General features: G+C 39.5%; 1 protein-coding gene across 1 annotated transcript; it reads left to right on the forward strand.

Annotated features, from left to right (window-relative positions):
• The first annotated feature begins 16,705 nt into the window (after window positions 1-16,705).
• LOC128744562 (zinc finger protein 878-like) lies at window positions 16,706-94,254 on the forward strand. The gene is made up of 5 exons (XM_053841660.1): window positions 16,706-16,846; window positions 16,899-17,218; window positions 17,282-18,335; window positions 90,363-90,485; window positions 90,538-94,254. The coding sequence occupies exons 1-5, from the start codon at window positions 16,721-16,723 to the stop codon at window positions 91,036-91,038; spliced, it is 2,124 nt and encodes a 707-aa protein (XP_053697635.1). The 5' UTR covers window positions 16,706-16,720; the 3' UTR covers window positions 91,039-94,254.
• Window positions 94,255-144,179: the final 49,925 nt, after the last annotated feature.

A 144,179-nucleotide genomic window follows, 5' to 3' on the forward strand; every position in this document is an offset into this window, starting at 1 on the left:
TGCACACAGAGCGAATCACGAGAGAGTGAATCGCATTCCCCATGGCGCGTATATACGTTCAGGATACAATACAGAGAGAACTAACTCACAGGATTGCCGATTGTGCTCACACACGGAGCAGCATCGTACGATGAATATAGCAATACACTGATAGACGATGTCGTTTCATATACCGAGAAAAAGTTGAATGCCACTCGCAGTTTTCTCGCGGATCACCAACATTGCCTCAGAGCATAGAAGAACTACAGAAACTCGAAGACCGGCAAGAATGGAAGCGTGCTATTCAAGAAGAAATAGATTCGCTACATCAAGATAACACTTGGACAGTGGTCAACTGTGTTCCAAAAGGTGTAAAGACTGTCTATTCAAAATGGACATTCTCGGATACGCATGTCGACAATATTTTGCTCATTGCCACGGTTATTGGTGATAGAGTATAGACTAATGTCGAATTTGTTTATTCAATCCGGATTGGAACTGAACTTTTTGTGTTCATTTGCTCCTATCTGACAGATAAAATTCATTCAGTTTCAACCCGGATTGAATAAACAAATTCGACATAAGAAAAAGCTTGGAAGGTTATTCCAAGTGGAAGATTTATTTAAAGTTAAGCATTTCCTGGGTAAGGAAAACAGATGTTCGAGATTTCCAAATCTCAATACATAGAGAAACTGCTGAAAATATTTGGGATGAGCAATTGAAGATAGAATTAACAAAAGGGCGAATGTCGCAAGCGTAAACAAACCGAGTGAGGGTTGATTTTCCTATCCTGGCCCGGCAAAAAATAACTCTCACCCGTTTTGTTTACATTTGCGACATTCGCCCTTTTGTTAATTCTATCTAGAATTGTAAACCAGTGGGGACACCATTATATGCAAATACTAAATAGTTCAAGACCAATGAAAATTTAACCAATCAACCATATAGAGAATTGTTAAGGTGTCTACAATATCTATCACTAACATCAAGACCAGACAGTAGTGCAGCGGTTAATATGCTGAGCAAATATAATAATTGTGCTACCGATTGGCATTGGTCAGGGTTAAAGAGAATCCTGAGGTACTTGAGAGGAACAAGTAATACAAAAATAATTTATTCAAAAGCAAAGGATTACCCTATTTTGGTTGGATTTGGAGACGCAGATTATGCTAATGATCTTGATGATAGAGAATCAATATCAGGATATGCATTCCTTCTGTTTGGAAATTTAATTTCATGGTCATCAAAACGGCATCCAACTATTAGCCTATCAACAAGTGAAGCTGAGTTGATTGCCCTGTGTGCAGTAGGGTTGTTGATATTATATCGATATTTGATATTATCGATTTTGCGCCTTCAAAATATCGATATTTGAGGCCGATATTGAGCTCACCGATATTATCGATATTTTGATATTTGCGGCCGATATCGGTCACGATATTGTTCTTACCGTTTGTAACAAAACGCGCTGCACAATTTTTTGGTAGCTTGATATCGTCGCAGGCAAAAACGACTGTGAGTGAGGTAAACGAATATATCTTGTTTGGCTAGCAAATAAGCAGTCGGTTTACTTGACAAAATAAATAAATTTGTACTCGCAACGATTTCGTCCGCGACGGTTATAATCCATCGCGTTCGAAAGGGTGGAAAATTCACAATATTTTAATTTTTATAGTGACTTCCAATAACTGTACACAGTTGTACTTGCGAGTTTTTATGTGAATATCACAGTCTTGCTGATATTTTTCACCCGGTTTTTGGCCTATCCGTCAGTCTGTTCGAGGGGATCAATGTGGTGCATGCAGAGCTGAATGTTATTAAATATTAGGTGCTGCATGCAGAGCTAAATGTTACGAGATTGAAATGCAATTTCACGTTAAGGCTTATGCAGGGTGGTCACAGAACTTCTTGAAAAAAATTCCCGACTTTTTCCCGATCGGATTCAAGTTTTTCCCGACAGAAACTTCCTTCATTTTTCCGTTATAAAATAAAGGTAACATATGCTGTGTATATTGCAGTTTGCAGAGCAGAGCTAAGGGTCGAAACTATCACTCTACTATGAATCTATGGAGTGCACTCGTCGATTCTGCCACGAAACAGAAGTGGAAGTTCAAATAATGTAGTAGCCGAAAATCAGGTATCATTATGGATAGCCTGGGCACGACTGGCTCGCAAGCCCACTAAGTGTGCATCCAAATTAGTTTAAGAGTGCAGCACAACTAAGGGAACTTTCCCACCAAAACAAAGTTTCATTATTCAGGGTGCCTGGACACTGCGGAAACGAGAGTAATAAGCTTGTTGACAGCCTAGCCAAACAAGGATCAGCTCAGACAGCAGTCCGTCAATAATACGCCAAGCTGAGGAGGCCTGTTAAAAAGTCTTGTAAGCAGGACTAGAGAGCCAGGGTCAAATATCTAGCTGATGAATGACGACGTTACTTTTTACAGCCTTCCGCTAGTGACAAATTTTCGCAGGCTTCTGTCGTGCTCTGCAAAATATCTCAATTCTCGGCGTTTTCCTGGCAAAGCACAGAAGACGAATCGATTTGCTCTCTCTTAGTCGAATGTTATCTTCGCCGAGTTTTGTGTGGCTTTTGCAATGCTTTGATGCTTTGCTCTGCCGGCGAGTGAGCATCAGTTTGGTTTCATCTTTCTTTTCCTGCCGAAGCGCTACCGAATGCATGCTCTCAAAGTCACGGGACAAATCGTTCAAGTCCATATAATTGCCTAACGCATATTCTCTTTGGGACACGGAGTAAATAGCCTCGTGTCTCCAGCGTGCGAAGAAAATATTAGCTCTGCTTGTCGTTTTCCGCCTTCTGCGCAAGATGAGTGGTCGTAAGAGTAAACAGTATTTAGGCATCGTTCGGAGGGAGAGGAAACGGTTGAACAGAAAACGAAAGCAATTTGATCGTTGTGAGATGCAGATTACTCTGCCTCTGTATGCACAAGATGAGCAAAATGAAGCCTGGGCAAACTCATCTTTGTTAGCTCAGATGATGCATCAGTTTTTTAGCAATGTAATAGCAATAAGGAAACTGCAACTTTTCCGATGAACTGGATCTCATTGTTTTAGTGCAAATTGCCTCCTGTCGGTCCCTATATGTGTTACTGCAGGAGTGACATAAGGCTACATATGTACTGTCACCGCAACTGCTCCTCGTTGTGATGGACGAGATTTTAATTAGAACCATTGACAGTTAACCAGACCGAGGATTACCCTGGAGTCTTTTGACTTTGCCGCCCAGTTAGCTTCGAGGTACGATGCTGGTTCAACAAGCCAGTCGTATGTTCGAATCTTGAGTCAGTAGGATTGTTACACTGGCCCCGTAATTTTCCTGTACTCTAAGAGCCGGCTGCGAAGTCTGTTGATATAGAAGGGTAATGTCTAAAGACCGTACCGTACCGTACCGATCCTAATACGAATTTTCAATTTAAACGTGAAATTCGTTCGATTGCCTGCAAGACGTGGTCCGTGTCGGTGGAGGCAACTGCAGGTCTTCGTTCTGCATCATTCAGGATTCGTGGTCTCACACTTGGATTTCCAATTAGGAACTCTAACGTCAATATCGCCACATAGAAACAGAGATTCGGAAGCGTAAGTGGAGAAGGATCTGATATATTTTGAGAAGAGGGGCAAACGAAATCGGCAGGAAGACACTCAATTGGAGAACAGAGGAAGCAGATCTACAAGCTACTGACGGCGTGGTCTTGCCTACTGTATTCAGATTATTATTGGAACCTAACCTGGCGACATGTGGCAGATGGCAGAAAACCATGGCAGATAACCGTCCACCAACCAGACTTGATACCTTTGTTCTGCCGAACCGCAAGCCAATGGACATGAACACATCAGTAATTAAGTCATCAGCAACAAGGTAAAAACGGGGAATATTACAATAATTCAAAATACTGGACGCAGTGGATCAGCCCCGCAACAGAAGAAGAAAGCTCTATTTATTACTAACCGTCTCCTCTCAGTTGGTCTCGTGGTACGATACTGATCAAATAAGCCAGTCGTCGTATGATCGAATCTATCAAATTTGCTACACACTAACAGTTGGCCACAAAGCATATCAAACACAACATTAGGAGGCCAAATCACTGACGAACTGACATGACTCTGGCATTTCACTAATGACACATAAGATCTCACAAGCAAACGATCACTTGCTTGTAACCAGGTAGGCACAGTTGTTGTACTTTGCACATTTGCTTTTTGCTACCCGTTTTTTGATTTCAAACATCTCTCGTAAAAAAGTACAAAGGTCCATGCCTAGTGGCACGGGCGCAGGCTTGAAGTAGGACTACGAATGTGGCGCAATTCGTCTCCCAATGCTAAAGCCGGTGATTTTTGTATGAATTTCATATATAGATGCTCAAGTTGCGCATTAAAAAATTGTGTTCTTACATGTGAGAAATTCATAATTTCAACTCTTCAGCTAATTTATATGGTGGACCTGAAAAGGTCCGTTTGTTAATCTCTAATTCTCAAATTTCTGACTCGTAGTGTCCATTGTCAACTTTCGTCCTTCAGATGGGCTTAGTGATGTCCGTTAATCGTTCGATTAATTCAACTAATCGAATAACACAAGGAATATTCGAATAATTTTTAATCGAATAATGTCAGCACGAGTAGTTGAATTAATCGAATAGTTTAATTAATCGATTAGTGCAGACAAGGCTCACCGATTAATCGGTAATCGAATAATTGAAAATTTCGGACATCACTATTCCCACCCATTTAAACCCTTCTGCTTCCGCGACCAAAATTTGGGGTTTCTAGCTTATTTAATATTCTATTATAGCAGCTTATTGCCAATTGCAAGTAAAATTGTACCATCCAAAGTGCGATATCGCTCATAAAGTGCTATTTTGCATTAAATCGTTTCGATCTTCGGCGCACTTTTTCGTTATCTGCCAAGCAATAAGTGCGCCGAAGAGACCGAAACGATTTAAGCTAAAATAGCACTTTTATGAGCGATTGCGTACTTACTGATTGGACAATTTTCCTTGCAATTGACAATAATAGATCGATGTTTCGAATCCAACACGGTCGGCGTAATTTCCACTCCATACCAAACAATAATTGGTTGCTGCCGAGTTTTATCACCTTTGCCGCGTCCGGATCCGGACAGGGAGATAAAATCGTAACTCTCATTATTATTTGTAACCCAAACAACGCGAAAATGATGCCGTTCACAAAATCAATTCAACTGCTTCATATACTTATTCAGTAGTTCCTTTGTTATGGTCTTCTTTGACTTAGTAATCTTGCTTCTCGCTAGCAAGTTTGGTAGGCGAAGGAACCGGAAGCGCCAGTTCTTTGTTTGGACCAGCTTTCTCTTGTTGAAAACTAAGTTCAAAGCCTTTTTCACGAATGTGTCCAACCTTGAAACGTCACAATTGTAGCTGGCGGCGATATACTTCTAGACTGCTTGCAACGAGGATCCGTTGACTCTTCGGTTTATTGGCGTCTCGCTTAGTGAATTTGGATGTCTTCGTTGCCTTATTCCGGGGAAGCAGCTGAAGCTCAACAATTTTCGAGCGGATTCTATAGAGCGTAAATTACATACAATCAAACTATGATCCCTTTGATTCAAAGGGAATTTAATCCATAGCTCTTCTCCTATATATTTCTGTCATCCGTGTTAGGGAAGCACTGGCGTGAGAAGGCAAAAATTTTTAGCAAAAATAAAATTAAAGCAACGTCATGAGTTAGAAGATCGCATGGTGAGTCACCATATATTTAACGTTTTATAGATCAAATCAAAAGAAATTCTTCATGATTTAAAGAATCAGCGACATTTGGAAATTTAATTAAAGAAATTTAATTTAAAACCACAGAAAATTTTCATCTCTTCATAAACAAATTCGTTCGTCCTAAAAAGGACGGGTTGTGGTAAATTATGTGGTTGAAAATCCGGCCAGCAGGGCTTGAATGTTTGAAACAACACCTCCCAGGGCAATGGTGACAATGGTTACCGAACAGAGCATTTTCCATTGATTCAAGCTCTTCCGCTCCCGCAACCAAATATTCTAATACAGCTGATAATAGATCAATGCTCCTGTACCAACGCGTTCGGCGCACTCTACACCAAACAATGATCTGCTGCTGCTGCTGCCGCTGCGCTGCGTTTTACCAGTTTGCCGAGTCCAGTGAGGGAGATATAACCGCAACTCTCTGATGTCTGCACTGTACCGTACCGATGCCAATGCGAAAATGATGCCGTTCGCCGGCTTACTTCTGATTATATACCAGAGCAAACGGCAGCAAGTTGTAACAAAGGCGGATCAACGTAGGGCAGAGAATCATAGACACGAAAGAAAGGCGGTACAACGAAACCGTACATTGTTTGAACCAAACCGGTGTCCGGTGCTTCCTTAATGAAGAGCTACCAGTTTCTGCAGAGCAACCTAATATGAAGCATCGTCTTCATGCCACCGAAAACCAGTGGAAAGGCCGCAAAGCGCGATAGGAAAAAAAAGAAGAAGCCACGCCACGAGAGCAACGCTATTTTCTTTCATTTATTGCCGACAGGGATGGCACAGCAACGGGCATGGCAGACGTGCACTCACAGTTGTGTGTGGTTGTGCCGGGTGAGTTTGCCAAGCGCGCCGTCTCGGAAGGTCAGGCTTCTGTAACTATACAACAATTAGCCCTTTTTAGGGCCTAATATATAAATGAAGATGCAATTCGATTTTCTCACTAAACGCTTAGTCTCGAATTACGAAGTGGCGCAGTTTTCTTTTGCCAGATAATGTGGCTTACTCGTTTCATGCTTTTAGAAAGAATCTTAAATTCGTATTATTTTGCATGTGTAGGTATATGAACAATTTTGTTCAGAAATATTCTTCGGAAGGTTTGTCTTAATACAGTTTAAACATGTAATTTCTGACGGGTTCATACTTCGAACGCTCATACTAAACTGCCAACATCACTTTAAAATGTGAGAAAAATCAATTTAACTGCTTCGTATACTTTTATTCAGTAGTTCTTAAAAGAACTGATTGTTTTCTACCAGATATTAGTAATGCAAATCAAGGAAATTTACATCTAGGCAACAGTGTTTTTCGGGCACCTTCTCCGCTGGAACGACTTCGTTTGACTGGGGCTTTCGGTGCGTTTGCTACGGTTTTCATTGGCTTAGTAGATTTTTGTTCGGGGGCACCCGCATATTTACTCCAGTAGTACAGCTTTAATCGGAGCCGCCTTTGCAGCAGTTAGCAAAGATATTGTTTTCGTCCGTTTTATCAACCTTGAACAAATCGGAAGCGCCTGTTTTTTTTGTTTGGACCAGCTTTTCGACAGCTAATTTCAAAACCTTTTTCACAAATGTGTCCAACCTTGGAACGTCACAATTGTGGCTAGCGGCGATTTACTTCTAACGGCTTGCAGCGAGGATCCATTGATTTTACTGGGTATTGATAGCAGTAAAAACCATATCGTTCGCTGGCGGGCGAGTCGGTTACTTCTTCGGTTTGTTGGCGTCTTGCTTGGGGAATTTGAATGTCTTCGATGCCTTATTCCGAGCAAGCAGCACCCACTGAAGCTCAACAATTTTCGAGCGGATTCTATAGAGCGTAAATTAAATACAATCAAAGGTCAGCTTAACCCATAGCTCATCTCGTATATATTTCTGTCATCTGTGCTAGGGAAGCATTGGCGTGGGAAGACAAAAACATGAAAATAATGAAATAATGAATATAGTCTAATATTTTCTCAATTATTAAACGTCTGTTTGGGAAACATGGAATCTATTGTATTGTTATGGATTTTTTGAAAAATTTCCAATCGATTGATACCAATATCTCTAGAATCTGTTGACGGATGACTGAGTTATAAGCGTGCAAACCATAACCACTTTTCGTTACATGTTCCCTTTTCGTTTTTCTAAAGTGCACCCCAATATAGAAATCAAAGAAGTAGTCCTACTTCAAAAATCTATAGATCAAAGCTGACTACTTTAAGGTAAAAATATAAAGCGCTTAACTTATACAAATTGTTATTCAATAAAAATTGTTATACGTGCGGAAAGAAGTAATAAAATTTTTGACGTAGGACTACGTCTTACGGCAAGTTTTGAGATAGGGTGTCATTCCAAAAAATCGGAAAATGCGTGCGTCACGAAAAATGAAAGGTTTTGAGCGCTAATAGCTCAGCGGTTTTCCGATCGATTTTCAATATTCTTACACCAATCGATCGGAAACTCTTCTAAGAATTGACTCAAATGAAGAAAAGTATGGAATCTTGATGTTGAACTATTGAAAAATTGAAAATAATGAACCTATGTTTTGCCAGAATTCTCGCTTCGTGATTGGTTGGAAGATTCTATACGATGATCTAAACCTATACCAATTTGATATCTGTGCTTGGGAAGCAAGCCAAAACAAGTGCCAAAGCTTCCTTATTTCAACAAGATTTCTTAACCTAGACGGTTCAACCTAGACCATTTTGATGTCCTTGCTTGGGAAGTACGCCAGAGAGAGCGACAAAGCCCCCTCGTGCCAACAGATTTTTTACAAACGCGTTTAAACCTAGTCCAATTTGATGCCTGTGTTAGGGAAGTGTGCCAGAAAAAATGACACAAGTTCGTTGCCCCAATAGATCGCAAATTCTTTACTGCGAGACGATTAAACCTAGGCGATTTTGAAATCTGTGTTGGAAAAATGTGCTACAGCTGTAGTGTTTTGTTACAATATGACTGTATGAATACGCATGCTTACCGTTTCATTAGAAGTGTAGTGAAAAGATGTGCTGTTGATAAAATAGGATTGAATTTGTAAAATCCCTTCAACGTGGGAAACGATGGATAATAAAAACAATCTTTAATTTCAGTAAGGTAGCAGGAAAGCAATAGTTTGTGTTCTTGATTTTGTTAAATTGTTTTCAAATGCACAATCTTTTGAGAATTGAACGTATGCAATGTTACTACTTTGATAAATGTTACATACAACGCATGTAGCATGTATATATGTTACATATAGCATGTATACATGAAGAATCGAATGATTACAAGCATGAATACATGCTACTATCACTATACAAAGAGACATACGTAGTCCTGCGTCACCTATATATGCGGTCGTGTCTTGTACACAACCCCTCTGATTTTTTAATAGCCATGAGGCCAACTGGAAGGAGACGGTTAGCAATAAATGGAGCTCTCTTCTTCTGCTGCTGAACTGAACCACTGCGTCCAGTATTTTGAATTATTGTAATATTCCCCGTTTTTATCTTGTTGCTTATGACTTAATTTCTGATGTGTTCATCCGTTGGCTTGTGGTTCGGCAGAACAAAGGGATCAAGTCCAGCGACGTTCCTTGAGACCAACTGGAAGGCTGTACCCTCCACACACCACTATTACGAAAAAGCTGATACAGAGAGTGCCATGCGGTCACAATTACAGACGGGTTTCAGTTCGTCTTTGCAGGTGGAGGAAATTCCTGGTACGAAGATTTGGTTTGAGGTCTAAAGATTCATGTGTTTCAGAATTGTAGGGGTTTCGACATGTCTGCCAGATTCAAACATAACATCAAACCTTCAATAACTAAACAAAAGAGAAGAAACCAGCGCATATTTTTCCATATTATTAACAATTTAATACAGATATTTTGTACAGTACTTAAATTTTAGTTCAAACCGAACCAAACTTCGATATTTTTCGACCCAAGCACATAAAGTAAGGATCCTGGTAGAGATGAACCAGTTTGATCATAGTGTGAAAATGGCAGTTTAGGTCCCTACCACTTTTTTACTTGAAACGCATATACTGTGCTACCGACATGTTTTAAGAAAACAAATCTCTGAAACTATTCACGTTTGAAACCGCTTATTTCTTGGTCAACCTTTTAGTCATGAATATCAGGCCATTTATTCCTTTGTTGATGCTTGTTCTCCAACAATAACGTGTTCACCTTTGCTTACTAAGGATGCAAACTGTTTCGTAAATTTCAAGTTTCGAACACTTCAGTCACATCCTTCCTGCATGCATCCAATTCATGGCAAAGAACTATATCTCTGTGTTTTACGGTCCTACCATGCAAAAATTAGGGTACGTACTTGGACACTTTACCGAATAAAACGACCAATTTGGAGCTCCTCAATTTGTCGTGTTTCTATCTTATCTAGTACCTATGACGCCAATTGCAATTCGGAATTTCTCCGTCAACAGCGGTACAGAATTTCACTCATATATATGTCTGATTGATTTTTGCCTCAATCTAATTCGTTTAATTAAAATGGAACGAGCAAATGAACGCCAAAATAGTCGCCTGTGACTTGCAATAGGAACCATAAAGGTTAGTTGGTGAAAGAAAGTTGATCAATACTAACGGGGTAATTGCTTTAACTTTGCACATATTGGATCATTTATAGATGTAAACTCGTTGAACTGTAAAAAATCTGCTTTTCAATAAAGAATGCAACATAATAATATAACTCTTTATTTTTTTGCCCCTTCACATTTCGAAAATTTTTGAAGGGGGGGGGGGGGGGTGACATAAACTTTTTTCAAATTTGTATAAGCCTAATGGGCTTTGATGCCTTTGGCACAACGAAAACGTGCGCTGAATGCATCGAGATCATAAAAGTAAAATATAAATATCGATATTCGGTCTAAATATCGATGTCAATATCAAAGTTCGTCCAAATATCGATATTGCTGATATCGATATTTTTTCAGAATGTCAACAACCCTACTTTTAGTTTGATCTACTAATGAGTTTGACTTCTTTTTCCTTTTTCCCCTTCTTTTTCACTTCATTTTTTTGAGCGAAATCGTGTGCGAGATTCGACTGTGATAATCGTGTAAATCGGGGTAGTCTAAATAGGGGCAAATGTCGCAATATAATCAATATATATATGCCAGTGTCGCTGCAATGCGCGTGGTAAACATCACACATGTTCAGCTAATGTATTTACATTATATATGCATATATGTGTGTGTGCCTGAGATTCATCACAAAGGGAATCTCATTGTCAAACTTTGACAACCAGTTTAAAATTTGAAATATGGCTGCCAAGTAATGTGATTGGAAACTTCGCTTGCTTTAATTTCTTTCATTTTGCTTTCATTTCTGAAAAAATCGGTGCAAAAGGGTGCAGTTGTGGTATTCAATTCATCCGGATGAAAAGAAAAAGAACGTTTAAAAACTTTTTACTGGCATGAAAACACAGCGATGAACGCACTGATGACAGCACCAACCAGCGCACAGATAAATAACAATGAGCAACTTTGACAATGAAGTTCCCGATTCACAGACTTATTACAGATTGTTAGCATCATGTTTACCACAATGAGTCCTATAGAAAAACAGCGACACTGGTATTCTATATATATTGATTTTACTGTGTTATAGCGTCGATTTCCGTACGAATATTTGCCTTGAGCTCGTCAATAGTTTGTGGTTGGTTGGCGTAAACCTTGCTTTTCAGATAACTCAACAAAAAGAAGTCCGGAGCGGTTAAGTCAGGTGATCTGGGTGGCCAGTCAATATCGCCTCTTTTTAACACCAGACGTCCCGGAAATTTTCGTTGCAGAAATTGAATGGTTGAATTCGCAGTGTGGCATGGTGCACCGTCCTGTTGAAACCAGTAACCTTCTAGACCTTTTTCGCGCATTCGTGGGCAGACAATGAGCCAACATCCACCGATATCGATTTCCATCGACAGTTTCATTTTCTTTGAAAAAATATGGACCAATGATGGTTTTGGCGCAAATCCCGGCCCACACAGTTAGTTTCCGGTCATGCAAGGGCATTTCATCATAAAAGGTGGAGCACCCTGTATTCAATTTACTATACTCACCATTTGGGAGCACTACGTCAATGTCGTGTCCGCCGGTTATTTCCAACCGAGTCCTCCGGAACACGGAACAACGTCCGTCAAAGTCTACTTGCGTCCAAAACCTGACTCTTGTTTAGAGCATGCTATATCATGCCACAGTATGGGTACAGCGTAAGTCTCATATTGAACGATTAATTTCTCTCCTTGTCTCTTATTGTTCGTATGAAGGTATTCTTCCTATGCAAAGGGTTTCAGCTACACTCAAGTAAATAATTCAGTTTCATTAGATTTGTTTTATGCTGATTCATCTGACATTCCCTACAAACTGGTTTTGTTTTCTACTCTGCAGGAGCAGCCGTATCATGGGTTAGTCGAAGGCAAACTTCAGTCACACTGTCTTCGATGGAATCCGAGTATGTAGCACTAAGTGAAGCTGGTCAAGAGCTGATCTGGCTTCGTCGTCGAGGACAATCAGAGTTGTATCCATTTCGTCACTTTGGAACGCAAGGGTCGTCGCTCCAAGCACATTGAGGCGAAAGAGCATTTTGTGAAGCAACTACACGAGGATCGAACCATGGAACCACAGAACAGAAGTGGAAGTAGAAATCCAAACACGTACATGCTACTTTCTATAGATAGTAGCGAACCTGGTGGTAGCGAGTCACTTTTTTTCACGAAAACACACGAACGCATACGAATGCACACGAAAGCATGTGAAAGCTGCTATGCGATTGGCAGCGAGCGTTCTGCTTATATTGCTGTTATTTGCTTCTATGCGAAAACCTTCCCAAAGAAAAATAAAAACAAAAAAGACTGTTACCAGTTTTGATCGCCGAATCGTTCGAACTTCCACTTCTGTTCTGTGATGGAACTACAATATTGTCCTACCGACGACATGGTAGCTGATATACTTACCAAACCGTTGGGTTCAGTGAAGACTGATACAAGGTGAGTTAAAATAGGTGATCTAGTTTTCACAGTTTGTAGAACAGAAGTGCGCGGAACGATTGGTTAGCAAACAACGACGTTGTTTGTACATTCAACAGTTTCCGCTTTGAAAATTTCGGTGATCGTCAAGGGTAACCCAGCGGAGGTGAAAAACAAATTTCAACATCAGAAAACCTCTCTTGACTAACCTTGGACTGGGCTACTTAGTAGGGATGGGAACTATCATTAAAAATCGCTACTGATAACTATCAGTAATTTCAGTACGTTACTGATAACTATCAGTAAATATCAGTAATTTTACACATCAGGGCATTGAAGCAAAAAATGGAAAATTGTAATATTATAACTGCGTTCTTCAATGTAAGTTTACTTTGTAATTTACCAAGCGGGTTTCACGGAGGCTCGCGCAACTACGCAACTACCCAGCAAATATGTTGGGAACACATCATGCCTATGCATGACATGAATCAGTCGATCAAGACCAGCAATTGCACTTACTTGATGAACACGGTTTCCCAGATAAACTGACGCTACTGATCAGAGCTATTGGATCGAGTGATGTGTTTCGTGCACATCTCGGGGACACACCCGTCGAGACGCGGCGAGGGTTAAGACAAGATGACTGATATCATAGCTAGGAACCTTGCGATGGTGGAGGCAACCTACGCCAGGTTGAAAGCAGTAGTCTAGGAAGATCAGATTAATAATAAATACGTCAAAGATCACATACATGAAAGGAAGAGGCTCCAAGGTACCAAACGCGTGCCTCTCACGGATAGTAACCCTTGACGGCGATGAACTAGAAGTGGTAGATGAACTCGTCTATTTTGGATTGCTGGTGACCGTGGACAACATTAGTAAGGCAATCCAGCGGTGCAGTCAAGCGGGAAATCGAGCTTACTTTGCTCTTCGCTATACGCTACGATCAAGAAGCATATGCTATTGTACGAAGCTGATAATGCACACATCTTTTATTAGGTCAGTAGTTCTTTATGGACTCGTAAGGTCGCTCACGAGGACATACGCGCCCTTGCCGTGTCCGAACGAAAGGGTACTGCGGATATTTGGCGAAGTACAAACTGAAAGCGAAGAGTGGTGGAGACGTATGAATCACGAGCTACAGGCATTGATTGGAGAGAATACCATCGTACATTTGGCGAAAATCAGTAGGCTACGGTGGACCAGACGCGTCTAAGAATGCCGGACGATAGTGCGACGGAAACAGTTGTCTTCAACAACCTTACTGGCATCAGGAACAGGGGCTCAATGTGCAAGATGGCACGATCACGTCGAAAGTGATTTGTGACTTTTGAGACGACTGGAAAATTGGCGACGAGTGGCCAAAGTTCTAGTTAAATGGAGGCGAATGCTTGAATCAGCACGAGCTACCCCGGCTTTAGGCTACTGACGATGCCTACAATATATTGTGTCATCCACGTTTATCGTACGCAACTACCGACCAATAAGTTTAATCCAATTAATTTTTCTAGCGGGACAACGTGTAACTATATCAGTAAATATCAATAATAGCGAAACCTTACTGATACTTAGTGATATTATTGCTCACTGATAACTATCAGTAGTTAATGATAGTTTTCCCATCCCTACTACTTAGTCTAAGAACGCCGTGTCTATTTGTTTCGGTGTAGGGACTATGAGGTTTGTTTTTTACAGGGGGGATCTATTGCTGTCAAATTCCATACATGTGTGCGTTACCCAGGGGGGATCTATTGCTGTCAAATTCCATACATGTGTGCGTTACCGCAGATGGTTTTGGTCCATGACGTTTGTACTGTCATGGACCAAACGGCGTGTGATTGATTTCGAGCCAAGTGACTCGCAACTCTATTTTTGTCTGCTGCAGTTGACAGAAACTCAAACCCAAACACGCAGCGCAATTGTCGTTTGTATTGTTTTGATCCCGATAATGCATTTATCTGCTTTTTAGCGTAAATAAAACAAACTAAGAAATTTTTCGAAAGCTACATATACAGGCAAGAGCAGCAAATCGATAAGAAAAAAAGTAGCAAGAGCGGCATTGAAAATTATGATCACCTGCCTGCCCCTTCACATGTGAGTTTCACAATTCCTTACCGATAGATCCCCCCTAGCGTTACCGCAGATGGTGTTTGGTCCATGACGTTTGTACTATCATGGACCAAACGGCGTGTGATTGATTTCGAACCAAGGGACTCGCAACTCTATTTTTGTCTGCTGCAGTTGACAGAAACTCAAACCCAAACACGCAGCGCAATTGTCGTTTGTATTATTTTGATCCTGATAATGCATTTATCTAATTTTTAGCGTAAATAAAACAAACTAAGACAATTTTCAAAAGCTACATATACAGGCAAGAGCAGCAAATCAGTAAGAAAAAAAGTAGCAAGATCGGCATTGAAAATTATGGTCACCTGCCTGCCCCTTTACATGTGAGTTTCACAATTCCTTACCGAACGAGTGAGAGTTATTTTTTGCTGGGCTAGCATAGGAAAATCAACCCTCACTCGGTTTGTTTACGCTTGCGACATTCGCCCTTTTGTTAATTCTATCTTCAATTTGGATTTTGAATTTTCGGGTAATTGTAGTAATAAATCTGGCATCTCTGATTACATGGCATATATGTCGACCAACATTTGAAAAGGGCGAATAAGCTAACTGTCAAACCGACCGAGTGAGGGTTATTTTTTGCTGGAACAGCATATAGGAAAATGAACACTCACTATATAGTTACTATATATATAGTTCGGCGGATAGAAAACCAGACGAATTGGCATCCCTGATTTAAGAAATTAAATTTGAAATTATGGTGAAATGTGCAGGTTTTTACGAAAAATAATCACCGGCGGGTGTTGAAAATGACTAGTTCTATGAAAATAACGTGTGTTTTTTTAACATTACTCCTGCATTTTGGATTTTGAAAAGCTTTTGGCTCCGCTTTTGACGTTTATTTGGCTCCCGATTTTCTATCCGCCGAACTATATATATAGTAACTATAACACTCACTCGTTGGTCGACATATGTCGACTAACGTTTGAAAGGGGCGGATAAACCAACTGTCAAACAGAACGAGTGAGAGTTCATTTTCCTATAAGGTTTTGCAAGGTGACGTCACGAATGAACGCAATTCATCCATTTGACATCCACTCGTGGTTTGTTTACTATTTGTTAGGCAAACACAATATGCATAAACTAAAGTTAACGTTTTAAAAGCGTATTGTCCAGCAGTGTCATCCTCTAAACTACTCGGAATGGCAGTTTTTGTTCTTTTCTGACCTGCCGCAGACGCCCTCAACAATATTCACTTTAATAATTTTAACCCGCATTCTAAGTCGATGTAAACAAACCACTGATAGACGTCAAAAAAGCGAGGTTATGCTCGCCCGTGCAAAACCTTATACCGTGGACCCCCGTTCGTTTGACCATTTTTAATCTGAACACTTTTTAATCTGAACCCCGCTGGTTTGCACGACGTACAAATTAAAAATGGTTCAAATGTCATTCTCAACATAACATCATTTGTTTATGCAGACAATGCACATACACACGATTTGTTTGTACTGACCTAGCGTGTTTAATCGGTTTCACATTTCGTTTTCCTAACGATTAAGATAGAAATTCGATCGGAAAATGCAATATTCGCACTTGCAACTGCCGACTAAAACAAACCACCAAAACAATAACAAAGAGCAGGGCGGCCAGTTCACAGCGGTTTCAGCATATTTCGGGTTACCAGTTGTTCAAATTAAAAAGTAACCCCATTAGTTTGCATGAGGAATCGTTCAAACGAACGGGGGTCCACTGTATGCTGCTCCAGCAAAAAATTCGAACTCTCACTCGTTCTGTTTGACAGTTGGCTTATCCGCCCCTTTCAAATGTTAGTCGACATATATAATATTCTCATGTTCTGCTTTGTTGATGTTATTTAAAAAAAAGTGATTTATCAATAGGAATATTTATTTAAATTTTAGAAAAAGTGAGGTGTCGTATTATAAAATTAAAAATTTCGATGGGGAATCGTAGAGTGCGAATGTGTCGTCTTTGTTTATCTACTACGGTGGTACTTCGTTCGATTTTCACGATTTTCCGGAATCACAATTTAGTATTTATTATACAAGATTATATTAAACTTGAGGTAAATAAACAATGATTTTGTAAACACCTAATGTAAAAGCTGATGTTTTCAGATCAAAGAAGATGATAGATTACCAAAGCTGATTTGTAAATCGTGTGCTGTTAAGCTTATTAGGATTAGAGAGAATGTAACATTGTTTAAAGAAAGCGATCGAAAACTACGTGACAAGCTTCACAATGACGCTGAATTGCCGGATATTGTAAATGAGTTACGACAGGACAAGAAGAGAAAATATATTCACCGTGAAAAAGCATTCTATGGTAATTCCAATAATAAGATGCACGACCATGCAGAGAACTTATCAAATATTTTAATCAAAGTGGAAAAAAAGGACACTGGACTCCAATCAGTAGAGTTAACCAGCGACCATTTGTGAGATTTCATTTGTCATTTTAAGTAAGCTATTAACTGAAATTTTACTCACTTTACTCATAGGTTTGAATTTAATGAAATCAAAGAAGAAATCCTAAGTAGTGATGCTGAGGAAGACATTCCTCTGACAAAGCTTAAAAAATCTATAAATGTAAACGTGGCTGTAGCAGATAATCAAGAAAATAATAATTTGTCAATTGCAACTCCTGGATGTAAAAAAGAAGTTGATAAGATAAACATTAGTCGGTATGTGAATAGCATTGCGGATGATGACAATGATCCGAATGGCGATGATCTGGATAATTTGATAGACGAACAAAATTTGAAGTCCGACAATGTTTCTAGCGAGGAAGATGCAAATTTGAACAACAGGCGACGAAAAAAACAACGGTTAATTAGCAAAAAAAAAAGTACCAGATGGCCTAGAAGACAAGCAAAAGTATTTCGAGAACTTGTTGAAACGGAAGAGACCTACGAGGAAGCTAGATTCGATCCGGTTGTAAAAGAACGAAAACAAGAAGACAGTAATGAGGCATCAGACGATACAATACATAGAAAGAAAAGGGGTAGGCCAAGAGTAGTTGATAAACATTCAAAAAAGAAAACAAGTGCATTAAACAGTTTGCAAGAAAAACAAGAGCCATTTCCAACGTTGCACGATTATAGATGTTATATTTGTAACAGTGATTCATTGGGCTCAAGAAAATCGATGATAGAACATTTTTCCGTTCATATTGATAAGCTTCCGTATACCTGCAAAGAATGTGTAATGGAAACGGTCACCCTAACACGAGTCCGCACATTGAACAGTCATATGAAAATGCATGCTCAGCCAGTCAAATGTGACTATTGTGACCGGCGCTACAGTAACGCTGCGGGAAAATACTATCATACACAAACTTTTCATTTGGGAGGAGGTGCTCCTTGCTTAGTTAATTGTGAAGTGTGTGGTAAAACTTGCGGTTCGCAATCGTCATTAAAGCAACACATGAAATACCATACGACAAAACTGAAATGTGAGAAATGTGATATGGTATTCAATCATCCTAATAAGCGCCGCAATCATGAAAGACTACATGATGAAAACCGAGGATATGAGTGTGTTGTTTGTAAGAAGGTTAGTTGCATAGACTTAATTAAAAACACAGAACAGAAGTGGAAGTAGGGATGATTCCTCCTCAGGCTGTGAACCATTTCGCGAAATATTTAACTTTTTATAATTTGACAGTTCGATAGTTATCTCTCCTCAAGTGGTTAAAATTACAGACGGTAGATAAAGCAGTGGATAACAGACGCGCAGAGAGAAAAACTGCCTAATTCGGCAACACTTTTTTATTTATTTTATTTAAATAGTTTTGGCAACCAGTCAGAATTGGATCAATCTTCCTATAATCAGCAGTAAGTTGCGAGAATCGCAAGGTATGTTTCGTGGAACTTCGCGAATTACGACACATACTTTGCCAATTGAACAAGCCAGTTGAATTTTTTTAAAGCATTATACAGTCAGTCCACAATCATGGATCTAGGGTTGCCAAGTGGCCGGTTTTTGGCCGGCCCGACCGGTTTTTCACTTGCAAAGTCGGTGGTCGGTCAATCCGACAAAAAGGCCGGTTTGCCGACATATGAAGCCGGATTTGTACTTTTTACTTGATTTTTTAAATTTTCTGATACATTTATTAGTAATCCTGAGCAGTGGATCATTGAAGATAGCTAGTGTTGCAGTGACAATACACTCAAGTACTTTTTTTACACGGTTTAGTTTTTTGCGTATTAAGAACGGGGTAACTTAGAGACCATTCATTTATTTCTCAATACATTTGGGAGTAGCTCTACATTTCTCACGTAGATTGTAAATAGTTCTTTAGTTGCACTGTTTTCGAGTAATCGAAAAAAAAAACAAACCGTGTAAAAAAAGACTTCTGGCGGTAATATACATTAAATTGTCCACTAGCGCCAGAAGCAGGTTGTTACTACCTCCAATAGTCCATTCAATGTTCGGTGTGGTTGCGACTGTGATGTCCTGCCGTTCGTCTCCACTGACTGCTCATCATCCCATTTACACGGGAAACTGTCAACGGTTACATCTACCGGCGACTACCCACGTAACCAATAAGCATTAAAATAAGCAGTAAATCAGTCGTTTATTAGCATCCCTGGCGTTTAACATTACTTTCTTCAGCAATGTTGTAGATAATAACTAATTCTATAAATGCCCCATACACTAGTTTTTCAAATTTTGCTTGGCTGAGATGCAGTAATCAAAAGAGCAAAATCAAAGCGAGAAGTGCATGCCAAGCCTGCTGCAGGTTGTTGTTTATCAGCTTTTTGACTGCATAAATGTTGTAAATTGGCATCCACAATTCTATTTAAATTCTTCTTGTTGGTAACTAGCTGCAAATAAGCATTGTCAGCGCTATAAGAGGGCTAGCAGTAAAGTAGCCGCATATTTTGCCAAAATAGCATTTAAGTAGCATTTAAGGCAACTTAAATGCTTATTGGCTTGCTTTTAGATTGCATTGGAAATGCTTATTGGTTACCTGGCTAGACACATTTACACATTCCAATCAAATCCTTTATTATGCTATATATACAAAAATGCCACAGCGACCTGACGCTCCCCCCCCCCCTCGCCCGCATGTTTTGAAGACGGGATCGACCGGCCGGTTTTTGTAATTTTCAAACTTGGCAACTCTACATGGATCACACACAGTTATGGGTCATTTTAGCTTTATCTACCGATTAATGCATGAATGTTATACTAATTGATTGATAAAATCGTTATTCATAGGAAGCACTAATAATTTGATCAATCATTAGGTCATATTTAAACGGAAATTAGCAACTAAAGCTAAAACTGACCCACAATTGTGTGTGACCCATTATTGTGGACTGACTGTATGGTATTTTTGTATTTTTTGTAATCAATCCAATCAATAGTTTAACGTTAAGTTTTAACATTTCAAGTAGATTACAAAACTTAGTCTTCCCTGCCTATACGAAAGTTTGTTTACTTTGCTCATTTGGAGCCGCGATTTCACGGTTCGATTGGTGTTTTATGCACATCCCTGGCACGAATGTCATTCTCATACATTTTTCTTTTTTTTTTGTATGGACTCATCACTGCGACCAGTATCGTTAGATCTATTGTGATATCGCCCGGGTGTTTACTGTATGACCTGCACTGCATTTCTTTGCTATAATCGCTGTTGAGTGAGCGATATGCTTATTGAATTTCATGCGTGCTTGTGTGTAATTGGGTTTTACCCTTCTATCAATGCTTTCTCTACTTCACCCACCTTGTTCCACATGATAGCGCTGTCCCCAATTACAGCCATCCCTGGCACAGCATACCAGTGCATTTAACTATAAGAGTCTCATTTTGCGCTGTCAATAGGCCTTATCGGGATAACATAGAATTCAGCATTAAGGAAGGGTAAGTGAGGGGCCTGAGAATAAACCCATGCTAAAGTCACTTTGACATCGAATGGCCTGATTCTACTAAGATTCGAACCCACTAGAGTGACTAAATACAGAGTGGCGCCAAGTCATCCCAAATGTATGCAATGCGGTTTAACCTAGGTTTTTCTTTCTCTTTCCTGCATACGCGTTGGATAGGTTGTCTGCTCGATTGGAATGACACTGACAGATAATTATCATTCCAATTTTGACATTGTCGCCACTCTGTATATAGTCACTCTAGAACCCACGACCATTCGCTTACATACATTTTTCTTGAAGCCGTTTGAGCTAGATATACTCACAGTAAGAGATACGCGGAAACTAAAGCCAACGATTTGGCATCAGTGTACAAAAACTGCCAGCACTTGCTGCGGAGCAAAATACTGTAGCAGTGTGACTTGATTGTTTTCAACATGATCCGCTTCTACTTTGTTTACATCAATTTTGCACAATAGAGCGATATATCTTTCAACTTAATCAATGTGAAATGCATCGCAAAGCTTTATACACACTGTGTCCGAATATAATATTCAAGGTGCGTGACAATGGCTTAAGTAGATTTCATAACTATTTCAATACTTGTTAATCAAATATTTAAGCAAACAGTATTCGTGTTCGATTGGCTCCCTTCTGACAATTCTCGCTGCTCGATTGGCTCCCAAGATGGCTGCTTCCGCGTATCTCTCACCTCTGAGTATTTCTAGTTTGAGCCAGACTTTCTGCAAAAATTACAAGGTAACAGCCCTAAGGGTTGTACGAAAGGGTAACGTAGGACTATCAGATCATTAGATCAAAGACTAATATAAACTGCATTTCTGGCATATGTATGTTTATAAGAATCTGTGAGTGCCATTGCTTAAGTGGACTCGTGTTTTTAGTCTTGACCTTGAGATGCGGTCAAGCATATATTAATATTTTTTTAAAACGGTGGTTCTACAATTGATGAAGGGACGGTAGGGAAAAGTAATGAATAATTTTTGAATGGTGGGGAAAGAGTGGAAAGGTGGGAAGGGGCGGTTATTGCTAGCTATGCTTAACAAGTTGTTGTGGCTCCCGCCAGAGCATGTGGCGCATTGGTACTTGTACCTTATACTTGTGCCCTGGCGGGTGTTGTAGGTTCGAATCCGGTTATAATCTCAGATTATAGCTTGGTTCGACCCATGCACCTTCCAGCATTGGACAAAAGGTAGGAGTCACAACGACAACTTGTTAAGAATAGCTACCAATAACCCCCCTACCCTCACCTTTCCATTCTTTCCCCGCCATTCAAAAATTCTTCATTACTTTCCCCTACCGTCCCTTCATCAATTGTAGAACCACTGTTTCAAAAAATATTGTTTAAGTGAATATTAAAAAGACAAGGGCGAAACATTCAGATTCAATTTTTCATTGAATGCAATGGTGGCTTTGAAAATACGTGGACGGGGGTTCATAAGTAGCACACCTGCAACCATTGAGACATAGAGATTTCTTTTAAAAATCACTTGTCATCAGGGATGGCACGTTCACTGTGTTTCTGCACGCCGGTGAACTACACCCTCTCTTTCCTGTGTGAATCACAGTTGGCCAGAGAAGTGAAATATTGAACCATACAGCGTCGGTGCAGCGCACTCAAAAGTGAGTGTGTTGTTTCTTCACACTCACACTTGTTAGTCTCCTCTTCTCCATCGTGTTTCGCTAGTTTGCACAAGGGAAGGTGCGCTGGCACGAACAGCCAAAGCTGCGTATAGATATCACACAAATGCAAGACGGCACGGAATAGCTAACATAGCAGTACTTAGTATTCACGTAGCGCTTGCTATGTTGCGTAGATGATGTATTTCGTTTCTATGGAGATGGAACTGTTATATAAATAGCGGCAGTATAAATACGCAATACATCGTATACGCAACATAGCAAGCGCTACGTGGATACCCCTAATATATTTTTCCGTTCGATGCAGCAAAAGCGGGTTGGAATAAAATAGTATAAATTTTGTATAAGATATCTATCAATTCAAAACAAATAATCCTTGATATAAACAGTAATTATTTTAATTTTAATTTATTTTATTTTTATTTTATTTCACCATCTTCGACTATGTCGTACAGATTGTTTACGTAATAACTAATTTAAGCCTCGGATTCTATTACTAAACACATTTCTAGACAGAGTAAAATCGAACACATTACAAATACAAACATCGTTGAAGGAACGCAAACAGACATTAAAACAATATTTTGCAATTTATGTTGACAAGTACCAACTAATATCTTAGGGTTTTAGCATTGTCAGGATTTTGGTTGCAGTTGCAGCATACTGCATATGCGAAGTTTAAGATGATTGAAAATATGTTCATTATTAACGTAATCAATAATGTTGGGGAAGAATAAATGCTTAATGCGAAAAATGTAGATTCAAATAAACTGAAAAATTCTTAATACAGCCCGGACTCGATTATCCGGGTGATCAGTTTTATTTTCAGTCCGGATAATCGAATCACCCGGATAATCGAATCATCATTGTTGGTACAAAATTTTTTTTGGTTGTCAAGTATCAGAAATATTTAATTTATTATTGATTTATCTTCCCAAAAGTCAGAAAATTCCTTTCTTACGATCTTTTCCACTGATGATTTTTTTGGTACAATATTATTTTTTGTACGTTATGTTTTTCAATATTTAGGTATCATAAATGTTTTTTTTTATTATTGATCAATCTCCTCTAAAGTCAAAAAATTCCTTGTTTGCAATTTTTTCTACTAATGATTACGATGATGATGATGATGATGATGATAATGATGATGATGATGATGATGATGATGATGATGATGATGATGATGATAATGATGATGATGATGATGATGATGATGATGAGTTTTAAGTAAAAAAATTGAATCCATCATTTCAGGATTTATTTTTGTTTTGTTCGCCGATAAAAGGAATATAACAAAGAAATTTTGTAGCTTTAGGGAGGTGAATCAATACTTGTCAAGTTGGAATCATCATGTAGCATGAAAACTATAGCATTAAGGTTTAAAATAAATCATTTAATAAAAAAAATGTTTTTTCACCCGGATAATCGAGTCTAAAACCCGGATAATTGAATCCCGGATAATCGAATCCCCGGTTAATCGAATCCCCGGATAATCGAGTCCGGCCTGTATTAGGCCAAAAATATAGACTTAGAGCGAATAGAGCAGGGGTGAGAGTCGAACTCACAGGTCTCAATCTTTAGTCGAGTTTGTTGTTTAAGGGGACATTAACGACTAAAAATTTTGAAAAAATCATAATTTTGTTATATCAGATCAGTAGGACGTCTTACCGTACGTTTCCAATAATTTATTTGCACCAGACGGATGGCTCTTGGCGGACTAACATAAAATGGTTGCAATAGTTGATTTAAAGTATTTAATCAATTTCTAACGCATTTACATTAATTTTTTTTCATATCAAAATGTGAAAACTACCAGACACGATTTTCTCCGGAACTAGACAACCGATTGCAATGATCTTAGTACCAAATGAAAGCTCTTGCTATAATATAAAAATTGTCAGAAAGTTTTATTGAGAACAAACAAGTAGTTTAAAAGTTAACCTTAAAACCCGATTTAATCCACCTAGTGGCGAAAGGAACCTTTGTTATACGGTCTTACTTGCTATTAAAATAGAAATCGACACGTCTTCGGAACATAATTCATCTATTGGTTAACGTTGCGTAGTGCGTTTGTTTTCATAAAATTGTTGCAAATTGAACAGGTTTACACAATTTCCCTCCCATGGGTAGGTGGTTTGACGCGTACTTCGGCCAAACGACCTAAAAATTCTTAGTTCCGCATGTAGAATGTTTATAGTTTAAGTTGGATATATGTGTAGTATGTAGTATTGCATAATTTAGCTTTATGTGTAGCATGTGTCTCGTAAAGCGGAATGGAGCGAAATCGAACGGATTTGATTTTAAATTCAATCCGTTTGGGCCGAAGCACCGGGAGGGCTTACTCGGTTCCCTAGATGAATTGCTGGTATGCACAGAAATTTCTCTAGAAAACTGAAACCAAATCCTACCCACCATTCATGAGATTTTGACTTACTCATGAAAATTAAAATGTATCGCTAGTTAGAACGAACGAGTGTTCAAAAATGATGTGATGTCTTTATTTGCGTAATCGAGACATTTTCTATGAGATTGCCATAGAATTTGTGGCTGTTATGCGATTATGGACAGCACAGCACTGAAAAATATACACACACGTACATGTATACATGTGTATGCATGTATGAGTGTGCATGGGTGTATAGGTACGAATGAATATATGTTTGAGTGTTCTATGATGAGTCGGAAATTCTTCTTATACCTATGCTGCCACATTACAATTATTAATGGGCAGGAAGTTATAGTCAGTAGATGTGTTTCCTGTATCAGTTTTCTATGCTATTACTATTATTACTAATATTGCTATCGTTGCTGTTACTGTCACCTCTATTGTATTGTTTTGGATGTAATTATAATTTTTTTTTTTTGACGTAGGACTACGTCTTACGGCAAGTTTTGAGATAGGGTGTCATTCCAAAAAATCGAAAAATACGAGCGTCACGAAAAATGAAAGGTTTTGAGCGCTAATAGCTCAGCGGTTTTCCGATCGATTTCCAATATTCTTACACCAATCGATTGGAAAATCTTCTAAGAATTGGCCCAAATGAAGAAAAGTATAGATTCTTGATGTTGAACTATTGAAAAATTGAAAATGATGAACCTATGTTTTACCAGAATTCTCGCTTCATGATTGGTTGGAAGATTCTTTAGGTAGATCTAAACCTATACCAATCTGATATCTGTGCTTGGGAAGTAAGCCAAAACAAGTGACAAAGTTTCCTCATTTCAACAAGATTTCTTAACACCGCGATTAAACCTAGACCATTTTGATGTCCTTGCTTGGGAAGTACGCCAGAGAGAGTGACAAAACCCCCTCGTACCAACAGATTTCCTACGAACGCGATTAAACCTAGTCCAATTTGATGTCTGTGTTAGGAAAGTGTGCCAGAAAAAACGACACAAGTCCGCTGCCACAACAGATCGCAAATTCTTTACTGCGAGACGATTAAACCTAGGCGAATTTGATATCTGTGTTGGAAAAACGTGCTACAGCTGTGCTGTAGTGTTCGGCTATAATATGACTGTGTATGAATACGCATGCCTGCCGTTTCATTAGAAGTGTAGTGAAAAGATGTGATGTTGATAAAATAGGATTGAATTGGTAAAATCCCTTGGACGTGGGTAACCATGGATAATAAAAACAATCTTCAATTTCTGTAAGGTAGCAGGAAAGTAATCGTTTGTGTTCTTGATTTTGTTAAATTGTTTCCACATGCACATTGAAATAACTCTGAAATCCTTTGAGGATTGAACGTATGCAATGTTACTACTTTGATAAATGTAGCATGTATATATGTTGCATACAGCATGTATACATGAAGAAACGAATGATTACAAGCATCGATACATGCTACAGTGAACTCTCGGAAAAGTTAATCGATTGGGGAATGAGTCAATTAACTTTTCCGAACTATTAACTTTTCCGAGTAGTGCGAAAAATGCATTCCGGGATATAGTATACACATTTTTATGTATCTGGAAGTTGTAATGGAAAGAAATATGTAGCAAGATCTTATTGAAATAATACTTAGTTCCTTTCAGTAAGTTTAAAATAATCGGTTACACTAGTATACTTTTGTTTTTTCTGCGACTACGTTTTGATAATGTTCGCGCTTATTTTTAGTTCCTTGCTGTTCCTTCTTTTGCATTTAAAATTCATCTGAGTTTGCGCTTTTCCAGTATGTAATCAATAATCCTGAAGTAACTATGTGCTCGTATTAAACTATTGTTGCGACTGTCCGGTACAAAAATTTAATTTAATCCCAGTTATGATGCGACTCTGTATGAAACTGTGGAAAGGCGACGATAAACTAAAAATGAGAAATAAAGATAGAAGGTAAACTCACGTGTGTGGACGAACGCTTGGACAACCAATAAATTCAAACTCTCAGAAAAGTTAAGGCAAAATTAACTTTTTAGAGCAACATGAGAGCTGATATTCACTTAACTTTTCTGAACAATTAACTTTTCAGAGAGTTAACTTTTCCGAGAGTCTACTGTACTATCACTACCAAGAGGCTTACGTAGTCCTGCGTCACCTATATATGCGGTCGTGTCTTGTGCACAACCCCTCTGATTTTTTTTCTTATTTCCCTCCTTTATTAGAATGATTTGCATGTCTTGTGACTAACCGCGTTAACGGTATTCAACTAACAACATAAAATGATCATGTATGACGCTGTTTGTCTCCCAAGGGCCTTCCTAATGCTGATGAGCCTCTGTCGGAGAGTCCATCAAGTCGAACGGTGGCAACTCACCGGCGGCCTGCTCCTGTCCATTCTTGCGGCTGTCGTCGCGGTCGGACTTAGTGGATCACTCGAAAAGATTTATAGCCTCGATATATATCTTGTTCTGTCCATTGCCCAATGCTGGCAGACTTCAACTGAAATTCCATTTCTAACTAAATCTTTTTAGAGTTAAAACTTCTTCAAGTAAAAACAGGTATTCGATTCTTTGGCTGATTCAAGCGATAGCGAAGGGCTGTCTTCAATCATTTCCACTTCCTAAAATGGGGTCATAGTACATAATATATGGCCGTGGTATGAGGATTTATTTTTCGATTCAATACCATCCTCACAGAATTATCAACGTCGTTAACATCTTATTAAGTCTTGCTTTAGTGACAGCTTGCACTTAAGACCTAACACGGCATATATACATATCTCCAAGTGAAGTTCTTTTTGATCCACCTCATCCCTTCTTAGTTACAGAATCATTTCAATTGACCACGGTCTGAAGAGCATACCGACAAATCGGTTGACTACCGCTACAAATATGCAATTAATGCCACCGGGAATAATACGAGCGAGTACCAGTCCCCATTACATCGCATCTGCTCTATTTTTCGGAAGTTCAAGTAGTTTTTCGATAGTTCTGAGCGATAATATTGCTCTTGAATAATATTCCGCACAAAATATTCGAAAATTTACGCCATCAGCTACAATACTGCAAAGATGGTAGATAAAGAGGCGGCTGTGGTTTTTAATGAGCATAGGTTGTGGAACAGCGCTGGGTCAATCGTGATGACATGGGTATTTGGGAGATGAGTAGCGTCCAGCCTAGCGAGTAGTTAGTCGGTAGTAGCATAGGTGATGGACAGACATAGAATTCTCGTGATATTACTAACTTGAAAATTGCAATCAACATGTTGACTAAAAAATTCCTCTTTTCTTTTCTTTTCTGCCTGATCTCTATCGCTTCTTCTCACGGCAACAATAATGTTGCCGTGAGGGGAGGCAAGAGACCAGCCACAGATGACCACACTGGTGACAACGATGGAGAGGACGGCCGGCGTGGAGCCTGCTTCAGGTTTAAGATTGACTACGAACAAGATGAGGAAACAAACAAAGGAAGGAGAAAACAAGATAAGTACAAGCCATCTTATGCTATATTAACCAAGCACACAATTATATCAAGCCAAGTTCTGTCACTCTTCTTCCGCCCATTAATCCATAATCACCAATACATTATGGAGCTAGCGTAATCCGCACGGATTCTTTTAACATTATCACAACCACCTTATCTCAGCCCTGGACAGACTTGGCTCTAACTGCCCCACCTTGTGCTGCAAACAGAAACAGAAACAGAAATTGAACAGGTTTACACAATTTGAACAAAATAGCAGCACTTATAAATTTTGATTGATTTTTTGATTTTTTCATGAAATTACTGAGTAAGGGAAAGTTGGTTGTTACTAATTTGAGTAAGTGCAAGTAAAAGCAAGTTGTAAAAGGAAATATTATTCTTTAACATATACATTGCATAGTAAAAGTCTAGTTTATAGGTTTTTGAACTACGCATAAATTTCTGTAGTGCCATTCTTTTTGATTAACATCAATAAAGTTTTCTTGAATAAATTTCATCAATTTTTGTTAACCTTCGGTTACTCACGCTGTTGCATTTTGTACAACACGTGTAGGGTTTTGAATGCCATATTATTATAAAGTTACAAATCGCTGTTTAACTAACGTATATTCTTCAATTACCTTGTTATGAGCAAAATGTCATAATTATTCAATGTATTAACACTTTAAATTGTTGGGAAAATAGATCAGCATAAACTGACATCACAGAAACGAAGCAATCAGCATGTGAGGTGTACCGCAATTGACCCAAATTGGAATTTTCTCATATGGAAAAATGGTGTCTGTATGCAGCAAAACTATCAGCAAATGTAAAATGTTTTAAATGTATCCGTCTGTCGATAGTCGGGTAATTCGGGATCAAAATTAGGGTATTTTTTATAATCATAGTTCTACAGTACCTAAACAAACAAACATGGAGGTATACTATATGCAGCAAAGTAGTGTATTTTTACTATTTGTACAATTTTGTAATACATGAAAAAGTTATACAACAATTATAAAAAGAGCTAAAATAGAAAATACTGATTTTACAAATTCATATACAATAAATAAGATTTTTCTATCTTCGCTGAATAGATAGAAGGTTACTGTATTCAACAAAATTTCTTGTAATAATATGTTCTAAAACTTTGCAGGACACATCAATGTGTGATTTTGAAACTCAAGAAAAATATTTTTTTTATTTCACTTTTAGGGGGATTAATCAAAATTTAAATTCTACCAGACGATAAAGCTTTTAATTTCAAGAAACTCTTCCGAAGGTTCCATAAACCTAAAACCAAGTTTTCCCAGTCAAAACTCTAGTAGGCATGTCGTTTTGGGTTTGGGCCATTGTGCGCGCGAGTGACCGTATTACAAAAGTTGGCGCGAGTGTTGGAGGGTTAATATCTTTTGATCGGCAAAACCAATTCTTCTGAAATTTTGCAGATATATTTGTAGCATTAAAACCTCTAATTTGATGCCAAAATAATTTAAACTAGATAAATTAACTTAGATGAAATCGTTTTAAATTATTGTAAATTTTAATGTGTTGTATTCAATTGCTCATAACTTTCAAATTAAACGTCCAATCAAAAAACAAATCAATAGTGATCTATATGGCTATGTTACCTATCAAATGAGACTAATAGCGTCTAAATCGGTTTAGCCATCTCTAAGAAACAGGCGATAATTATTACCTTGTCAAAACAGGTTTTTTAAGCATAACTTTTAAACTACTTGTTTGTTTTCAATAAAATTTATCCGAAAAATTTAGCCTAAACAAGAGCTTTCATTCGATACTAAGATCGTTGAAATCGGTCATTTGGTTCCGGAGAAAATCGTGTCACGTAATTTTCACATTTTTGCTTATAACTTTCAAACGAAAAGTCGGACCACGAAAAAATTCAATAGTGATATACTAGGCACTAATACCTTTCAAACAAAAGTAATAGCGAACAAATCCGCTCAGCCATCTCCGAGAAACAGGCGATAGAAAAGTTGCGCCCCGCACATACATACACACATACACACACACACACACACACAGACATTGCTCAGTTCGTCGAACCCTGTCGAATGGTATATGTGGCTCGGCCCTCCGGGCCTCGGATCAATTTCGTGTTTTTCGACCGATTCCTAAACCTTTGTTATAGTATAACAAAGGTAAAAAACCCGATTTAATCCACCTAGTGGTGAAAGGAACCTTTGTTATACCATCTTTGACATAGGCATTTTCAGTTAAAATATTATTTTTGATTTGTATTTGAATTTGTAATTTTCATAAAACTGATAGAGTCAAATTATATACGCATCACTTTGAACTAAATTCTTATATAAACTGTTTCTTAGGCCCAGCCGTTCTCAAGTTATTCAGATGTGAAATCTCAAAATTATCTATTGGAGTCAACACATGCAAAGTATCCGATAACCGTGTAATCGACTTTCACGGATTTGAACCAAATTTTGTCAGATTGTTCATTTTAGGTCAGAAAGCAAAAATCTTAAATTTGGTGCCGGTTGATACCTCCATTAGTGGTACGATTAGTGGTATTAGTGGCCTCCTTTTTAAAAAAAGACCCGTTTTGTCAAACCTTTTTATTTTTTACTCACAGATAAACCTGGAAATCTCGACCAACATGTCAAAAGGTCCAATGTGCAAATGAGAGATTCTCTTTGCGTTTCTTCTCTTATGCTTATTACGGCGGCATAAATACATTTCAACCCAATTATTCTAAAGGATAAGCTTTCCAATAACACCAGTAACCGTTTCATGCAAAATAGATGCATTCAAGTGCATTTATGCCGCCGTAATAACCGTAAGAGACGAGTCGCAAAGAGAATCTCTCATTTGCACATTGGACCTTTTGGAATGCTGCTCGTCAAATATTAGGCTTAGAAAGAAACTATTTCTGGAGCTGGAAATGATCATAAAGAAATCGACACGTCTTCGGAATTTAATTCAACTGTTTGTTAACGCTGTGCTAGTTATCATCCATATGCATCCTAGCGATAAACAATTTTCAAAGTGTATTTTAACATACTAAATTACTTTATAGAATATAGGAAAGCAATGAAAACATCGTGCACAGAATTTTTGAGCAGAACTGATTTTAAAGTGGCTGTTAGCTTCAGGGTACAATGCTAGCCTAACAAGCCAGTCATTGTATGTTCGAATCTCGACTGATCGGTGTCGCAACAGAGTGAATAGGATCTTTGCCCTAGCCCCGTAATTTTCCTGTACTCTAATAACCGGCTGCGAAGTCTGTCGATAAAGAAGGGTGGCTTTTCGAAATTGATTTGAAATGATGATTTGAAAGATGGTTGACCTATGAGAAAAGTTTTTGATGACATAGGAATCCCTCAGTTTAGTCGTAATGCTTCGTGCATGGTGTGAATCTGAATGCTTTCCGGTTAAAGTTCTGAAGGACGTTTACACCCATGGCTTTGCTTTGCTTGATTTTAAAGTGGTTTCTTCAAACAAATCATTAAATTTCGCAACCAGTAAGAGATAGATAGTTACTATATGTAGCAAAGTTGCTTATTTTAGTATTCTAGAATTTTTGCGAAGACGCAAGTTTTTTGGACGCATGTAAAAAACAAAAATTTGTGTCACCCTATTAGGTGGATTCACGGTCACCCTAAAAGTGTAAGAAAATGTGCTATATTTTATTAATTAACTGCTGCAAAGAAACATCCGTTGAAAAATTACACATTTTTACTATATTATTCTGTTTTAAAGGTTTAGTCCAATTAAAGGTTTGGTCATTAAGGTTTTCTTGAATAAATTTCATCAATCATTTTTAAATATCTTTTGACCAGTAGAACCAATCCTTATGAAATTTGGTAAATACATTTGCAGTGTTAAGACCTCTCGTTTAATATTAAAACAATTGAAACTAGATAAATTATCTTGGTTAAAATCGCTATAAAGTATTGTAAATTTTAACGTGTAACTTCAATTACTCATAACTTTCAAACTAAAAGTCCAATCAAAAAACCATTCAATAGTGATCTATCCGGCTATATTACCTTTCAAATGAGACTAATAGCGCATAAATCGGCTTGGCCATCTCTGAGAAACAGGCGATAATTATTACCTTGTCAAAACACGTTTTTAAGCATAACTTTTAAACTACTTATTTGTTTTCAATAAAACTTCCCGAAAATTTTTATAATTTAGGAAGAGCTTTCATTTGGTACTAAGATTATTGAAATCGGTTGTGTGGTTCCTGAGAAAATCGTGTCACGTAGTTTTCACATTTTTGCTTATAACTTTTAAACGAAACATCGGACCACGAAGCAATTCAATAGTGATATACTAGGCAATAATACCTTTCAAATGAGACTAATAACGCATAAATCGGTTCAGCCATATCTGAGAAACAGGCGATAGAAAATGAGCTGCACACACACACACACATACACACACACACACACACATACACACACACAGACATTGCTCAGTTCGTGGAGCTCTATCGATTGATATATGTGATTCGGCCCTCCGGGCCTCGGATCAGTTTCGTGTTTTTCGACCAATTTCTAAACCTTTGTTATATACTATAACAAAGGTAAAACCTGTTTTGACAAGGTAATAATTATCGCCTGTTTCTCAGAGATCGATAAACCGATTTTTGTGCTATTAGTCTCATTTGAAAGGCAATATAGCCTAATAGATCACTATTGATTTGTTTTTGGATTGGACGTTTGATTTGAAAGTTATGGACAATCGTGTACCACACATCAAAATTAACAATAATTTATAATAATTTTAACTAAGACAATTTATCAAGTTTCAATTATTTTAGTATTAAACGAAAGGTTTTGACACTGCAAATGTATCTGCAAAATTTCATAAGAATTGGTTTTGCCGGTCAAAAGATATTAACCCTCGAACACTCGCGCCAACTGTTCAACACGGCTACTCGCGCGCACAATAACCCAAAACCAAAAAACCCAAATTAATCCACCTAGCGGCGTGACCTAGCCTTTCTACTGCCACAATAATCATTATTTAATTTCTCAGGAACATCTATAATTAACTTGACTATATTTTTACCTTTGTTATACTTGAACAAAGGTTTAAAAATTGGTCGAAAAACACAAAGTATATCTGAGGCCCGGAGGGCCGAGTCACATATACCAATCGATAAGGGTCGACGAATTGAGCAACGTCTGTGTGTGTGTATGTATGTATGTGTGTGTGTGCGCTTCATTTTCTATCGCCTGTTTCTCGGAGATGGCTGAACCGATTCGTTCGATTTTACTTTTGTTTGAAAGGTACTATTGCCTAGTGTATCACTATTGTGTTGTTTCATGGTCCGACTTTTTGTTTAAAAGTTATGAGTAAAAATGTGAAAACTACCAGACACGATTTTCTCCGGAACTAGACAACCGATTTCAATGATATTAGTATCAAATGAAAGCTCTTGCTATAATATAAAAATTGTCAAGAAGTTTTATTGAGAACAGACAAGTAGTTTAAAAGTTAACCTTAAAAAATCTGTTTTGACAAGGTAATAATTATCGCCTGTTTCTCAGAGATGGCTAAACCGATTTTTGTGCTATTAGTCTCATTTGAGAGGCAATTTAGCCTAATAGATCACTATTGATTAGTTTTTTGATTGGACGTTTAATTTGAAAGTTATGGACAATCGTGTACCACACATCAAAATTAACAATAATTTATAATAATTTTGACTAAGATAATGTATCAAGTTTCAATTATTTTAGTATCAAACGAAAGGTTTTGACACTGCGAATGTATCTGCGAAATTTCATAAGAATTGGTTTTGCCGGTCAAAAGATATTAACCCTCGAACACTCGCGCCAACTGTTCAACACGGCTATTCGCGCGCACAATAGCCCAAAACCAAAAAAAAAACGCGCGCACTATAGTTTTGCCTGGGAAAACTTGGTTTTAGGTTTATCGAACCTTTGGAAGAGTTTCTTGAAATTGAAAGCTCTGTCGTCTGGTAGAGTTTAAATTTTGATTAATCCCCCTAAAAGTGAAATAAAAAAATTGTTTGTCTTCAGTTTCAATATTACGCATTGATGTGTTCTGCAAAGTTTTAGAGAATTTTATTACAAGAAATTTTGCTGAAGACAGCAACCTTCTATCTCTTCAGCGAAGATGGAAAAATTTTATTTATTGTAAATGAATTTGTAAAATCAGTGTTTCTACTTTACCTCTTTTTGTAATTGTTGTATGACTGGTTCATGTATTACAAAGTTGTACAAATAGTAAAAATACACAACTTTGCTGAATATAGTATAGCTCTATGTTTGCTTGTTTAGGAACTGTAGAACTTTGATTATAAAAAATACCCCAATTTTGACCTCGAATTACTTGACTACCAACAGACGGATACATTTTAAATCTTTTACATTTGCTGATAATTCCGCTGCATACAGACCCATTTTTCCATATGAAGAAACGAGAAAAAGTTCCAGTAGAGATCAATTGCGGACTTCACATGCTGCTTGCTTCGTTTCTGTGATGTCGGCTTATGCTGATCTATTTTCCTAACAAATTAAAGTATTAATGCATTGAATAATTCTAACATTTTGCTCATAACAAGTTTATTGATGAATATACGTTAGTTAAACCCTGATTTGTAACTTTATAACAATATGGCATTTAAAAGACCTTTACTACGCAATGTATATGTTAAAGAATATTATTTGCTTTTACAACTTACTTTTACTTGCACTTACTCATATTAGGAACAACTTACTAAGCAATTTCTTGAAAAAGGAATCTATCAAAATTTATAAGTGCTCCTATTTTATTCAAATTTCGTGAACTTATTCAATTTCCAAAAATTTTATGTAAACCAACGCACCATGCATCGTTAACCAATAGATGAATTATGTTCCGAAGACGTGTCGATTTCTATCTCAAATAGCAAGTAAGGCCGTATAACAAAGGTTCCTTTTACCACTAGGTGGATTAAAACAGGTTTTTTGTTAGGGGGCATTCATAAAGTACGTCACGCTTATAGGGGGGAGGGGGGGTTGACCTAATCGTGACGATTTGTGACGTAGGGGGGAGGGGGGGTATGAAGTTATGTGACGTCACATGAAAAAAAATCAAATGGAAAATTTATTCGGGAAATTATAATTTAGCCTTCATTTTAAGATACAACTTTTGAAGGCTTCTATAAAATTAACGTACTGATAGATTTTAAAACAAATAGTTAAATTTTTTGAATGAACACTTTTTTGAACATATATGTGTGAACAGGACTCATTTATTCTATGTAGTATGAACTCTCCATTAAGGTTTTACAGAATATGCAGTACACCGCTGAAGAGCTGCTTGAGTACCGTCCTGCCTAAAAGATTTTTGCAACCGCAAATAGCAGTCGCACAAACTCCTGAAGGTTACGGGATGCTACCAGAGACCCACGGCAATGTTTTCCCTTGATATTCGTGCTGAACTCAATCGATGAACAAAAACTCATACCGAAGTTCCACGGCTGCTTTTAAGGTTTTTCGATATAATTTATACTGCCCCTCACTCAAGAGCTCTCTGAAGGATAGTGTTACGACGGGATCCCTCGTAGTAACGTTACTGAGCGTGCCGTAGTTTAGTAACTGTTAATACATGTCATCGGAGATGGCATCGCTTTCATCGATAAGTAACACTGTCATCCATTTTGACTTAGCAAATTCTTTACAACACGTTTTCACACGCTATGTATAAGTTCTCCACTTAAAATTATAAAAGTTGGCTAAAATAATACTTAGATCTAGACTCAAAACTACTATTTACATTACTAAGCTAGAGTGAGTATACATGCAATTAAAATTTAATTAAAAACTCTAATATCTATACATAAAATTAGCTTTCACGAGTACGGTAAGCAATCGGTGAGATAAGACCCTAACCTCAAATCAACTCGAAAAGGGACACCAATAAATTGTAAGTTGGAAAGATCCGTTGATTAGTTATAATAAAATAAGACATCATGTAAACATTTTCAGTTGAAGCAGTTACAATTAGGATACAAATATAAATTAGAATATAGAAACAAATATTCTTTCTGCTATCGGAATTTGGTCGATCACCACCCCCACAATCTTCAAAATTTATTGTTTTGTGGGATTCGACGATGGAAGGGCATCTCAACATTACCGGATTCAACTGCCAACGTTGCAATCTTCCCGATTCAGCTGACAAACAAATGGTGGCATGCGACAGTTGCCAACAGTGGGAACATTTCATCTGCGCGGGTGTCGACGAGAAGATTGAAAATCTACCCTATTTGTGTCAAAATTGCACCGGAAAGCAGAAAGCCGAAGGTGTCTCTAAGCTTCTCAAACCCACCGCTGACAAAGACGGTAAATCTACTAAAACCGCTGTCAGTAAAACGGGTTCGAAACGGGTTCGGAAGATTGTTCCTTCAGCGGCACCAGGTAGTATGAGATCGAGTGTTAAAGCGGCCGTAGAGGCAAGAATGCAGTTGATCGAAGAGGAGAAACGGCTACAAGAAGCTGAGCTGAGAGAGCACGCAATGCTGCAAAATCGAGAATTGCAGGAAGAGCGTCGTCAACTCGAGGAGCAACGTAAGCTATTGGAACGCGAAAAAGCTTTAAGAGAACGGGAAATCAAAGAAGCAAAAGCCTTCCAAGCAAAGCAGCAGCTTATTCGGCAGAATACTATCGACAAAAAGCGAGAGGTTTTGAACGCTAGTGTTTCAGCTGCAAGCCGAAAAGAATCTGTTGTGGATGTCAATAGCAAAGTTAATAATTGGCTTAGCCGTAACCCTCCATGCCCCAACAGACATGACGAGCTAGAACCACTGTATGGCGATCCTCAAGAGCCGATTGTCTCTCATAACGTGAGAGATGACAACCGTGAACAACAAACAGCTGATTCCAAACCTATTGGCATTGGTTCACAGCAGATCGCGGCACGACAAGTAATGGGTAGAGACTTGCCAACATTTGCCGGCCGTCCAGAGGATTGGCCTATATTTTTGAGTAATTTCGAACAATCCACCGCCGCGTGTGGATACACGAACGCTGAAAATCTTGTTCGCTTACAACGAGCACTGAAGGGTCACGCATTAGAAGCAGTGCGTAGTAGACTATTGCTTCCAACCGGCGTACCCCATGTTATGAAAACGCTGCAGATTTTATACGGGAGGCCCGAATTATTAATTCGGTCTCTCATGACTACTATTCACAACCTCCCCGAGCCAGATCCGAATCGGCTTGAAACGCTTATGGAGTTCGGATTGGCCGTCCAGAATTTAGTGGATCACCTTAAAGCTGCGCGGCAGGATGGCCATCTTGCGAACCCAGTCTTGATGCAAGAACTGGTGGAAAAATTACCGGGAACATTAAGGCTCCAGTGGGCTAACTACAAAAGTAGGTATGTTACTGTTACTCTGGCTGTGTTTGGCGAATTTATGTCCCGCTTAGTTAATGCAGCCAGTGAGGTCACGTTTGACTTGCCATGCTTTGGAAAGGCAAGTATATGTGACAAGACAACAACGAAGAAAAAAACATTCGTACAAACGCATTCGGCTGACTCTCCCGCTACGTGTACAGGCGAACAGTCGGGTACAAAAAAACCGTCGTTACCCGTCGTTAAGAAGTGCGCAATGTGTGCACTGCCAGGGCACCGCATAGCGGATTGTATTCAGTTTAAATCTCTAGCTATAGAAGAAAGGTGGAAATTAGTTCTACAAAAAGGTCTTTGTAGAACCTGCCTTAACAACCACGGAGAATGGCCATGTAAATCGTGGACGGGCTGCGGAATACAAGGGTGCAGTGATAGACACCATACTCTCCTCCATCCTCTCTCTCCTGTAAAAATCTCCGCTAGCCACGTTGGTCAAAATATATCTCAGTCTCCCATATTCCGTATACTGCCGGTCGTGTTGTTTGGGAAGCACGATAAGCAAGTCGTTTTCGCATTCATTGACGAAGGCTCGTCTGTTACTCTTATAGAAGAGACGGTGGCCGCGCAATTGAATCTCGACGGTACACAGGAACCTCTGACTTTGCAATGGACGGGAAATGTAGTACGCGAAGAACCAAAATCAAAGCGAGTGCAATTAGAAATAGCCGGAAAGAATTGCGCCCTTCGACGAAAGCCATTTCATGCCCGTACCGTAAGTTGCTTAGTGCTCCCCCGTCAAGCAATGCGGTACCACGAGCTTGCACAGCAATCTCCTCACCTTCGGGGACTACCAGTTGAGGATTACGAATTAATTGAACCGAAATTATTAATCGGATTAGACAATCTGAAGCTGACTGTGCCATTGAAACTGCGAGAAGGAGGGTACAATGATCCTATTGCAGCGAAGTGCAGATTGGGTTGGAGCATCTACGGTTACCCAGCAGATCATTCGACCAAACGGGCTGCCGTGAATTTTCATCTTGAACCGATTTCGGTCAGCAATCACGAGCTGAATGAACAGCTACGTGATTATTGTGCAATCGAGAACGCAGGGGTGACCATTCCGATTGAAAATTTGGAATCGGACAGCAACAAACAAACGAGAAAAATATTGCAAAAAACAACACGCTACGTCACAGCAGTGCGTCGATTAGAGACATTGGAACGAAAGGTGCGAAAGGGTTCGGAACTGGAGGAACGAGTGAAGAAAATCAGGCTAATTTGGGACCCTGCCGCCAAAGTAGGCGGAATATCATTCAGTTCACATCTGTTAAAAGGTCCGAATTTGCTGACGCCCCCTCTAACTAATTCTGTCGAGCTACGTACAACATTGCGACGTAGCCGGAACCTAGCTCAACAACTATGTAGAGAATTATGGCGGCGCTGGGTTAAAGTATTTATTCCTGTAATAATACGTCGTTATAAATGGTTTGCATTGGTTCTCTTGGCTGGTAGCACATTGAGGAACAAATGGATTCGAGGACGAATTGTGGACTTATTGCGAGGACGTGATGGTAGGCTCTGTAAAGCACAAGTTCAAACGTCAGCTGAAGTTCTCGAACGAGCGGTAGCTAACTCGGCATTGCTGAACGTCGTAGAAGCTGGTAAATCCGATGATGGCCATGTGAATGAGTAGGCCAACACCCGGGTTTACGGGTGGGAGACTGTTACGACGGGATCCCTCGTAGTAACGTTACTGAGCGTGCCGTAGTTTAGTAACTGTTAATACATGTCATCGGAGATGGCATCGCTTTCATCGATAAGTAACACTGTCATCCATTTTGACTTAGCAAATTCTTTACAACACGTTTTCACACGCTATGTATAAGTTCTCCACTTAAAATTATAAAAGTTGGCTAAAATAATACTTAGATCTAGACTCAAAACTACTATTTACATTACTAAGCTAGAGTGAGTATACATGCAATTAAAATTTAATTAAAAACTCTAATATCTATACATAAAATTAGCTTTCACGAGTACGGTAAGCAATCGGTGAGATAAGACCCTAACCTCAAATCAACTCGAAAAGGGACACCAATAAATTGTAAGTTGGAAAGATCCGTTGATTAGTTATAATAAAATAAGACATCATGTAAACATTTTCAGTTGAAGCAGTTACAATTAGGATACAAATATAAATTAGAATATAGAAACAAATATTCTTTCTGCTATCGGAATTTGGTCGATCACCACCCCCACAGATAGAGTTTAAGCCACTTGCGGATTAAATTTCGCATCTAAGGTAGTGTTGAATGATTACACGATTGAAGAAATACACAAAATGACAAAGTCCCTCAAAAAAGTTCTTCCAAGGCGTGTTGCTGCAAGACGTCAGCTGGAAGTCCTGATTCTTTCAACTAGATCAGACAAATTTGAGTGGATGAATGTAAAGGGCGTAGACAGTGTTGGGCACCGCTAATTCGCTAATTCGCTAACCGACCAATCGAGAAACGCTAGTTATACTTTATAATTTATACTCAAACTAGCCGAATTGCTGCTGGGCCATGATTCTAAATGAAGTGTCGCTGTTTATTTTAAAAATTAATAAATTGTAATCATTTTATCCATCATAATAGGTTTTGATCTTAGGTAAATTAAGAAAAGCCATGTAATAAATGTAAATTACAAATACAGTGGTTTACCGATTTTATCTACCCATCCGAAAATTTTTGGTAGATATATTTGGAAAGTAGACAAATTTGGGGAAAAATAAATTGCTCCAAAATAATTTAAATGAACAAAAAATATTGTTAATATTGATCAATTTTTTCAATTATGTATTATTTTAGCGTAATTTGATGCATAGGGCTCATTTTATTCATATCAACCATTAGCCATAACGTACGTCAACTCAGCAATGTTATGAAAAAAGACATATCGAAATTCAAAATTGCTCCGATTTTATTCTAATTTTGTGTACTTATTCCTTTGTAGTAAATTTTGGATCCGTATTACTACGGGTTCTCTTTTCTGAGTCAGTGTGGTCCCAAAAGTTACCATTTTTTCCACCTTTTTTTTCTTTGAAAATTCATAACTTTTGATCCATTGAACCGATTTCAATTATGTTAATACCAAATGGAAAGTATTTTAATGAGCTTTCAGCAAAAAAATATTGGGCTAAAGCCCAAACTTTTTTTTATTATCGCAAAAATATTGAAAACATTCACTTTTTATGTTTCCATGGTGTGCAGACCAAAGAAATTCTTCAAAAAGTATCAAGAATACAATGGAGACGCATGGTTTTTGTTTTTACTTGTAATAAAAGGGGTTTTTTGACAAAGAAATGCGTCTCTAAAGTAAAACGCAATGCGAGTCCATTGCATTTTCGCATCTTTATTTCTTAAAAAGAGTATCTCAAAAACTAAAAATGTCAGATATCTGTTTTTGATATCGTATGTAAACAACTAGCTTGCCATTGAAAGTATAATGAAAAAATAAAACCTTTTTTTTCATTTCCGGGTTTCCGAGTGATTGCTATATATTTATATAGTAGAAAGGCAAAAACGAATATTTTAAATGTTTTAAGTGATTTTAAGAGTTTCAAGGCTCCTACAAAAAATGTTTTTGCAATCATAAAAAACTTTGAACGTCAGTTTATTGTTTTTTTTTGAAAAGCTCAATAAAATTCCTTTTATTTGGTAATAAAATTATTCAAATCGGTTCAATGGTTCAAAAGATTAAAATTTTTAAGGAAAGAAAGGTGATAACCATAGTTTCTAGCGGAGACGGGGTGTGCCCGTTAGCGTTACGGTATAGAAAAATATCACAAAGGATCATTATGAAATGTTAAAAATATGCGTTACAAAATAAATGCAAGTTACTTTGCGTATTTGACTTCAGCATTATTATACCCATTCTGTATATAATTACATACCACAGATGCCATATAGTAAACTATAAAATACAGAGAAATATTCCCTGTTATGCATAAATTCATGAAATCTTGCAAATTTTCATGCCGAAATGACAATTTAAAAAAAGGTAGATAAAACCGGGTCTAAATGGTAGACAAAATCGGGGGTACCTAAAATCGGGTGTAGATTAAACCAGGTGTAGATATAATCGGAATACCACTGTAATTTGTACAGTGATAGATTACAATGCAAGTCATTGCGATCTGTTCAAAAATAAACAGTAACTGTTAATTTGCAGTTTGCGATTAGTGATTAGCGAAATTTCCACGATTATCGAACAAATTGTATCGGTTAGCGAATTAGCGGTGCCCAACACTGGGCGTAGATATGCGCTAAACATTAATCGACGGCACATCAGCGACTTCTGAAGCATATCCGATTGCAGCAATTGAAGATCATCTTCAAAATCCGTGAATCGATGACTTATAAGCTCGAAAATTTTCCTTTTTTTATTTGCTGAAATTCATTTGATTAAAGCTATCAAAAGCTATAAAAAGGTTGGAATGAATATTTAATTTTTTTGTTGTGAAGGGGGGAGGGGGGGGATTGCCATGACGTGACGTACTTTCCCAGGGGGGGTCACGAATGTGTGACGAAATGTGACAAGAGGGAGCGGGGGGGTTGATTTTGGTCAAAATTTACGTGACGTACTAAATGGATGTCGCCTTAGATTATAGTCACTTTAACAGCTTGGGTCATTCGTGACTTCTGCGGGGTTGGGAGTTGAACCCAGGTCCTCGGCGTGAGAGTCGTGAATGCTAACCACTACGCCGGGATTGCCCCCTTACCAGATTGTTAATAATCCCAAAAATAGTTATTTTTGATTCTACAATTTTGTTTGATAGGAGCTGGCTGGTTTTAGAAACAACAAAGTTTATTGTTGAACTAAAAGGTCGAACAGTATCAAAAAAAATTATGGGTAAGCCGTGAGTCTACAATATTTTTTGTTGAATTTATACAGAATCCTTTTGCATTTACAAATTATTTTTCTGCGTGATGTCTAAGTGTCCCCTACGTCTTTGTGTGTCACCGTTGCTAATAGGAATGTTTTATGAAAAATAGTGAACTATTGGAGTTAGAAAACAATGTTTTTATATTAACTCTTATTACTATGAGTAATTTTAATGTTAATTTAATATACATTTGATGTTGAACATCACTTAAAAATGATTGCAAAAAAATTTACGTTGACTTTACTGATGTTACCCAGAATACTGCCTTGTGGTACTCCAGAGGATTATATCAAAACAGTACGATTTAGTTCCATTCATGTTCACGAAAGCAGTGCGACCGATTAAATAAGATAACAGCCAGTTGGTTATCCATTCCGGTAAGCCAATGCGCTTCAACTTTTCAATTGCTAATAAATGCGGTACCTTGTCGAATGCCTTGGAGAAGTCTACATATATTGCATCTATTTATTGACGTTTCTCTATGCGTTTTAACATATTGGTTACAAAACTCATCCGGTTTGAGACGGTTGATCGGTTCCTTACAAATCCATGTTGATAGTCAGTTATTACATGGCGGCCCGCTGAGTATAACGAATGGTGCACAATCTTCTCAAAGACTTTTGAGATGCTGTTTAGAATTGAGATACCTCTGTAATTTTCAACGTTGTTCGTGCTGCCGCATTTATGAATTGGTTTAATAGAAGCGTGTTTCCATGCCTGTGGAAAGACTCCGCTACTGAGAGAGTTATTAAAAATCATCGTTAATGGCAATGCTAACGCTTTGGCAGAATGTTTCAAGAATAATGGAGGTAGTCCATCAGGTCCCGGACCTTTAGAAGAGTCCACTGCGGCAAGTGCGATAGACACTTCGTTTGTCGATAGTGTTAACGAAGGAAGAAACAAGTTAAGCATTTGTATACTGCTAATTGCTTCGCTTTGAATAGCCGGGGGGTCGTTGCAGTATACAGTTCTAAAGAAATCAGCAAACAAATTCGCAGAATCTTCAGCTTCAGATACTTTACTATCCTTATAGAAGACATTTGACGGGATTCCACTTGATTGCCTACGACTTTGAGCAAAATTCCAGAAGGACGATGGATCTTGTTTCACCTGAGACTCAATTCTATTTATGTATTCTCGTTAACTGGCATTCCGTTGTACTTCGTACTGTTGCTCAATTTGACGAAGAGACTGTTTATTACGGTCTGATTTATCTTTAAAAAAGCGTTTGCGAGCTTTCCGTAGACGGTTGCGAGAATGGTTCAATTCTAAATTCCACCACGGTTGATGATTGGTGGACATTTTGCGTTGTTTTTTAACCGGAACGTGTTCATCAATCAAGAGATTGCTTGTTCTGTAAAAACGTTGAACTGCCTCATCAATGGAACATTGCGCTAGAAGACTGCGCCAATTAATACTTGCTATAGCTTCATTAATTATGTCGAAGTCACATCGGGAGAAATCATGTTGCCACGCGTCAAGTGATTTTTCGTAAACGGAGTTTTGAACGTCGAGTAGTAGAATGAATGGTCTGTGGTGTGCGTCAATTCTAAGAATAGGAGATGGTGGCTCAATGATTTCACAGGAATTCACGTTGCTCACGAACGCCAAGTCAAGCAGTCTACCATTTTGGTTGGTCAAGTTGAAAATTTGCATAAGTCCATTTCCTAACAACGATTCCGTTAGAGTGGTTTCCTGTTCTGAGGATACGCTCGTCGGCAGATAGCTATTTATGTCGGAGTCAAAGTTCCATATAAGATTCGGCAAATTGAAATCGCCGAGCAGGACTACGGAGTCAGTAGTTTTTGTGAGATCAGTAAGCCTTTGAACACATGCGCAATGTTCATTGTAAATAGAAGGATCGGAGTTAGGCTTAATATAGACGCAACAAATATAAACTGAATGTTTCGGCAATTCTAGACAAACTGCAACTTGTTCCAATCGATTATCGCCAGGGATCGAGGCCTTTTTAACTGCACCTCCTCCACGTGAGGAGCTACTGATCGAACTATTTCGATCACGTCTGTAGAAGTTGTACTCTGAAGATAATTCGGATGAGGATACGTCGCTGCGGAGCCATGTTTCAGTGAAAGCTATGACGTCATAATCAGATGATGAAAGTGCAAGAAAGAGATCGTTTGTTTTCGTTCGCAGTCACAAGCGAGTAAAAGTAAGATTATTGAAACATGCCAAGCTACGCATAATCATATTTAATACAATAATATGGGGGCTGGTCATTCATTACTATTTCAACCTATATGATGCACACAAGTAATTTTTAAAAGAAATCTTCTATGTCTCAATGGTTGCAGGCGTTGTACTTATGAACCCCCGTCCACGTATTTTCAACGCCACCATTGCATTCAATGAAGAATTGAATCTGAATATTTCGCTCTCTTTTAAACATTCACTTAAACAATGGCACTCACAGATTCTACATACATATGCCAGAAATGCAGTTTACATTAGTCTTTGATCTAATGATCTGATATAGTCCTACGTCACCCTTTTGTGCAACTCTTAGGGCTATATACCTTGTAGTTTTTTGAAATGAAAAAATTGAATGTAAATGGCTTGGAAATTGACTAAATATTAGTAATCAACGATTGCAACTATTTTATCTTTAAAAAGTCCGCCTACCCCAGAGCTACCTGTCCGGTGCAAGTAAGTTTTTGGCAATCTGCGGTAAGACGTAGTCCTACGACAATAAAAATATGTTTGTTCGAAATATCCTATATCCAACTTTTTTTCATGAACACACTTAGGCAATCATTTTTTCGCTATTGAAAGCATGTATGCTCAAACTGATCGATATTTAAGCATATTTTTGGAAGTGAAATATTTTGTGTTGCCAAAAACGGTTACTTTTGTTGCCAAAATCAAACCATGACAAATTTGAAATCCCACTGTATTATAAAACTTATGAGGCGCCAATGTTTAACATCTGCCGAAAAAAGCGAAAAAGTCATCCATTAACATGCATCATACAAGCATTTCAATTTCTGTGTAGCTCATCGAAATGGAACAACACAAAGCGAACTTCCCAATAAACTGCTTCCAAGTGACTTCTCAGTATCTTTGCCGCTGCAGCGCGCTAGTGAACTATACAGTTATGTGAAGTGTGAATTCACAGTAAGTTCACACTTGGATCGCACAGTGAAGTCACACTTGTATCGGATTACCTACGAATGGCCGAAAAACAAATGGCCGAATCACGAATGGCCGATACACAAATGGCCGAAATAATAAATGGCATAATATATCTAATGGCCGAGTCACGAACGGCCGAATCACAAACGGCCGAATCGCGAATGGCCGAATCACAAAAGGCTGAAACACGAATGGCTGAACGTCATATTCGGCCGAAAATAATCATGGCCTTCAGCTTGCACAAATGTTGAGTATATGCTGTCCTTACTCCTAGGTAAACCTAGGAAAATGCATACACCTAAAAAGTAGTGGCGCTTTCGACGGGGGGTCACCGGCGCACACTCGCGGCCTGCAGCCGTCTCGCCCTAAATCATCTAGGAAATATTCACTACCATGTACCCCCGCTGGAATGACCTTCTTTAATCTGAAGATTTTTAATCTGTACCCCGCTGGTATGAATGCGTTCACATTAAAAATTGCTCAAGCGTCACAGACTATTGGCGGTTAAGTTGACCTGGCAAATTGAAAAAAAGCAAAAAAAGTTAATACGTTCCCTCTTTCTCAGCAGCTTTGGCAATACAGCTCATATGCAACTTACCTCTCTTCAGCACCTCAAATAGACTGTATTAGTTGAAACTGTCGAGCCAATTTCCTCTTCTACAATCCAGACGTGTAGAATTCGCGCATAATCGAAATGATTTCGAAACGTTTATTTTGTCAAACCAAAACAAGTTCATAGGGTGCGCGCCTTGTGCGTATGTGAAAGTGAATAGAGTTACCAAATATTCAGATTAAAAATGAATTCACCTAATCTGAACGCGGTGTTTTTCATATTAGCGGGGGTTGAGTGCAGGGATGCCACATATAATTCTGTGTTTTTTCTTGGAAAAATCTGACAATCTGTACGGCGAGAAAAGATATCTGTGCAAAAATCTGTCCAATGCAAAACAATGAGAGTGAAAGAGATAGAGTCCTTTTATCTGACTATTTCCGTCTCTTTCACTCTCATGTAAAAGCTCAAAAATCTGTTTAATCTGTGTAATTTGGCGAAAATCTGTATTCTATGCATACAGATTCTGTACAGGCGATTTCTTTCGAATATCTGTTAAACACAAAATAATCTGTGCATGTGGCAACCCTGGTTGAGTGCACTAACACGATCAATAGGTCTCGCACCCTATAATATACGTAAATCATTCGCGCTTAGGGGAAGAAACAAATCTCTATAGTCTATACTATACCAAAATAAAAAATAAGACGCAAAGTATGTCTTGTTTTTCTGAAACTATGCGGAACTAAGAAACCAGCTGTGGGCCTATGTTCCACTTGGTCAAGTGGTCTGCTACATTTAACTTGGTTGGCAGCCATCGCCACTCTGATGGCTGTGACCGGCTGATAATCTCCCCGATCCGGAATGAACGGCAACCACGGACCGAGTTTGTTGGCGGAACATTGTTTTGCAGGTGAAATCCTAGAGGACATCGCACTTTTACAAAAAGCTTTTTTCCTTCACCTATCATTGACGCTGATCATCACAGAGCTGCGAGTGGAACAAAAGGCAATAGAGGGGAAAATTTTAAAGGTTTTTCGAGGGTATGTTTCAAATTCGCGGAGAGAAATAGATGAAAAATTTATTCAAAATGTGTAAGGTCTAACAAAACTGGCAATAAAATTTTTGTTGATTTGGGCATTCCGGGAAAATTCGGCCTTTCGTGATTCGGCCATTCGTGATTCGTCCTTTCGCGATTCGGCCTTCTGTGACTGTTGTTGAAATTCGGCCATTTGGATTTCGACCATTCGTGATTCGGCCATTTGTGTCGGCCATTCGGTACCAGCCCCTTGTATCGCACAGTGAAGTCACACTTGGCCTTCACAGTGGCAGTGTAGTTGTTTTCATGTCCGCTATGTGCAGTGTTTCGGAGTAGAAAAGACGTTGTCGTCAGTTCCATTGCCACTTATACTGCGTCTACACGGAGAATAAAAATGTAGTTTCAACCATATTTATGGTTGTTTTACGCACAAACAAAAATTTCGTTTTGTTTCAAACTGAAATGTATGATTGAAATGAAAATATTTATTGTTACATCAATGTCAACTTCAAATTTGAAAATACTTTACTTTTAATTCAAAACTGTTATTTACTTGATTCAAACAGAATCTCGTTTGGAAACAACAATATTTTCAGGTTGTTATAAAAATATTTTATTGAGGCTTAAAACAACAATCATTTTGTTTGAAACAAACCGGAGCTTTTTCGCTCCGTGTAGGAGCGAGGGAACTAATGATTATACCTCTGCATCCTTGCTACAGTCACCCCTGCATTACGGGTCACCCAGTATTATGAGCCAGTCTATACTTTACGTTAGTTTTATACGTAACAAATTAATATTTAACTATCGAATATGAGTTCAATAAATAGCAGCAACATTCTCCTGCATGGTTGACAGTAATACACTCAGTTCCAATGCGTTAATTTTCTTAATTTTCCGATAGTTGTCAGTTGGCTCCAATCGACTGTCGATTTGTTGTTATTTTTGCGGTTGTTATAAAAAGTCGGTTGTGAATTATAAGCTGAATAGCGGCGTAAATTTGTGTGTCTGAGCATAAAATAGATGGAAATCGAGGGAATAGGTATGTATTCATAGAATTACGGTGAAACCACCTAGATAAATGCATTTTCCGCTTTAATATACAAAATTAAACAATGGCCCATAATACTGGGAGCAAAATTTACTTTTTCCAGTACTATGGGTCAAGCATATAGATCAACAGTATTCGCTGTTTTTGACTATAATTGTAATTTTTTTTCTCAGTAAAACGAATAAACGAGCAAGGAAATTCAATATACAGAAATCAAAGCTCTATGATCCATTACGCTCTTGATCTAGCAAGACTAACCGGGATCGGGAAGTTGCAAGGGATCACAATCTACCGTACAGTACAGTTCCGCGTTACTTTTGGAAACCACCCAAAACTTATAAGCCAGGATCAAATACTTTTCTTCTTCCTGAACTTACTTTACTTAGTTGGCTTGCCGTTCTAAGACAAAGCCTGATGAACAAAGTTTCTCCAATGCACTCGGTTGTGGGCCAACACTCTCAAATTTCTCAGACTCGCTCCACCTAGTCTAACCATCTTGCTCGCTGCACCCCTGGTAGTCTTATTCCTACCGGATGTGAGGCAAATACTTTGCAGGGTATTCGGCATTCTTGCAACTTGTCCTGTTTATCGTGTCCGGATAGCATTAGCCGCCTTTTGTATACTTGGTTTGCCATGTGCTATCCTGGAGACCATCACTTTGATGAAGCCCTCTGCGTGATTCGAATGGACTTGACAATCTACTCGAAATCCAAACACAGCACTGAGTACCATCCATCATAGATTGAATCAGTTTGATGAGCTTCCTGAAGAAGAAGCTAAAATTGATTCTAATCTCAACTCACTTAGACAGTTGCTGAGTACAGTATTAGATACAACAAGATCACTCAATCGCGAAAACTACACATACACACACAGGCGCGCGCGCTCGCTTTTCTCTAAATAAAACCAATTTTGCTTTATTGACCCATAATACTGGGAGCATTGACCCACAATTCTGACCAGGGTTAAAAGTGGCCCATAATACTGGGAATGGAACATGCTTACATTTTGTTGTTCTGAACAAAAGTGTGTAATTTTGGAATAAGTTTGCCTACAGAACATCAAATTATGATATATTTATAACCAATCTATACCTATAAAGAAGGATTTCTGTCTGTCTGTCTGTCTGTCTGTCTGTCTGTCTGTCTGTCTGTCCTGTGTTCCTTATAGAATTAAAAACTACTGAACCAATCGGCGTGAAAATTTGCATGTAGAGGTTTTTGGGGCCAGGAAAGGTTTTAGTGATGGTTAGAGACCCCTCCCCCCACTAAGAGGGGGGGCTCCCATACAAATGAAACACAAATTTCTGCATAACTCGAGAACTAATCAAGCAAATAGAACCAAATTTGGCATGTGGGTGTTTTCGGTGACAAGAATTTATTCTAGGGTAATTTGAGACCCCTCCCCTCTTTATAAGGGGAATTATAACTCCTCTCCCCTTTAAGAGGGGGGGTTTCCATACAAATTTCCTCATAACTCGAGAGATAATCAAGCAAATGGAACCAAATTTGGCATGTGAAAGTTTTCGAGGGCAAGAAAATTTTCTATGTTGAATTAGGACCCCTCCTCACTTTAAGAGTGGGGGCTCCTGTACAAATGAAATACCAATTTCCTCATAACTCGAGAACTAATCAAGCAAATGGAACCAAATTTGGCATGTGTGTGTTTTTGGAGACAAAATTTTTTTTCTATGATGAATTGGGACCCCTCCCCACTTTAAGTGGGGGGGCTCCTATACAAACGAAATACAAATTTCCTTATAACTCGAGAGCTAATCCAGCAAATGAAACCAAATTTGGCATGTAGGTGTTTTTGGAGGCAAGAATTTTTTCTATGATGAATAAGAACCTCTCCCCACTTTAGGAGGGGGGGCTCCTATACAAATGAAACATAAATTTCCTCATAACTCGAGAACTAATCAAGCAAATAGAACCAAATTTGGCATGTGAGTGTTTTCGGTGACAAGAATTTATTCTATGGTAAATTGAGACCCCTCCCTCTTTATAAGGGGAATTGTAACTCCTCTCCCCTTTAAGAGGGGGGGCTTCCATACAAATTTCCTCATAACTCGAGAACTAATCAAGCAAATGCAACCAAATTTGGCATGTGAAGGTTTTCGAGAGCAAGAAAATTTTCTATGGTGAATTATGACCCCTCCCCACTTTAAGAGGAGGGGCTCCTGTACAAATGAAATACAAATTTCCTCATAACTCGAGAACTAATCAAGCGAATTGAACCAAATTTGGCATATGTGTGTTTTTGGAGACAATTTTTTTTTCAATGATGAATTGGGACCCCTCCCCACTTTAGGAGGGGGGGGGTCCTATACAAACGAAATACAAATTTCCTTATAACTCGAGAACTAATCCAGCAAATGGAACCAAATTTGGCGTGTAGGTGTTTTTGGAGGAAAGAATTTTTTCTGTGATGAATTAGGACCTCTTCCCACATTAGGAGGGGGGCTCCAATACAAATGAAATACAAATTTCCCCATAACTCGAGAACTAATCAAGCAAATAGAACCAAATTCGGCATGTGGAGGTTTTTGGAGGCAAAAATATTTTCTACGGTGAATTAGGATCCTTCCACACTTCAAGAGGGGGGGCTTCTACACAAATGAAATACAAATTTCCTCATAATTCGAGAACTAATCAAGCAAATGGAACCATATTTGGCATGTGGGTGTTTTTGGAGGCAACCATTTTTCCCATTATGAATTAGGACTTCTTACCTTTTTAGGAGGGGGGGGGCTCCCATTCAAACGAAATACAAATTTGCTCATAACTTTAGAACTAATCAAGCAAATGGAACCAAATTTGGCATGTGAGAGTTTTAGATGGCAGAATTTTTTTTCTGTGGTGTATTACGATCCCTTTCCCTTTTAAGAGGGTGGGCTCCCATACAAATGAAATACAAATTTCCTTATAATTTGAGTACTAATCAAGCAAATGGAACCAAATTTAGCATGTAGGAGATTTTTGAGTCTTGAATTTATTTTATGATAGTTAGAGACCTCTCACCCCTGTGGTAGGGGGATATGGACCCTCATACAAATAAAACAGAAATTTTTGCGAAACTCAAAAACTAATCGAACTCGAGAAATTCGAGACTCTTCCATAAAACATTAGTAAATACAAGACCACAAAAACTATCTATAGTAACACTAGATCATTCAGGACGAAACGGTCGCGAGTGTTGCCGGTGACCCGCCGTCGGAAGCGCCGCCCACTGGGGGGCTTGCAAAACTCGAGATAGTGACAAAGATCATCCGAGATTCATGATTTATGTACAACACAGGTTAATTTGTGGCAATACGAAGTTTGTCGGGTCAGCTAGTTAGGTTATAAATAAACTGTAAATTATTCGAATCTGTGTTTCTACCAATAATTTTGCATCATCATCATGCTTAACTGGCCCATAATACTGGGATGACTGTAATAATGAATGACCAGCCCACAGACTATTGTATTAATCTGGCCTTTAAAATGGCCATTAGTTACAAATAACATTAAAGCCAAAGCACATTCATCGCAAATATGACTTTCCATTCGAATCTCTATTGACATGAATGGCAACAGGCACGTAGGTTAGCGGCGTCGATTCACTGTCTTTTGCTCCGAGAAGCTTTTACTAGTTTACTTTCACAGCTTACCGCTTGTTACATAGCAGAAAATATGGCACATTCGCAAAAAATTCTGTTTTATTTGTATGAGAATCCTTATCCTCCTACCACAGGGGTGAGGGGTCTCAAGCCATCATGAAATAAATTCATGCCTCTAAAAACCCCCACATGCCAAATTTGGTTCCATTTGCGGTTGGTTTTAGAGTTCTGAGAAAATTTGTATTTCATTTGAATGGGATCCCCCCTTAAAGAAGGCAAGGTCCTAATTCACCACAAAAAAATCGTGCCTCCAAAAACCCCCACATTGCAAATTTTGGTTTCATTTGCTTAATTAGTTCTTGAGTTATTTGTATATGACCCCCCCTCTTACACCCTCCTTAAAATTGCTCTCTTATCCCCTCCATAAAATTGCTGGTCATTTTATCTGTCCAACGACGTATAAATTGTTTAGTTTCGTTCAGTAGTTTAGCAGTTATTAGCATTTGGAATCTTTCATTCAAACGTTACACTTCTATTTTCAGTTTTCAGCTACCCAATCCCAGTATAGTAAACAAAGACGTAGTCCTACGTCAAAACATCCCATCAAGAAGACTGGCAATGCTGCCAAAAGTCGAGCGACAGTAACAGAAATGCTATATGCCGAGTTAAAGTTGAACCACAGATAAACATACGAGACACTCGCGTTAATTCCATCGTCCATTCAAAAACCACTTATTTGTCAAAAAGCCACGTTTCGCAACATGGCCACACCGCGGCGCTCGAGTGTTGCTTCGAGTTTCTAGTAGAAAACCATACAAATGTAAAAAGCCTACAATATAAAACCCTGCAAATGTAAAAACCTGCAGTATAAAACCCTGCAAATGCAAGCTACTCCGCAACATGCATGGTTTTTGAAGAATTTTCTTCTATGTGTCATGTCAGTTCGTCAGTGGTTAAACTTTCACATACTAGTGTGTGTATATTATGGATGTATACAAACACGTATGCAATGCATTGCCACGTTCGCACACTTCTTTTCCCTCCAATACATGTACACACTAGAAATACTCAAAGGTGAGAGATACGCGGAAGCAGCCATCTTGGGAACCAATCGAGCAGAGAGAGTTGTCAAAAGGGAGCCAATCGAATAGGAATACTGTTTGCTTAAATATTTGATTAACAAGTATTGAAATAGTTATGAAATCTACTTAAGCTATTGTCACGCACCTTGAATATTATACTCGGACACAGTGTGTATAAAGAGTATAATCAATATATATAGAATGCCAGTGTCGCTGCAGTGCGCGTGGTAAACATCATACATGTTCAGATAATGTATTTACATTATATATGCATATGTGTGTGTGCCTGAGATTCATCAAAAGGGGAATCTCATTGTCAAACTTTGACAACCAGTTTAAAATTTCAAATATGGCTGCGTGTACAAAAGTAATGTGATTGGAAACTTCGCTTGCTTCAAATTTCTGAAAAAATCGGTGCAAAAGGCACAACTGCGGATTTAATGAATTAAAACGAAATTAGACGAAAAGAAAAAGAACATTTTACTGGCACGAAAACACAGCGCACTAATGAGAGCACCAACCAGCGCACAGATAAATAACAAATCAACTTTGACAATGAAGTTCCCGATTCACAGACTTGATACAAATTGTTAGCATCATGTTTACCACAATGAGTCCTGTAGAAAAACAGCGACATTGGCATTCTATATATATATATATATATATATATATATATATATATATATATATATATATATATATATATATATATATATATATATATATATATATATATATATATATACTAGAAGACCCGGCAAACTTCGTACTGCCACAAATTGGACTAAATATACGATATGTAAACTTCAGATGAACTCCTGCTGCGTTTTATAAAAAGGGATATTTTCTATGTATACGTCAAGTTTTGCCGTTTAAGGAGTTCTGCGTTTGGTTTATTAAACGCTGGGATTTCAGAGAATGTCTAAATTTAACAACTGTATTAAGTCATTAGTAAGAAATGCATATCGGTGTAAAAGTTGGTTGGGCCAATCCCCGCAATATCAACAGTCGTGTTGGTGGTAGTTGCATTGAGTCTTGTTTTATAAACTCTGCTGGTTAAAAATAGTAATACTGGATGTTAATACATCTGTTGTAAAATTTGGTACGACGGCTAATATCGTCTGCTGCAACTTTGGAATTTCTCGAAAAGACCTTAGGTCAATTTTATATTCTGATACGTATTCAATATCAATAGTCATCAGATTTTTATTTTTTTTATGATTCATAAATCTATTGATAAGAATTACCCAAAGGAATTGCATTGCTGAATCTCGATAACTGTTATGCTCAAAACAAACTAAATTTTATTATTCCACAAAATCAATTGATCGCTGTATTGTTCCTTTGGTAATTTACGCACTAAAACAATTTAACATAAAAGCGTCATTTTATAAACCTTTTTACACTTCTAAAGAGTCTAATACGAAATGAAATCGACTGAAAGTTAAATACGATTTTTTTTGTTTTGATTATAGTCACTTTAACCAGCTTGGGTCATTCGTGACTTCTGCGGGGTTGGGATTTGAACCCGGGTCCTCGGCGTGAAAGGCGTGAATACTAACCACTACGCCGGGACTGATCCCTTAAATACGATGTATAATAGTTGCTTCGTTCACTATTTTTAAAAAAATTCTAAATCATATGCTCTTACTGTTGATATATTAGCTTGATATTCAGTTAAACCGAATATGCTCATAATCCGTTAACATATGCAAAATGTATTCTTCATTTGACGATTGGGAAGTGGCAATTTAGTGAATTTAGTGCTTAAACCTTTTGTTAACCTGTACTGGATCTTCTGGCTACGCATCCGATGTAAAAAGGAATAAAAATGATTGGTGTTTGTTTCATAAATTTGATAAATGAATGAACGAATGAATGAAATTAACGAATTTTATTGCTGACGCTTTAGGCTCGGGTTTAGGTTGATTCATAAGTTGGACCTATTGATTGGTTATTTTCTGAAATTGTAAACTCCCAAAATGTTTAATAGCATTGTTAGATGTGGCGATTTCAATGAAGGTAACCACGTGTTTGTTTGAATACGACAACGGTGCTGCAAAAAATCGTATGATGATCATAGCAGCCAATGACACGGCGCATACAATGCGTTGCGGGTTTTATATGGAAAAATAATATTTCGAGTTTTCCTATCTTCCCAGTAAATTTTTCAACTTTTCTCGCCGTAAAAACATAGCGGTGGCAGAAACGAACACAATAAAGAAAAGACGGCTCAAATCGGGCGCTCCGTTCTCAAGTGATGCGCGGTCGAACTTTTTCACTTCCATTTTTATATATACTAGCTGACCCGACAAACTTCGTATTGCCACAAATTAACCTGTGTTGAACATAAATCATGAATCTCGGATGATCTTTGTCACAATCTCGAGTTTTGCAAGCCCCCCAGTGGGCGGCGCTTCCGACGGCGGGTCACCGGCAACACTCGCGACCGTCTCGTCCTGAATGATCTAGTGTTACTATAGATAGTTTTTGTGGTCCTGTATTGACTAATGTTTTATGGAAGAGTCTCGAATTTCTCGAGTTCGATTAGTTTTTGAGTTTCGCAACAATTTCTGTTTTATTTATATGAGAGTCCATATCCCCCTACCACAGGGGTGAGAGGTCTTTAACTATCGTAAAATGAATTCAAGACTCCAAAATCTCGAGTTATGAGGAAATTTGCATTTCATTTGTATAGGAGCCCCCTTCCTAAAGTGGGGAGGGGTCCCAATTAATCACATAAAAAATTTTGTCTCCAAAAACACCCACGTGCCAAATTTTGTTCCATTTGCTTGATTGGTTCTCGAGTTATGAGGAAAATTGTGTTTCTTTGGTACAGGACCCCCCCTCTTAAAGTAGGGAGGGGTCCTAATTTACTATAAAAAATATTCTTGCCCTCGAAAACCTTGACATGCCAAATTTGGTTCCATTTGCTTGATTAGTTCTCGAGTTATGAGGAAATTTGTATGGAAGCCCCCCCTTTTAAAGAGGAGAGGAGTTATAATTCCCCTTATAAAGAGGAGAGGGGTCTCAATTTACCATAGAATAAATTCTTGTCACCGGAAACACCCACATGCCAAATTTTGTTCTATTTGCTTGATTAGTTGTCGAGTTATGAGGCAATTTGTATTTTGTTTGTATAGGAGCCCCCCCTCTTAAAGTTGAGAGGGGTCCTAATTCACCATAGAAAATATTCTTGCCCTCGAAAACTTTCACATGCCAAATTTGGTTTCATTTGCTTGATTAGCTCTCGAGTTATGAGGAAATTTGTATTTCATTTGTATAGGAGCCCCCCCCTCCTAAAGTGAGGAGGGGTCCCAGTTTATTATAGAAAAAATTTTTGTCTCCAAAATCACCCACGTGTCAAATTTGGTTCCATTTGCTTGATTAGTTCTCGAGTTATGAGGAAAATTGTGTTTCTTTGGTACAGGACCCCCCCCTCTTAAAGTAGGGAGAGGTCCTAATTTACTATAAAAAATATTCTTGCCCTCGAAAACCTTGACATGCCAAATTTGGTTCCATTTGCTTGATTAGTTCTCGAGTTATGAGGAAATTTGTATGGAAGCCCCCCCTTTTAAAGAGGAGAGGAGTTATAATTCCCCTTATAAAGAGGAGAGGGGTCTCAATTTACCATAGAATAAATTCTTGTCACCGGAAACACCCACATGCCAAATTTTGTTCTATTTGCTTGATTAGTTGTCGAGTTATGCAGAAATTTGTGTTTCATTTGTATGGGAGCCCCCCCTCTTAGTGGTGGGAGGGGTTTCTAACCATCACTAAAACCTTTCCTGGCCCCAAAAAACCTCTACATGCATATTTTCATGGCGATTAGTTCAGTAGTTTTCGATTCTATAAGGAACATACGGACAGACAGACAGACAGACAGACAGACAGACAGACAGAAATCCTTCTTTATAGGTATAGATATATATATATATATATATATATATATATATATATATATATATATATATATATCTATACCTACTATATATATATATATATATATATATATATATATATATATATATATATATATATATATATATATATATATATATATATCTATACCTATAAAGAAGGATTTCTGTCTGTCTGTCTGTCTGTCTGTCTGTCTGTCTGTCCGTATGTTCCTTATAGAATCGAAAACTACTGAACCAATCGGCATGAAAATATGCATGTAGAGGTATTTTGGGGCCAGGAAAGGTTTTAGTGATGGTTAGAAACCCCTCCCCCCACTAAGAGGGGGGGCTCCCATACAAATGAAACACAAATTTCTGCATAACTCGACAACTAATCAAGCAAATAGAACAAAATTTGGCATGTGGGTGTTTTCGGTGACAAGAATTTATTCTATGGTAAATTGAGACCCCTCCCCTCTTTATAAGGGGAATTATAACTCCTCTTCTCTTTAAAAGGGGGGACTTCCATACAAATTTCCTCATAACTCGAGAACTAATCAAGCAAATGGAACCAAATTTGGCACGTGGGTGTTTTTGGAGACAAAAATTTTTTCTATGGTAAATTGAGACCCCTCCCCTCTTTATAAGGGGAATTATAACTCCTCTTCTCTTTAAAAGGGGGAGGGGCTTCCATACAAATTTCCTCATAACTCGAGAACTAATCAAGCAAATGGAACCAAATTTGGCATGTGAAAGTTTTCGAGGGCAAAAATATTTTCTATGGTGAATTAGGACCCCTCCCAACTTTAAGAGGGGGTGCTTCTACACAAATGAAATACAAATTTCCTCATAATTCGAGAACTAATCAAGCAAATGGAACCTTATTTGGCATGTGGGTGTTTTTGGAGGCAACCATTTTTTCTATGATGAATTAGGACCCCTTACCTTTTTAAGAGGGGGGCTCTCATACAAACGAAATACAACTTTCTTCATAACTCTAGAACTAATCAAGCAAATGGAACCAAATTTATCATGTGGGTGTTTTTGTAGGCAAGAATATTTTCTATGGATTTCCCCACTTTAAGAGGGGGGGGGGGGCTCCTATACAAATGAAAAACAAATTTCCTCATAACTCGAGAACTAATCAAGCAAATGGAACCAAATTTGACATGTAAGTGGTTTTGGACGCAAGATTTTTTTCTACGGTTCTTTAGAAAGCGAGTTAATGCCCATCTCCCCTTTAAGAGGGTGGGCTTCCATACAAATGAAATGCAAATTTCCTCTTATCTCGAGAACTAATCAATCAAATAGAACCAAATTTGGCATGTGGGAGTTTTAGATGGCAGAATTTTTTTCTATGGTGAATTACGACCCCTTCCCCTTTTAAGAGGGGAGCTCCCATACAAATGAAATTCAAATTTCCTTATAATTTGAGAACTAATCAAGCAAATGGAACCAAATTTGGCATGTGGGAGATTTTGGAGTCTTGAATTTATTTTACGATAGTTAGAGACTTCTCACCCCTGTGGTAGGGGGATATGGACTCTCATACAAATAAAACAGAAATTTTTGCGAAACTCAAAAGCTAATCGAACTCGAGAAATTCGAGACTTTTCCATAAAACATTAGTCAATACAAGACCACAAAAACTATCTATAGGTACACTAGATCATTCAGGACGAGACGATCGCGAGTGTTGCCGGTGACCCGCCGTCGGAAGCGCTGGGGGGCTTGCAAAACTCGAGATTGTGGCAAAGATCATCCGAGATTCATGATTTATGTACAACACAGGTTAATTTGTGGCAATACGAAGTTTGTCGGGTCAGCTAGTATATATATATATACCAGACGTCCCGGATTACGCAGGACTGTTCCGGATTTGAATGGCATGTCCCGGATTACTAAGCGTCCCGGAGTGTCCCGCATTGATTATTTTTTTAATCGAAATAGTTTCTAAGGATGAAACATGAAAATTATGTTACATTGCATCAAAAAACCTACTGCTGACACCGCTCGTCAGCCGGTGCACACTCTTCCCCGTCACGGCCCCGGCCAGCCGGCACCTCGAACTCCTCATCTGACCAATGTCACTGGTGACTGTTCTCTTCACCTTCTGCTTTCGCTTCATTGTCCCCCAGTATTTCAATACTGCACGAGCCCGGGGACAATCTGGAGCAATCAGTTCTTTTGAGATGAACTGAAGTCCAATGTCCATTGTAGCATGCATGCTGAAACTGCGGCAGGCTATCATGGGACTAATTCGCTTAGTGAGGCACCTACCAACAGTGGTTTTCACTCGGATGCCAATGAAACAGATCCCTTGCCAAGTCATGACCTTTTATCGCGAACTCATCCCCAAAACCAATCTAAAATCTGCTATAAACCCTACCGCGTTTGGCTGAAATCGGCTGATGCTCATCTAGTCAGACACATGTATCGCGTTTCGTCCAATGTTGCGAATCGAGCCGGAAGTCAACCATGCCTACACACGCGCGAAAGAGTATGAGAAACATAGCATTCAACCACAGAACAGAAGTGGAAGTCCAAACGATTCGGCGATCAAAACTGGTAACAGAGACTTTTTTGTTTTTCTTTTTCTTTGGGAAGGTTTTTAATAAAATAGCAGAGCGTAGTTTAGCACGTGTTTATTGAAAGGTAGCTAATTGAAGAAGAATATAATAAATACATTACAATGGTTTATAACCTATTCAGGTGTAACACAACGAGTGTCTATCTGTTACTGTCAGTAACGGTTGCGCTAGGGTTGTACATCTAACACCTCCGCTCAACCCAATAATCCGAGTTTGTTCCGCAAGTGTTCGAAAGCTCCTCGTGCCAGTCCTTTTGTAAAGATATCTGCAAGTTGATCGGACGTAGGTAGGTAGAATACTTTCAAGAGACCCTCCTGAATCTTCTCCCGTATAAAGTTGTACCGGATGTCGATGTGTTTCATCCGCTTATGATCCCTTGGCTCCTCTGCGACGCGGATACAAGATTGGTTGTCTTCGAATAATGGTATAGGGTTGTGAAACGTGACTCCAAGATCGATGAGTAGATTTTTGAGCCAGATCGCATCACCAGCAGCTTGACTCAGAGAGATGTACTCCGCTTCAGTCGACGAGAGTGAAACAGTTGGTTGCTTCCGAGTCATCCATGAGACAGTAGCTCCATAAACCTGGAATACATTTCCGGAAACGGATCGTCGATCTTCTTTGTCGTTGCCCCAGTCAGCATCTGCGTAGCCAACTAGTGGTTGTTCTTCACTGCGCTTATCGTAGATTAATCCCATAGTTACGGTCCCTTTCAAATACCGTAGTATACGCTTCAGGTGGTTCCAATGAACATTCGTTGGTGCCGATTGGAATTTACTAAAGAAGTTCACAGCAACGCTTATGTCTGGTCGTGACGCAAGTGCCAGGTACGTCAAACAGCCGATAAGCTCCCTGTACGGTTTCTTCGTAGTTTCCGGTTGATTTTCAGTTTCCAATTTTTAATTGGGTTCCAACGGAGTCGCAACTGGCTTGCATTCAGTCATGCCGAACCTTTCCAATAAACCAGTTATATATTTAGGTTGGCTAATCTTTACAGTACCTCCGCTGAAATCTCGATCCACCTTCAAACCAAGAAAGAGTTTCAACTCGCCCATATCAGACATCTCAAATTGCTTTGATAGTTGTCTTTTCAACTTGGTTACCAGATCGATTCGATCTGAGACAATAATAATGTCATCGACATATAAAAGCATGTAGATAACAGCTCCCTGCCAGTTCATTTGATAGAGACAGCTATCCACGTTAGACCGCTTGAATCCAAGCTTCGTTACGAATAGATGGAATTGGTCATTCCAGCTTCTCGGGGCTTGCTTCAAGCCGTACAATGATTTCCTGAGACGACAAACGAGATCCGAACTGACACTTTCAAGACCTTCAGGTTGTCGCATGTATATTTCCTCTTTTAGTACGCCGTTGAGGAAGGCAGTCCGAACATCCATCTGATGCATATGGTATCCTTTCTTGTTCGCCACTGCCAGAAGCGCCCTAACGGTAGTAATTCTGGCCACGGGTGCGTACGTCTCGTCGAAATCGAATCCTTTTCGTTGTGAGTAGCCTTTTGCCACTAGCCGGGCCTTGTAGCGATCCACATTTCCTGCATCGTCGTACTTCATCTTGAAGACCCACTTGCAGTCCACAAGGTGTTTTCCTGCCGGTTTGGGTACAAGTTCCCATGTCTCATTTTTCCGAAGCGATTCCAGCTCACTCTCGATGGCCGCCTTCCACTGAACCCAGTCTGCTCGCTTTCTCAGCCCATCGATTGTTGACGGAAGATCATCTACGAACGCTTCCGCAGTCAACGCAAAAGCCATTACAGCGTCTGTCGTCTGGGAACCGCCAGTAGAACCTGCGAGACACGAACTGCCAGTATTTGTTTCAAAACCAGTAACGTAATCGATAAACTTACCGGGGAGTCTGCGCTCCCGTCCACTTTGCCTCGTGGACATTTCTGCAGGGCAGTTGTTCACTTCTGATTGTGGAGGGAGCGCACCGGCAGCTTCGTCCCATTCTGTATCATCAGAATCACTATTTTCGGATAGTTCAGCTTCTGCTGCTCCAGTCGGCGCGGACAAATCGTCCTCCTCCAGATCAATTTCACCTTCGTTTGAATCATAGATCGCCTTTACCGGTTCTTGATTCTGCACTGCCTTCTTGTTCTCGTCGAAAACAACATCACGAGATGTAAAAGTAGTCTTCTTCCTAGGATTCCAAATCCTGTAGCCATTGGTAGCATATCCGACCATAACGTTCTTCTCACTTCTTGGATCCAATTTACCACGCTTCTGTTGTGGCAGCCATGTGAAAGCGGTTGAACCAAATACCCGCATCTTATCTACGTTAGGTTTCTTATTGTACCACATTTCGAACGGGGTTTTCCTTTCCTCTAGAGCAGCAGTCGGGCTTCTATTCAGGATGTAAGCAGCAGTGAGCACAGCTTCACCCCACAATGATTTCGGTAAACCAGCATCTAGTAACATGGAGCGAGACTTATCCAACAGAGTGCGATTTAATCGCTCGGCAACTCCGTTCTGTTGCGGACTATATGGAACAGTAGTCTCCATACGGATTCCCTCAGTGCGGCAATACTTTTTGAACGATTTGCTGGTATACTCCCCACCGTTGTCGCACCTGAATCTCGATACCTTTGTGCCAAAGAATGACGTCGCCTGTGCACAATACTGTTCAAATTTTTCCTTCACCTCATCTTTCGATTCAAGCAAATAGACCATCGTAAAATGGCTGTAATCATCCATAAACGATACGTAAAAACGCTTCCTATTCCACGTAGTCGGAGTGAATGGTCCACATACGTCAGAATGGATGAGTTCTAGTGGGCGAGATGATCGTCTCTCAACAACATCATTGAACGGTTGTCTCGTCTGTTTACCTGCCAGGCACACTTCACATATACATCGATCGGGCCACTCACGAATTTTCACCGCCGTCTCAATCATATCGTGCTTCCAAAGATTCTTCAGATTAACCTCTCCTAGATGGCCATACCTTCGATGCCATAAATCGAAGTTGTCGATTTTCGTTGTCATGGCGCAAACATCTGCTGATCCCGTATCATCACGAGAATACACTTCAAGGGTATACAATTGGCCTTTTCTGTATCCGACGCAAACAAGCCGCTCAGCCTTCCGAATTGTCACTTTTCCTCCAGCAATCATCACGGTCATGCCGCAGTCTTCAACCCGACGAACAGAAAATAAATTACATTGCAACTCAGGCACGAACAAAACATCCTTTACCACCGATGGTTGCCTTTTCCCATCGATCAGCATGTCGACACGGATTGTACCTGCAAACTTGGCCACAATAGCTTGTCCAGATTTGGCAACAGAAATGTACACTTTTCGTTCCAGTGGGTGCAGCTCGTCGAATAAAAATTTGTCTTTGACCATATGATCTGTTGCACCAGAATCTAAAAACCATGCAATTCGCTTGCTTGACGTTTCAATTGACGTAGAGAGTGCACTCACGCCCGTGGTAGCCGTGGTGGTAGCAATAAACAAAGTGTCACTGTCATACGTAGCGTGTGCGTTACCTTTAGAGTTTCGGTTCATTTTTCTCTTTTGCCATACACTTGTTTCGCGTTCCTTCTCCCTCGTCAACCGATAATCGGGACAGTCAACTCGCTTGTGTCCAAATCGGCCGCATTCAAAACACTTCAGTCCAGATTTCTTCCCAGTAAAAGCCGTTTCGCCTACGTTATCTTCTGCAGAATCCGTTTGATTAGCCCGTTTTACTGACTCGTCCATTAGCCGCTTTTTGACATATTCCAAAGTTAGCTGCTCCGGTTGGATGGTTTCCAAAGCCGTAATCAATGCGTTATAAGACTCCGGCAGCGCCAGCAAAAGTTGGCAAACGACATCTTCCTCGTCAATTTTCACTCCGGCAGCCTTCATTTCACGTAGCACTTTTTCGAACTGTAGCAGGAATGGTTTGACATTTTCGCCTTCGATCAACCGTAACCGCTGGAACCGTTTCTTCAGGAACAACTTTCCGGCGATACCAACGCGCTCGAATGCGTTCTTCAAAGCGTCCCACGCTTCTTTCGCCGTTCGCTTGTCCTTCACGTAATCCAGCTGATCCTCTCCTATTCGGTGGATTAACAAATTTTTGCACTTCCGGTCTCTAGCAATTCGCTCGTCCAGTTTCTTCTTCTTCTCCGCCTTGACAGCCGCTGTGTCTTCCGGGAGATCCGTCGCGTACTCCTCGTCAGCAATCGCTTTCTCCAGACAGTCCAACAAATTTTTATCCTCCATCAGCGTCTCGATGCGAAACTTCCAGTTTCCGAAATTCATTCCGTCGAACAGCCACAGTTTTTCTTCACTCATTTTCACGTGTTACGCAATGCACTTATATTCCTGTTGGATTTTTCTTCCGACTAAGTGCTGAGCTCATAACCTAATAAAATAGCAGAGCGTAGTTTAGCACGTGTTTATTGAAAGGTAGCTAATTGAAGAAGAATATAATAAATACATTACAATGGTTTATAACCTATTCAGGTGTAACACAACGAGTGTCTATCTGTTACTGTCAGTAACGGTTGCGCTAGGGTTGTACATCTAACAGTTTTCGCATAGAAGCGAATAACATCAATATAAGCAGAACGCTCGCTGCCAATCGCACAGCAGATTTCACATGCTTTCGTCTGCATTCGTATGCATTCGTGTGTTTTCCGGGAAAAAAGTGACTCGCTACCGCCTGGTTCGCTAGTATCTGTAGAAAGTAGCATGTACGTGTTTGGATTTCTACTTCCACTTCTGTTCTGTGATTCAACGCTTAAGCCCTGTATAGAGTTCCGAGCGAAGTGAAAATCCCATACAAAACGTTCAACTTTTTCACTAGCGCAAAAACTGCATTTCGCTTCACTCGGAACTGTAAACAAACGTGATCCACCGAAATTAAAGATTGTGGATGACATCTTTTTCACTTGGGTACTTTTCTTTCGCGCGCGTCTACGTTCGTGAACAAAGCTGCAGCTAGCGAAAACTTGACGTTTCAAGCCAATGAGTGTGTACAGGTGTGGAAAAGGGAAATATTTAATAATATTGGCAAAAAAAACTTCGACTCCAAAAACATACCGCAACGAGCAATGTGGATTTTTTGTAGAATTAAACGTCACGCCAAACCGTTATTACTGATTTTTAGGTTTTAAAAACGTATTGATAATGTTTTGCGCTACACTTAATTACTGCAGCACCATTGCCCCAGTTGTAAATACCGCATTGGCTTTAAATTTGTTTTCACTTCGCTCGAACTGTAAACCCTTCAATTCACTTCGCATGAACTGTAAACCGAAAGCTCATGAAATTATGAAGAGATCCACAGTCTTTATTTTCCGCGAGCGAAAAGACACGCTTTTTCACTTGCTTCGATTTTCACTTCGCTTGGAACTGTATACTATGCTTTATGCCGCACACGCAGGCATAAAAGAAACAGCCGCCGGTACTGTGTGCAGACATTCTGCTACCCACACACTCGCGCATGCACATACTCACATCGTCTTTCTGCTAAGCTTACTCGCGAGTTAAATAACTCCTAAGGATTCACTGCCCGTGAGGCCTAGTGGCGCATTGCGATAAAAATTTAACATTACTTTTTCTTTTCTTCTTCACCTTCACCCTTGATTCTACTGGTTTCGTCACCACCCGGCCACGTAGGCCGCGAGACCGGATTCTAGCTTTTGATTATTGTTTGAGGCTTCTGTTAGGCTCCCCACTTGCTCGGTAACACTTGTAGCCATTCCGAGGCGGATTCGTCGTTCAGTACAGCGGCTAGTATTCAGTATTTTCGCTGAGATGTGATGCTGGGATCAGCCTTGACTTTCCGAATGACACTCAACCGCAGTTGACGATCAAGAGTGGCCTGCGCCTTGCGGATCGTGCGATGAGAGTTTCCTTGTAACCCTCAACCCACGGCTGTTTTAGGATACTGGAAGCTAGTTTCGCCAGCTCCCGAGCCGACGCTCATGGATTCTGCAGGTGACCGCACACAATTACTTTCATATCTCCTCTTGCATGATGCATGATGATGACCTGAGAAACTGCGAAAAAAATATACCGAGCAGAAGGCGCACCCCTCCCGACCAGAGATGCCAGAAGTGAAGACATGTCTGCATTTTTAGGACATTTTTGTTACAAAAAAGTGATGGCTCCCAAGATGGCTGCTTCCGCGTATCACCTCTGAGTATTTCTAGTGCGCTGTTGCTTCTGTTTCTCGTTATTTGTATGGGCGCGAGGAAGAGATGCCAGTGTTCTTGATGGAATGTTTTTGCTTTCTGTGGCTCAATTTTATGTCAAATTTGACAGCAGCTATAAGAAGCACGCAATCATACGGTTGCGCTCTTCACACTCAATTGGACTGCACAGTTAAGCTGGAATCACACTGACCATCACCGAACATCAACGGCAACGTATCGTAACGGAACGTCAGTGATGGTTGCATGCATTTTAATGAACGCATTCACACGAGTGCCTTGACGTTCCGTGATGTGACGTTCCGGACGCGTGTGAATGCGCACATTGAAAATGCAACCGACCATCACTGACGTTCCGTTACGATACGTTGCCGATGATGTTCGCTGATGGTCCGTGTGATTTCAGCTTTATAAAGTGCAACTTTCAAAACTGTGATGTAAAATGTGCTACTGATAATATCGCTAGTACTCTTATATCGATAATACCATCAAGTTTTATCGTCACGGAAGAATATCGAAAATTGAAGGGTTTAAAGTGAAATCTTCTTCTTGTCTTGTTATTATTTTAACATTTTTGTTCTATTTCTTACGTATTTTTGCTCATACTGTCATATTATCATTATTCATTATTAACGATAAGAAAACTTTACCAATAATCGTTATAGATTTTGATCCGCATTTCCCATCATTACAACTCTCACATCTGAGCTGACATTTGATTTGGCAGTTGTCTGGTACCAGTACCAGTTGTAGCTTGTAGGAAAAGCAAATCGTATTTAATTTTTCATTTATTTCATATATGCTGCATATTTGTTCAAGTTATGAATTATGTATTTAGAACAAGATTTAGAAACTATTTTTATATTATTCTTAGCGTCGATAACAACCCTATGTAAACATTAGAATTCAAATAGGTATCAACCAAGATTCATGGTTTTTCCCATGAAATGTTGGCAACTTTTCTCAGCTACAAATGTGTGACTGAACCAGTGTCGACTAACATTTGAAAAGAGCGGATAAGCCAACTGTCAAACAGACCGAGTGAGAGTTATTTTTTGCTGGAGCAGCATAGGAAAATGAACTCTCACTCGTTCTGTTTGACAGTTGGTTTATCCGCCCTTTTCATATGTTGGTCGACATTTGTCGGTGATCAAAATCAACTGTGAATCATGTCAACTTGATCCTATGCAGAAAAAAACTCACGCGTGATTTTTTCTGTTTTTATAGCAAGAAGCAAAAAACTCACACATTTTTCTTATAGTTACTAGAGAGCCTTAGAGAGTCGCCATCTGAAACAAATAATCTAGCAACAATGCAGCTGCGTATGTCAGTGTTGCCGCACGCACAGATTATTCTGTGATCAACAGGCATTTGGAATAAATAACTTTTATAAAATCTGGATATGCAATTCCTTTTCATGATAATTTTACCACAGTTAATGGTCGTACCGTAAATAGCAAGGGGTTTCCAACAGCAATGGTTACTACGCACCTTTGAAAAAAGTTACTTTTGATTACTTTACTGATTACCTCTGATTACCAGTAATCAATCTCTTGCGATTACTATAAATTAATCATGATTACCAATGATTACTTAAGATTATCATTGATTACTCTAGTGATTACCATTAATTACCTAATTAATTTGTAAATGATTACAAAAGTAATCTCTGATTACTACGCACTTATACGCCTTACTGGAAACCCCTTGGTAAATAGTTATGCTGCTGTTGTCTGTTATTGCCAATTCTTTTGAGAACCAGCGATTTAAATTAAAGATTTCGAGTTTCTCGATGCTACATATAATAATAACATCCTCAAGGAACCTTCCTCTGAATCGTTTATCTTTGATAATTCATAAAAAGCTGCTAAAAATTTAGAAAAATCTACTCAAAAAATGTTCTTGATTTGAGATGGCGTCTCTCTATGTTTAACAGGCTCTCTAGCCGTTACTCTTTTTAAGGCTCTCTAATCGGTGTTTTGACAAGTCTCCTGTTCGATTGGACTTACTTTTGACAACTGATTCTGTTCGATTGGAATTTTCGGTTTAAGATGGCGACTCTCTAAGGCTCTCTAATAGTTACTATATACTATACTATATACTATATATAGTTCTATATATAGTTCGGCTATATATAGTTCGGCGGATACAAAAATCTGGAGCCAAATAAACGTCAAAAGCGGAGCCAAACGTTTTCCAAATTCGAATTGTGGGACTAATATTAATAAACATACTTTATTTTCATAGAACTAGTCATTTCCAACACCCACTAGCGATTATTTTTCGTAAAAACTTGCACATTTCTTCATAATTTAAAATTAAATTTCAAAAATCAGCGTTGCCAATTTGCCTGGTTTTCTATCCGCCGAACTATATCCAGCTTTTTACGCGCTATAATGGCGGACGCTATAAATTGTGTTCGTAAAATGCGAACAATCTTTTTGACAACTCTGCATACATCAAATCTGGCACTCTTCTCTTGCAACACTACCGTTCTCTTTCTTTCATTTACGTCAAAGAAGGAAAGCAAAACTATGCGAAATGTAAACAAAACTATTGCCTTCCTTCTTTTGCGTAAACGAAAGAAAGAGCAACACTGCCGTACAGGAGAAGAGTGCCCAGTTTTGATCTGAGAGGGGGAAAAGTAATATATTTTCGACAGTGTCTTGCCCCTCGAGATTCGCGAAGAGGAAAAATTCTAACGTCAAATGCAGCCAGTACGATCTGTCAAATGCAGCCAGTCGTTATCGTTGTCCCAAAATGGAAAAGTATTGTTAATTCTCATAAGTTTTCTGCCGGTGTTTTTGTGAAAAACACATTCGGAATTGAATTAGTCTTGTTTGTCTCAATTGTAAATTAACATTTTTGCAAAAACTGAAATGCCCGTGTAACAATTAACACCAAAATATGTTATTATAAAATGCACACTTCACACGTCCAATGAGATGTTCACGCACAAGTTTCATTTATTTGCCCGAAAATGAAAGCAAACGTAATAGGAAGAAGAAGAACAGCCAAAGCATAAGAAAAAGAAGACCGTCTCCGAGACTCTCTCTCAGGTTTTGATGGATGCAGAGTTGTCAAAAAGATTGATCACATATTACGAACACAATTTATAGCGTCCGCCATTATAGCGCGTAAAAAGCTGGATATATAGTAACTATAATTTTTCTTCCCGCTTGATCATATTCTGCTTTGCTTTAACTACTACCCGGAGCTGTACACCTATACATACAAATTCGTTGTTGAACAGCATAGAGCTTTCTGACAGCTCAAGCACCCACACTAGCGAACACGAAATACGCGTGTATATACATGATGTTTACCTTATTTTGGGGAACAGCTGATCAGGGATACCAGACTTGCAGATTTGTCTGCAAATTCCAGATTTTTGGAACGGTCTTGCAGATCATTATAAATTTGCAGATATTTGCAATTTTTATGACTTATTGTTTTGGTGCAGATTTTTGTTCGAAGCTCTTTAAACTTTCACAGACTTCCTAAAAAAGTGTGCAGATTTTCGCAGATTATTTTCAAACCAGAAAATTCGAGTAGCCGGAAAACTGCTCGATTTTTTCGGTTTTCGAGCAGTTCCAGACTTTTGTTAAGAAAATATGGCATCTCTGATGCTGGAGGAACAAACCGAAAAATAGCGATTACTAGTTGTGTTTCTCCGTTTGCCACACTGAAGAGCATATATTTCAGTCAAATTTTCCATCCTGTTCCAAATTCAAGCACATATTTTGAAAATTTGCTGGTATTTAGGCCAGCGGAAGACGAAATTCATTCTGTACCTTCGTGACAAAGGAACAAGGTTGCGGATCCTCACTAAGAGGCATGTATCACAGCTGATTCCCATCATGCTTGAATCAGTAACACCGTAAATGAACCAGTCTGTAAATACTTTAACATTGACAGAAATACTAGAAGGTTATAAATAAAAGAAGCAGTTTACAACGGAAGATGATTTTAATAATGTTATAACTTTAGCAGCTATAAGTAGAGAATAGGGTATTGCCGTTATCGTCGGGCCACTGTTATGGTCGGGCCATCACGATTTTACAATTTTAGTAACTCATGATATCTATGATACAACCATTGTAAAACTTCTTACTGTGATAGCTAACTTTTCACAATATTGTGAGTTTCAATCGTATATTCAAAACACCCGTACTGAATTCAGTAACTAAATCTTACAAAAAAAGTTTTCTAGGCGCAATGAACTTTTCTTCAAGAAATGATTCATGAAATGCAATTATCGAGATAAATTTTGAAAATGTATGAAGTGTGTTGTGCTGCACACGAGGACTATAGAAAAAATCCCCTCCAGTAAGGTGTTTGGGAAGGCTAAGATGAAATACTAGAAAAGTGCTATTTGTAAAGGTCGGGTCACTTGAATAGTCATGGTTGGGCCACCATAATTTTAAGCGTAGAAGCGCAATAATCGCTAGAGAATGTCAGTCACGTAGAATGTGATGAAATAAAGCAAAATTAATACAATAAAAACCTAGATTTTTGTTGTTCATTTTTTCATTGTAGTTGTACACTTCGGAAAAGGCGATTGTAGCAATATTGATTTTACAAGGTCGCCAAAATTTCGCAAAAATGCAATTATAGATAGGGTATTTGTACCTATATGAACCATTGTTCACGGAATTCATTTTTTCCATGTCTCTATATAGAATTTCAATACGTATGTCTTAAATTTTCTGCGGTGGCCCAACCTGTACAACATGGCCCGACTATGACAACATTTTTTGTCTTCACGTAAATGCCTATAACTTTTTTATTTTTCAAGCAATCAGTTCGAAACTTTCCGGAAATATACCTTATTCTTAGACCCTTGCAACGATGTATTTAGATTTTCAAAATTCCTTTTGAAACAAGTTATGGGCGAATTCCAAAACGTGGCCCAACCACGACGACACTCCCCTACATTTATTACTGCTTTACATGTTAGTAACAAATACATATTTGTATATGTTATTCTTCTTGACTTTTTCGGTGAGAAATAAGAACTAAAATGTTTTCAGTGGATATTTGGCCATTGATATTTAAACATACCAGTATGAGAGAGACGTCTACATTGAGACACTTTTTTCAAAACATTTAAAAAAATTTTTGATGATAGCTACCAACGAGCTCTTTAATTCATTTGAAAGGTATATCCTTCTAGTTTTTTGATAAAAAAGTTTCAGCCGTTTTGGTTATAACTTATAAGCTAAATTAGTTATAGCCACCAATGTGAAGGTATAATTTTGTCTCACTCTTCACCAATAGGTGGGAAGAGTGAGACAACGAGTATTGCATACTGAGACACCTATTTGAAATCAATTCAAACCATATTTTTTGGGTAATAAGGAATAGTTTAGAGGTCGTGCTGTTTATTGTGTCTATAAAGCATACTTTATTGTTGGAAATGATTGAAAATTTCGATTATTTTTGCATATACAGTGGGATTTCGAATTTAATATGGTTCGATTTTGGCATGCCTCGATTTTGGCAACAAAAGTATCCGTTTTTGGCAACACAAAATATTTTGCTTCCATAAATATGCTTAAATATCAGTCAGTTTCCGCAAACATACTTTAAATGACGAAAAAATATTGCCCTAAGTGTGTTCACCAAAAAAAATTTGCGGTTATAGTTTCGAACAATAATATTTTTATTGCCGTAGGTCTACGTCTTACCGCAGGTCGTCAAAAACTTACTTGCACCGCACGAATAGCTCTTGGCGGATTTTGTAAACATAAAAAGGTTGCAATCGTTAATTAATAACATTTAATCAGTTTCTAACGCACTTACATTCCATTTTTTCGTATCAAAAAAAGGTCTCGATTTTGGCACGGTTTCGATTTTAGCAACATAGGCGACACGCATTTGTTGCCAAATTCGAAATCCTATAGGACATTTATACTCATATAAAGGACGAATCCTGGATATCTGACTTTTAACTTACACTTCAGAGTTCATTTACAGTCGATCTCTATGGATTGATTTGCAATTAAACACAAAATATAATTTTCCAAAATATTTGCATGGCGAAAGCTATGTCTCACTGTCATCCACGTCTCTATGTCTCACCGTCGCGAATAGAAATATTTTATGAAAAATTGTTATGAAAAAACTACAAGGTATGCAGCCCTAAGGGTTGTACGAAAGGGTGACGTAAGACTATATCAGATCATCAGATCAAAGACTAATATAAAGTGCATTTCTGGCATATGTATGTTTATAAGAATCTGTGAGTGCCATTGTTGAAGTTAATGTTTAAAAGAGAAGAGCGCAAAATTCAGATTCAACTCTTTATTGAATGCAATGGTGGCTTTGAAATACGTGGACGGGGGTTCATAAGTACAACACCAGCAACCATTGAGATATAGAGATTTCTTTTAAAAATCACTTGTATGCATCAAAAAGGTTGAAATGGTAATGAATGACCAATTTCTGTATTATTTGTATGAGAGTCCTTATCCTCCTACCACAGGGGTGAAGGGTCTCAAACCATCATAAAATAAATAAATTCATGCCTCCAAAAACACCCACACACCAATTTTGGTTCTTTTTGCTTGACTAGTTCTAGAGTTATGAGGAAATTTGTGTTTCATTTGCATGGGAGCCCCCCTCCTTCTTAGAAGGGGAAGGGGTCTCAGTACACCATAGAAAAAATTCTTACCTCCAAAAATCCCCCCTCTTACGCCCTCCTTCAAATTGGTCTCTTACCCCCCTATAAAATTGTTGGTCATTTTATCTATCCAACGACATATAAATTGTTCAGTTACGTTCAGTAGTTTAATAGTTAATAACATTTGAAATCTTTCATTCAAACGTTACACTTCTATTTTCGTTTTCACAAAGTGCTACCCAGTCCCAGTATAGTAAACAAAGACGTAGTTCTACGTCAAAATGGCTAGCGGAGTTAGCAAACAATTCGGTTGTCATATTTTTTCCAATTTTAACTCTTATTACTATGTGATGCCCCCCAGTTGGCCGCGAGTATGACGCTGGCCTAATAAGCCAGTCGTCGTATGTTTGAATCCCGACTAGGAGAGGCTGTAAGAGTCAATAGGATCGTAGCAACTGGCCCTGCAATTGTCCTGCACTCTAACAGCTGGTTGCGAAGTATGTCGTATAAACACAGAAGGTCAAGTTTCGATAACGGAATGTAGCACCTAGGCTTTGCATTTTACTATGTGATGCTATGCAGCAATTTAAATTTAAATTAAAAATGTATTTTGTTGTTGGAAATCATTTGAAACTCATTGCAAAAAAATTTACTTTAACCCACTCCCCCAAACTAATTTTATTGGAAAATATATTAAAAATCAACAATTTTTTTGGAACTACATTATGCGATGTAGGTTCACAAACTTCACTTTCCATGAAAATACCATGGATCTTGAATGTTTTATGACGTAGCTAAGCCCGTTGACTCACTGTTGCCTACTCTCCCCTACTAATTAAAATGACTTTATTGCTGGTAAATCTAATGTTAACTTACAATTGGCTTGTAATTTGGTGGGTTATTTATTCATAACATTTTACACATACCTAGTTAGTTCAATTATCTTCCGCTTTCGAGTCTTTTCAATATAAAATTACCATCAAGATAGCAGCGTAATATCCAAATTGTGTTAAAAATCAATACGAGCAGATAAAAAAATAACAGCAACAACAACAATACGAGTAGATGAAAAGATGAATGAAAAAACTGAGATTTTTTTAAACAAGCGTTTCAGCATTTTTACTGAAAGTTTATTATGCTGAAAACTAAATCTATTCCTATATTCACATATACGTTAATATTTTTCATACAAAAACCTACCAAAAAAGATAAAATCGAAAGATATTTTTGTTGATTTTCGGAAATTACATTGTGAGAACTGCTGCTCTGTTTTTGCTAGAACTAGAGCTCGAGTACTTTGGGCTATAAAGCCCACAGACAATTGATTGTACACAAAACATTTGTTACTCAAGTCCAACAAATTTTTTGTTCCCCCATTTTTAAAGCCAATTTTAAAGCGACGAGAGGGGATTGGTGACAAAAACACTTGAAAAATAATTTGCAATGGCCTAACTGCTGATAAAGATTCGTAATCGAAAGAATAAAAGTGTTGAGTGTTTGGTTTACTTGAAGAATTTTATTAACAGCTTCTATGTACTGTTAAGAAAGTAATTCGTTCGTTTAATTAATATGGACTCATTGAATACAATCGTTAAGATTTAGGTAGTGATAAAATAAATTTCATTTACGGCTAACACTAACAAGTGCGATATCTAACGCAGTACATTTATTTAATGGAAATTTGCATTAATAAATACGAGTATAGTAGGATTTCGAATTTGACAACAAATGCGTGTTGTCTATTTTGCCATAATCGAGACGCTATTTTGATATGTAAAAGTTTTATAAATATAGGTCATAAATGGCCTAAATATAATTTATCGGTGATTTTGCTACGATTGCAACAATATTATACCTAAAAATCCGACAAAGCTATCATGCCGACGTAAGTAATTTTTTGTTACCCTGCGGTAAGACGTAATCCTACGGCTATATCTAGCGGAGACCACCAAAAAGCGGTGGTGGGCATTAGAGGATTCATTAAATAATTTACGCACAACTCAAATAAAAATTTGGCACGATACCTTCTTTAATTCTTATGCGATTTAGTGGCATAATTGAATTGTTTAGATTGATTCGAATAACCAGAATAATCAGAAATGCTTCCCCGGCTCACGTTCAGTCTTTTTCAATCTTGATGAGCGCTCGTCCCGATTATTCATTATGAACGATTTGCTGCGAAGGCGAACTCCTAGACTCCTACCCGATGGCATCGGCTCGTAAGGAACAAACGGAGACGAACAAAACAGAACGAAAAATAGCAGTGGCAATCGTCTAACACCGATCGCTGATGAAAAATCACGCTGGTGACATCGCTCGCTTCGTTCACGAATGCAAACGGGCAAGTAAACTGCCGAACGCGTTCGTGAAAGATTGTTCGTTTTGAATGCTAGGATGCGATTTTCTGCAACCTTGCAAAGGAATGCATCTCTTTTGTCTACTGTTGTTGTTTGCCTCATTTTCAAGCACCTAACTGGAAAGCTCTTTAGGCATTCTCTCGTGCGATACGTAACTGTGATAGGGTTGCCAAGTTTGAAAATTACAAAAACCGGCCGGTCGATCCCGTCTTCAAAAAATGCGGGCGGGGGGGAGTCAGGTCGCTGTGGCATTTTTGTAGGGGATTGTCCTCTGTTGTGAAACGGCCCCGGTCGTGAAACACCCGTAGTTTTTAACGTTTTTATTATCCTAGTGCTGCCAAGTTACTACCAACGTCTAGTCACATAGTAATATAACTTTTGAGCAGACAATGGTCAAACTTCAACATTTACAATGCTTTGTAGGAAACGTGTTTGGAAAAACACCCAAAAAAGCTTTTTCGCATCTTTTGCAATTGATTATTTTGTGTACCAAATGGAATAAAAAAGGTCAAGTGAAGCCATATAAGCTTAGTTTTGAACCTCTATTTCATCACACAAACAAATTTTAGGGAAATAATTGACTCAAAAATTATTATATAATTTCTTTGCAATATGGCCACCGCCCCGGTTACGAAACAGTCGAGTTCCCCGGTTGTGAAACATCTAGAAAATCAATTATTTTATACTTCATTGATCATACATTACTTTAATTGGGGCATTATGAGTCCTTATGACAGAAGGATTCGTTTAGGTTTAGCAAAAACCCAATTCCTTGTAATACATGTTTGTTTGTTTGTTTGTCTTTTATTGTCTAGTAGCGTAAGGTTTACCCTTTTAAAAATGCTACTTCCGATTTGTCGTTAAGTATAATAAAGTCTTACATTTCTACACAATTTTTAAACTAAAACTATTACACTAATTACGATTCCAAAATTCGATGCAGCCTCTCTTAAAAACTACTTCGGAATTTGCACGCTTTACTATAGTTGGTAAACAGTTCCAATTTATTACACCCCGGACGAACAATGAGTTGGCGTAATTCATGGTGTTATTTGCCGGTATAACTAAATTTTGCAAACGTCGACCGCGGGCATGTATCAATTTTCGGTACAGTGTGGCTGGAGCTTGTGTTGCTGTCAGCTTCCTCAGGAAAATGCAGGAACGATATGAGTAGAAGACTTGCAGCGGGCATCCCAACAAGTTTTTTTGGAGGTGGGTCACGTGATCATACCGGCTTAGCCCAAAGACAAAGCGCACACAGCAATTTAGAGCTACTCGAAGGCGATCAAAGCATGCTGTACTGAGGCGAACGTGAAAGACATCGCCGAAAAGAAAATGCGGTAGGATTAGCGATTTGAACATTTTTAGTTTAGTTTCAACCGGTGCCGCAGACATACACACATATAACGTCCACAAACCAGCGTAGATCTTTCCGCACTGCTGTGTTATTAGGCCGTCCCATTGAAGATCGCTTTGGAATATAAATCCCAGATTACTAACCTTTTCTGACCACTGAATATTCTTGCCGTCCATCATGATGGCGGGTATCGATGACATTGACCTGTCAGTTCTTCGACGTCTGCTTGTAACTAACAGTGCCTTGCTTTTGTCAGCGTTAATCACCAAACCATTTCGCTGGGACCAATCAGAGATCATTTCCAGGTCTTCATTCACACTGCTGACTATATCGCGCATACTCGGGCCGAGTCGTCTAATGTATAGTTGAACATCATCGGCATACATTTGGATAGAGCAATACCTGAAAACCGTTGGAAGGTCATTTATGTGGCAACAGAACAACAAAGGGCCAAGTACTGAGCCTTGGGGTACACCAGACGTTACTTCTACCATATTCGAGAAGCGGCCATTGCAGAACACCGTTTGTTTTCTTCCTTGGAGATACGACTGGAGCAAGTTCACAGCTGCAGAAGAGAAGTTGAATTGTGCTCCCAATTTATCCAATAGTTCCCGATGAGGAATGGTGTCAAAAGCTTTCGAAAAATCCAATAAAAGCAGTATGCCTACTCCTTTTTTATCGACTATTCCCGCTAAGTCATCGTGAACCCTCAGCACGGCGGTTTTGATGCTTTGACCTACACGAAAACCAGCTTGGTATTCACTTAGTAGGTTGTTTCGGTCAATATATGAAGTCATTTGCTCTTTGAGAAGTTTCTCGAATATTTTTGACAATCCGCATAATATGCTTATAGGACGTAAATTCGTGATGACGTTTAGGTGAGGTTTCTTTTTTAGTGGCAAAACCTTTGCTTGTTTCCAACAACTCGGAAACGTAGAGGACGCAACGAGATGGTTATATAAGTGAGTTATGTGCTGGATAACCAACGGTAAGATGACCTTAATAAAGCCGATAGGTATACCATCCAGTCCTACAGCATTTGACTTGATTCCCCAGATAGTATTAGTAATTTCCCACCAATGTACTTGGCGAAAAGTGAAAGCGTACGGCGATGGGGATGCTGCGCTTGAAGAACCTCTTTCTATGGTGTCGCTGGTGGTATAGTTCGACAGAAAAACACTGTTTACTTCGTCAGGATCGAATTCGCTGAGCCGCGCTGTCTGATCTTTCCCAACACCCAGGCTCTTCACACGCTGCCACAAAACTTTTGAAGACATCCTGCTATCCAGGTACCTTTCAAGGTACAACTTTTTGGCTCGTGCAACTTCCGCATTCGCACGACTCCGTAGCCTCTTGTAATGCTGTCGTTTGAAACCCTTCAACTGCGGTGTAGCTGTTAACCAATCTCTGTATGCAAGGTCACGTTCGAGTAGGCAACGTCGAACACTGTCGTTAAACCACGCGTTGGATCTCCGACGGCTGGTCCTGGTTCGTAGAGGTATGCAGCAATCGTGTACTTCTTTGATATGGAAATTGAAGAATTCCAAGGATGCATCTGCATTTTCAATTTCATAGAAACTATTCCAAGGAATCGCGAGTATTGCATTTTCCAAAGCATGCGGGTCAAAGTTGACATAGTCCCGATAAGTGTTCACGTGTACGGGTTCTGAGACACTAAAGTCTGTTGAAGCGAATATAAGGTCATGCTGTGACAACCCGGGAAAACTGACCTGATTGAAGCGTATAATCTTTTCGTTTTTGTTGGTAATCAAAAGGTCTAATTGCGAACACCCTCCAGTGTGAAAAAACGTTGGCTCTTCACCAACAGACGACAACGAAAAATTACTGAGCATGGATTCTAACATTGCTCGCTTAGTACTTGGACGAAGCATGTCTGTGTTCAAATCCCCTACGATGAAAATATTTTCATAACTAACAGCATATTCAGTTAGCTGTAACATGTAACAAGCCAGTACATTTCAAATGCGCCAATATGACTGCTTGCTTTTTACATGCTTTGAATCGCAATTCAGATTTAAACGATTAAACGAAGAAACAAACGAAGAATTTGTATTTTTAGTATTTTCCATGAATAAACGATTTTAATTTTTGATTTCCTTTCGAAATTTATATATTTTCTTTTTTTTTCTAACGAATTCCCGAGGTGTTTCACAACCGGGGACACTTTTTTTTGGTCACAAAAAACCATGTTTTGAAATTTTGCTATAACTTTTGTGTTTAAAACAAAAACCATATACTTGTTTTGGCAAAAAGATAGATATATATTAAAACTTTCCAATGCTTCAAAAAGATTTGAAATTGGACGATCCCATCAAATGCTATTCCCCTATATATAGCATAATAAAGGATTTGACTAAAGGATTTGAAGTAGCCAAAATTTTGTGAATGTGTAAATGTGTCTAGTCGCCGGTAGATGTAACCGTTGACAGTTTCCCGTGTAAATGGGATGATGAGCAATCAGTGGAGACGAACGGCAGGACATCACAGTCGCAACTACACCGAACAATGAATGGACTATTGGAGGTAGTAACAACCTGATTCTGGCGCTAGTGGACAATTTAATGTATATTACCGCCAGAAGGGTACACTCAAGTCTTTTTTTACACGGTTTGTTTTTTTTCGATTACTCGAAAACAGTGCAACTAAGGAACTATTTACAATCTACGTGAGGAATGTCGAGCTACTCCCAAATGTATTGAGAAATAAATAAATGGTCTCTAAGTTACCCCGTTCTTAATACGCAAAAAACGAAACCGTGTAAAAAAAGTACTTGAGTGTATTGTCACTGCAACACTAGCTATCTTCAATGATCCACTGCTCAGGATTACTAATAAATTTATCAGAAAATTTAAAAAATCAGGTAAAAAGTACAAATATGTCGAATGTCGGCAAACCGGTCTTTTTGTAGGATTGACCGGCCACCGGCTTTGCAAGTGAAAAACCGGTCGGGCCGGCCAAAAACCGGCCACTTGGCAACCTTAAACTGTGACTGAGCGTAAGAGAATGAATCTCTAAATAAATCGTAAAGTTAAACAAAAACACACATTTAAACTACATGTTTATCTAATTCTTATTAGGCTTTTTATTTTCTAGTAAAGAAAATGTCGATTCTCGCGAAGGAAAAATGTAAATTCTGCCAATTTGTTTGCCATCTTCATTCATGAATGTGTGCTAGTTTTTTTCGCAGCTGATGTTTTCTCTGGCGGTTAATTCTCTTTCGTTCTCTGGTTCGTTGTATGAAATGCCAGCTGTGGAAGAAGTAAGCAAAATGCTCACAACTGAATTTGGTTCACATCGCATAGCAACAGAGACATCGCATATAATAGCGAGAGAAATTCATATGTGAGTTCGATGTTTCTGATCAAAGATGAAATTTCTTGTGCTTGAAATCTCATTGAGTTTTTTACTGCTATGAATTTTTCAACACTGCTTACACGGATGTAAAATGTATGGTAAAAACAACCGTATTTTAGGTTGCTTCAACCAGATTTTCTAATTGAAATATGCGTAAATATAAATTTGGTTACTTTGACAAATCGCGATGATTGAAATTAACTTAAATATTAGGTTGTTTTTGTTTAAGAAATAACTTTAATTTAACAAATATTCGCTTGAAGTAGCCAAAATTTTGGTGGTTTCATTTTGACAGCTGATATCTTTTAGATAATATCAACCAACTTTATAGTTTGATCTAAACAAATTTTACTTTTAAACAAATTGATTCGTAAATGATGTAAACGTTTGAAATGTTTGAATCAAACTAATATTATTTTTGGAAATGAACCTTGCAACGGTAAGTGGATGTAAACAAGTAACGTTGTTTGAAACCAAAGTGTATCGACATATTTGAAGGTATGATCGTAGGCATTGACGTTTACTAACACTAACAAAATAGTTACGAAAATGGGTATACATTATACGGATAGTTTCGACAATACATTCACATTTTTCCTATTATCACTCATTCCCTTTTAATAAAGTTTGGTTTGAAACAACCAACAAATTTATTGAAACTATTTTTTTAAATAGCATATAGAGGTAGCTGACATTTATCTTATTTATTTATCTTACGCACACTTCGCCGCGTATACGTATACTCGATTTGTATGCATCGTGAATTTTTTTTCCATAGCGAAATCGTTTCCCGATGCACACAAACCACCAATACAGTCACACATCAGCAACCCTTATTACTGTCGGAGTTGAAAACCGTAATAATAATAATCGATGTTGGGAACACTGGCACTGGTAACACTGCCCATAAATGAAAAATTGGCTAATATGCCATTTTTTCCAAAATTGAGATCATAATATCACTTGATAGTATACACCCCAACCAACGTCCCCGCGGAAGCCGATTGTAAACAATTGCCTTTTCGGAGGCACACGACCTGAAACAAATTTGGCTAATATCCAAAAAAAATTAGAAATTGATATCCGTATTGATATCAAACTGCATGCGCAGTAACCGATGTGTTCTTATTTCGCATTTTCCATCACACATTCAAACTGATCATATTGTGTGGTGGTTTCTGGCGTAAGGCTAGCAATCGCTAAGTTTTTGGATCGAATCTTGTTTTTTTTTTATTTTCACAGCCTACACGGAAGGATTTTCAGCTTCCATGAACGACGGCATTATGAAGCTGCTTCTACCTTCTAGTTTCAAGTATAGTTACTATATATATAGTTCGGCGGATAGAAAACCAGGCAAATTGGCAACCCTGATTTTTGAAATTTAATTTTAAATTATGAAGAAATGTGCAAGTTTTTACGAAAAATAATCGCTAGTGGGTGTTGGAAATGACTAGTTCTATGAGAATAAAGTGTGTTTATTAACATTAGTCCCGCAATTCGAATTTGGAAAACGTTTGGCTCCGCTTTTGACGTTTATTTGGCTCCCGATTTTTGTAGCCGAACTATATATATAGTAACTATAGTTTCAAGCGCTTGAACCTCACGCTTTGTTGGCAACTTCGTTGGGGTGCACAGATTATATGTTTCATCGTCCACTTCGTTCTCACTTGCACTTCCGCACTGTTTTAAATAGTTTAAAACCATTTTGAAGACTCACCAGCATAGATAATTGACAACGTATGCACGTTAGCCAAATTTTTCCCTGGATTGTCAACTCGCCTTGTGCATATTAATTAAAAAAGGCTACTATGTTAAAAATGCTCCCCGGAGGGAATTTGGCCACAGGTATCGTTGTCTCAATTCAACGGCATGGCTCCAGCATGTATGACGGGTAATATGCACATTAAACAGGTTGCTATTACCGCGCAAAACCTCTTTGACACACAGAAGTAATAAAATAGCATTTTGATGTAGGACTACGTCTTTGTTTACCATACTGGGACTGGGTAGCACTTTGTAAAAACAAAAAATAGAAGTGTAACGTTTGAATGAAATATTTCAAACGCTAATAGCTACTATACTACTGAACGAAACATAACAGTTAATATGTCGTTGGATAGATAAAATGTCCAGCAATTTTATAGTAACATATTAATCATAATTTTTTATACGCTAAATAGTGAAAATGTGTAAAGTTTTAAGGTCGAATTTTCCCGTACATTTCCCTTGTGATCGCCTAGTTTCACAGGCTCGGACGACAATTAGATATACCAAAGGATTTGGATCCAAATGATAACCTTTGAGACCACTTTGTAAGCCACACCCCTTTTCCAATCCAATTGGCAACATCGATGGCTATTGACGGCAACACTGACCCCGAAGACAAGCGGAATCAGCGGGCAATGGCCAACGTGAATCCCACACGATGCACTTTACGTTACATTTTGCATTATCCCCGTTGCAGACATGCGAAATTGTTCGATAGCTTGCTCAATCAGTGTCGGACAATCATTTAAGCAGCAGCAGCCGATATGGTTTCCTCCACCAACTACACTAGCTTACAAGTAGCAGCGGCAGTGACTATAAATGGTACACTTGGTTTGCCGCCTGCTCATTTATCGCACGACCGTACTGACGGACGGTCAGTATTTTTCATCGACGGCTATTGGTGGCGAAACCAACGGCATTGGGCGGCAACACCGACAGCAATTGGAGGTAAAAACGATGGCATTTTGGCGGCAACACCGGCAATTGGATGCAAATCCAAGGACTTTTGCGGCAATTCGAGGCATACCCGATGGCATTTTGGCGGCAGTTTCAATGGCAATTATCGCAAACCAACACTGAAGGCAAATGGAAACGGATCGGGCAGCAAATTCCGCAGCAGGCCATTGTGGTCTTAAACAGTTCTTATAAGAACTATAGTAATTGAAGAATGGAAAGATTTTTCTACACTTTCTAAATGGTTAACGTTCCATTCGGATAATTATTTGAGCAGCAGCAGCAGCCGATCTGGTTTCTCCCACACCTACACTCAGGGCTGTCATTCGCTCACACTATGCGCCCAATGTTCCAATATTATGCCTTGTCGCACAGAGCGATTCGGCAACACACCTCTATAGCTAATATGCACACAGCGTACGAGCGAAAGCGGAGTGGGAGCGAACGACAGCACTCGGTGAAAATCGCCCAGTGAGTGACAAACAGCACTTGGTGCTGCCCTTTGCCACACTCCGTGCGGAATTGCGCAAAAAAATTGTTTTGTATTTACAAATTTTCTGCCCTTTTAAAAGTGAAAATACACGCTGCACTGAACAGCTAATATGGTCTATGTTAAGTTAGTACGGATCAGGCACCGCAACAGTAAAAATGTTTTACCATTGTTATACTATAACAAAGGTTTAAAAATTGGTCGAAAAACACGAAATTGATCCGAGGCCCGGAGGGCCAAGTCACATATACCAATCGATAGGGTTCGTCGATTTGAGCAATGTCTGTGTGTGTGTGTGTGTGTGTGTGTGTGTGTGTGTGTGTGTGTGTGTGTGTGTGTGTGTGTGTGTGTGTGTGTGTGTGTGTGTGTGTGTGTGTGTGTGTGTGTGTGTGTGTGTGTGTGTGTGTGTGTGTGTGTGTGTGTGTGTGTGTGTGTGTGTGTGTGTGTGTGTGTGTGTGTGTGTGTGTGTGTGTGTGTGTGTGTGTGTGTGTGTGTGTGTGTGTGTGTGTGTGTGTGTGTGTGTGTGTGTGTGTGTGTGTGTGTGTGTGTGTGTGTGTGTGTGTGTGTGTGTGTGTGTGTGTGTGTGTGTGTGTGTGTGTGTGTGTGTGTGTATGTATGTATGTAATGATTTTTTCTATCGCCTGTTTCTCAGAGATGGCTGAACCGAATTGTTCGCTATTACTTTTGTTTGAGAGGTATTATTGTCTAGTAGATCACTATTGAGTTGCTTCGTGACACGACGTTTCGTTTAAAATTTATAAGCAAAGATGTGAAAAATACGTGACACGGGTTTCTCTAGAACTACACGACCGATTTCAGCGTTCTTAGTATCAAATAAAAGCTCTTATCAAAGCTAAATTATTCAGCAATTTTTAATTGAAAGCAAACAAGTAGTTTAAAAGTTATGCTTAAAAAACCTGTTTTGACAAGGTAATAATTATCGCCTGTTTCTTAGAGATGGCCAAACCGATTTATGCGCTATTAGTCTCATTTGAAAGATAATATATCCTAATAGATCACTATTGAATGGTTTTCTGATTGGACGTTTAATTTGAAAGTTATGAGCAATCGAATACACCACACCAAAATTAACAATAATTTATAATGATTTTAACCAAGATAATTTACCTAATTTCAATTATTTTAATATCAAACGAGAGGTTTTGACACTACGAATATATATGCAAAATTTCATAAGAATTGGTTGTAGCGGTCAAAAGATATTAACCCTCGAACACTCGCGCCAACTTTTGTAACGCAGTTACTCGCGCGCCCAATAGCCTCAAACCAAAGAAAACGTGCGTACTAGAGTTTTGACTGGGAAAACTTGGTTTTAGGTTTATCGAACCTTTAGAATAGTTTCTTGAAATTAAAAGCTCTATCGTCTGGTGGAATCTAAATTTTGATTAATCCCCCTAAAAGTGAATAAAAAAATTATTTTTCTTCAGTGTCAATATAACACATTGATGTGTTCTGCAAAGTTATAGAGCATATTATTACAAGAAATTTTGCTAAAGACAGTAACCTTCCATCTCTGCAGCTAAGATAGAAAAATCTTATTTATTGTATATGAATTTGTAAAATCAGGTTTTATATTTTTGCTCTTTTTGTAATTGTAGTATGACTTTTTCATGTATTACAAAGTTGTACAAATGATAAAAATACACAATTTTGCTGAATATAGTATACCTCTATATTTGCTTGTTTAGGAATTGTAGAACTTTGATTATAAAAAATACCCTAATTTTGACTGCGAATTACTCGACTACCAGCAGACGGATACATTTTAAACATTTTACATTGGGTAGTTTTGCTGCATACAGACACCATTTTTCCATATGGAGAAACGAGAGAAAATTCCACTTGGGGTCAATTGCGGTACACCTCGCTTGCTGATTGCTTCGTTTCTGTGATGGCGGTTTATGCTGATCTATTTTCCCAACAATTTAAATTATTAATGCATTGAACAATTATGACATTTTGCTCAGAATAAGTTTATTGAAGAATATACGTTAGTTAAACAACGGTTTGTAACTTTATAACAATATGGCGTTGAAAAACCTACACGTGTTGTACAAAATACAACAGCGTGAGTAACCGAAGGTTAATAAAAATTGATGAAAATTATTCTAGAAAACTCTATTGATGTGAATCAAATAGAATGGCATTACAGGAAATTATGCATAGTTCAAAAACCTATAAACTAGACCTTTACTAGGCAATGTATATGTTAACGAATAAAATTTCCTCTTACAACTTACTTTTATTTGCACTTACTCAAATTAATAACAACTTACTTATCCTTACTCAGCAATTTCATGAAAAAGGATCTATCAAAATTTAAAAGTGTTCCGATTTTGTTCAAAATTTGTAAACTTATTCAATTTTCAAAAATTTTATGTAAACCAACGCATTACGCAAGGTTGATTAATAGATGAATTATGTTCCGAAAACGTGTCGATTTCTATCTCAAATAGCAAGTAAGACCGTATAACAAAGGTTCCTTTCACCACTAGGTGGATTAAATCGGGTTTTTTTCAATCACACCACTTCAACTGACCCAGCGCAGGGTGTACAATCCAGCCGCGCAGAGTGCGGCTCTTGGTGTGGTAAAGCACGCAGCAAATTTATCACTCTGCGTTTGCGACTGCCTTTTGTTGGTGCGCGTAAAACACGAAAGAGCGTGTTTAGCAAAAGAGACACTGAAGGGAATTTGTGGGCGAACACACACCGCATGGCGAGTGTTGTGTTGTTTAAGAATGTGTGTCTTTTGGTCTGCGCTGCGGTTTATGCCACCTCTGCCTACACTAGCTTACAAGTAGCAACGGCAGTGCCAGTGACTATAAAATAGCACACTAGGTTCACCGTCTGCTCATTTATCGCACGATCGCACTGACGGACGGTCAGTATTTTGATTAAACTAATCCATTTCTACTTTACAGTGTTTTGGTATTTCCTATCACTCCTGTATTAGCGGGCAACCATCATCCTAGAGTATAAAGGACCGAATAGCGACATCCATCTATATATTGGCAACAGTGATTATAGTATTGATTTTTAAGAAGTGCTATCAGCTCAAACATAGTTCTTTTCAGGGCCACCAAACAATTTCAAACGGTTTTTCTCAAAACCACCATTGATTCAATGAAGAATTAAATCAGAATATTTCGCTCTTCTTTTACAAATAAACACTGAAACAATGATACTCACAGATACTCAAATATGCATATGCCATAAATGCAGTTTGCATTAGTCTTTGATCTAATGATCAGACATAAAGTTATACTTCATCGATTAAAACACGTTATCAATGTAATGAGTATTATATGACACAGTCCTACGTCACCCTTTCGTACAACCCTTAGGGCTGTATACCTTGTAGTTTTTCTCAATTTCATGTTCGTGGCATATTAGCCAATTTTTCATTTAAGGCCAGAACAGGTGACTGTCATCCGGATCGATGTTACTTGTGTCATCGCTCAAGTTGTCCAGTCAGTACTCATGAAGTGGTCGCGTCAGCTCAGACAGACCGCTTGTTCTTTTCATTTCCGACAATGAGCAAGCAACACGTTTTGATGTGTCCCGTAATAAAGTATTTTTATAGTTCGTAATGTAGTGAATTGTACGTTTTTATACAAATTCGAGAACTAATCAAGCAAATGAAACCAAATTTGGCATGTGGGGATTTTTGGAGGCAAGAATTTTTTCTGTGATGAATTAGGACCTCTCTCCTGTTTAAGAAGGGGGGGGGGGTATATAAACTCGAGAACTAATCAACCAAATGGAACCAAATTGCGCATGTGGGGATTTTCGGAGGCAAAAGAATTTTTTCTATGATGAATTAGGACCCCCTCCTCTGTTTAGGAGGAGCGGCTCTCATACAAATGAAATACACATTTCCTCATAACTCGAGAATTAATCAAGCAAATGGAAACAAATTTGGCATGTGGAGGTTTTCGGAGGCAAGAATTTTTTTTGATGAATTAGGACCCCTCCCCTGTTTAGGAGGAGGTGCTTCCATACAACTGAAATACAAATTTCCTCATAACCTGAGAACTAATCAAGCAAATGGAGCCATATTTAGTATGTGGGGGTTCTAGAAGGCAGAATTTTTTTCTGTGGTGAATTATGACCCCTTCCCTTTTTAATAGAGGGGCTCCCATATAGATGAAATTATTCAAATTTCCTTATAACTCGAGAACTAATCAAGCAAATAGAACCAAATTTGGCATGTGGGGGATTTTGGAGTCTTGAATTTATTTTATGATGGTTAGAGACCTCTCACCCCTGTGGTAGGGGTATAAGGACTTTCATACAAATAAAAGAGAAATTTTTGCGTAACACTAATCGAATTCGAGACTCTTCCATAAAAGATTAGTCAATAACAAGACCACAAAAACTATAGTTACACTAGATCATTCAGGGCGAAACGGCCGCGAGTGTTGCCGGCGACATGCCGTCGGAAGCGCCGGACCCCCTCCCCACGCAGAAATCACCACTGTCTAGGTTTATTTATCTTCCTAGGTCTACTGACCTCTATTACCTTCCTTTAGTTGGAACCGAACAAGTATGGAGAGGATCACCCCTGCACCCCTTTCTGGGTAAGCAATGAGGGGAGTTGTTTTCTACTTTACTGTGAGGAAAATTTGCAAATTTGTATATTACACTATTAACACAGGCAACGGGGGAATAGTTGAACTTTTCACCGTTGCGGACGACCAACAAATGGCGGGAATAAGTTTACTGGTCACGACATTTTCTGCCACTTTCAAAACGTCTGCAACTTGTAAATGCTTTATTATCAGTGTTCTTCTTTTGTAAACTGTAGAAAAGTTTTGCGCACATTTTTCAGCTTTTTGAAAACTCGCGCGTACCGTCCACCGATTACCAGAGGAGAAGCACTATTCAACGTAGAAACAGATCATGAAAATTTATTGTTTGTATGGTTCGTTTTAATAAAATAGATTCAGTCAATTCATGGATATAACTCCAAAATCGGTTGAGGATTGAACGTATACAATGTTTCTTCTTCTTCTTCAGCAGCATAGAGCCGGGGTGGCTCGTGCTGTTTCAAGCACTCGTCTCCATTCAACTCGGTCTTGGGCCACTCGTCGCCAATTTCCTAGTCGTCTCAGAAGTCGTATGTAGGCTGTATACATACATGAAGAATCGTATTTTTACATACATGGATACATCCTACTATCGCTACAAAGAGACTTACGTAGTCCTACGTCACCTATGCGGTCGTGTCTTATGCACAACCCCTCAGATTTTTTACGTAGGACCACGTTTTTGTTTACTATACTGGGACTGGGTAGCACTTTGTGAAAACGAAAATAGAAGTGTAACGTTTGAATGATAGATTTCAAATGCTAATAACTACTAAAATACTAAACGAAACTGAACAATTTATATGTCGTTGGATAGATAAAATGACCAGCAATTTTATGGGCAAGTAAGAGACCAATTTTAAGGAGGGAATGAGAAGGGGGGCTCCCATGCAAATGAGAGACAAATTTCCTCAAAACTCGAGAACTAATCAAGCAAATGGAACCAAATTTGGCATGTGGAAGTTTCAGAAGGCAGGATTTTTTTCTATGGTGTACTCTGACCCTTTCCCTTTCTAAGAGGCAGGAGGGGGGGGGGGGGCTCCCATACAAATGAAATACAAATTTCCTCATAACTCTAGAACTGATCAAGCAAATGGTTCCAAATTTGGCATATAGGGGTTTTTGGAAGTAAGATTTCTTTCTATGATGTACTGAGACCCCTTCCACTTCTAAGAGGGGAGCTCCCATACAAATGAATCACAAATTTTCTCATAACTCGAGAACTAATCAAGCAAATAGAACCAAATTTGGCATGTGGGGGTTATTGGAGGCATGAATTTATTTTATGATGGTTTGAGGATAAGGACTCTCATACAAATAAAACAGAAATGTTTGCCTTTGAGCCATATTTTCTGCTATGTAACAGTAAGCTGTGAAAGTAAACTTGTAAAGTCTTCTCGGAGCAAAAGACAGTGAATCGACGCCGCTAACTTACGTGCCTGTTGCCATTCTTGTCAAAAGAGGACATTCGAATGGCACGTCATATTTGCGATGAACGTGCTTTGGCTTTATTGTTATTTGTAATTAATGGCCCTTTTAAAGGGCACAAGCGAGTTAAAGTAAGATTATTGAAACATGTCAAACTACGCATAAGCATATTCAATACAAAAACCTGAGGCTGGTCATTCATTACCATTTCAACCTCTATGATGCACACAAGTGATTTTTAAAAGAAATCTTTATGTCTGATTGGTTGCACGCCTTGTACTTATGAACCCCCCCGTCCACGTATTTTCCAAGCTTCCATTGCATTCAATAAAGAATTGAATTTGAATATTTCGCTCTTCTCTTTTAAAAACTCAATCAAACAATGGTACTAACAGATTCTTATAAACATACATATGCCAGAAATGCAGTTTACATTAGTCCTCGGTCTAATGATCTGATATAGTCCTACGTCAACCTTTCGTACAACCCTTAGGGCTGTATACCTTATAGTTTCATTGATTTTATAACTTATTAAATATGCGTCCTAGCGACAAACAGTCTTCAGTGAAAATGTGTATTTTAGCATACTGTATAACTTTGTAGAACACTCGAAAGCAGTAAAACAATCTTGTGCAAAGTTATTGAGCATAATTTATATTTAAGCGCTCCTTTTTAACACATCATTATATTTCGCAACCGGTAAGAGATAGATAGTTAATGCATTCAGCAAAATTGCTTATTATAGTATGTTTTGCAACTTTTTGAAGAAAAAAAAATTTTTTGAAATTATTTAAAAAAACAAAAGTTCGTATCACCTTAATTCTGGCTTTAGTTTTCGAAAGGTCGCATAATGCATGCAAAAGGGTTGATTATGCGACCTTTCGAAAAATAAAGCCAGAATTCACGGTCACCCTAATAGTGCAGAAAGATGAGCTATATTTTATTATTAAACTTATCCGAAGACACCACCCTTGAAAAATTACGCATTTTTTTACCCAATTGCTAATGCCCACGTTTTTTCAAAATATGACCACTGCGCATCGTTTTGGCTATCTTATTCCACCAGGTCTTCCTCTGATTGATGTCTTTGACAACTTTCGTGCAAATATGTCGGCAAAAACAAATTTAAACTTGCCTCGGAACATCCCCCGGAGCCGTTGCCAAGTAAAATTTTTGGCCTGGCATTAGCCCGAAGTCAGCCTTGACATAGCTTTCATCGTTCATCAGAAGACACCCGTCGAACTTGGTTAGCACCCGGTCGTATAGCTTTCGAGCACGGATTTTGGCCACACTATTCTGTTTTAAAGTTCGGTTTGGCTGTTTGCTAGCTTGATACGACTTGATTCCTTCCCGGAGTCGAATTCTCCTCAAGGCAGCACCGAATTTTCTAGCCAAATCACGATCCGACAGATTGGGATTCCTCTTGATGGCCTTCAAAACCTTACCACGCAGTTTCGGCATTTCGGGACGACAGTTCCACTCCGATGATTAGCTTGAAGCTTCTGTATCGTCGTCAATGTTTCCTTATACCGTTCAGCTGTTCAGCTGTTTACACTTACAAAATTTCCGACACGTGGACCATCTTCCAAATCCGTCCACCAAGAGCGCCATAATATGAGCAAAAGTTTGTTCCAATTCTAAATGAAGCAAGCTTTAAAGCTCGTTTGTTATAGCTAGATTTGTGGTTCAAATTCAAACAGATTTCGATGTTAAACGTAATCAAAATTTTAGGTTGGGCATCATTTTTCTCCGTGTACATTGTCTTTATGTCTCTACTCTACGATCGTACTGCGATGTTTTATGATTCTTTCTGTAATTTTTTAGGTATTGCAAACCATTGAGTCGTACGATGTACATTTAAAAAAACACAGTCAAGAACGCAGCTATCAATGTCATTTGTGCCCGAAAAAATTCAACACGTCGTGTAATTTAATTCTACATTTAAAGGTAAAATAATTAATATAGAAATTTTGAATATGTTATAACATTATCTTCATAGGTGCACGCAAAGAACGACAATTATAAACCAGCCAAGTCGTGGGTCGAACATTATACAGTGCTAAGTCGTAATCCAATGCACTTTAAATGTAACCACTGTGATCGTTACAGTACCGACAAGGTGAACAACATGATCTCTCACCTGCAGGCTCATTTTAAAGAATATGAATGCGACCAATGTCAGCATAAATTTGCCACAGCAAAGCAACTGCGAGCACATTATACAACGCATACCGGTGAAAAACCAGAGAAATGCAAATACTGTGAAAAAGTTTTCTCTACTAAAAATAATTTACGAATACATTTAAAAGCTTCGCATCCAGAGTGGATTCCACAGCGGCAACAACAGCAACCACAAATGTCACAAGAATCGCGGTTACAGACAACCTCTCATCAGGCGCAAAATTCGATTGCACTCCAGTCAAATGTTTATGAGAATCCATCATCTGGTGGAGTGATTTTTAGTCCGCAGCTAGTAGCTCAAAGCAATGAACAACAATAATTACACGGTGTTACACGGTGTTACACGGAAAAAATACTTCTGAAATGACCTAGTGTACGTTGTTAGTAACACCTAGTACATCATAAAAACACATTTGAAATCTTCCTAACACTCCCAAAATTTCAAGTTATTGCAAAAAAACGTTTTTTGGCTAGGTGTACTCATACTATCATGAATAACTCAATAATTTTCCAAGCAATTTTAAATTTTTTATACATTTTTGGAAAGTTTAGAGGATAAGCTTTCAGGATATATATACATTTACTATGGTTCTACAAAAGTTAGACGAGATTTTTTCAATTAAATATGAAATTTAACTAAAAAATTAAAGTTTTTCTCACTTTAGGGGTCCTTAAAGTGACCTTAAAAATGACCCACATTCCTAAGCTCAACATCACTTGTTTTGTATTCAATCCTAAGACTTTGGTCAAAATTTCAGCCAAATCGCCATTTTTAAGAATTGTAGAATTGGTGCTTCCCATATATCACCCGCCTAAGCTTACAACTGAGCATCTTGTACACGATGTAAGATTAGGTGGGTGATATAGGTATGAGAAGCAACCAATTCTACAACTCTTAAAAATGGTCTCAAATTTGCAAATGTTGACCGATCAAAATTAAGGACCCCTAAAGTGAGAAAATTTTTAATTTTTTAGTTAAATTTCATATTTAATTGAAAAAATCTCGTCTAACTTTTGTAGAACCATAGTGAAAGTATATATAACCTGAAAGCTTATCCTCTAAGCCAGCGGTTCCCAACATTTTTTCGGTTCGCGTACCCCCTGACGGATTTCCCTATACTATTCTGAAGCAAACTAAAGTTTTGGCGTACCCCTAGGGGTTCGCGAACCCCCATTTGGGAACCGCTGCTCTAAGCTTTCCAAAAATGTATAAAAAACTTAAAATTGCTTGGAAAATTATTGAGTTATTCATGATAGTATGTGTACTCCTAGCCGAAAACCATTTTTTTGCAATAACATGAAATTTTGGGGGTGTTAGGATGATGTCATATGTATTTTTATGATGTACTAGGTGTGACTAACAACGTACACTAGGTCACTTGCAAAGTATATTAAAAAAATTTTTTTTTGTCACACCGTGTTATTGCGACATTTACACCGATTATCACCCCGATTATCACAGTCGAATCTTGCACATAATTTCGCTCAAGGAAAACGAATTGCAAAAGAAGGACAAGAAGGGAAAAGAAGTGAATCCCTAGGACAGGACATGCCAAGTGCTAATCGCGGCGTTAACCCAAAATTGACTCAATTTCTGATAGACTGGGCCTGTAAAATATAACGCGGCATCACTTTCAGTGTTGCAGAAACTCATTATAGTGGGAATACGAAGATGAGTAATTATTTCCGAATTTTAATTTCTTTTGTATTCTGTAGTTATATGCTAGTTTTGTTTGCAAACAAATTTTAATTTTCAAAATGAAAATCAAGACACGATTTTAGTCGCATAGACTACGACGTATTCCTGAGCTGCTGTTCGGCCTACGAAGTGATTCTTAGGCTGTGAACCATTTGGCAAAAATTGACAGTTTCATAGTGATTTCTCCTCGAGCGGTCAAAATCCAGTTAAGAATGCGAAACATTTCATATTGTCAATTGCATTGTCAATTGCCTCTTAGACTTTTGATATTTTATTCATAGACGTCAAAATATTTTTACACATGCATTTTCCTCTAGTTGCTTTAAAGTGTTGTAATCGACAAATGTGGCTTTAGTTTTCAAAAGGTCACATAATGCATGCAAAAGGGTTGATTATGCGACCTTTTGAAAACTAAAGACACAAATCTAAACCCCCGTTATCCATTTCGTTCTAAATTACTTTATTTACTAAACGAATCCAGCAGTAAACAGGAAACAAAAATCAACAAAGGCCTCTCTCTTCGAATGGGAAATCGAATTACAGTAAACACCCACTGCATGGAACCGACATGTCCAATAAGTTTGTAGCATTTCGTTCGTAACACTTTTTCGTCGTTTTTTATAATATTTAAAATTAAGCCATCTAGGGTAAATCATAACAGAAATGAAAAACCAATATTGACGTTTGACCACAGATAAAGTGGTTTAAGTACGCTATTCGAGTGATGATGCAGAATTAACGCGTTATTACGTCTGATGATGACCGAAGGAAAACAGTAGGCAGAAACGTCACACCAAATCAATAGTTTTTGATTTTCATCGAAAAGAATCAACAAGTTCTAATAATATAAATGATAAAGTCTCCTCGTCTCAACAAAATTTCCTAATCAAGATCGTTTTGATGTTTTTGCTTGGGAAGTACATCAGAAAGTGACAAAGGGGAGTGTTAGGGAAGTGTGCCAGAAAAATACCAAAGTTTCTTGTCCCAACAGATCGCTAATTCTTTATGGCGAGCGGATTAAACCTGAGTGAATTTGATATCTGTGTTGGAAAAGTGCGCTACAGCTGTAGTGTTCGGTTATAATTCTGTATGGATGAGCGGGTTTGCCGTTTCATTGAAAGTGCAGTGAAAAGATGTGCTGCTGATAAAATGCGATCGAATTGGTGAAATCCCTTCAACGTGGGGAACGATTGGTAAAAAAATAACCTTTAATTTTTATAAGGTAACAGGAAAGCAATAGTTTGTGTTCTCGATTTTTTTAAATTGTTTCTAAATGCACTTGTAATGCAAATGCAATGTTACTACTTTGATAAATGCTACAGAGAGCCTTAGAGGGTCGCCATCTTAAACCGAAAATTCCAATCGAACAGAATCAGTTGTCAAAAGTAAGTCCAATCGAACAGGAGACTTGTCAAAATACCGATTAGAAAGCCTTAAAAAGAGTAACGGCTAGAGAGCCTGTTAAACATAGAGAGACGCCATCTCAAATCAAGAACATTTTTTGAGTAGATTTTTCTAAATTTTTAGCAGCTTTTTATGAATTATCAAAGATAAACGCTTCAGAGGAAGGTTCCTTGAGGATGTTATTATTATATGTAGCATCGAGAAACTCGAAATCTTTAATTTAAATCGCTGGTTCTCAAAAGAATTGGCAATAATAGACAACAGCAGCATAACTATTTACGGTACGACCATTAACTGTGGTAAAATTATCATGAAAAGGAATTGCATATCCAGATTTTATAAAAGTTATTGTCAATTGCAAGGAAAATTGTACCATCCAAAGTGCGATATTGCTCATAAAAGTGCTATTTTGCATTAAATCGTTTCGGTATCTTCGGCGCACTTATTGCTTGGAAGATAACGAAAAAGTGCGCCGAAGATACCGAAACGATTTAATGCAAAATAGCACTTTTATGAGCGATATCGCACTTTGGATGGTACAATTTTCCTTGCAATTGACAATATTTATTCCAAATGCCTGTTGATCACAGAATAATCTGTGCGTGCGGCAACACTGACATACGCAGCTGCATTGTTGCTAGATTATTTGTTTCAGATGGCGACTCTCTAAGGCTCTCTAGCTACATACAACTCATGTAGCATGTATTGTTGTTGCAGTTGAAAACCGTAATAATCACCGTGTGACATTTGGTTTTATTCTTGTTTTGTGTGTCGCATAGTGATGCGCATTACATGCGATACACAGACTAAAGAATAAGGGTATCGCCAGAGTGCAAACGACCTGCGATGCAGCAAAGCAACTTTTCGTGCTGCAGTTTTATGCTCAATCATTTTTCGTCCGAACTAGGACTGTGCATTTAGCAATATGTGAGCGAAATCGCATTGCGTCGTACTCTCTTTTACTCTGTACGGAACCTCAAACAGAATATCGCACGTAGATTATTACGGAGTAAACGCGACACGACTTCGCTCACTTTCGTTTAAATACGCAGCCCTGCTTCCGGCGAAAAAGTGCTGCGTATTTAAACGAATGTAAGCGAAGCTGCGTCGCGTTTATTCTGGGGGTACCCTTACGGTTTTTAACTGCAACCACAATATATTTGCTGTATTTAGCATGTATACATAACGAAACGTATTAAATTGCATCACACAAAATTGTTTCACAAAATTCGAGTTTTTATTCGATTAGCATCAAATTTTCAGGGTATTAAATGAAGCAATTTAACTTAGTTTTGTGTCTTTATTATATTTTATTACGCCCCCGTATCCGAATGCCCGTACTTTGGCCTTAACCCTATCCATGAGTTTTGGCACAACCTCAAATACATGTTTTGCATATTTACCCATGCTTTTTTCTTTTCTTCAACAGTTTTGACTACTTAAGGAGATTTTAGAAGATTCAGCTTCATAATAGCATTTTTTTTTTATTGGCCGCCGTCAGTGTAATTGAGGGGTTAAGAACTTTCGGCACGAAATGGCATGGCATGGAACCCAATTCGGCCAGAAGGTCGTTGGATAGTTGAGAGACTTTAGAAGAGGAAGAAGTCGCTTTTGGAGACACACTTTCAAATACACCTGTCGATTCATGGTATCTGTGGTCACGAAAGGTATGGAAAGCGAAGTCCACTTTGCTTTGCTTGCCAAATAAAGAATTTTTTGACAAACTTAGGGTACCGTCAGAGTAATCGCGACAGCGACGCGATGCGACTTCGCTCACATTCATTTAAATACGCAGCTCTTTTTCGCCGGAAGCAGGGCTACGCATTTAAAACATTGTGAGCGATGTCGTGTCGCGTTTACTCTGTACGGGGCCTTAGGGTACCGCCAGAGTAAATGCGACAGCGACGCGACGCGACTTCGCTCACATTCATTTAAATACGCAGCTCTTTTTCGCCGGAAGCAGGGCTACGCATTTAAAACAATGTGAGCGAAGTCGTGTCGCGTTTACTCTGTACGGGGCCTAAGGCTCTCATGTTGCTAAATGCACAGTCCTGCTTCCGCCGAAAAAGGGCTGCGCGTATAACTACAGCAAGAAATGTCGCGTCGCGTCGCGTGTCGCTTGCACTCTGGCGGTACCCTTAGACTTCTTGTTACGACCACACTTATAAAGAAGACATGACCGTTTAGCTTCAGAGGTCAGAATGCACTAATCTAATAATTACTATTGTTGTTTAGAGTTGATCCTGCTTGATCATCTCCTCTCATCTCACCCTTTAAAAATTAATATTTACAGATTGTACACCATTCCCCAGAAAGCACCATTTTCCAGAAAATCATTCTCCCGAATATACCATTTACCAGAATGTACCATTCCACAGAAAGACACTCCCCAGAACGAACCATTTCCTAGAAAACCATTCCCCAGCAGGGCTGTCTATTTTTTTTACACTCAGTGCACCTATTTTGCTTTTTTGGCAGTAGCACCTCAGCCAAACAAAATTCAAAAATGTTATGTATGGGGCATTTATAGAGTCGATTATTATCCATAAGATGGCTGAACTAAGTATTGCTCTATCTTAAGTATTTATGGCGCACTCCTAGTTCACACTGGGCGGTGCACCCAGAGCGCTCTCTGCGCACCATCTGCGCGCTGCGCGTGAAGTTAGAGTGTGCCGTAAATACTTAACATAGAGCAATGCTTAGTTGATTAATCATATGGATAATAATCGACTCTATAAATGCACCATACATAACATTTTCGAATTATATTTGACTGAGGTGCAACTGCCAAAAAAGCAAAATAGGTGCACTGAGTGGGTTCTATGACATTTGCCCGAAAACCATTTCCCAGAATTTTTTGCCAGAATGCAATTTGCCCGGAAACCATTCCCAGAAAGTACCATTTCCCAGAAACAATTTTCCCAGAATGTACCATTCCCCAGAAATATTTTTCCCAGAATATACCATTCGCCAGAAAACCATTTCCCAGAATAGATTATTCTCCAAAAAATTTAATAAATGGAACCATTTTTCGCATTTTGGTGAAAACCATCTTGCGGAATATACCAATCTGTGTCGTACGACTTTTCCCCGAAAACGATTTTCCATTTTCCAGAGTATTCTATTTTCCTAAAAAACCTTTACGCGTAGTACAAAGCAAAGCCTTGGATTATAAACTTCATAAGACTTGACCGTTCTTTATCGACAGATTCCGCAATCGGTAATTAGGGTACAGGATAATTACGGAGCTAGTGTAACGATCCTCCTGTCTATATAGCAGTGTTACGCGCAGTACAACTCTCCCGAATAGACTGTTTCATCTCTTTGCCCTGTTTCCCCGTTTTCCCGATATTTTCTTTCCCGAAATTATATTTTTCCTGAAAACTTTTCTCGAATAATATACATTAATCTTATATATAAAAATGGATTTCTGTCTGTCGGGATGTTCCTTATAGAATCAAAAACTACTTAACTAATCGACGTGAAAATTTGCATGTAGAGGTTTTTGGGGCCAGGAAAGGTTTTAGTGATGGTTAGAGACCCCTCCCCCCACTAAGAGGGGGGGGGGGGCTCCCATACAAATGAAACATTTCTGCATAACTCGAGAACTAATCAAGCAAATAGAACAAAATTTGGCATGTGGGTGTTTTTGGAGACAAGAATTTATTCTATGGTAAATTGGGATCCCTCCCCTCTTTAAAAGGGGAATTGTGACTCCTCTTCCCTTTAAGAGGGGGGGGCTTCCATACAAATGAAATACAAATTTTCTCATAACTCGAGAACTAATCAAGCAAATGGAACCAAATTTGGCATGTGAAGGTTTTCGAGGGCTAGAATATTTTCTATGGTGAATTAGTACCCCTCCACTTTAGGAGGGGGGGGGGGCTCCTGTACCAATGAAATGCAAATTTTCTCATAACTCGAGAACTAATCAAGCAAATGGAACCAAATTTGGCATGTGGGTATTTTTGGAGACAAAAAATTTTTTTATGATGAATTGGGACCCCTCCCTGCTGTAGGAGGGGGGGATCCTATACAAATGAAATACAAATTTCGTCATAACTCGAGAACTAATCAAGCAAATTGGAACAAAATTTGGCATGTGAAGGTTTTCGAGTGCAAGAATATTTTCTATGGTGAATTAGGACCCCTCCGCACTTTAAGAGGGGAGGCTCCTATACAAACGAAATACAAATTTCCTCATAACTCGAGAACTAATCAAGCAAATGGAACCAAATTAGGCATGTGGGTGTTTCTGGAGACAAAAATATTTTTTATGACGAATTGGGACCCCTCCCCACTTTAGGAGGGGGGCTCCTATAAAAATGAAATACAAATTTCCTCAAAACCCGAGAACTAATCAAGCAAATGGAACAAAATTTGGCCTGTGAAGGTTTTTGGAGGCAAGAATATTTTCTATGGTGAATTAGGACCCCTCCCCACTTTAAGAGGGGGGCTTCTACACAAATGAAATACAAATTTCCTCATAATTCGAGAACTAATCAAGCAAATGGAACCATATTTGGCATGTGGGTGTTTTTGGAGGCAACCATCTTTTCTATGATGAATTAGGACCCCTTACCTTTTTAGGAGGAGGGGCTCCCATACAAACGAAATACAAATTTCCTCATAACTCTAGAACTAATCAAGCAAATGGAACCAAATTTAGCATGTGGGTGTTTTTGCAGTCAAGAATATTTTCTATGGTGAATTAATACCCCTCCCCACTTTAGGAGGGGGGCTCCTATACAAATGAAAAACAAATTTCCTCATAACTCGAGAACTAATCAAGCAAATGGAACCAAGTTTGACATGTAAGTGGTTTTGGAGGTAAGATTTTTTGCTATGGTGAATTGAGACCCCTCTCCTGTTTAGAAAGCGAGTTATGACCCATCTCCCCTTTGAGAGGGTGGGCTTCCATACAAATGAAATGCAAATTTCCTCTTATCTCGAGAACTAATCAAGCAAATGGAACCAAATTTGGTATGTGGGGCTTTTGGGGGCAGAAATTTTTTCTATGATGAATTAAGATCCCTCCCCTGTTTAGGAGGGGGGGGGGGCTCCCATACAAATGAAATTCAAATTTCCTTATAACTTGAGAACTAATCAAGCAAATGGAACCAAATTTGGCATGTGGGAGATTTTGGAGTCTTGAATTTATTTTATGATAGAGATCTCTCACCCCTGTGGTAGGGGGATATGCACTCTCATACTTGTTTACTTGCTACTTGTTTACTTGTTTATTGTCCAGTAGCGTAAGATTAATATCTTTAAATCAAATAAAAAAGAAATTTTTGCGAAACTCAAAAACTAATCGAACTCGAGAAATTCGAGACTTCCATAAAACATTAGTCAATAACAAGACCACAAAAACTATCGATAGTAACACTAGATCATTCAGGACGAGACGGCCGCGAGTGTTGCCGGTGACCCGCCGTCGGAAACGCCGCCCACTGGCATTTTATACTGCACGTTGTTGTTAGCTTTTTGACTGCATAGGTGTTGTAAATTGGCATCCAAAATTGTATTCAAATTCTTCGTGTCGGTAATTAGCTGTAAATTAGCATTGTCAGCACTGTAAGAAGGTTATCAGTAAAGTAGCTGTATATTTTGCCAAAATAGCATTTAAGGCAACTTAAATGCTTATTGGCCTACTTTTGAATAGCATTGGTGATGCTTATTGGTTACCTGGGATACTTTCATAGTTACGTAACTGCCAAAATGAATTATCTAAGGTTGAACTCAGAAACTTGCAAAACTCGAGATTGTGACAAAGATCATCCGAGATTCATGATTTATGTACAACACAGGTTAATTTGTGGCAATACGAGGTTTGTCGGGTCTGCTAGCAAGAATATATTCTTAAGGTTAACATTGACCGTCATAAAAACAATTCAAAGTTAATCTTTTGCGTTTAAGCAGATTATGGGATAACGAAGAAAAGAAAAAAGCATTTCTCAACATTTACTGCTTATGGTATATGGTTTATTACGGTATTTATTTGCATTGGTTAGCGGGACATTGGATTTTACGTGGCCATACACAAAAGAAAATATAATATAGAATAATATTACTTGCACTACAAATCCTTTTTTCTTTCCCTTAAATGTAAATAAGTTATGCTCATTACAAGGTGTGACTTATTTACCGTCTTAGTAGCAAGTGTTTCCTAGATGGTTCAGGGCGAGACGGCCGTAGGCCGCGAGTGTTCGCGGGCGACCCGCCGTCGGAAGCGCCGACAGCCCCCCGCACAGATCACCTCAATTTAGGTGCAAGCATTTTTCTAGGTTTATTGACTAGTAGGAGCTATCCCCTTTTTTTTAGAAGGGGATTTGACTACTTTGTCCATTAATTTGAACTTTTGTAGTATAATATCCCTTAGTTGAGTCCGAACGAGTGATAGCGAGCAAGGACAGCATATACTCAATAAGTAGGCCCAACAAGCTGTCGCACTTTTCGAGCAGTAATAGTTAAATCCAAATTACTACAAGCTGATTTTAGGGAAACTGTTAATAGGAAATCATTCGAAAACTAGACAGCAAGAAACATTTTTATTGTTTCAAGTATTTATTATAAACTTGATCCATGTATCCAGCTTTTTACGAGCCATAATGGCGGACCTGTTTGTAATTGAACGGCATTTTTGACATTTCAGTAATACATCACACGGCTTGTTTCCGCATGTTGGCGGTAAAACTAAAGGAACTTGCGGAAACAATGTACTCTTTTTCGGAAGTTTCCTTCTTACTCCATATCAGGTCAAGAACCAATAAAACGCTTAATTGTTTCAAATTTCTGGTTAGCTCATGCAAATACATGTATTTTGGGGTATGGTCCATTCTGGTGAAGTTTCCTGGGAGACAGGATAATTTTCTGGGAAATGATTCATTCTGGGGAATGGTTTTCTGGAAACTGGTTCATTCTGGCAAATAATTTTCTGGCAGGTGGTTTTCGGGCAAATGTCATACAATCCACTGAGTGCAGAACAGCCCTGTTCCCCAGAAAACCATTCCCCAGAAAGTTAGAAATAAAATAGGCTGGCTTACAACTGGAAGCAAAATTAGAAAACGAAGGTCCGTGTCACCGTGTCCCCAATACCCCGAACTCCACATACCCGGATGTATCAGGTATCAGCATCTTTAGCTCGAGCAGCACGTTCCCCACAATCATGTGGAAGATTTGTGCCTTGCCCATCTTGCCCGGGTAATCATTTACCTGATGAGGACGGGAAGGAAAACAGGAAGGGGTGGATGAGGAATTTGGACAAACACAAACACATACATACCGAGAAATTTTTGTACCCCCGAGAGGATACTGCAATCCTTGGTAGTTAACTTATCAATAGTACACCCTCTGGGGGGTATTACTTACTTAGGTGGCTTGGCGTCCTAAGACAAAGCCTGTTGAACAAAGTTTCTCCATGTAATTCGGGCTATCGCTCTCCAATTCTTTGGACGCCGAGTACTCTCCGCCAGATCTCGCTCCTGGTCTAACCATCTTGCTCGCTGCGCTCCTGGTCATCTTGTTCCTACCGGGTTTGAGGCAAACACCATCTTTGCAGGGTAGTTGTCCGGCATTCTTGCAACATGCCCTGCCCATCGTATCCGTCCAGCTTTAGCCACCTTCTGGATACTGGGTTCGACATAGAGCTGTGCGAGCTCATGGTTCATCATCCGCCTCTATACTCCGTTCTCCTGTACGCCGAAGATCGTACTTAGCACTCGTCGTTCGAAAACTCCGAGCACTCGCAGGTCCTCCTCGAGCATTGTCCATGTTTCATGCCCCTAGAGAACAACCGGTCTAATAAGCGTCTTGTACAGGGTGCACTTTGTACGGGGACTTAGTCTGCTCGACCGCAATTGCTTGTGGAGCCCATAGTAAGCACGACTTCCGCTGATAATATGCCTCCGAATTTCACGGCTGGTATCATTGTCCGCCGTTACCAGTGAGTCAAGAGTCAAGTCAAATTCGACTACCTCAAACTCTTCGCCGTCGATCAATATACTACTGCCCAAGCGGTGTCGTTCGGCCTCGGTTCCGCTGGCCAGCGTGTACTTTGTTTTAGACGTATTTACCTTTAACCCAATCTTTTCTGCTTCGCGCTTGAGTCTGGTGTACTGTTCAGCCACCGCCACAGATGTTCTGCCGATAATATCCATGTCATCGGCAAAGCAGACGAATTGACTAGATTTGTTGAATATCGTGCCCCGCGTGTTGATATCCGCTCGGTTCATAACACCTTGTAGCGCTATGTTGGACAGCAGGCATGAAAGACCATCACCTTGACGAAGCCCTCTGTTTGATTCGAATGAACTTGACAATCCACCCGAAATCCGAACATAGCACTGTGTACCATCCATCGTAGATTTAATCAGTTTGATGAGCTTCTTGGGGAAACTGTTCTCGTCCATGATTTTCCATAGCTCTTTCCGGTCGATGGTATCATATGCGGCTTTCAAGTCAACAAATAAATGATGCGTGGAAACTCTGTATTCACGGCCCTTTTGGAGGATTTGCCGCAGTGTAAATATATGATCCGTTGTAGACCTACCTTCGATGAAGCCGGCTTCATCGGATAAGTTCCCACAAATCTATTCGCAATTGGTGATAGTCAACGGAAAATGATTTGGGACAGCACTTTATAGGCGGCATTGAGAACGGTGATCGCTCGATAGTTTTCACAGTTCAACTTGTCGTCCTTTTTATAGATCGAGCAGATAACCCCATCTTTCCACTCCTCCGGTAGCTGTTCCGTATCCCAAATTCTAACAGTTGGTGTAGACAAACGGCCAGCTTTTCTGGTCCCATTTTAATAAGCTCCGCTCCGATGCCATCTTTTCCAGTTGACTTGTTGTTCTTTAGCTGCATGATGGCCTCCTTAGCTTCGCCTATCTTTGGGGCTGGCACCTCTTCCCCGTTTGTTGCACCGTCGAAATCGCTTTCCCCGCTGCCATGGTTCTCCGCCTGGGCGCCATTCAGGTGTTCGTCGAAGTGCTGCTTCCATCTATCGACCACCTCACGATCGTCCGTCAGAATACTGCCAGTCTTATCCCGACACATTTCGACTCGCGACACAAAGCCTTTGCGGGATCCGTTCAGTTTCTGGTAGAACTTTCGTGCTTCCTGAGAACGATGCAGCCGCTCCAACTCTGCACATTCCTGCTCTTCCAGGTAGCGCTTTTTCTCCCGGAAGATTTGGTTTCGCTGCATCTTCTTCTGTTTGTGTCTTTCCACGTTCTGACGTGTGGCACTGCGCACCTTAGCCGCCCGCGCAGCGTTCTCCTCATCCATCACCCTCCTACATTCATCGTCAAACCAATCGTTCCGCTGATTCCGGGCCACATGCCCGATGGAGCTCTCCGCTACACTGCTGATGGCTGTTTTGATAGTGTTCCAACAGTCCTCGAGAAGGGCTTCGTCCAGCTCGTCCTCTTCTGGCAGCGCAGCTTCGAGTGAATGCGCGTAGTTTGCGGCGACGTCTGGCTGCTTCAGCCGCGCGAGATCTAACCGAGGCTGGCGTCGGTACCGAATGTTGTTCACAACGGAGAGTCTTGGGCGCATCACTAAGTAGTGGTCCGAGTCAACGTTAGCGCTTCGATAGGATCTGATGTCGATAATGTCTGAGAAGTGCCGACTGTCGATCAAAACGTGGTTGATCTGTGATTCTGTCTGATTTGGTGACCTCCTGTTGTACTTGTGAAGGATTCTGTACTGGAAAAAGGTACTACGTACGGCCATGACCCCTGGGGGGTATACTCATGATAAATAAGAGCCTCTAGCTCAATATCGCTTTCGGTAAGAAACATCAAAATGTCTCGTAATTTTAGTTTTCTAAAATACGATTCATTTAAGACGTAGGATCCAAAGATCCTATGACGCAATTGTACTACTGCAGGACAGTTGCAAATTACGTGATATGGTGTACCGTAGTCGGATTTTCATAAATTACAATGAAACGATTCAGCTCGCTGAATCATAGCCATATGATAATTTAGTCTGCAGTGACCAGTCAGTGATCTGACAAGAATACTGCAATTTACCTTTGAGTGTTGCAAAAGAAATTTCGCAACCTTCTCACAAGGCTTAACAATAAAACTTTTCGTTTGACGACAAGTTTCAAGATTTTCCCAATAACGTTCATGTTCAGATGAAAACCAAGATCGAATCTTTTGTTTTATCCAACATGCTGCAATTGGTAAAGTATGTTCCGGTCCGAAAACCGACTTTTCTGCTCCAGATCCTGCTAGTTCATCAGCCCATTCATTTCCGGTTATACCAGAATGGCCAGGAACCCAAACCAGATGAACGGCATTTAGAATGCTTAGTTCTTCTAATTGGGTGTGGCAGGCGATGACTCTTTTAGATTTAGAATTTGCCGCACAAAGGGCTTTTATCGCGGCTTGACTATCAGAACAGAAGTAGACAATCTTGCCTATCAGTTCTTTCTAAAGTGCAAACTTAGCTCCGCACATAATTGTACAGCTTGAAAAACAGCGCAGTAACTACCCAACGAATAGAATTCCTCCAATTCCAGCTCACGGCAGTAAACACCAGCACCCGCGCGACCTTCGTACAAGGAACCACATGATCGGAAATAACAGACACATGATCGGAAATTTTCCTTTCCATGCAGCCTGACATCCACTCCTCTCTAGGAGGAAAATCACTTGAGAAAGCCCTATACGGGAAAGTACGCATGAACGTTACATCGCTAGGAGCAAGGGCAAACTTGTCCTCAGCAACAATTTGCGACCACAATCGAGTATGACCAGTGGAATCGTTCACAGGCTGCCAAAGGCCAATCTCATGTAGTCGATAAGCACATATTAGTGCCTCTTGCTTCAGGTGGAAGTGTAGAGGTTTAATATTGAAAATACCTTCTAGGGCGGCAGTGGGAGTTGCAGTAAATGCACCAGACATTGCCATTAAACACATCCTTTGAAGATGGTTTAGCTTTGTCTGGACAGTCACAACTTCTCCTCTCTGCCACCTTACAAGACAACCATACGCCAGTATTGGTCTGACAACGACCGTGTATAACCAGTGTATGTATTTGGGTTTAAGCCCCCAAGAGTTGCCAATTGCTCGTCTACATTGCCCAAAGGCCATGCCCGCTTTTTTAATTCAATCAATATTTGTGGACCAGTCAAGCTTGGAGTTGAGAATCAACCCCACGTACTTCATCTCGTTCACAACATCAACATCCGAATCGTAAAAGCGCAAAGCGCGAGCTCCATTGGTACGTCTTGAAAATAAGACGATGTTTTACTCGGATTTACCGAAAGTGCAGTTTCTCGGCACCACGTTTCCACGATGCGTAGTGCCTGCTGCATTAATTCAAATAATGTGCTTATGCACTTTCCAACTACTAGGATGAGATAGTCATCCGCAAAACCAAATGACGGATAGCCTAGACCATTGCGTTTCCTCAGTAGGATATCCGCCACAAGGTTCCATTAAAGAGGCGAGAGAACGATACCTTGTGGACATCCACAAACACTTTGCTTCCAAATGCTTGCTTGCCGTAAGGACGAAAAAAGCAATCGGTTACTAAGCATTTGTTCTATCCACTTTATGATTATTGAAGGCACATTATGATAACGAGCAGCCTCCAAAATTGAAGCGAAAGATACGTTATCAAACGCGCCTTCAATATCCAAAAAAGTTCCTAAGCAAGATTCCTTTTGTGAAAATTCAACATCAATTTTATTTACCACATCATGTAATAAAGTGGTTGTAGACTTGCCACTTTGATAAGCATGTTGTGCTGAATGAAGAGGAACTTCTACTAAGCTTGTTTCGCGGATGTGGTGATCAACAATCCGCTCAAGTGATTTAAGCAAGAAAGACGTTAGATTGATTGGTCTAAAACTTTTTGCTTGCTCGCGCGTCCACCTTTAGGAATAAACTTAATGGTTATTATTTCACGCCATTGAGTTGGGATGTACCCAATAGCAATACTACACACAAACATCCTTCTCAGAATGTGTTTGTACTTGAGTCCTTTCTGCAGTAGAATAGGGTATATTCCATCTGTTCCAAGAGATTTGTATGGAGAGAAGCTGTTCATGGCCCACTCAATCGCTTCAGTTGTGACAAGTCTCCGAGCAAAAGCCCATTCGTCTAAGCCACCTAAAACGATTTCTGGGTCGTTTCGAACTTCAGCTTCCACACAGTCTGGAAAGTGACTATAAAAGAGACAATTCAGGATTTCATTGTCATTCGAACAGTATTTGCCGTTCGAACTTCAAATGTTATTAACCTGATAATCTTTCGATTTTGACTTTATTTTATTAAGTCGGCTTGTCTCGCCGAAACTGGAAACGTTGCTGCAGAACCTGTGCCAGCTCGTGCGTGCTGAAGATCGTAGAGCCTTTTATTTATTTATTTCGTCAACCGATGTAGACTAGTATAATATATACAATTTTCTCATATAAAAGTCTTATAATTAAATGAAGATTAAAAAGTGTACTTATTCTTTTGTATCGTTCGCTACGCGTTACGATTACGTGTTGACTGAAAGTGATGTTTAAGTCTATGCCGAGACATTGTAAAGTCAATGGTTTCGCAGTATTGATTGTACGAGACCATCATACGATTTAATGGACCGAATTTTGCATAATTCGTGCGATAATGGCTTATGGCAAATAAATTTCGATTACGAAATTGCCGAGTAGGTGTATAAAAGTTCAGTTTTGATAAAAGTGTTGCTGAGTCAATATGCTGCGAAACGATATCGTTTACAAATAAGACCATTGCATATTTATAAGCATGCAGCGTGCTTCGTATGATGGAAGAGGAAATGTTGTCCAACCTAATTTACGAAGGGCATATAAGAGAAATTGTTTTTGTACTGATTCTATTCTCTCTTCGTGCGTGATGGAAAACGGTGACCATACAATGCTGCAGTATTCCAGTATTGACCTTACATAGGCAATGTATAATGTTTTGATTGTGTATGGATCCAAAAAATTGTAGCTAAAACGTTTAATGAAACCTAGCATGTTATTTGCCTTGTGTATTATTGCGTTATAATGGTCGATAAAATTTAGCTTGGAGTCTAAGATAATTCCTAAATCCCTAACTTTTTCACATTTTTCTACTGTTTGATTTCCTAATCTGATTGAGAGTTCTGGTGTAGTTCTTTTTCTGGTAAATGTTATTAGATTGCATTTTTTTACATTGAGTTCTAATAGGCTTTTTTACACCATGTGTAGAATATGTGTATTTCATTCTGGAATACATTAATGTCTTCTTCATTTTTTACTTCCAAAAAGAGCTTCATGTCATCGGCATATATTAGCACTTTAAGTTTCTTGAGAATGAAGGAAATGTCGTTTACATACAAAATGAAAAGAAGAGGTCCCAAATGAGAGCCTTGAGGGACCCCAGAAGTGACTTGAATTGGATTCGAGTTCTTTCCGTTAAATTTAATTATTTGTTGGCGATTAGATAAATACGATTCAAGCCATTTCAGGAGCCCTGGTTGAATTCCAATTTTTTGCAATTTGAAAAGCAGCATTGGTATGTCAATGCGATCAAATGCTTTGCTAAAGTCCGTATAAAGTGCTTCTACATGGTTTCCATTATCCATTGCATTCAATGAATAGTCAATAAATTCCAGTAAATTTGTCGTAGTCGAGCGTCCTTTGAAGAAACCGTGTTGCATTTCTGTAATTCTGTTTTTAATTTGCAGGAATAATTTTTCATTAATAATTGCTTCGAAAAGTTTTGGAATGCAAGAGATTATGGCAATACCACGATAATTACGTACGTCAGATTTCCTACCTGATTTAAAGACAGGTACTAGAAAAGAACTTTTCCATATTTTTGGAAAGATTCCGGATTCCAGTGATAAGTTAAAAAGCCAAAACAAAGGAGCTGTAAAGTCCATTGCAAGATTTTTTATGAAAACTGGAGGGATTCCGTCGGGTCCAGGGCCTTTTGAGGCATCTAAATTTTTTAAGGCCTGCAAAATGTCCTGGGCATGGAGTTGGTTGACACCTATGTCCACTGAAAATTCCGGATAAAATGCAAAATAGTCGCGATCGCGATCTTCTTCAGAAAATGTTGTATAGATTTCTTGAAAAAATTTTGCAAACAGATTACAAATCTTTTCCGAGTTATCCCCAACACTTTCATCAAGATGCATTATGGATGGAAAGTTGTCAGATTTTAGTTTGGTTTTCACGTAATTAAAAAAGTTTTTAGGACTGGACTTTATTTCAAGTTCAATTTTTGAGTTGTACTCTTCAAATGCATTGCTGATTGCTAAATTAAGCTGGTTGCATATGTCCAAGTATATTGCTAAATTTTCACTATTGGCGTGTTTTTATGGGCTTTTTGTTTGCGATTTTTTAGTTTCTTAATTTGGCTGTTATACCAGACTGGGCTTTTTGAATTTTTGTGACGTCTTCTTTTCTTTGACGGTATGTTCTGTATCATTATTTCTAACAAAATTTTATAAAATATGTCTACAGCAGTGTCGACATTTTCTTCATTCTTGAGAATATGTTGCCGATTAACACAGTTTAATCTACCTCTAATACTTTCATAGTTAGCTTTATTTTCTTGCTGGTGATCGCAATTTGGTTTTGGTTGTTGGGGACTATAATCTTCCACACTTATGCTGGACACGCGATGAGAATTTGAATTGTATGCTGCCTATAAATGCCTCATCCGAACAGGAAATTGCTTTGGTCGAATCCGTTTTATCAATTGGGCTATATCAAATAAATGACATAACGAATTTTAATGGGAGACTTCTCGATCTAGCTTTCATCAATGATAATAGTCATGTAGAACTGCTGGATCCGCCGCAACCGTTACTTGCAATCGATCAACACCATCGTCCCTTTGTGTTAAGGTTTGAACTTGCTGACGAGAAACATAATGCTTTTAATACTGTGGACCCGCTGAATTTTGACTTCAACCGATGTGATTTCGAGTCGGTTAACAGACGATTTGCCGAGACTCGCTGGGAGGATGTTCTTGTTGGTTTCAGTGCTGATGAAGCTGTGGCACATTTTTATGACCACATTTACGGAATACTTAGCGAAGTTTACCCCAGGAAGAAACAATTCTGCCGGCGTGGAAGTAAGCAGCCGTGGTGGAACAATCAGTTACAGCATCTGCGAAACCGACTCCGCAAGGCTAGAAAACGTTTTTTTCGCAGAAGAGATGAAAGGAGCAAAGCTATGTTGCGTGATATTGAGAGGGAATATAACTCATTACATGCACACTGTTTTCGCTGCTACATTCGTCGCGTGGAATCTAACATTAGATGTGACCCCGCATCGTTTTGGACGTACGTGAGGAATCGGAAGCAGCAGGGCGGAATTCCACAACGAGTACACTACTTCGACACCGTAGCCGAGTCTGAGTCAGCAAGTCTGTTCTCATCGTTCTTTCGAACTGTGCAAAGTAATAACTTACCACCTTCGTCTGAAGCGTATTTGAGCAGTTTGCCGCTATTCGACTTAAACATGCCGCTGTTCAACTTTACGATCACCGATGTGGCGTCGAAGCTACAATCAATTGATGGATCGAAAGGCGCCGGACCTGACAGCCTGCCACCGCTTCTTTTCAAAAACTGCTCTGCAACACTTGCAATTCCTGCAACGATTATTTTTAATCAATCTACGACGGAAGGAATTTTTCCGAGTGTTTGGAAGTCTGCTGCAATTACACCTGTCCATAAAGCAGGTAGTACCCATGACGTTACGAACTACCGCGGTATCTCGATTCTTAGTTGTTTACCAAAGGTTTTTGAAAGCCCTATCCACGATTCGCTTTACCCGAAGGTTCATCATATTATCTCGGAATGGCAGCATGGATTCGTGAAAAAACGTTCGACGATCACAAACTTGATGGCGTATGTTTCAACACTGACGAGAGCGCTTGAAAAGCGACAGCAAATCGATGCGATTTATGTTGATTTTGCTAAAGCTTTTGATAGGGTGCCGCACCTGTTAATAGTAACGAAGCTAGACAGAATGGGATTTCCTGTGTGGCTAACACGGTGGATATCGTCATACCTTACCGGTCGGAATGCGTTTGTGCGTGTAAATGGAGCCAGTTCCCCTCCATTTGAAATGCAATCAGGTTTGCCCCAAGGAAGCCATCTGGGCCCATTGCTATTTATCCTTTTTGTGAACGATTTGTGCTCTACAATTGTATCCCCTAAGAGTATGTTTGCCGACGACCTGAAGTTCTACCGTGTAATATCTTCGAGAGTTGATTGCTGTGCCTTACAATCTGACATTGATTCGTTACTAAATTGGTGCATTCTGAACGGAATGGAGGTGAATGTGCAGAAATGTAATGTCATCTCATTCTGCAGAAATAGACAGATCACTTCGTTCGACTATAAGATGGAAACAGCCAGTATCACCCGGGTTGACACCGTGAAAGATTTGGGCATTCTTCTGGATAGCAAACTTTGTTTTGCGCAGCAGGTCGCAGTTGCTACTGCTAAAGCTTATGCTGTACTAGGCTTTATCAAACGGAATACACAGCAGTTCCAGGATGTCTACTGCCTAAAGTCCCTCTACTGTTCGATTGCGCGCAGTATTCTTGAGTACGGGGTGCTTGTATGGGCGCCCTACCATGCAGTTCAAATCAACCAGATCGAACGAATCCAGCGTAATTTCATCCGGTACGCTCTTCGAATGCTGCCTTGGAATGACTCAGTCCGTTTGCCTCCCTACGAGCACCGTTGCGCCCTAATACGTCTGCCCACTTTGGTAAATAGGAGGAGTATGTTGCAACGACTATTTATCTTTGACCTCCTGCAAAACAATGTCGATAGCCCGGAGATGTTAGGACAGCTTCGACTCAACGTCCCGCCAAGGCGTACCCGACGAGCGGACTTCTTTAGACTTTCAATGCACCGTACTTTGTTTGCCAGGAATAATCCTATTGATGTGTGTTGTCGTGAGTTTAATGTTGTATCTGATTGTTTTGACTATAATGTGACAAGAACTGCTTTTAAACTTAGAATTAGTATATATTAGAACTGTCTGTACGATACCTTCGAAGACCAGTATTAATAAATTTATCGTATTCAAAAACTTCTTCATATTCGCAATCGTTGGGTCTTTGGTATTGGTGTATAAATAAAGAATATTCAATTGCTGTGTGAAATGCCTCATTTTTCCAAAGTGGGTTTAATGATTCAGTCACACAGAAGTCTTCGTAAATGTTTGTGAACAAAAAGTCTAGATAGCAATTTTGTTGGTTTTTAATTTTATTAATTTGGTTCAGACCCAAATTAGCAGTTTTGTCAAAAATGAACTGCAAGGTTTCATTTTCCCCAACGATTGGAAGTAAGATACATTCATTTTCAGAGTCCGGAATGAAGTCTGCATGGCGTTGATTGAAGTCTCCATAGATGTGAACTTTAACCTCAGGAGGCAGTTGTGATAAGATTTGTTCGGCAATTTGTAAAAATGCTTCGTAAGACGATTTATGAGCATGGTCTGGAGGAAAATACACTGAGGCAAATACATGTATTTCACCTGCTATACGTGATTTCACCCAGACATGCTCAAATTCTTTAAATTTTGTTGTCATTATAATTTCAGAATTGAAATTAGACGACAAAGCTATGAGGACCCCGCCACCCGACTTCTTTTGAGACTCAAGAAAATTTCTGTCGTCTCTGAATACGTTAAAGGCACTTCCGAAAATTTCTTCACTTTTTACGCTTGCGTCCCAGCTTGTTTCAGTTGCCAGAATAATAGAAAAGAATGAACTTTGTAAATTTTTATAGATTTCTTTCATTTTTGCTGGACTTTTCATGCGATTGAAATTTTGACAATAAATTAAAATTTCAGTCGCATCCTGTCTTAGTGAAAAAATGAATGGAAGTGGGTCTGGGTCGGTTGAAGAAATAATTAAATTAGTTACCTCTTTCTCATCGAAAGGAGTCGTTACTTCCGAAAATTCTGTCTGGAAATTCGCACCGGATTGTTGAATTTGTCGGCGCTTTCCCTTGCGCGTTGCAGATACTGAATTCGCTGGTTCTGGAGATGCCGCCGGTAAGATTCCAAGTCGTCAGATGCCGCCTGTTTCGGTACTCCAAGTTCCTCATGCACCTCTATAAAGATTTTCAGGAGATCCTGCGCTGCGACGGGTAGTCCTTCAGATGCTAAATTCATTTTTATGCTGGTGTTCGTCATACCTTCGTAGCAGATTACTGGTTCCTTGTCGTACATGTAAGCCAGGTAAAGGCGAACGAGATACATAATTTTCGGATCTCGCAGTCGCGCCTTCAGGAACCGTCCGTCTCCGCCGGCTGATTGTTGCGTTAAGCTGACGATAGGTGGACGCATTGGGTCGAGTGTCCATGTACGTGTTGGGTGCGCTTGCAAAGGTGGTGCAGTGCTATTTTCCGCTGGTGACGACTCAGTTTCAGTGTGTAATGTGTGGTGGCCTGTGCGGCAAGGATTTAGGGTTTCACCCTTTTGAAAGTCAATGAACTTTCGTACTGAAAGGCCTGCAATTGGGTGGTCTGTGGTTGATGGTGGACCAGCAAATTGTAATTTCGCGGTGGCCAGTAACTGTTTATCCGAACCAGCTGCCGAAAAGTCTTTGTCCAAAGGTAGAAGTGCTGAATTGGCTTTGACGTTCGTTTTGAATATGTTTGCATTGGAGCTGCTGCTGCTACTGTTGACGATGTTATTGTTGTTGTTGCTGTTGCCGGGTCTAGAGTTACAGTTATAACTGTCTACCGTGTGTGTATTACTTCTGGGCCTTTGTGTGCTATTGACCGACAAGGTCTTCTGCTGGTTCCTTTTCCGTTGTTTACGCCTGCGTCTAGCTTTGTCTTCCTTTTTTTCCTGTAGACGACGGGAGCGCTGCTTGGAATCGTATGAACTCCAATCCGGCCTCCAGTGTCTTTTGTTTCCAATAAAGCGCCAGCCGGAGTTTGGTTCTTTGTTATTTGATTCGTTGATTTCGTCCGGAATAGAGATGCCAATACCGGGAGTTATTTTGAAAACCGGTTTTTCGGTATTGATAAATGCAATACCGGTAAAACCGGTAAAAGTTAACTCTTGAAAACTATATTTAAAAATCAAATGATTTAAAGAAGATCCTTCCATAATCAATGATACTTAATTTCTGTCGTATAGTAAATTGACTAGTTCATTAAAAAATAATATTTAACAATGCGAAAAGAATTTACCGTATCATCTTTTAAACGAGAACAAATTTCAATGAAAAACTTCCGGAGGCAGAGAATCTTCATTCGGTGTGCACAGAGAAAAAAAGAACAATTCCTAGTGATAAATTAGAAATGTAGCGTAGGAAAACTCTTGTTCACGAGCTTTTAATAAGCTGCTTAGATACTGACATTTATGATAAATTATAACTGAAGGTCCACTCTGCTGCTCGGTTTCTGAGTTTATTCCATTGACTAAAATAATAAAACATTGCAGAATTTTATTATTAAAACATCCTTGATGTCTTGAAGAATATTACGAAGTCATTGCAAATAGTGCGGCTAATTATAAAACGAATAAATATATGAACTCTCTCTGAAATTCTACCAATACAGTAACTCGAACAGCAGTTATGCGATAGTTGAAAGGTGTTCCTTGAGTAGTTTTAGAGTTCGTAGTTCGTAGAGTTTGCAATTTTTCCGGTATAGCAATTCGACAGCAGCCGAGGCTGGTTCTTATTCAACAACAATTTCTTATTTATTCATGAATTTCTCATCGCTTAAGTAAAGCGTATCCTTGTTTCTCAGCAACGAAAACAGTTCTCTTCAACGACCCCATCGACACCAATAACAGAGGAGCTCAACATGCAAGATGGCACGATCAGGTCGATAATGATTTGCGACTTCTGAGACGACTGAGAAATTGGCGACGAGTAGCCCATGGAGTGGAACGAGTTGAATGGAGACGACTGCTTAAAAAGCATGAGGCACTCCGGCTCACGCTGACAGCGGTGAGGTATTTCAGGGTTTTCCCTTTGGAAGAACTACATAATTGAGTTATTATTTGTAGAACCTTCAATCATGAATTTAAGTTTCCCCGTGCTTTACAAGTTTTACCAGCGATTCAGGCTTCTTGAGTTGTTATTTGATCATGCAAAAAAATACCGAAAATACCGGTTTTTGGTCTTGGAAAAACCGGTAATTCGGTATTGGAAAATAGCCCGGTAATACCGGTAAAACCGGTATAGCATCCCTAATCATGGGGCCCCAGCAATCGAGCATTCGTGAGTCATAGAATAAGTTTAACTGAAAGAGAAATTTTGGTTTAAAGTTCGGGGCCTCAACAGTCCCATTTCAAGCTGAATTTTCAATCTTCAAATCGGTTGATTTCATGAATCATGGGACCTCAGCAATCGAATATTCGTGAGTCATAGAAAAAGTTTAATTGAAAGAAAAATTTTGGTTTAAAGTTCGGGGCCCCAATAATTCCATTTGAAGCTGAATTTTCAATCATCAAATCGGTTCATTTCATGAATCATGGGGCCCCAGCAATCGAACATTCGTGAGTCATAGAAAAAGTTTAATTGAAAGAGAAATTTTGGTTTAAAGTTCGGGGCCCCAATAGTCCCATTTGAAGCTAAATTTTCAATCTTTAAATCGGTTGATTTCATGAATCATGGGGCCCCAGCAATCGTGCATTCGTGAGTCATAGAAAAAGTTTAACTGAAAGAGAAATTTTGGTTTAAAGTTCGGGGCCCCAATAGTCCCATTTGAAGCTGAATTTTCAATCTTCAAATCGGTTGATTTCATGAATCATGGGGCCCCAGCAATCGTGCATTCGTGAGTCATAGAAAAAGTTTAATTGAAAGAAAAATTTTGGTTTAAAGTTCGGGGCCCCAATAATTCCATTTGAAGCTGAATTTTCAATCATCAAATCGGTTCATTTCATGAATCATGGGGCCCCAGCAATCGAACATTCGTGAGTCATAAAAAAAGTGTTATTGAAAGAGAAATTTTGGTTTAAAGTTCGGGGCCCCAATAGTCCCATTTGAAGCTGAATTTTCAATCATCAAATCGGTTGATTTCATAAATCATGGGGCCTCAGCAATTGAACATTCGTGAGTCGTAGAAAAAGTTTAACTGAAATAAAAATTTTGGAAAATCTCATTTTGTGTAACGACGAAATTTTTACTGGGGCCCACCGGGCATTTGCCCGGTTGCCCGGTGGGCCAGTCCGCCCCTGCGTGGAGCCTTTCAAGCAGGCCCAGAAAGCCTATGCAAAGGTGGTTTGAGTTTAACCGTCCGACCGAACGGACGTTCTTTTTTGACTCGCGTCGTAGTACCGCGTATTTTAACTTTTAGTAATATTGACAAACGTGCATGCAGGCACTTTTTTATTTACAAACATTTATTTTCGTCGCTTAAACTGTACCGCCGCGCGTGTAATCATGAAGTGTGGCATCAAAAATTGCATCGCCAACGACAGTCGTGACCTGTGGAAGTGCGAAGGAAATTGCAATCGCTTTTTCCACGGAATTTGCGTAGGCGCAGCTAGAAATAAGGAAGAATTGCTGCGGTCATTCATGCTGCCCTTATGTGCTGACTGTCAAACGCAGTGCAATGCTGAACTCAACTTTAAAGCAATCACACAATCGTTGTCACAAATTTCAGACAACATAGGAAAAACATTGGAAGCAAATCACAAATTGCTTACCAACTTAAAAAATTTGAGCGCCACCCACGACGAAACTCTAGAGCACTTTGAAAAAGTACTTCTAGACATCTACAGCAAATTATCGACCGTCGAAAAAACCAACAAATCCAGCGCATCAGAAATCAAAAACAGAATATCATCACTTTTGGACGTCCAGCCTATAGACCCGCTTGCAGTAGAAGCAGTTGCTAAATCTGCAGCGACAGCAGCAGTAGCAGCAATAACAAAAACAGCTTTAGTTGACCCACTTCCAGAATTATTTACTGCTCTTAGAAATGACCTGACAGACTCGCATACCATTCTGGCCTGCGAAGTCAAATCGCAAATTGACGAAATAGCAAAGACAATCGCTACTTCGCCTACCCAAATCACTGAAAAAACTACCTGCGTCATAATTCCGGACTGGGGATGCTATACCGGTTTTACCGAAACCGGTTTTACCGGTATTACCGGGCTATTTTCCAATACCGAATTACCGGTTTTTCCAAGACCAAAAACCGGTATTTTCGGTATTTTTTTGCATGATCAAATAACGACTCAAGAAGCCTGAATCGCTGGTAAAACTTGTAAAGCACGGGGAAACTTAAATTCATGATTGAAGGTTCTACAAATAATAACTCAATTATGTAGTTCTATGCTATACGCATTAAGCGATGTTTTAGAATTTACAATGACACATGACAAAGACCAGACTTTTCCCAAAAACATGACCAACCAACATTCCACAGATGGTACGAACCACAATTCCCACGAACATAACTCATACCAAACCCACTCTAAATCCTTACAAGAAACCCATATCAGATTCATAGAATAACCCGACACCTTGCAACGAAACCAGAACCAAAACACCGTTAAAACAAGATTCCTTAGAAAACATCAAGTACAAATCTCATAAACAACCTACAAGACAAAGCTCAGCCTCAAACCCATATACAATCACACCTCATCAAAATACACGAAACAGACACGATATTTTTCCTCTATACAAACAACAAGCTCAAGTGCATCGTGCGATCTTGAACTACTTTACACACGTCATTCACCCAAGAGAACTCACGCTATATTCACCACCGACGCGCTATCACAAATTCTCTCTCTTTACACTCATTCAAACTCGCTCATTCTAACTTACGTTCTATCTCACATACCCGACTTAACACGACATTCTCGACCAATCATATTGACGCTACTTAGACTTTGCATCATGGTTGAATAAAATAAGCCACACCTCCAACAATGCTATGCGAACTTACTAACACTAGGAAATAAGTTCATTAGAATAAAACTAACCTGTCGAAGCGGAAATAAAGAAGTTCTTTACAGTTCGTAGACAGAACTAGTCTACGTCTACTAGTAACTAGTTATTCAATTAAACCGAAATATCCTCGTAAATAGGAAACTTCGTCGTATATAGGAAAGTTCTTCCAAAGGGAAAACCCTGAAATACCTCACCGCTGTCAGCGTGAGCCGGAGTGCCTCATGCTTTTTAAGCAGTCGTCTCCATTCAACTCGTTCCACTCCATGGGCTACTCGTCGCCAATTTCTCAGTCGTCTCAGAAGTCGCAAATCATTATCGACCTGATCGTGCCATCTTGCATGTTGAGCTCCTCTGTTATTGGTGTCGATGGGGTCGTTGAAGAGAACTGTTTTCGTTGCTGAGAAACAAGGATACGCTTTACTTAAGCGATGAGAAATTCATGAATTAATAAGAAATTGTTGTTGAATAAGAACCAGCCTCGGCTGCTGTCGAATTGCTATACCGGAAAAATTGCAAACTCTACGAACTACGAACTCTAAAACTACTCAAGGAACACCCTTCAACTATCGCATAACTGCTGTTCGAGTTACTGTATTGGTAGAATTTCAGAGAGAGTTCGTATATTTATTCGTTTTATAATTAGCCGCACTATTTGCAATGACTTCGTAATATTCTTCAAGACATCAAGGATGTTTTAATAATAAAATTCTGCAATGTTTTATTATTTTAGTCAATGGAATAAACTCAGAAACCGAGCAGCAGAGTGGACCTTCAGTTATAATTTATCATAAATGTCAGTATCTAAGCAGCTTATTAAAAGCTCGTGAACAAGAGTTTTCCTACGCTACATTTCTAATTTATCACTAGGAATTGTTCTTTTTTTCTCTGTGCACACCGAATGAAGATTCTCTGCCTCCGGAAGTTTTTCATTGAAATTTGTTCTCGTTTAAAAGATGATACGGTAAATTCTTTTCGCATTGTTAAATATTATTTTTTAATGAACTAGTCAATTTACTATACGACAGAAATTAAGTATCATTGATTATGGAAGGATCTTCTTTAAATCATTTGATTTTTAAATATAGTTTTCAAGAGTTAACTTTTACCGGTTTTACCGGTATTGCATTTATCAATACCGAAAAACCGGTTTTCAAAATAACTCCCGGTATTGGCATCTCTACCCATGATTCATGAAATCAACCGATTTAAAGATTGAAAATTCAGCTTCAAATGGGACTATTGGGGCCCCGAACTTTAAACCAAAATTTCTCTTTCAATTACTTTTTCTATGACTCACGAATGTTCGATTGCTGGGGCCCCATGATTCATGAAATGAACCGATTTGATGATTGAAAATTCAGCTTCAAATGGAATTATTGGGGTCCCGAACTTTAAACCAAAATTTTTCTTTCAATTAAACTTTTTCTAAGACTCACGAATATTCGATTGCTGAGGTCCCATGATTCATGAAACCAACCGATTTAAAGATTGAAAATTCAGCTTCAAATGGGACTATTGGGGCCCCGAACTTTAAACCAAAATTTCTCTTTCAGTTAAACTTTTTCTATGACTCACGAATGCACGATTGCTGGGGCCCCATGATTCATGAAATCAACCGATTTAAAGATTAAAAATTCAGCTTCAAATGGGACTGTTGGGGCCCCGAACTATAAACCAACATTTCTCTTTCAATTAAACTTTTTCTATGACTCACGAATGTTCGATTGCTGGGACCCCATGATTTATGAAATCAACCGATTTGATGATTTAAAATTCAACTTCAAATGGGACTGTTGGGGCCCGAACGTTTAGCCAAAATTTCTATTTCAAATAAACTTTTTCTATGACTCACGAATGTTCGATTGCTGGGGCCCCATGATTCATGAAATCAACCGATTTGAAGATTGAAAATTCAGTTTTAAATGGGACTATTGGGGCCCCGAACTATAAACCAAAATCAGAAAATATTACCAGCTTCGATGCTGAGTAATTAAAAGTAGAATTAGTATTTCATCCGCGGTTTTTTGACTACTTATAAATATCGAACTGTCGGCTTAAGCTCCATACTTAGTTTACTTCAGTGGCGACGGTCCGTTATCGATCCTGCGCCGAATGAATTATGGTCCTTCAGTACTCAATCCTGGGCTACCTTTCTTTAAACCCCTCGAACACCAGCTGAACGTGCATCATCCTCGATAGCGCACATCTATCAGTGCGATGTCTACTCCGAAATCTACGGCCTCTTCTTGATTCTATGCTTAAAATAATTTTGGTCACTCTTTCGTCGGGCATTCTAGACACGTGACCAGCCCAGCGCAGACTGTCACACTGTACTATCTTTATTATAACAGCATATTTACATTCTTAATACAGCTCGTGGTTCATGCGTCTGCGCTACACGCCATTTTGGATTTTGCAAAATTTTACGCTAAAACCCGAAGCATTCGTCGATCAGCTTCTTTTAGCGTCCATGATTCATGTCCGTAAAGGGCCACCGAAAGGATTGGTGTTCTATAGAGCGTCAGTTTATGCGAATTTGCAAGCTACGGGACTTCAGCTACAAAATGTAATGCCTACGTAAAGGCCAATTCGCAGCTGCAATTAGTCGTTTTATTTTGCGACTTACATCGTTGTCACATATCACGAGCATACCAAAATATATTCAGTTCCTCTTCGACACCAACACCATTTCTATTTCCGCGCCATGTACTTCGTTTTGGCGGTGTTAATGGTAAGTCCCAATTTCTCAATAAATGACCTAAAGGCTTCTTTCGCTGCTCTTCTTTTGATTTCGGTGATATCGACGTCATCCGCAAAATCAAAAAGCACGTGAGGTCTCATTTGCTATTCTGACTCATAATTTTTACTCATCCAGCGTCACACGAATCAACGTAACTAGTTCTGTGGGAAAACCATGTCCTAGCGTTAACTGTCACAGCTCATTTCGTTTTACTGAATCGTATGCCGCCTTGAAATCCATAAAAACATGATGAATCTGCAAGTTGTACTCCCGGAACTCGTCAGTTACTAGACGCAGGGTAAATATCTGATCCATCGTGAAGCGACCCTCATGAAAACCAGCTTAATACTCGCCGACGAAGAACTCAGCTAACGGACTCAGCCACACACGATAGGGAGAGCACCTTATAGACAAAATTGAGCAATGTAATGTCTCGATAGTTTTTACTCTCAAGTCGATGTCCGTTTTTTAAATTATGGGAAATGAGGCCAATCAACCACTCCTCCGAGATTTGTTTTCCTCCCATATTCTGTTCCTGACAATGACGTGGCGAATTGTTTCGTACAGCTGCTCGCTCCTCGCTTTTAGAAGTTCAGCCAGGATAGCATCCTTTACAGCAACTTTACCGTTTTTCAGCTCACTGATTGCTCTTTTGACCTCCTCCTGTGTTGATGGCTCCACAGTTTTTCCGTCGCTCAAAATTCTTATCCTCCCAGTAAACCCTTTGGTTTGTATATCTCGATTGCAACTGAGGTAAACGAAATCATATCTGAACGAAAAAGTTATATTTCACGCCATATAAGAACATATATGTACCAAAGTGGAGGCGATATACGTGCGAAAATTTTGACAACTATTTGTAATTCTATTTTGCGCAGTTTTTATAACACGCAACTTAATACTCCTGAATATATGATTAAGATATAATCAAATATTGCAATTGTCTATCCTGCTTTATAATTCACAGTCATGAATTGTATATGAAGACACGCACGACTGCAAAACAACTTATTGTTCACTTCGATTTGACATACTCTAATCATTATACAATTCCAATGTGAAATTGACATGAAAACGATTTAATGTGAACTTTCTATTACGATTTTGTGCTATCTGGGCTGTACCTGCTGATCTTCGTGTTTACTTCTCTATTCAACAGCGTCTGGAAATACTCTTCCACCTGGCTGCTACCGTCGTTTTGTCAGTAAGCAGGTTGCCAGCACTATCATTGCACATCACAGGCATGGCAAAATTCTTGCACCTGACCGTTTTGTAGAAACTCCGTGTGTCGTTGCTGGCGAACCTCTCCTCTGGACTGGCGAGTACGTGCTCTTCGTACTGACATTTTTAGACGGTGGGTTCTTTCTTCTGCAGCTCTACCAGGACGAACCAAAAAGATACGCGCAGAGTTTCGGGCCTTCCTCACATCGGAATCGTGTGTAGAAATTCTGCAGAGGATTCGCACAGAATACCTTGCTTATAGAAGCAGAATTCTTATAGGAAAATCTAAGAGTTTAATCCCAGGGATAGCTATAACTCGGCACGGGAATCGCCTGCACTATGGACTGTTTTGTTCTGATTTGAAGACGCAGTAAGCTACTCATATATATTGAACTGTTTACATCCCATCATTTATAAAATCAGCTTATTTGATACTTGCAATTTTGCATGTCATTAACCCTATAACTTAAAAATCTGCAGAAATATAAATGGGTGATAGATGAGGAAAACGTTGGATTGCTGGCAAATATGCACAGTGGCACTTATCAGAATGTGAAAAGTTCTCTTTCGGGTTCGCTGAAGCACGGTCAATAAAGAATCAAATATTTACGCTGCGGCAGATCCTCCAAAAAGTTCATGAATACAGAATTCTACGCACCATTATTTCATTGATTTCAAAGTTGCGCATGATTCCATCGACCGTAAAATCATGGCCATTCTAACCTCGCAGTGGACTTTATCAACGTGATGGTCCCTCATGTGGGCTGTTCAACATGCCGTTACAGGATGTTATTAAAGGAGCAACACACAGTCACAATCTTCAGCAAATCTAGTTAGTTCGTCTGCTTTGCCAATGAAATGGATATTGTCGATAGAACAACATCTGTGGTGGTGGCTGAAAAAACTAAAACTCAAAGTAGCGAAGATTGGGTTGAAGAATAATGCGTCCAAACTAAAGTACCGTGAACCGCTTATATGCCGCACACGCTAAAAGTTGGTAACTCGGTCCTAATAACGACTGAGTTTGTTTTATTTCGAGCATCGAGCCGCTACGCTGCCCGTTCTCCCGATACTCGACACTCGACAGTGACTGAGTCGAGCCAAGTTGCACGGGGCCCCTAATCTCAAAGGCCCGGTGGGCCCTTTGGCTCCCAGTCCGCCCCTGGCTCCACGCCATCCCTCCGTCGTCTATTCCAGGCTCCCCTGCATCGTTTCCTTAGTTCCGCGAGATGAGAGTTCCACCATGGTGTTCCTCTAGTCGTTTTAATAGTATTTTATAGCCGGCAAGCTACTTTAAAAGCTTCCGCAATTGAAGATGTTGTGACATCTACAGCGACATCCAAGTCTATCTATGACTCAATTGTCGGTTCGAATCCTTGAAATTTCGTCGCCAGTTCCTCCTCAATGAGTTTCCAGTCGGAAAATCTCGGATTACGAAATGTTGCAAATGTTGCCCCCCGCAGTGGCGTACGCTTCTCGCCCTGAATCATCTAGGAGATGCTAGCTACTAATTCAGTAATAAGCGTGATTCGGGAATCGATTGCATGAAATCCCTGCTTCCCTGCGAATCATAGATGATTTAGAGCGAGACGGACGCAGGAAGCGAGTGTTCGCCGGCGACCCGCCGATGGAAGCGCTGGCCACTGCGGGGGGAACCCCCCCGTAGGAACCACCTCTACTTAGGTGCATGCATTTTCCTAGTACTAGTAGGTAGGCCTAGTAGACTAGTAGGTGTTATCCTTTAGTTTAGTCCGAACGAGCGGTAGCGATTAAGGACAGCATATACTTAAAAATTGACGAGGTCGACACTTAAACACCTCGTCTAAAATTCGTTTTCCAAGGTTTACTGACCTCTAGTTACAATTTTAGCAATAATCTACAGTACAAAATTATTAATCGACAAAGCTGCTGTTATAGAAACTTCAATCCGCTGCACTATGGGCAAAAACGAGCGAAAAAACAGACAAGCTAAATTTCGAGGAAATAAAACTTAAAAACCTAATAACTTTGGAATCTCAAGTTTTTAGTCTTGACCTTGAAATGCGGTCATACATATATATTAATATTTTTTTTGAAACAATGGTTTTAGAATTGAAGAAGGGACGGTAGGGGAAAGAAATGAAAATTTTTTGGTGAAGGAGGGGAGGGCGGAAAGGAAAGGGAGGGGAATATTGGTAGCTACGCTTGACGTAGTCATTTTGACTCCTAGCTTTTGTCCAATGCTGGAAGGTGCATGAGTCGAACCAAGCTGTAATCTGAAATTATAACCGGATTTGAACCCACAACACCCGCCAGGGCATGTGGTTCGCTGGTACTTGTACCTTTGAACCATAGAGGCGCTGGACAAAAGGAGACTGCAAAATCCACTTATCAAGATAGCGACGCGTTTGGTTGGGTTATCGACACATATTGTGCCCCTTCCTGCATCAATTGCAGATTACCACCGAGCGAGAAGTTTTAATCTAACTGGTTTTTACTGGCAGGACAACGACACTATGCCGGCCCTTACGACTTGCAAGGTACTGCACGTGATTTCAAAGCCGCATATGATAGCGTAAACCGACAAGAGCTATGGAAAATTTTGGATGAAAACGGCTTTCCGGGTAAGCTTACTAGCTGTGTTACTAGACTTATCATTGCTACGATGGATGGGATCCAGTGCTGTGTGAGAATCTTGGGTGGATTGTCGGAACCATTCGAATCTCGCAGGGGACTTCGACAAGGAGATGGTCGTTCCTGCCTGCTATTCAACATTGCGCTTGAAGGTGTTATAAGACGAGCGGCGATCGAAATGCGGGGCACAATAAATCCAGTCAATTTATCTACTTTGCCGACGACGTGGATGCTGTCGGCAGAACATTTGAGGCGGTGGAAGATCAGTACACCAGACTAAAACACGAAGCAGAGAAGGTTGGATTGAAGATAAATACGTCTAAAACGAAATATATGCTGGCGGGCGGAACTGAGCGCAACAGGGCCCGCTTGCGCAGTACCGTGCTAATCGACGGGGATGAGTTCGAGGTAGTCGACGAGTTCGTATACCTTAGCTCACTGGCAACAGAGGACAACAATACCAGCCGTGAAAGACGTATTATCAGCGGAAGTCCCTACGCCCTACGTAGGCCCTACGGACTCCACAAACACTTGCGGTCGAACAAATTGAGCCCCCGTACAAAGTGCACACTGTACAAAACGCTAATTAGACCGGTTGTCCTCTTCGGGCACGAAACGTGGACACTGCTAGAAGAGGACCTACGAGCACTCGGAATTTTCGAACGGCAGGTGCTAAGAACCATCTTTGGCGGAGTGCAAGAGAACGGTGTATGGAGGCGAAGAATGAACCACGAGCTCGCGCGTCTCTACGGCGAACCAAGTATTCAGGTTAAAGCTGGACGGATATGTTGGGCAGGACATGTTGCTAGAATGCGGGACAACTATCCTGCAAAAATGGGTTTCGCATCAAATCCGGTAGGAACAAGACGAAGCTAGCTTTTTTCAAAAATGTATAGGCGTTTTTGACAAGCTATCACCCGCTTGGAGGCGCTGCATAAAAAAAGTGATGAAAAGTAAAATCGCTGTCAAGCTCCATACATTTTTGAGAAAAGCTGAAATAAAATGCAGTTTTTGATTAACCCTTTTAATTGTCAGGATTTTAGATAGCGAAATATTGGAAGAAATTTGTTTATCTACGTTAAGGTAAGTGAAAATATTCGAATTAATTAACTTTATGGCAGAAAAATGTTAATGTTTGATTTTGTACCGCATGAAACAAAAGTACATAGAGTCAGCTGTAAAGTTTACATACAGTCACCCCAGTATTATGAGCCACCCAGTATTATGGGCCAGTCTATGCTTTACGTTAGTTTTATACATAGCAAACTAATATTTAACCATCGATTATGAGTTGAATAGACAGAAGCAACATTCCGCTACATGCTTGACAGCAATACACTTAGTTCCAATGCGTTACTTACTTTACTTTTTCGGCGACAATCCGCTTATCGAATCAATGCCGAATTCAGGAGCCGTCTCCACATTACTCGGTCTTGGGCTGCCACTCTCCAGTCGCCCCTAACACCCGCTGTTCTAGCATCCTCGTCAACAGCGCTCATCCAACGGGTACGGGGTCTGCCTCGAAGTCGTCGGCCTCTGTCGGGTTCTCTGCTAAATATTGTTTTCGCTGGTCTCTCATCCGGCATCCTTGCTACGTGGCCAGCCCACTGTAGCCTGCCGTATTTGAGTCGCTTCACAATATCCGCATCTTTGTACACTTGGTATATTTCATGATTCATGCGCCTGCGCCACACTCCTTCGTCTAATATGCCGCCAAGAATTGATCGCAGGATCTTACGCTCGAAAACGCCAAGAGCTCGTCGGTCGCTCTCTTTCAACGTCCACGCTTCGTGGCCGTAGAGTACCACCGGGAGAATTAGCGTCTTATAGAGCGCGAGTTTTGTACGGAGTTGTAGGCTACGGGACCTCAGCTGGCTACGTAATCCGTAGAAGGCCCTGTTGGCAGCCGCTATCCGCCTTTTTACTTCCCGGCTCACATCGTTGTCACATGACACTAACGTACCAAGGTAAACAAATTCGTCGACCACTTCAAAAGTATCTCCATCTATCACCACCGCAGTTCCAACACCCGAAGGGCTACCACGCTCTCTACCAGCCACCATATACTTTGTTTTGGTAGAACTTATGATAAGCCCTATCCTCGCAGCTTCCTCTTTAAGATGCGTGTACGCTTCTTCCACAGCTCTACGGTTAACACCAATGATATCGATGTCGTCCGCGAACCCTAGGAGCATATGAGATTTCGTGATGATGGTACCGCTTCTCTGCACGCCGGCCCTTCGAATAGCACCTTCCAATGCAATGTTGAACAGCAAGTTCGATAGACCGTCACCTTGCTTCAAACCATCTAACGTCACAAACGAGTCCGAAGTCTCACCCGCTATCCTGACGCTTGATTTTGAACCATCAAGGGTAGCACGTATCAGCCTAATCAGTTTTGTTGGAAAACCATGTTCAAGCATAATCTGCCACAGCTCGTTTCGTTTAACTGAATCGTACGCCGCCTTGAAGTCTATAAACAGATGATGAGTCTGCAAGTTGAATTCCCGGAATTTATCGAGGATCTGTCGCAAGGTGAACATTTGGTCCGTCGTGGAGCGTCCCTCTCGAAAACCGCACTGGTATTCGCCAACAAAGGTTTCCTGTAACGGCCTTAGTCTGAGAAACAGGATGCGGGAGAGAATTTTGTATGCAGAATTGAGGAGAGTAATTCCTCGATAATTGCTGCATTCGAGTCGATGGCCCTTTTTGTAAATTGGGCATATGAGACCTTCCAACCAGTCCGTAGGTAGTTCCTCCTCAGTCCATACCTTTAGTATAACCTGATGGATTGCACAATACAGCCGTTCGCTCCCGACTTTCAAAAGTTCGGCAGGGATGCCGTCCTTTCCAGCTGCTTTGCCGTTTTTCAGCTCTCTCGCTGCTTTTCTAACCTCTTCCAAAGTTGGTGGATCCACAGCTTGTCCATCATCCTCAATCGTTATCCTGTTTCTGTTGACCGTTTCAGCTTGTTCACCATTCAACAATGCATCGAAATATTGTTTCCACCGCCTAGCCACCTCCGATCTTTCGGTAATCAGGTTCCCCTCCTTGTCGTTGCACATAACAGGAGTTGGCACGGTCCGGTTCCTGATTCCGTTGATCGTATTAAAGAAGCTTCTTGTATCGTGCCTCTCGAAGCAATTCTCCGCCTCCGCAAGAACGCGATCCCAGTGCTGACGTTTCTTACGACGGTGAAGTCTCTTTTCGGCAGCTCTAGCATCTCGGTATCTCTCCCTGCTCTGGCGTGTCACAGTTGCAGCCAAAATGTGACTTCTGGCTCGATTCTTCTCATCAGTCGCTCGCTGGCACTCTGCGTCAAACCACTCACTGGAAGTGGCTGCAGCAGTAGTACCCAACACCTCCCGCGCTGTAGTACTGATCGCGTCGTGGATGTGTCTCCACTGTTCGTTCAGGTTCTCTCCGAGATGTTCACCGATCCGTTCATCAGTCTTCTGAGAGTACTCTGCAGCAACTCCCTCCGCTGATAACCGCCGGATGTCCAGTCGTATCTTCCTCGTTGGTTTCGATTTGAATACGTTGGACAACCGTGCGCGGATCTTGCTTACTACGAGATAGTGGTCCGAGTCAACGTTTGGTCCCCGGAAGGATCGCACGTCTGCGACATCAGAAAAGTGCCGGCCATCAACCAGAACGTGGTCGATCTGAGAGCAGGCCTCTCCATTAGGGTGTTTCCAGGTGTGCTTCCGAATGTTCCATCGTGCAAAATGGGTACTACAGATAACCATTCCTCTGGCTGCAGCGAAGTTGATTAGCCTCAGGCCATTGTCGTTTGTGGTAGAATGGAGGCTTTCTCTACCAATAACGGGACGAAAGAACTCTTCACGTCCGACCTGTGCATTTGTATCCCCGATGACTATCTTTATGTCATGTCTTGGGCACTCTCCATATGTTCTGTCAAGAAGATCATAGAACGCCTCTTTTACGTCATCGGGCTTGTCGTTCGTCGGTGCGTACACATTTATCAGACTGTAGTTGAAGAATTTGCCCTTAATTCTCAACACGCATAGACGGTCATTGATGGGCCTCCACCTAATGACACGCTTCATTTGTTTTCCATGTAATACGAATCCGACTCCATGCTCTGCTTTATCGCCGCCACTGTAGTAGATGTGATACTTGAATGTCGTGCCCGCAATAGGATCTACTGAGCGGAATTCACGTTCTCCCGTCTTCGGCCACCGCACTTCCTGGATGGCTGCAACCTCGACCTTCATCTTCTGCAGCTCTCTTGCCAGGATACCCGCGCGTGCCGGTTCAAGTAGAGTCCTGACATTCCAAGTACCAAGTTTCCAATAATCGTTGTCCTTTTTCTTTTGCCTGGGTCCATGCCGATTATCCGGTTGTAGTTCCTTTCCTGAATTTCTCCTAGCGAAAATTGTTTAAGCATACTGCCTTACTGGGGCTGCGATGCCTAGTCTCGCGGACAGGGCTGCTGTCTTGGGTATAGCTGGCGAGACACAGCGTTTCATAAGTCAGCCGTTCGCTCCGGATCAGTCGCTGTTGTATGCCGCCCCTAACCTGGGATACAGCCGCATACCTGGTATGGAAACGGCGATTCACCGTGCAGTGGAATCACCGTCGCGAGCCGCCCCTAACCTGGAGTCAGACGCTCACGGCTGGCAAGGCTGTTCCTTTTGCCCCACACTCAGCAGATGCATGAGTGCCTCCTTCCCTGTCGGTATACGACCTTAGCTTCCACCGGGGTTGGTTACCCGATCTCCTCCAAGGTTGCTCGTATTCCGGCTGGTACCACGAGGAGGTAGGGAGAGGAGTTGCTGGATAAGAGGCTAATGACCACTGCAGGGTCTATTTTATAACTACAGGTACGCGGGGTACCGATGTTACGCATTACCCAGCCATTTACCAGCCGTTAAAATGCGTTAATTTGCCTAATTTTCCGAAAGTTGTCAGTTGGCTCCGAGGGGGAAGACACTTCATAATATTTATCATATATTAATATATTACGCCCCATTAAAGCCCTATAAATGTATAAATAAATGTAACTTTATAGGGCTTTAGGTTATATTATGGGTGGGAAGGGTCAATATATTAAGGTTGAAAAAATATTTCCATAGGGAAAAGTAATATATTTTCAGCAGTGTCTTGCCCCTCGGTTGGCTCCAATCGACCGTCGATTTGTTATTTTTGCGGTTGTTATAAAAAGTCGGTTGCGAATTATAAGCTGAATAGCGGCGTAAATTTTTGTGCCTGGGCCCAAAATGGTTGGAAATCGAGGGAATAGGTATGTATTCATTGAATTACGGTGAAACCACCTACTGTTTTACCTGACTCACTGCAAATATGCGTGTTATTGAAATAAAACGTCACCATGCGTTTTATTCGTTTATAACGCATATGCAGCTAATATCGATAACAACCGATTTTTTATAAGTTGTGCTTTTGTTATTGCATTTAACTTGTAAAAAGTTGCATAAATAACAATTCAGTTTCACAATACAATTATTGCGTACTACTAGCACTTGCAAAATAACGTTTAAGTACGTTATTTTTAGTGATCAAAATCAACGATATTTTCGATACAAGGGCGATATTTTTCGAAACCTTTCGAACCAACACGATACCGCGAATACAACGCTATGCGCAGTGAGTCAGGTAACACAGTAGAAAAATTTATTTCCCGCTTTAGTATATCAAGTTAAACAATGGCCGATAATACTGGGAGCAAAATTGACTTTTCCCAGTATTATGGGTCAAGCATATAGATCAACAGTACTCGCTGGTTTTGACTAAAATTGTAATTTGTTTTCAGTAAAACGAAAAAACGTGCAAGGAAAATCAGAAAATCGAAAAAGAAAAGGAAAATACAAAGATCGAAGCGCTATGATCCTGATATATTGCATCACGCTCTTGATCTAGCAAGACAATCCGAAAAAGTTCAGGAAGTTACAAGGGATCACAATCTACCGTATAGTACAGTTCCGCGTTATTTTTGGAAACCACCCAAAACTAGTAAGCCAGGACCAAATACTTTTCCTCTTCCTGAACTTACTTTACTTAGTTGGCTTGCCGTCCTGAGACAAAGCCTGATGAACAAAGTTTCTCCAACGCATTCGGTTGTGGGTTAACGCTCTCCAATTCCTCGGACACCGTGTACTCTCCGACAGGTCTCGCTTCACCTAGTCTAACCATCTTGCTCGCTGCGCCCCTGGTTATCTTATTCCTACCGGATTTGAGGCAAATGCCATCTTTACAGGATAGTTGTCCGGCATTCTTGCTACTTGCCCTGCCTATCGTATCAATTTAGCTTAAGTCGCCTTTTGTATACAGCCAGAATTCGTTAATTGGGCCACGACTGTACTCCAGTTGATTCGTTAATTGGGCCGACTGACAGTTGTTAGAAATTTCTAAACTCGAAAATTCCATACAATTTAGACATTCAAGTTGTCACATAGCCCAATTAGCGAACACCCAATTAACGAACCGCCCAATTAGCGAACCACCAATTAACGAATCTTTGCTGTATTTGGTTTGCCATAGAGACCATCACCTTGATAAAGCCCTCTGTGTGATTCGAATGAACTTGACAATCCATTCGAAATCCGAATACAGCACTGAGTACCACCCATCAGAGATTGAATCAGTTTGATGAGCTTCTTGAAGAAGAAGTACAAGATACAACAAGATCCCTAAACCGCGAGAACTACACACACACACACACACACACACACACACACACACACACACACACACACACACACACACACACACACACACACACACACACACACACACACACACACACACACACACAAACAGACACACACACACACACACAAACAGACACACACACACACACAAACAGACACACACACACACACACAAACAGACACACACACACACACACAAACAGACACACACACACACACACACACACAAACAGACACACACACACACACACACACACACACACACACACACACACACACACACACACACACACACACACACACACACACACACACACACACACACACACACACAGTGTACACACTGTACACTGATGACTGTATCCCGGATAGAGAATCGCCAATTATTTTCAGTGTTTTCCAATGTGTTTTCAAATGCTAATGGATTTATTTTCGTGATTAGCATAATCTGCGACAGGAACCAAACATATAACCTATCAGTTCGTAAACATAAATACACTTGCGAAGCTCTAATAATCTCCCGAAACAAAAACAATATATATCAAGTGAAAGGTAATACTTTTTCTTACCTTTATTATCCATTTTCACCATTCCCACTGTTGGTAATTCAATAAAATATTACATTTAAAGTCGAGTTCCATATAGGTGCCAGCAAGCATTTTGGGAATTGCACTTTTTTTGTAGTTCCAATAATCACAACCAGGTAGCAAACGGTTGCTCTTAGTTTTGCTCGAATTCGCCTATTAGTTTTGCTCTAATTCGCCTATCCAGCTTTTTACGCGCTATAATCACTCAAAGTAAATTGATATATACCAGGTATGTGACCATCGAGGGTTGCATTAGTGTGTGTAGAAAGAAGAAGAAATAGTTCTGAAATATGGTGGAACTTACATGAAAATTAAAACTAAATTAATTGTAATTAATGAATGCAGCTATATTATTCCAGAGAAATATTTGAACATTTACAATGAAATGTAAGGAATATATTTTAAAGTCATTTGCACTTGTAGCCTTCTTTATTATGCGTAAAAAATTTGAGAACATGGGTGACTAACTATTTCGATGTGCAATTGAAAAATGAATTAATGTTAATGTAATACTTCACGATCAATGCGGTATACGGTTGCTTGAATTAAAACACGTTCCATCCAACATTTTGCTTGCATGATGCTCTTGAATATCTGCCTTTAATGTCTTCTTTTAAAAAATAGTTTTATTCGAATAGATGCTTGTGCTACTGCTTGAAAATCCTTAAGTTGAAGTCACTGTTCCAAGATGATACTAATGGGGCAGAGTAAATGAAATATGCGTGCGTTTCGTTCAGTAGTCAAAATACAAGTGAAGTGTTTTATTTTCTCATCGTACCTTATAGCTAAAGTCATGGGTTGTTTTGTTTATTCTATCACTCCTCCTCAACCCATTGGTTTCTGAATTCCCATCGCTTCACGGCATGGAATAAGTTTAGTAACAGGCAATGGTTTTGTTAGACCAACGGCTGTCTGCTGATTCGTATTTACATAGTTTATGCTGATGTCACCTCTTTCAAAAGCATCACGAATGAAATGGTGACGAATATCAATGTGTTTAGTTCTAGGATGGTAACCACCGTTCTTAGCTACAGCTATGACACTTTGATTGTCGCAATGGATCACAATCTGCTGCTCACCTTCAATTAATCCTTGTAATCGTTTCCACCAGAGCGCTTCCTGAACTGCAGCTGACATCGCCATATATTCGGCTTCACAAGTTGAAAGGGCAACGGTCTGCTGCCGTTTACAGCTCCACGAGATAGCTCCTCCTTGCGTAGTGAATACGTACCCAGTAGTTGACTTTCGGTCCTCGTGATCAGACGCCCAGTCAGCATCGGAAAAACCTTGAATCGTCGAGTCTTCGTTCCGATAATACGTTAAACGATACTGCGATGTGCCTCTTAAATAACGTAACAAATGTTTCACTGCGTTCCAGTGTCTTTCACCAGGATTTGCATTAAAACGGCTCAACACATTTACAGCATAACAAATGTCAGGACGAGTACTTTGGGCCAAGTACATAAGACATCCGACAGCTTCACGGTACGGTACGCTCTTCATAGCTTCGATCTCCTTCTCAGTTGATGGACACATTTCCTTTGTCAACTTTTCGCTCACGTTCATCGGTGTATTAACTGTCTTACAGTTAGCCATATTGAATCTGCTCAACACTGCCTCTATATACGCCTCCTGGTCTAATGTAATTCTTGCATCTGTTTTCGTAATCCGAATACCTAAAGCATGTTTCGCCGGACCCATGTCCTTCATCTTGAATTCCTTACATAATTTTCCTTTTATTTCCTTCTTCCAGGATTTGCAATTTGTAAAGATGAGGACATCGTCCACGTACACCGCCACGAACAATACTTTGCCTTCGCTGATTCGATAGTATACACAGGGGTCATACACAGTACAATCGAGTCCGAATTTTCGCAGTGCGGCATCCAGCTTTGTATTCCAGACTCGGCTAGATTGCTTCAAGCCATACAGAGCCTTGTTTAGCCGGCATACTTTGCCTTCATTCTGCTTCTCCATGAAGCACGGGGGCTGCTCCATGTAAATTTCTTCCGACAGATTACCCTGGAGAAATGCTGTGATAGCATCCATTTGATCTATCTGCAGATTCCATCGTGCTGCCAATGCAAAGAGATATCGCAAGGAACTATGACGGACGACTGGGGCGTAAGTTTCCTCATAGTCTATCCCCTTCCTTTGCGAATATCCTTTTATGACTAACCTCGCTTTGTATCGATTGATGTTGCCGGTATCATCCAACTTTGTCCGGTATACCCATTTGCATTTTATTGCCTTTCGTCCTTCTGGCAAATCAGCTAGCGTCCAAGTTTGATTAACGATAAGAGCTTCGTACTCCTCCTTCATGGCCTGTTTCCAGCGTTCCGCATCGTTACGAGATAATGCGTCTTGATGCGTTGTTGGATCATCCAGAAGTGACTGTTGAAAATGGACACCAGCATTTGAACATTCACCAACATTATATAAATACTCGCCTTGGGGCAGGCGCCCCCTGTCGCAGAGCATCAACCCTCCTTGCATTTGGTCGCTAGTAGGTTTTTGATTTGAAAACGACGGGGACGCGGGTGCATTGGTTCGGATTGGTATAGACTGAGTCGTTGGACTGCTCCCATCATCTGTAAATTTCAAAGACGGCAATCCTTTTGATTCTACATGAAAATCTTTGTACTTGCCTGCAAGAAAGCGCTCCCTACCACTTTGCCTCAACACCTGTGACTCGGGTGAATTTGAAACTGGTCGCGGAGGGAGCGCAGAGTCTGTCACGTTGTCAGCAGCATCCTCGAAATGCTCATCACCTGAAGTTGCTTCTTCATTTGCTGCTGAGTCTTGATGATTATCGGTTTTATTTTCGACTTCCATAATCGTGAAATCCAACCTAACATAAGTACGTTCGGGATTTTTGGAATTCACTGCTGTTACCACATGACGTTCATTACTGCCTTCATTAATAAAAGTTACATCTCGGCTTTTGAAAACTGTACCAGTCTTCACATTATACAAGCGGTACGCTTTCGTTTCTTCATCGAAACCAGTTAGCACACATTCGTCAGACTTTTGATCCCATTTTCGACGCTTTTGCTTCGGTATATGCGCCATAACAGTCGTGCCAAAAACTCTAATGTGGGAAAGATTCGGCTTCCGCTTCGTCCACGCTTCTTCTGGTGTCGTTTCGATACCCTTCGTTGGCGATCTATTGATGAGATATACTGCTGCGGCTACAGCTTCTGCCCAAAATGTTTTTGGCAGATTCGCCTCGTACAGCATGCACCTCGCTCGTTCCACAACCGTCCGGTTGACACATTCAGCAAGCCCATTCTGCTCCGGAGTGTATTCTGTTGAGGTCTGATGACGAACACCCAATCGCTTCAAAAAACTTTCAAAGCTCCTGTTTTTATACTCCCAACCATTGTCCGTTCTAAGAACTTTCAGCTTCTTGCCGCTTTGCCTCTCGACCATGCTATGAAAATCTTTAAACTTTTCCAATACTTCCTCCTGTGACTTGGTACGCAGAAAATAAACGAAAATCTTACGAGTTTTATCATCGGTAAATGACAAATAATAACGGGCACCTCCCAGCGATGTTTCTTCCATTGGCCCACAAATGTCCGAATGGACAAGCTCTAACACTTCATTAGCCCTTGATCCATCGTGGGTAAACGGTAATCTTGCTTGCTTCCCAATGGCACAAATTTTACAATTTCCGTAGTCCGCATCCTCGTAGTTAACATTAGTACCTAATTTGTTTTTTAGCTTTGCCAAGCTTGCAGAACTTAGATGTCCCATCCGCTGATGCCACAACTTCGCCGTTGCTCGCGGTGTGCACGCAAGTGCCATAGAACTTTTCTGCTCCAGCTTGTACAATTCGTTCGAACGAGATCCAGTAGCAATTACTTTACCGCTGGGATTCACCACCTCACATCTAGTTTTTCGAAAAATAACAGTGTGGCCCTGATCGACAATTTTTCCTACTGACAGTAAATTCACTGCCAGCTCCGGAATCAATTTAACATTTCGCACTTCTATCGCTTCGGAATTGCAAATTGGCCGTATCTTAGCAGATCCTTCCGCAACGATTTTCATCACACCTTTATTTGCCGCGAAAATGCTACCGGTCACTTCACACACATTTTCCAACATTCGTTCGTTGTTAGGCTGATCCTGAATCGAAATACCATTCGTTATCCGAAATTTCATCTCGTACTGACATAACAGTTGTACAAAATGCGTCTGCTTTTCTATCCGGTCCATTTCCTTTCGATGGTTCGTTCAAATAACAATTTTTCGCTATGTGACCAAATTTCGCACATCGTCGACATTTAGGCCCTTTACTTTTCGAATTCCCGTTGCTACGATAACCACTGTTTGCGTTGTTATGACAGTTGTTTGTGTTGCCATAATAACCGTCTGCGTTGCTATGGTAGCCGTTCGAATTTTTCTTTGTAGAAACAAATGCAGGTCCCGCAGTAGGCGCTGACAAATCCGTCTCCTGGAGCAACTTCGTTTTAATGATGTCACCTGTGATTTCGATTCCGGAATTTTCCAGGCCCATCACCATCGGACGATATTCCTGCGGTAAACCAGCCAAGAGCAGCATGCCAATCCACTTGTCGTTTAGGGGAAATCCGATTCCAATCAGCTGATGTGCTGTTGAAAGCATTTGATTCACGTACGCCTCCATCGAACCGCAGCTAATCAAATTTGTCATAATTAGCTTATGTAACAGGGTCCACTGGCGCGTTAATCCCGTGTCTTCGAAGGTGTTGGTTAGCTTCTTCCACACTTCCGCCGCCGTTTTAACCTCTTCTACATGAATATAATTTACCGGATCAATCAGCAAAATAATTTTTCCTCGTGCAATCCTGTCCTTTCGCACATCTACCGCAGCAACAGTTCCGTCAGCATTCGGGGCAGGCTGCACCACTTCCCAGAGATCCTCCACTTCCAGAAAAGTCTTCACTGCGAACTTCCATGTCCTCCAGTTTTCACGACCGATCAACCGCTCTATTGCCGGATGATTCTGTATGGAATGATTCTGTGCGGCTGCACTCGCTTGAACTCCGGATCCACTTGATGACTGTAAGTTTAACATTTTTCTTCGCGAAACTTCCTGGGCCCAAAACCTAATGGGGCAGAGTAAATGAAATATGCGTGCGTTTCGTTCAGTAGTCAAAATACAAGTGAAGTGTTTTATTTTCTCATCGTACCTTATAGCTAAAGTCATGGGTTGTTTTGTTTATTCTATCAGATACCTTTTTATCATAAATTTACCCGTCTCAACACTACGTAGAAAACCATAAAAAGTAATCTTAGATTGCTACAAAACGGTCTTAGAAGATAATTAACACTTTAAAAGCTTACCAAAAATCAGACGAAAAATATCGCGGGCGGATAACAATGTTGCTCATGCTGCTTATTGAACAATCATGTCCGAGCATTTTAAAAAAAATCTTTTTTGTTTTACTACTTGTAGGAAAGCGATATAACGACATTTCTATGAGACATCTTAATACCGCTTTGACGAAAAAATTTCCGCTTGCAATTTGGAATGTTGCACTTCATTGTATTCATGAAAATACATACTAGAAATAATGTTCTAAGCATAAACATAAAAGCTGTAAGAAAAAAAAGACAAATCTTGCGTATCCAACGATTTTTTAAAAAAATTAACTAATTTTCCATACAAAATGCTCGAAATCTCAAAACTAGTGTAGATGTGTTAGTGCAGTGTATATGACAGCTCGCATTGTCATATACCTGGTATATATCAATTTACTTTGATAATCACTGACTAGAGTGACTATATACAGAGTGGCGACAATGTCAAAATTGGAATGATAATTATCTGTCAGTGTCATTCCAATCGAGCAGACGACCTATCCAACGCGTATGCAGGAAAGAGAAAGAAAAACCTTGGAAAAACCACATTGCATACATTTGGGATGACTTGTCGCCACTCTGTATATAGTCACTCTATCACTGACGAACTGACATCCAAGCTAGGGTGCTCAACCTTAGAGTGACTATATACAGAGTGGCGACAATGTCAAAATTGGAATGATAATTATCTGTCAGTGTCATTCCAATCGAGCAGACGACCTATCCAACGCGTATGCAGGAAAGAGAAAGAAAAACCTTGGAAAAGCCGCCTTGCATACATTTGGGATGACTTGTCGCCACTCTGTATATAGTCACTACTCAACCTGTGTAAATTTTTGTAACGGCCGTTCTTTTCTTCATTCACGTTCAAATAACTACTAGATTTCGGTAGTTTTGGCGATTCGTTAGTCAGCGGCGCCACTTGCATTCACATTTGTGTAGATCGATATAAAAAAAGATTTCCAAGTCTTCTCGCTCTTATAGGAAATTCCATTATGACTTATCAAAATACTGGTAAAACACAATCGAAAATATTGCTCTCTCTCTTTTCCTAGCACAAAGCCGGCGTAAGTGTCAGCAGCAACGTCAACGAGAATACGCGGTTGCCCACGGGAATGACACTTTCAATACCAACCTGTACAAAAAAAACGTAGCCAACATAGAGCGGGCCCAAGCTGACAGCTTCATAGATGGGCTCAAGCTGACAACCGAGTCGGATGTGTAAAATGTTAAATTTTGTTAGTTTTAGTTTGATTTAGCCAAGGTTTTAGCGTCACATGGCTAATGCCAGGCAGGCAATTGATGCGAAACAAAAGAAGCTGTGAAAATGATTAGTTAGATTCGTTTTGTGAAATCGCTTTGCGTTTGCCGCCTTTTTCATGTGAGCAACGAAAATGTGACGTCATATCAGCCCCCTGCGGTTGCCAGATTATCCATTTTAGTGTGGCGATTCATGGACTAGGCGGCGCTGAAAATTGGTCGAATTTTACACGCAAAACAAAAAAAATACACACAAAAAATAGAAAAATTTACACAGAAAATCGCGATAAATTTGTTCTAGCCTGGATGTCTGTTCTCTGTGCTATCCAGCTTTTTACGCGCTATAATGGCGGACGCTATAAATTGTGTTCGTAATATGTGAACAATCTTTTTGACAACTCTGCATACATCAAAACTGGGCACTCTTCTCCTGTAAGGCAGTGTTGCTCTTTCTTTCGTTTACGCAAAAGAAGGAAGGCAATAGTTTTGTTTACATTTCGCACAGTTTTGCTTTCCTTCTTTGACGTAAACGAAAGAAAGAGCACGGTAGTGTTGCAAGAGAAGAATGTCAGATTTGATGTATGCAGAGTTGTCAAAAAGACTGTTCGCATATTACGAACACAATTTATAGCGGTCACCATAAACCTTTGCACGGTGCCTAACCTCAACTCTGGTTTGACGTTTTTGTGTGTTTTATTTTGATTCCCTTTGTAACCTAATTTTATTGCTAGTGGGTTTATTACTTGTAATTGGTACCACTTGTTTGCGGAAACCGGAAATACCCGGCTTTTCCGAAGCAGGAAAATGATAACAGTTCTGTACAACATATATTTTTGCCCTTTTTGCAGTATTTTGCTTCTGGGTCTTACGAATAAGTAATCAAAACAAACCCCACAACACTGTCAAACCTGGGAGGAAAAAACGCACTGACATCTGCGTGCAATGCTTTATTATAGCGCGTCAAAAGCTGGATAATGGCGGATACTATAAATTGTGTTCGTGATATGCGTACAATCTTTTTGACAACTCTGCATACATCAAATCTGGCACTCTTCTCTTGCAACATTACCGTGCTCTTTCTTTCGTTTACGCTCAAGAAGGAGAGCAAAAATGTGCGAAATGTAAACAAAACTATTGCTCTCCTTCTTTTACGTAAACGAAAGAAAGAGCAACACTGCCTTACAGGAGAAGAGTGCCCAGTTTTGATGGATGCAGAGTTGTCAAAAAGATTGTACGCATATTACGAACACAATTTATAGCGTCCGCCATTATAGCGCGTAAAAAGCTGGATACGTGTTTTGACAGCTTGAAATAAAAATATCATCATTTTTACCGCGGCGCCAACTACTTGTCGAATGAAGCTTTTGTTCACCTATATACAACCCGGTAACAATGTGACAGCTCTCATACAAATCAAGCGTACCTAAAACTGCTGGTTCGTGGTTCACGACAGATGTTTGAAAGCGGCGTAAAAATCAAAGAAAGAGCTTATCATTTTTTGGCAAAAAATCCTTTGTGCATATAAGAACTGAATTGGTTTATTATTTCAATAAAGCATTTTACGAACTGACAACATTATGTCAAGTACCAAAACGTTTCCGTGGTAATGACAATAGCAGCATAACTGTTTCTTCTGTTAAATAAAATGCTCTATATGGTTCTGTCATGTAACAGTGTTTTTTGTACAACTGCAACAATCTCTATTGCTTGGATCTACTCTTGAATTTTGTTTAACTTGTTCTGTTAACGACAAAATCGATCCAGCAGTCATGAAAAAGCATTTCATTTATAATTACGCAGCGGATAACTTTCAATGAAACACGCAATATTTAAATACTTTAGAGCAGACAACCGTACACAAGAGTGACAATCTTGTAAGAAATACCGCTTTTTATCTTGTAAACAAATCAATCAAGCAACCCACCAAGAATTCAAACAGTTTTGCCGAAAACATGAAACAATGCTGAATTAGTCAATACGCACTTTTCGAATCGTTATCCAGACAGCTTTTTGCGTTCACATTTAACGTAACAAAAGTGAACATTTCCTTTGGAAATCGAAGGTGCGTCAATTTTGACTGGCACGTAAAAACGATCGTCGCGACATTTTTGGCACTGGCGGGTGTTACGGGAAACTGTTAATAACTGTCACTTCGTTACGGGGTAGCCTATATACCCCTGAGTAAATTAGAAATACTCCACAGTAAGAGATACGCGGAAACCAAGCGGTTTCCAACAGCAATGATTACTACGCACCTTTGAAAAAAGTTACTTTTGATTACTTCAGTGATTACCTCTGATTACCAGTAATCAATCTCTTGTGATTACTAAAAATTAATCATGATTACCAATGATTACTTAAGATTATCATTGATTACTATGCTGATTACCATTGATTACCTAATTAATTCGAAAATGATTACAAAAGTAATCTCTGATTACTACGCACTGATACGCCTTACTGGAAACCCCTTGGCGGAAACTAAAGCCAACGATTTGGCATCAGTCATCAGAACAGACCTCATAGTCGATCTACGCTACCCCTAGAGTGACTATATACAGAGTGGCGACTGGCGACAATGTCAAAATTGGAATGATAATTATCTGTCAGTGTTATAATGTTATAATGACAGTTCAGAGCATGTTTCCCGTAACTACTACCAGTGTTGTGTACGGCGCTGCAATTGCATTTTCGGGCCGTCCATAATAAGTGATGCATTATTTCTATAGGAAAACATTCACTTTTGAAGCATCAGTTATGGAAGCAAAGCTCATCTTGCGTTACATTTGAAATGCGCGTATTACAAAATTGCACGTTTATCTTGCTGATTGTAAATCGATAGCTTTTATTCTTTGTTGTATTTGTTTATAATTATGTAATTAAGATGAAAGTCGTCGTATCCAAATCTCGAACCTCACATCTGTTGTTCTCGAAAGTAGCACACAGAATGACATATCTCATTTTTCTCATGTTACCCGACCTTACGGGAAACGTTGCATACACGCAAAGGAATTCTGTAAGAGGTTGCCAAACGTCACGTCTTACTTGGAGTTAGTATTTGGGCAGTGCTACCATATAAGTGTTGTTTTCATCTGTTATCCAAGTTCACTGCTTATCCAAGCTAAGCAAGTTTGTCAATTCATATATGCTGAGTGCTATTAATTTGATTTCATTCTACCGCGCCAATGCTATTCACTACAGTCGTAAGCAAATAAGATTTACTCAATCCATCACACGGCAAATATACAAACGTAAACAAACCGAGTGGAAATTTTTTGCAGTACCAACCAGCATATGTAGAAAAACAATTTTTTACTTGTTTTGGTTTTCGTTTGCACAAATGCCTTTTTGTAGGTTCATGCTTAAAACGTTCTGTATCTGTTTACGCAGTTCTGTATTCTGTTTCAACGAAAAAAGTAGAATGAAAAGGTAGATCAACTTTGATGCAATAAACATTTACGACGATGATTTTGGAATTGTCGGTCCATGCCGACATTTTTTCACGGTATTGATAGTGAAGCAATAGTTTCTAAATAGTATACTGAAAGACAAAATTTACACGCGTATTGCATGCAATGTTATCATTTCGAGTTATTCACCACACTCAAAGGTTAGTAGCGGAACCTTCTTGCGAAAAATGGTGCAGAAATACTACGTAGTAAGCTGCAGACGTGGCTGCTGATTATCTAAACGGTAAGCGGTCCCAGCGGCATCGTTTTATAAGTCTGTTCGAAACGGATTGAGTCCCGAATGGATGCGGACAAACTGCAAGTGCTTTCAATTGTCGAGTCGATAACGTCCTGCACCACAATTTGCAGCAGATTTTTACCGGTTAGCTGATACATAATTTCAAATATACGACAAAATAATGTTGACTACCGCTAACTATATGCGTTGTTGTTTTTTTCCATCATTAGGGAATTGGTGAAACTTTCCACAATTGAGCGCTGGATCGTACTTACATTTAGCCGCAACCCAATAAACTGACTGGGGCAGATATTCGGAAACTTCTCGGCAGTAAACATAATCACGAAGTAGCAAACATTAGCACGAAAATATCCTAAATGAAAATAACTGCTGCTTTAGCTTCCTATTTCGGCGTGATAGCCGGTCTATGCAGGCGGCACAGACTGTACTTATTCCAATACCAGCAGCTGTTCTCGACACCCTCAGCGATTCGAAATAGATAGAAATTAAATTTAAGCACGGTCGAGTTTTTGATAAAAGGAATCCGTTTATCCAGCTTTTTACGCGCTATAATGGCGGACGCTATAAATTGTGTTCGTAATATTCGAACAATCTTTTTGACAACTCTGCATCCATCAAAACTGGGCACTCTTCTCATGTACGGCAGTGTTGCTCTTTCTTTCGTTTACGCAAAAAAGGAGAGCAATAGTTTTGTTTACATTTCGCACAATTTTGCTCTCCTTCTTTGACGTAAACGAAAGAAAGAGCACGGTAGTGTTGCAAGAGAAAAGTGTCAGATTTGATGTATGCAGAGTTGTCAAAAAGATTGTTCGCATATTACGAACACAATTTATAGCGGCCATTATTATAGCGCGTAAAAAGCTGGATACTATTCCGCAAACACCGACACGCGACACCGAACAGCTGTTTTTGGTAAACGTAAACATACTTTTGATACTTGTAGCTCAGAAAGTGCTGGCTGCTTGCTGAAGATGATTTCCCAGGAATACAATGGACACACTAGCGCCTCTACTTGTCTAGAGGTATGACGTCTGTTGTCATCAGTGTGCAAAAATCAGGCGTATGAAACTGAAGGGTAAAGATGCAGCTAACATCTTTTTACGCTTCCTACACGTCCGACACAAAAAGAAAAAAAGCAAAAAAGTAATTTTGTTCGAGCGCTTACCAATACACATTCATCCGAGGCTGAAGTTAGAGTGAGCTACTCACAAATACATTTGGTCCGAGGCAAAGTTTGTTATGGGCTAGATGAGATGTTGGCTATACGAAAAATGTATGGGAATGACATTTGTGACAGTGGGGTGACAAAAACTGTCAGCACTTGCTACGGAATAAAATGCTGTAGCAGTGTGACGTGATTGTTTTCAACATGATGCGCTTCTGTTTTGTTTACGTCAATTTTGCACAATAGAGCGATGCGATATATCTTTCAACTTAATCAATGTGAAATGCATCGCAAAGCTTTATACACACTGTGTCCGAGTATAATATTCAAGGTGCGTGACAAAAGCTTAAGTAGATTTCATAACTATTTCAATACTTGTTAATCAAACATTTAAGCAAACAGTATGCGTGTTCGATTCAGCGGGGTGGTGTGGCTGTCAAACTACATACATTGTACATGTCCCACTCATTGATTTTGGTACTTTTGGTTCTGGTGCCTACTTAAAGGTTTATTCATTTTCAGACTACCGAAATTGATTAGAAAGCAGTTAAACACAGCCTTTTAGCTATAATTTAAGTAATATTAGGTTATTTTCGGTATACTGGCTGGTTCCAAGCTGAGAGAGAGTCGCGAAGACGGTTTTCTTTTTCTCATTATTTGACAGTTCTTATTTTTCTTATTATGTTTGTGTTCATTTTTGGGCTGACTGTTCAAGCGCGTGCGTGAACTCTACATTGAACGTGAAAAGTGCGTGTCTTGCAGTGACATTTTTTGGTGCTAGTTGGTCTATGAGACATCAGCTCTTGCAAAAATACTGTATGCAACATGCGATAAATCAGAAGCGCATAGTTTATTGCATGTAAAATGATACGTTATGAGTACCGTGGACCCCCGTTCGTTTGACCGTTTTTAATCTGAACACTTTTTAATTTGAACCCCGTTGGTTTGCACGACGTGCAAATTAAAAATGGTTCAAACGTCATTCTCAACATGACATCATTTGTTTATGCAGACAATGCACATAAACACGATTTGTTTGTACTGACCTAGCGTGATTAATCGGTTTCACATGCCGTTTTCCTAACGATTAAGATAGAAATCCGATCAGAAAATGCAATATTCGCACTTGCAACTGCCAACTAAAACAAACCACCAAAACAATAACAAAGAGCAGGGCGGCCAGTTCACACAGGTTTCAGCATATTTTGGGTTACCAGTTGTTCAAATGAAAAAGTAACCCCGTTAGTTTGCATGAGGAATCGTTCAAACGAACGGGGGTCCACTGTACTTTTGTGAGAAATTCGAAAGTATGCTTAGTGTAAAATATTATCAAACGTTTTTTTTTTAGCTAGCAGCTAATTTACAACGAAAAACATAAGACCAATTTAATTTCTTATTTGTGTTTTCCCAAAGAACTACCAGCCGAAAACTTGTATGAGTTACCAATACTTTTCCATTTCTGACCAATAATAACAACTGGCTGCATTTGACGTACGAATTTTTCCTATCCGCGAATCTCTCTCAGGTTCCAAGTAGTCGCCGTCCATGGATGTTTAGCCCGCAAAATTTTGACAATTTCACACCCCTGGTTCGATTGGCTCCCTTTTGACAATTCTAGATAGAATTAACAAAAGGGCGAATGTCGCAAATGTAAACAAAACGAGTGAGAGTTATTTTTTGCTGGGCCAGCATAGGAAAAACAACCCTCATTCGGTTTGTTTACGCTTGCGACATTTGCCCTTTTGTTAATTCTATCTTCAATTCTCGCTGCTCGATTGGCTCCACCCCATCGACATCTCTATAACGAGTAGAGCTGCCATCATACAGATATTTGTGCATGCATAAATTTGGGACTATACCGTTTTCTCTGGAGTATTTTATTTTCTCGATCTAATCTTTTAAATACCATAAATAGTTTATGGAGTACTTTAAAATTCAGGAACATTAGTAGAGCCAGAAATCACAGCAACTGAAATAATTGATGTGTCCCCAATTTATGCATGCACAAATATCTGTATTTGTGGCAGCTCTGATAACGAGCTGCAGTGAACGTCAGCGACAGCATGTCCTGGGGCTCAAAATTTGACAGCGGGTCCAAA

This window comes from Sabethes cyaneus, chromosome 1 (genome assembly GCF_943734655.1).
Source record: "Sabethes cyaneus chromosome 1, idSabCyanKW18_F2, whole genome shotgun sequence".
Lineage (NCBI taxonomy): Eukaryota > Metazoa > Arthropoda > Insecta > Diptera > Culicidae > Sabethes > Sabethes cyaneus.

Coding starts and splice junctions, on each gene's coding strand:
- LOC128744562 (XM_053841660.1), top strand. CDS start 16,721: ATGGGGAATCGTAGAGTGCGAATGTGTCGTCTTTGTTTATCTACTACG. Junction 17,219..17,281: donor GAGTTAACCAGCGACCATTT/GTGAGATTTCAT, acceptor CTTTACTCATAG/GTTTGAATTTAATGAAATCA. Junction 18,336..90,362: donor AGTGTGTTGTTTGTAAGAAG/GTTAGTTGCATA, acceptor GTAATTTTTTAG/GTATTGCAAACCATTGAGTC.